We start from the raw sequence: 106447 nt of genomic DNA, 5'->3' as shown, positions 1-106447 counted from the left end.
TTTGTGAATGGACATTTACTAATTCAAACAGCAATCAGCATTAAATATCTTGTTTTTTTATAACATGCTTTTAGGCAGGTTAATATTTATTTTGTAATAGGTGATAAATACACAATTAGAGGCTTGTACATTTTACTGAGCTGGCAGCTGTTAAAATACTTGGATTAAAAGGAAACATCTTTGAATTAATGAATAGCGACACTAACATTCACTCAGTTTCCCTTACATGTCTTGTCTCAAGACCTCAGTCAGGTATAAAATCTCCACGTTAGGATAAGATGTAAGGAGCAATAAAGCCCATTAACTTCATCCCTTCTTCTGACCCAACCTGAATCCTTTCCCCAAAATCAGATGTAATACCTCTCAAATCTATTTATAAGCCTTCGCAATGGACTTTGTTGGTGACTTACTTCAACAATCCATTTGTTGCTGACTTAGTGCCAGAAGTAAACACAGTCTGCCAAACTTTCCAACTACAGCACCAGTAGCTGACATTAGAGTTCAGGTTAAGCCAGACTGCACTTTACCTCGCTGCGTCCTTCACTGTTGGTCACTTGTTATGTTTCTATTTGTCATTCCATTCTTATGTTGCTGCATGGATAATGCCTGAAGAACTCCATGTCTTCTTTTCGTACAATTTGAATTCTCTTTTTTAGGGCAACACTCACTCTCTTGCTTAGGTTGGCTCAGTGGTTAGTACTGCTGCCTCACAGCTCAGGGACCCGGGTTCAATTCCATTCACAGGTGACTGTTTGTGTGGAGTTTGCACATGCTCCGTGTCTGCGTGGGTTTCCGCTGGGTGCTCTGGTTTCCTCCCACAGTCCAAAGACGTGCAGGTTAGGTGGATTGGCCATGCTAAATTGTGCATAGTGGGCTGACTATGGGAAATGCAGGGTCTGGGTAGGATATCTTTGGAGGGTTGGTGCAGACTTGATGGGCCAAATGGCCTCTTTCTGCTCTGAAGGGTTTCTATTCCGTTGCTCATTAGTCCTCCTACAGTAGTTTTTTCTTCCACACAGGTTACCTGCATGATCTCACAGATGCATCACATTTAAAAGTTTCTCACCTTTCCAAGTGCTCCAAGCTTCACATCTACAATTTGATACTGACCAGATCATTTCAAGATTCACGTTTCTTAGAATGCTGGCCTAATTTTGCGAATATAACGTTGGCTTGTCCATACGCTTCACTGAAGCAGAAGCAGGCCATCTGACTGATCTAATAAATCTTCAACATCACTCTGCTGCCTTTACCCTGTAACCCTCAATTCACTTATTGATTAAAATCTGATCCGTCAGTGGTGCGTTGCAGGCTCCCCCTGTTCCTCATGCATTCCCTGGTCTTGGTTGTCCTACCCAAATGCATCACCTCACACTTTTATCTGGATTGAATTCCATTTGCCACTGATCAGCCCATTAGACCAACCCACCTATAGCTTCCTGTAATCTAAGATTATTCTCTTCACTATTTAGCACCCAATTTTCATATCATCCATAATCTTACTGATCAACCTCCTACATTCAAATCTAAATCATACTGCAAACAGCAAGGGCCCCAGTAGATCGCTGCAGAATTCCACTGGACACAAGCTTCCAATCCCCCAAAAAAATCTCTTGACCATCACCTTCTGCTTCCTGCCATTCAGCCATTTCTGAATCCATGTGCTCTTACCTTCGCTTCCATGTGAGCGCTTATCAAAAGCTTTGCTAAAGCCCAATTGCTTGCGTCAAAGGCATTACCCTCATCTACATACCATGTCATCCTTTTGAAAAGTTCAATTAAGTTGGTCAAACATGAACACCTCCCCCCCCCTTAACAAAACCATCGCCTTTCAACCTGAACTTTTATGCTAGCATCCCTCTTCAATTCAATAATATCCAGTTCTTTTATTTTTTTTTCCTGCCAAAGTGCAGAACCTCACATTTCCCCACATTACGTTCCATCTGCAAAGGTTTTGCCCACATTCTTATAGTGTCTATATCCATCCATAGACTCTTTGGATGAAACCCAATAGTCCAGGGAACTTCTGTCCTTAGCCCCATTTGTTCTTCTCATTTTACCTTTATGACAGTGATTGACTTTTTTTTAAAAGATTAGATTACTTACAGTGTGGAAACAGACCCTTCGGCCCAACAAGTCCACACCGACCCGCCGAAGCGCAACCCACCCATGCCCCTACATCTACCCCTTACCTAACACTACGGGCAATTTAGCATGGCCAATTCACCTGACCTGCACATCTTTGGACTGTGGGAGGAAACCGGAGCACGCGGAGGAAACCCACACAGACACGGGCAGAACGTGCAAACTCCACAGTCAGTCGCCTGTGGGAGAAGGGGAAGCCATTTTGCCTACAGATCATTTTGCTTACAGAAGCCAGTATTGTACCATTGACAGCTCACATTAGCTATACCCAGGAACTGACTGTGAATGAGACATTAACTAATCAGAGGAAACATATCTAAATGACCCGCTAATGGGATGCTTTCCCTTACAATAACACAGCACCTCCAGAAGCCCCAAAGGCACTCTCTGTCTCTATGGGAGCCCTAGCCGATACAATGGCCCTGCAGACAAACTGTCACCAAGCTGTTCAACATGGATGACCTCAGCCATATAGGCCATTATGAACAGGATGCTACTGATTACTTTATCAAGTAATCTTCTGAGATTAGTTAACCTCCTGTTGCCGTGATTTAGTTGATTGATACCATTTAAACATAGTTTAATAGTATTGAAAGAGGGCTAACAATCAGCTATACAAACCCTACACATACACAGGATCTGTTCAGGTGAGGAGGAATTTGATGGACATTTGAAAGTGCTCAAGGATGCCCTCATAAGAACCGGGTATGATGCTCAACTCAACTGCCAGTTCCAATGTGCCACAGCGAGAAACCATAATGAGACCTCAGGAAACAGACACAGGCTACAACAGACAGGGTACCCTTGGTTGCCCAGTACTTCCCTGGGAGCCAAACGACTACACCATGTACTTCGCAGCCTGCAACACGTTATCGATGAGGATGAGCACCTCACCAAGACCGCCCCCACGCCTCCACTTCTCACCTTCAAAACAACCACCAAGACATAGATGATAGGAACAGGGTTAGGCTGCTCAGCCTTCTCCATTATTCAGTATGACCATGGCTGATCATCCTACTTAGCCCCCTGTTCCCACTTTCTCCCCATACTCTTTGATCCCTTTATTCCAAACAACCATATCAAATGCCATCTAGAAAATATTCAATGTTTTGGCCGTAAATACTCTATGAGAGAATTCCACAGCTCACCACACTCCAAGTGAAGACATTTATCATCTCAGTCCTCTATGGTCTCCTCCGTTATTTCTGGCTTGTGACTCCCAATCATCAATCATTGGGAACATTTTTTCTGCATTTACCTTGTCTAGTTCTAGGCTTCTATGGGATCGCTCCATCTCCCTCACTTTTCTGAAGTCCGGTGAATATAGTTTTCTAAATAGTTGAATTGATTGACCTGTTTGAACTTGCTTCCACTTATAGGCATTGGGCATAATGGAATTGCCTTTTTTTGGCATCATGTTAGGATGTCTTTGCTTACATCTGAATATAAACCCATATATCTACCACTTTTATGACTTTATGGTCATTTTTGCAAATATTCATGATAGCACTATTGGTATAGTGACTTATCAACAAGGTAAAAACAATGACTGCAGATGCTGGAAAGGCTTTTGCCCGAAACGTCGATTTCGAAGCTACTTGGATGCTGCTTGAACTGCTGTGCTCTTCCAGCACCACTAATCCAGTATAGTGACTTATGCCTTTACTTATTCCTGGATATCAATACCACTGACCATTTATTGCCCAGAGAATAGTTAAGTGTCCACCACATTGCTGTATGGTCTGGAGTCATTTGCAGGTCAGTCCAGATAAGCATAGCCATTTTCTTCCCTCAATGACATTAGTGAATCAGGTGGGTTTTTTTCCAACAATTGACAATGGATTCATGGTTTAAATTCCAGATTTTCTTTATTGAACTCAATTCCGAAAACTGCCTTGGCAGAATTTAAGTCCAGGTGACCAGAACATTACTTCTGGCTTAATAGTCTAGGGACAATACTCAGCCATCACCCCCAACCCAAATTGTTGATGGCTCTCCCTTCTACATTTATACCATCCAATCCATCAATTTGTTCAAGAATGCTTTCACTGTAGATGGAGAATCAAAATGAACGAGAGATCACAGCCTTGTCTACACACTTTTAATTCACTTTCCAATCACAGAATTCCTTCTCATATCTGATACCATTAAACACAATTGAAGAATCAAAGATCTTTCTTATTAAAACCATTACTTGCTAGCTTCAGCTGACCTTATTTTTAAATTCATCTCCTTCAGTATTTTGGCCATACAGAACTAAGTTCTCAGGTTATAAGTTTGCTTGCTGAGCTGCAAGATTTGCTCTCAGACAGTTCGTCACCATGCTAGGTAACATCATCAGTGAGCCTCTGGTGAATCGCTAGTGTTCTGCGCTGCTTTCTACTTATTTGCCTTGGTCTGTTGTGGTGGGTAATCTCACTTCCGATCCTTTTTCTGAGAGGTTGGTAAAAGGGGTGCAGATCGATATGTTTGTTAATGGAGTTCCAGTTTGAATGCCAGGCCTCTAGGAATTCCCGTGTGTGTCTTTGTTTCGCCTGTACCAGGATGGATGCATTGTCCCAGTTGAACTGGTGTCTGTCTTCATCTGTGTATAGGTACATGTGATGGTTGGTCATGTATCCTGGTGGCTAGTTTCCTGCCCATTTGTCCAAAGTAATGTTTGTTGCAGTCCTTGCAGGGTATTTTGTATATCTGTTGTTGTTCTCTTCTTCCTTTGGTGAACTTTATATCAATAAGGATGTTGTTTGTGTCTGTGTGGTTTTCTTCTAATTTGTTGCGTTTTATGATGACAAAGGTGTAATCCACATAGCGGACCCAAAGCTTGGGCTGGATCATGGGAAGGACTGTTTGTTCTAACACCTGCATAACTGCTTCTGCTAAAAATCCTGATATTGGTAATTCCATAGGAGCCCCGTTGATTTGTTTGTTGGTCTTCACTTGAAGATAGAAGTGGGTTGAGAGTCACAGGTCTACTAGCTTAAGGATGCTGTCTTTGCTGATGGAGTTGGTGTTGTCAGGTGTTTGTGTCCTTGGTTCATCTAGCAGTGAGGCCAATGTTTCTTTGGCTAAGATGATGTTTATTGATGTGAATAGGGCTGGCACGAAGGAAACCATGACCTCGTCACCCTTTATCTTGGTATCTTTGATGATGTTAAGGAATTCCTGGGTGGAGTGGATGGAGTGGCTCGAGTCTTCTATGAGGTGTTTCAGTTGCGTTGCAGTTCCTTTACTAGTCTGTATGTCAGTGTACTGGGAAGTGAGACTATAGGTCTGAGGGGGCCCCCCTTGTTTACGTACCTTTCATAATACATAAAAATCAGGTGAGTTGGATTCTTCAGGGTTCATTGTTTAAGAGGTCTACCTTGTTAATTTCACCTGTCTTGTGGAGTTTCCTCAGGGTTTGCTGTAAAATGGATTTCTGACTGTGGAGTCAGGTCCATCGACACCTGTTGGTAGATGTTGGTATCGGCGAATAGCGTATGGTAAATGGGGTCCAAACTGATCCACCTCTCAGAAAAAGAACGGACGTGATATCACCCACCACAACGATCAAGACAAATATATAGCAAGCAGGACAGAACACCAGAGCTTCAACAGAGGCTCACTGATGATGTTACCAAGCACGGTGATGAACCATCTGAGAACAAATCTTCGGGCTCAGCAAGCAAAATACAACCTGATCCACAACCTGAGCTACAAATCATCTCCAAAATCACAACAAAGTTCTGATGCACATGGTTTACATTTGTCATTATCTTGAAGCTTAGGTCAGACTGTAAACTTCCCGCCTTACAATGGAAACAAACTCAACTTTCTTAATCTTTTCTAATAAAGGTAAATCACTGCTGCTCAGATTATCTTTCTGAAGTACCTCTATAACATTTGGAGGACAATACTCTACAGATATGGCCTATCCAACTTTATGCAATCAGCACTTAGTGCGAATATGCCACAGAAACTGACTTAACTAAAGCTTAAACTGTGTGAGAAGCCTTCAGTTACCAGACTCAAAATATGTCTCTGTTGGACAGTATCTTTGAAAAGGTCAATTTGTTGTAAGGAGTTCAATAAAAGTGTCAAAAAAGTTACAGACCACAAACATACATATTTTTAAAATATTTTATTGCTTTAACCCAGAGGGCTATCAATAAAAAATTACATCCCCAGTTTTAGATTAGATTAGATTACTTACAGTGTGGAAACAGCCCTTCGGCCCAACAAGTCCACACACCCGCTGAAGCGCAACCCACCCAGACCCATTCCTCTACATTTACCCCTATACCTAACACTACGGGCAATTTAGCGTGGCCAATTCACCTAACCTGCACATCTTTGGATTGTGGGAGGAAACCGGAGCACCCGGAGGAAACCCACGCAGACACGGGGAGAACATGCAAACTCCACACAGACAGTCGCCTGAGGCAGGAATTGAACCCGGGTCTCTGGCGCTGTGAGGCAGCAGTGCTAACCACTGAGCCACCGTGCTGCCCACAAAGTTTGTTAAAGCATGATTTACCATTGCAACCTACCAAACTCAAAATATGTATTGCATAAACAGCCTCAAAAAGAGCACTGTCCTGCAGTCCTTTTTCCTTCCACACATCCCAAATAATCAATAATGCTTTTCAAAATGCATTTCAAGTCATACTATATCTTTTTTTCCTTTTGTCCAGGACTAAACATGTACTTTATTACTGCAGGTACACAATTTCACAGTTATGCCTATTATATCTCCCCAGATGGGGACAGTCTTTATAGAGGTTTTGTACATTACTGGCAGACATTACAGTGTAACCAATACACCAGAGAATTAGTTAAGACTGATTTAATAGGTTATTGGCAAATCTTTCAGCCCTGGCAGTAAGCAAACCTATCGTTTAAAGTGTGACCTAAACATCATAACTCTCTTATTGCTGTTTAACTGTCTATTTGAAAAGATTCATTACCTGACAGACCCCAACAAAGTTTCCAATGAACAACAATCAATTATACCTAGGGACTGATTAAATTAAGTTGTAAATTATATCCAGTAAAACTTGTGTTTCAACACAGGTGATATCAATAGGAAATTCCCAATTCTATTTTATTTCTGCTGAAATCACAGGAACCTTAGACAAAGTATTAAAAGCATTTAGACTGGACAAAATTATCATTTGTGAGACAGAAAAAGTTAGAATGCTAACCACTAATGCCATATTACTGCCATTAGGATACTTGTAAATAACAGACTTCTCCACACTGGGAATCAAGAATGTTCTGTCTCAATTATACTTGCAGTTAAAAATGGAATTAACCAGATTACTTTTCAAGTAGAAAATGATTTAATGTATACAGAAGTAAATCAACCAATGTGGTGGACTGATGCTGTGCCACTGCGGGTGGGCACTGGATCGCAAGCTAGTTGTGGACCGAGAGGCTGGAAGGAGTTAGCTCGCTTCCTTTGTCTATCATTGTAACAGGAGGAGGATGTTCTCCCATCGCAGGCATATTCTACCATTCAATTGATTATGGTTGCTCTGTACCTCAACTCCATTTACCAAATTAGTTGATGTACTTCGTTATCAATCCCAGCCTTGAAGTGTTTTGCATCCTTAAAATAATTCACTGTGATTAAAGACTGGAACTGACAATGTTGGTGGGAGCACTGAACTGATCATTAGTAGAAATTATACTTGGAACAGCAAAAGGAGAAATGCAGCAATATCTTTGGGACTTACTTTGTAAAGTGAAATAGATTTCAAAAAGTGCACTTTCGATTTTAAAATCGTAACTCTTCAAGATTTTAAAACAAAAACCAAGTACCAAACAAGATGCATGTATAATCATAAAACTCAACAAGGTATTATGGAATTATGTCAACTGGTTAAACCAGCTTCTGGGTAACCTGGACGGCAGATCAAATCTTTTAGTGCAAATGTCAAAATAAAAAGGAACATATATAATCACAATTTGAAACTTTTTTTTTGTAAATGAAGACACTGAACTTATTTTTGCCACTCTTCTTTCAGAACCAATACAAAGTTAACACTCTCCAAAAACGGCCACCTCATCCCATCTCTCAGATATACACATACCACCTCAAACTGAAGATGGATACAGAAACAGTTTCAAATGTACATTAAACATCAAAACTATCAACTACCAGATATAAAGGTAAATTGCCCCCCCAATAAATAAATAAGTTACTAAAATTTAATTATCAGCACATTTAAAAAAAATATTTTGACAATTGACATGGGCTGTATTATTTTGTGAGATAATGATTTTCCTTGCAAGTACCAAATACTGAGCTTCTACCACAAGTACACTTTTTTTGGTAAACTGATTAAATTAAATGCAACATTTCATGTCATATCAGGGCTCTTGTAGCAAGTGCCATGAAAATACAGGAATCTGTGATCACAGTCCTGCTGTCGGGAAACCATATTAAGCAGAACCCAAGTACTTAGCCATCGCACACACCCCCTGCCGCCCCCAACTTTACCAAGTGTACAACACTTGGTTGGGTTCTTACCCACCACCCAGATCGATGGTATTGGAGATCATGTGATCTGGGTGGGAGTGGAGAGGTAGTAGGGATAGAATCAGAAAACATAAAAGAGGAGACATCATTTAACATGAGGCAAATTTCATCTGTGAAGACAGTGATTTCTCACTCAAGGTGGGCAGGAAATGCAATGTCGACAAAACATGGTGCCTGCACTCACCTTGCTATTTCCATAACAAATCAGCACAAAATACATCTGCCCTCTGTTGTAGTGGGCAAATAAAATAATTCAGACAATCAAGCTTCAGCACATTACGTTATAATTAAATAAGTGAGCTGTTGGAAACTGTGTTCAGTTAGTGTGTGAGTGAAACTCTATAAATTCAACTGATTAATCTGTAATGCAATAATCTGATCACTCCTGCTCAGTATTTGGACTTCCAAGATCAAAAACAAAATATTGCAAACACAGAACAATGGCATAAAGCTACAAATGCCAGAAATGCTCCAATATAAAATTGTGCTGTTCCAAACCTGAAAGCATAGCATTCAACAAGGCATTTTGCTGTGTGTGACTAACCACTCTCCCACTGATAAACTGTCAATTATTCTCCACCTTCCCTGCTTTCAGAACAGAATTCATTGCATTTTGCCCCATTATTGTGTCAATGCCATAAACCAAGAACACAGTGAGCCATCGTACTCTCCTGACAGGACTGATTAGTTTTCCGTGTAGTAATGGACAAACTATTCCACAGATTGGTGTTGTCGGTGCTCCAATATTTATAACATGAATCAAACGGTCTTGGCATGATCTAGCCAAACTCAAGCAAAAGGCCTTGCAAAACCCAGAGCTTGACCAGCATCTGTGAATAAATGCCTTCCTTGGAATTTTTGAGTTATAGATGCTTTATATCCTCTAACGTTGGTCCCTGACACATGAAATAGTCAAACATGCAACAGCCCACGGCAGTGCAGAAGGAGAATCACAGTTTTTTTTAAAAAGTGAGACAAGAAGCAATTTCCTGCAAGGAAAATATTTTCTTGCGTTAAAAACGTAGCAGTGGCAATAAAACTGCAGGTCCTTAAACTGGAGAACGAGCTTGCCTTGGAATATCCTGCAGGCCATATACAGCTTTTATAAAGGCACTTCATAGTTTGGTAACTTCTTCAATCAGTAAATGTCTGTCACCAAAACATAGTATTTTAGTACTCGTGTGCTAAAAAGGCCAATGGCTGGAATGCATTTTAAAAATAAACAATTTTCGTTTTATAGTTTTTGCCTTTGGATTATATAAAGCTGTCGGTTACTGAGAGGGCTAACTGGTTCAGTTCTGCAGCCTCCTGGTAGTAGTATGGATGAAATAGTCTTTCCTGGCTGCAGATTTGCATGGCATAATATGTGTGGAGTAATAGATGAGGGAAACGGAAGGTAAAATAACAAACAAATTCATCTGGGACTGAGCCCAAAGTTTCTTGCACTTCCTCTGGCAGTTCCCTATAGTGGTGTTTCTGAAAATAAAACATGCAAGATATGTAAATGTTAGATGTACAGTCAGACGCTCTTATTTACCTAAGATCATCATTGTTTTGTACAGAAGCCCCCTAGCTCTGCAAACTAGCAACACAGACCATGCCTCCTCGTTACACACACCGACGGAAGTGATGGTGCAGTGATAATGCCGCTGCACAGCAAATAAGAACCCTTGGTTCGAATCTCACCAGAGTGAAATGTGAATTCAATAAAAACCCGGAATTAAATGCCAGCCTAATGATGACCATAAAGAAGCTATCTGGATTGTTACAAAACCCCATCTGGTTCACTAATGCCCTTTAGAGAAGGAAAGTTGCCTCCAGATCCACAGCAGACTATTTATAGCTTATTTTGCAATAAACATTTGCCTAGCTAGTGATGCTCACATCCCAAGAACAAATTAAAAATAACTCAAGACATCCAACAGAGCAATAAAATGAAATTTGATACGAGCACACACTAATAAGTCTCAGGCAATTTAAAAAAGGCACTTTGCAATCAGAGAAATTAAGAAAACCTGAGGCAGTTTGTCAGTCCTCACAATGAAGCAATTCCACATTTCATAAAACTGAAAATAAAACTGATCAGAATCTGTGATTATCGAATGAATAGCCAGAAGAGGCTGGGCGTGGGTTTAATTTCTCAATTAATCTGTCAGTGACAGACTGACTGCCAGAGGGAGACAAGGCACTTCACTGGAAGAGAAAGGCACCATCATGCCCCAAACTCGAAGACCAAACTAGAAGTGGGGAGAGAATGAAGTGAGGCTGGGCGGATATTTTAAAGGTAACACTCACAAAACATCTATAAATCTCACTTACAAAACTGATCAACGAACCAATAAATCCATTAACCGGTAGTGACATATTTTAGTCCAAGGTTCATGGTACTCCAGATTCCTCATTGCTGGGTTGTCAATCTGCTCTGTAACCAGACTGCCACCAGAAGGTGAACAAGCCGAGTTCAGGATGACCAATTCAGTCATCTTCTATACCACTCTTTACACTGCTGACTCTGCGTCTCTATTCCATGGAGTTAACTCAAGATCGGAAATTAGGAATGGGAATGTTAGTCACTTAGCTGAGTTCCAGCAAGCTCTTCTATTAATGACTGACAGGCATGTTCATTCTTAAAAATGGAATGAAACAAAGGTACACAAAGCTATCTGGAAAACTTATTTTCCAGGCTTTAAATTACTACAATAATATTGCAACACTATATTAAAAGGAGATTCTCAGATCAGTGCTTTGATTGTAACCACTTTTCAATGCTTGGAAATGACACGATCTTAGGGCTATCAGTATTAGGCTGGGCCGTTTCTGGATGAAATCCGAGAGAATGGCAGAGGCATGGTGAGACTATAGGGAGGGAGGCTGCATGAACTGCAGAGATTAAAGACTTCCACTTGGATTTTCCAGAAAATGAATCGGGCCTGAAGGACTGACCAGGAAGGTCACACCCACCACAGAAAAATCCAAGCCCCTCAAGTGACCAAGCAGCTGCTATCTCTAAGTCAGAGCTCCATGCCAGCTGTTATTGTTAGCCACTAGTTTGGGAAGCTCTGTTCTGGGTCATTTACCAGAAGAATGCAGAGTAGTCCCATTTAGGGACATGGTTTTGTTTACTCAATTGCACTGACAAGGGGTAGTTTATAGTATCGCACATTTGCAGTTTGCAACAGAGACAAATTACTCTTTGGGTTCTCATGAACTTTCCTGACGGTATAACAACAGCCTGAACCTCAGCATGTCCATGGCTACTCTTTAACTCATATCCTTTTCACATCAAGACTACCCACTGCCACCGGCTCACGTCAGCCATCTAGTGATGAAACACTTCCAATGACATCCCTTCCTGACCACAATATTCCAGTGCTCTCTGGCCAAACATTCCACCTCCCATCCATAAGCTTTAGCTCATCCAGAATTCTCATGCCCGCATTCTACCTCACATCAAGTCCTGTAACTCATCTCCAAGTTGGCTGACCTCCATTCCGCTGCCCCCCACTACTCTACAGTGCCTCAAATGTAAAATTCACAAACTTGATTATAACATTCTGCATGCTCTCATCCTTGGTTATCTCAGTAACCACCTTCAGCCCTGTAACCCTCCATGAACTTTGTGCTTCCTCATTCCAGCCTTTTAAATCTGTGTCCTCCTGCTCTTTTTCAAGTGGGAACAGCTTCTCCCTATCAAATCCATTCAGTAATATGCATGATGTCAATAACTTGCATTTAAATGGTGTCTGGGAATTCCAGAACCTAGGACTTAGGCGTGTGAAGGCATGGTGCCAAGGTAGCGGAGTGAATGGAAACTGAAGATGTGAAAAAGAAACAAGGGTGTTGTGTGAAAATAAACTTTTTTCACACAGCGAGTAGCTTGAAGAATTACAAGATTGCTTGAGTGCAGGAGGCCAGCCAATCCATGGTGCTTACACTGGTTCAATGACGTGGAGCCAATTTCCTGCCCTTTCCATGTATCCCTGCACACAATTTTCATCTCTGTACGACTTGGAAATGGGTGGAGACAGGTTCATTAGAAACATTCAAGGCGGCACTGGATGATTATTTGGATAGATACAGTGTATAAGCACATCGGGAAAAAGCAGAGGGTATGCTCTCAGTAACGAGGCATCTTTTAAAGAGCTGGTGCCAACAAAATAGGCCAAATCGCCTCCCTCTGTACCATACCATATTCAGTAATAGAGCTATGTCACAGCCTGTAGTTGGAGGATGTCATTTACTAATTCAAGAATTAGTTCATCTGCTTCTAGAGGTTTCTTCTATCAAGGTTCACACTGCCTTTTTCCACATGTCCAAACAAAATGGTGTCTTGTGGAGATGGCAGGTCAACTGCAACACATCCCTGAGCAATGAACAGGCTGGGTTACCATTGACTGCCATTACATTTACAGGTAATAACACTTCACCTGACTGACAGAGACCCAAATAATGCACATATGTAATATTTACAAGAATTATTAGCAATTTTACGAGGGTTCAGAATGATAGATCTTGAAAAAATTGGTATAATTACCTTATTCCGCATTGCTCGCAGGAGATCTCGCACTGAGCTCCCTTTATAAGATCGGAATTTTCTAAGATCTGCAAAAAAAAGTTACTTTGTGAAGAAGCACTTGCTTCATGCAACTGTTCCCAGCTTCCTGGCCATAGACTAGTGAACCTTACACAGTTTTAGATTAGATTAGATTACTTACAGTGTAGAAACAGGCTCTTCTGCCCAACAAGTCCGCAGTGACCCGCTGAAGCTCAACCACCCAGACCCATTCCCCTACATTTACCCCTTCACCTAACACTACGGGCAATTTAGCGTGGCCAATTCACCTAACCTGCACATTTTTGGATTTAAGGGAATAAAGATCATAAGGCAAATGTAAACTGAAACTTGAGCTTGTGCTGTCAGATCATGATTGACAGATTCCGAGACAAGGATCAGAATGATCAGATGCAGATGATATACACAACAGCCATGTTCCAAAATGGCTGTGATACTCAATTCAAGGCCAATTTTCAAATGGAAATCAAACGAAAACATTAATCTAGCAGTATTTTGGGAGATATAAAGGAAGAACAGAGAAGTCTGTCAATTGGGACTGGTGCTTTCAAGAACTGGAAAAGGCACAATGGGAAAACTGCTTCGTCTGTGGCACTGAATTCTATAATTCCTTTATAAAGGCCGATAAGAAAATTACTAGGATAACAAATATCTTGCTGTGCCACTAAATAAACTGCATCCCTGCCAAATTGCCCCTACCCCAGGCTGCTGCAGGTCACAGATTCCTCCATCACAAGGTGGGGCAGATAGCTGACTGAATGAGAAAGGCAGGAGAACCTCTTCAGTCAAAACCACTGACCTCATTAAAATCCAGACTGGCTTTGAGAGTTCCACATTCGAACAGCAACTACAAAGTACAGAGACTGCAATCCCTGTGCACCCACACGCTACCCAACTAGAAATGAACAAGGTAAAAGTTGGGACAACTTTCATTTGAGAAGAATGGGATTGCACAGTGGCTCAGCGGTTAGCACTGCTGCCTCACAGCACGAGGGACCTGGGTTTGAATCCACCCTGGGGTGACTATCTGAGTGGAGTCTGCACGCCTCCTGGTGTCTGCATGGGTTTCCTCCCACAGTCCAAAGATGTGCAGGGGAGGTGGATTGGCCAGACTAAACTACCCATCATATTCAGGGATGTGTAAGTTGGGTGGATTTCCTATATGAAATGCAGGGTTATGGGGACAGGGTAGGATCATGGGTCTGGGTGTGATGCTCTTCGAAGTTCAGCGTGGACTCGATGGGTGGAAAAGCCTGCTTCTGCACTGCAGGGATTCTATGATTAAAAAAGCAGAAGAGAATCTGAAGGAGATGTCTGCGGATATTAACAGGAACATGAACATAATTTCAAGACACAGTGACTCACGCTGAGCAAGGAATCAGATTTTAGGTGAAGGCTTAATTACAAAAGATTTGCACAAACATATTCTTTGCAAAACTTATTTCCTCCTTCCCTGAGCATGGTCAAGTGAAACAATAACTTCACATGATTCATTTTCTTTTGTAAAGATACAATAAATAACTGACAGCATTGTAAAAATTAACAGTGACAATACCAGGCCACTGATTTTATACACCTATTACCAATCTCACCAGAACAGGGATGGCTGTGAGTACATTCACTCTTGAATCATGAGAGAGAATGAATCAGCATAACGTCAAGTCAGCCACATGAGCTGCTCACCTGTCTGCAGAGGTACAGTGATGTGCTCTTTCCAGTCACCTTGAACAACACTTCGTCCACCTCTCTCCAGTTCTCGCACTATTGGTCCATCCAGAGGCTCCTTTTCTATTCGATCACTGACATCCTGCAATGATTAACCCACAATTACAAGACCCGACATGATTCCTAAGGTCATGTTGTGTTTGTCGGTTGTAACAGAAATGGAATCTTTCCTGTCTACGTACCTTTTCTGCCTTTACACTCGCCATTTAAAGACACAAAAGGTTCTCTTGTACCCTGATGATTTGGCAGCTACAATCACTTTCTGGAGAGGGAGGGAAAGAGGGAGTCTGACACACCCATAGTGCACCCTTTAGAAAGGGAATTCCCAAAGTGATTTTGAACTAGTGAGAGTGGAAGAATAGTGATACAGCTGAGAGTCAGGACAGGGTGGGGTTGGAAGGGAGCTTGCACTGTTCCCAAGCATCTGCTGCTTTTGTTTTTTGAGGAGGTAAAGGTCATAAATTTGGAAGGAGCTTGGTGAGCTCATGAGTGCACTTTCTATGTGGTATACACTGCTATCACATATTTGTCAGCAGTGGAGAGAATAGAAGTTGTAAGTACTGGATAGTGTCAAGACGGCAGTCTTGTCCTGGATGGTGTCAAGATTGAGTTCAGTTGGAGATACGTCCATCCAGACAAGTGGGCAGCATTCCATCACACTCCTGACCTGCAGATAGTTGAGAAGCTATAGGGATTCAGCTAGTGAGTTACGTCATGGAATTCCCAGCCTCTAACCAACTATTACAGGCACACTATTTACATTGTTGATCCACTTCAGCTTCTGCTAACACCCAGGATTTCAATAATAGCAATGGCATCGGACATTGAAGGGAAATGGTTAGATTTTCTCTTGTAGATGGTCATTACCAGATCTTGTGACATGAATGCTGCTTGCCACTGATCTCCCCAGGCTGGGATGTGGTCCAGGCCTTGCTGTATATGGAGGCATGGACTGTTTCAGTATGAGGAATCATAAATGATGCTGAATATTGCACAAACAATTGTCAACATCCTAATTTCTGATCTGACAATGGAGGAAGATCATAAATGAAGCAGCTAAAAATGGTTTGGCATAGGATACTGGCCTGAAGAAGTTCTTCAGAGATGTCCTGGAGCCGAGATGATGGTCTTCCAACAACCATAACCATCTTCCTTCATATATATGACTCTGCCTAGTGGAGAGTTTTCCTAAATGATTTCCATTGACTCCAGTTTTGCTAGTGCTCTTTAATGGCACACCCAGTCAAATGTGGCCTTAATGTCAAAGGCACTCTCAGCTCACCTCGAGTTCAGCTCTTTTGACTATATTTGGACCAGAGTTGCAATGGGGTCAGGAACCTAGTAGAACCCAAACTGAGTTTCAGCAGACTCACTGCTAAGTCAATGCTATTTGAAAGCACTTGTCAACAATCACTTCCATCATTACAAATACATAAAGGACAAAAGGGTAACTAGGGAGAGAAAAGGGCCTCTCAAAGATCAGCAAGACAGTCTTTGTGTGGAGCTGCAGGAGATGGGGGAAGATACTAAACAGGTATTTTGCATCAGTGTTTACTGTGGAAAAGGACATGGAAGATATAGAATGTAGGGAAGTAGTTGGTGACATCTTGAAAAATGTCCACATTACAGAGGAGCAAGTGCTAGATGCCCTGAAACACAAATGTGGATAAATCCCAGGACCTGATCAGGTGTACCCTAGAACTCTGTGGGAAGCTAGGGAAGTGATTGCTGGGCACCTTGCTGAGATATTTATATCATCAATATTCACAGGTGAGGTGCCAGAAGCCTGGAGGTTGGCAAACGTGGTGCCACTGTTTAAGAAAGGTGCTAAGGACAAGCCAGGAAACTAGAGACCAGTGAGCCTGATCTCAGTGGTGGGCAAGTTGTTGAAGAGAATCCGGAGGGACAGGATGTACATGTATTTGGAAAAGCAAGGACTGATTAGGGATAGTCAACATGGCTTTGTGCGTGGGAAATCATGTCTCTCAAACTTGAATGAGTTTTTTGAAGAAGTAACAAAGAGGATTGATGAGGGCAGAGCGGTAGATGTGATCTATGTGGACTTCAGTAAGGTGTTCGACAAGGTTCCCCATGGGAGACTGGTTAGGAAGGTTAAATCTCATGGAATACAGGGAGAACTAGCCATTTGGATACAGAACTGGCTCGAAGGTAGAAGACAGAGGGTGGTGGTGGAGGGTTGTTTTTCTGACTGGAGGCTTGTGACCAGTAGAGTGTCACAAGGATCAATGCTGGGTCCAGTACTTTTCGTCATTTATATAAATAATTTGCATGTGAGGTATAGTTAGTAAGTTTGCAGATGACACCAAAATTGGAGGTGCAGTGGACAACGAAGAAGTTTACCTCAGATTACAACAGGATCTGAACCAGATGGGCCAATGGGTTGAAAAGTGGCAGATGGAGTTTAATTCAGATAAATGCAAGGTGCTGCATTTTGGGAAAGCAAATCTTAGCAGGACTTATACACTTAATGGTAAGGTCCTACAGAGTGTTGCTGAACAAAGAGCCTTGGAGTGCAGGTGCATAGCTCCTTGAAAGTGGAGTCGTAGGTAGATAGGATAGTGAAGAAGGCGTTTGGTATGCTTTCCTTTATTGGTATTGAGTACAGGAATTGGGAGGTCATGTTGCAGCTGTACAGGATGTTGGTTAGGCAACTGTTGGAACATTGCGTGCAATTCTGGTCTCCTTCCTATCGGAAGGATGTTGTGAAACTTGAAAAGGTTCAGAAAAGATTTACAAGAATGTTGCCAGGATTGGAGGATTTGAGCTACAGGGAGAGGCTGAACAGGGTAGGGCTGTTTTCTCTGCAGCTTCAGAGGCTGAGGGGAGACCTTATAGAGGTTTATAAAATTCTGAGGGGCATGGATCGGATAAATAGACAAAGTCTTTTCCCTGGGAGGGCAAAGTCCAGAACTAGAGGGCATAGATTTAGGGTGAGATGGGAAAGATATAAAAGGGACCTCTATGGGGCAACATTTTCACGCAGAAAGTGGTACATATATGGAATGAGCTGCCAGAGGAAATGGTGGAGGCTGGTGCAATTACAACATTTAAAAGGCGTTTGGATGGGTATATGAATAGGAAGGGTTTGGAGGGATATGGGCCAAGAGTTGGCAGGTGGAACTAGATTGGGTTGGGATATCTGGTCGGCATAGACTACTTGGATCAAAAAGGTCTGTTTCCGTACTGTACGTCTCTATGACTCCATGTTCCTGATGATTGAAAGCAGGCTAACGGGGCAGTAATTGGCTGGGTTGGATTAATTTTTTTTTCTTTTGTTAATGGGACATATCTGGACAATTTTTTTCACTGCCACGTAGGTGTTAATATTACGGCTGAGCGGCCACAGGAGTGCAGCTAGTTCTGGAGGATAAACCATTGCTACTATTTGGCAAGTTGTTGTTCAGGTTCTGTAAAATCATCACAGTCCCAGTGAACCATCGGCTGCTCTCTCGTTAGAGAGAAATGACTGGTAGTGGTTTAACGTGAGGGTCACCATAACTCATAGCAAGGAAAGAGGTTGAGAAGTCGAGGCAGTCATAGTAATCTCAGCCACTGCAGAAATCAAACCCACACTGCTGGCAGCACAAATTAGCCAATCTTTGCAGTATCCACCGTATTCGGCAATTTCTCAATATTACACAGAGTAATCAAAATGGCTAAAGACTGGCACCTGTGATGCTGGTGGCTTTAGGAGGAGACAACAGATGGTTCATCCACTCAACTCTGTTGTAGGATTACTTAGCTCAGTACTGAGTTTTCCTGTCTCTGCAGTGTTAAGTGGTCTCAGCTAGAGACAGTGGAAGCTCTCTGACTGGACTTCCTGCACTCAACGTCAGGGAAGGAGGTGAAATAGTAACTGGCTGATACTTCAGCTCATTAAACTGATGACAACACCCAAACTCTGGGTAGGAGCAGGTTTAAACAAAGCTCTCTAATCTCTAAGTTTGAAATAAGTTTGCTCATGACTGGGGAAAGTAGAGGAGCACAATCTGAGTTCAGGAAAGGAGATGGCAAGAAAAGAAAATGAAAGTGTAAAAGAGAAAATTAAAAACCACCAATCTACAGATGCACAAGTATACTGAACAGCCTTTGGATTCACACTTACAACAGTTAATACATAATCCCTTTAAAATAAAGATTCTTCCCTCACCAATAAGCTCCTCAAGATGGAGTGCAGCAAAGGAGCGAATTGCCAAAAACATCTACCCCTCTCAGACAGACAGGCAGGAATAAAAGTTTGAAAATGCAGGGAAGGCACTCCATAAGGGTACTTATCCCTTGCAAGTAATGTCCTCTAAATACTCTTTTGTCTCTGAAATCAACAGTATTAAGCATCTAGCAAAGAACATTTGAAGGAACATTTGAAGACGACAGTGGAAGGAATGTGCTCATGCAAGGGAAAATAAACAAACCTGGAAAAACTGAAGCTGTTTCTCAAGACTCCAAAAGAAAGGATTTTTCAGCACACACTTTGCAGACGGACGTTTCTGTGGGTCCATGTTTATCATTTCCTTAATTAAGTCGTGAGCAATAATATCCGCTAGAAAGAGACAGAAATACACAATGAATGTCAAATTCATCAAGCAACAGTCAAACGTGCCTGGAACGAGATTGCTGAAGGAAGGGATTGATCTGAATGCACAATTGAAGAAATAGAATCAGACCTTTCAGGTGTGTGGTAGGTGCAAAAAACAACTAATAATGTTAAATTCGAAACTGAGATCTGAGGTGCAATGAAAAGGTTAGTAACCCCTGGTTAAAATTTTCCCACTTTATACTGATGCAATGGAAATGCATTAGTCCAAGAATGTATGCTTAGGGTGATAGTTATTTAAGTGAAAAAAAATGGCTGTTACTTTTTCGAAAGAACTTTTGTTGCTGACTAATGCCTGCTGTCTTGTGTAATTTTAAGCAGAAAATTAATGCAATTCTTCCTTTAGTTTTACTAGAGGGGTGACAATTAAGCACAGTGACGCACTCTCATTCTGCTTCTGAGTAAGTCCAAATACTGATTGCATCAACCAAAATATAGAACATTATCACATGATAAATCTCCACTGCCCTTGGCAGGAGGCGTGTGTGTGTGTGTGTGTGTGTGTATGTATATGTGTGGTCAGGGGAGGGGGGGGGGGGGCATGGTTAGGGGCTACCTTTTTAAAACTCACCATGTACATCACACTTCAAATGTTGAAGGTTACTGACACCTAATAAAATATTGGCTTGTCGCTGCAGAGCCTTTCCAAATGGGTGATTGCCTTCGGAAATCACGTAGTAGAACAAACAACCAGCAGAGAAAATATCCACTGCACATGTCTGAGGACAAACAAATAAATAATTGCTTTAAAGAATGAAACAGATTCAAATACTCTAACAATATGCTTGAAAAATTCAATATCTTTTTCTGTTCATTTTCAGTAACCAGGTAATCTTGTTCAATGCTGAAAACAGTTTGCTAATTAATATTATCATCAGTCTCTGCATTTCTCTCATTCGATATGGCTGAGCTACCCGCTATCTTGGAGGCAGCCATTTTAAATGATGAGCTGAGCTGAAATACCTTGATTAAAAAAATAAAAACAGCAACTGCTGAAAATCTGAAATAAGAAAATGCTAGAAATATACAACAAACAGACAATATCTGGAGAAAGGAACAACGTATTAATTGTTCAGTTTTAAATTTTATAAATTAAAACAGTTACATTTATGTCTTTACACAGTGCAGGAACTCAGGGAGAATCTGCAGTGCTTAATTAAGTCATCCTGAATTTTCAGATACACTCTACGTTGATTGCATTGGGTTGAAAGATTGGTCAACAATTCTACAGATATTCAATGTCCAGCAACAAAATTTGATTTCCAGAGAGGGACAGAGACAGAATATTCTGGGGACATGGATTCAAAACCCACAAAGGCAGATGGTGAAATTCAATTAAATGAAAATCTGGAATTAAAAGCCTGCCTAATAGTCTAGCCATTATACCATTATCAATTGTCAGAAAAACCCTTTTCAGGTTCACTGACCTCATAGAGCCATCCTTACTTGGTCTGACAAGGAGTGACTGGAGATCGAAAGTGATGTACTGGACTCTGAACTACTCTCTGGGCAATTAGGGATTTGCAATAACTAGCCAGCAAAGTGAACACCCCATTAATAAATAAAAACACACAATCTTACTACCAAGCTCTAACATCAGTATCAATTAGCCACGAACAAATTCATGATAAATATCTTACTAGCACTCAAATACAACAACTAGAACAAGTTTGCCAACAGATTGCTTGGATTCTAACTTTTAAAAAAAATCTCAATTCTTTTGAGGAAAAGCTGCAGGGTTGATACCCTGAACAAGATAAAGTGGGGATTGAACCCTTTTTGCCTCTGAACCAACCCTGTGTTTTCTATTTGTAAAAGTGAACAATGAGAATTGCATGAACTGTATAATGAGTAGCTCAAATGGGGATATAGCCACCTTACCTTATTGATGACTGGGGATGTTCAAAAAAATCTTAGTATAACAAAGCAATTTAAACGGTCTGATGATGACGACAATAGTTTTCCATAGGAGACACCAATTATCCTGTACTCCAAATTATTGTTTCCAATTCTCTCCAGACTCTGGGAATTGGAAGCTTTCAGAGTAACTACAGCTGGCAGTGTCAGCCCCAATTGCTAACTCACCGGATTTGCCTTGCAATCTTCATTTAGCACTTCTGGTGCAATCCAACCTTCTGTGCCAGGCACTCCAGATCTGCGGCTGAAGCTGTGTCTGCCCACTGCTAGCTTCTTGCAAAGACCAAAGTCAGAAATCATGGCTTTCACTCTCCCATGGGCGTTAGGCATTGAGATTAAGATGTTGTGTGGTTTCAGGTCTCTGTGAACTAATCAGACTTTTGGACTTTAGAAGCAAGTGACAACACAATGCTAAATAGTAGACACGATCAAGGTTCAGTGAAGTATTCAAGCCACACTTTTTTTTCCAAAAGAACATTGTAGAATCAAGTTGTACATAGATATAGCAATGTAGTTTACAGGTCAAATAATTTAAAGAACACAACAAACTCACTATAGTAGTTTGAGAATTTAAAATCCTGAAATGTAAAGAAAATGAGCATTTGCAAAAAAATTACTATGAAGTAATCAGACTGTTGTGAAAACTTAATTAGCTAATGAGTAACCAGTCGGGAAAGGAAGATGCCACCTTTGCCTGGTATGGCAGACGTGCAGGTCAATAAAGTTGTGTTGGACTCTCAGCTGCACTATGAAGTCAGCCGTATCAAACTCTGCCTATGTGTCAAATGTCAGCCTTGCCAGTAATCCTCACATGAATAAAATTTTTAAATGCCACTTGATACCAGCACAATTATACCAATCTGCAGTGACTTGTGTCAGAAAGAATAAGGAATAGACCACATAGGAGATCCCATGCTAAAAAGCGAGGGGCTGATAGTTGCTTTTTGCAGACTTCGCACCACACAATACCAACCGTTGAATGCAGTTACATCACTTGTCACAGTGGCATGTGAACTTCTGACATTTGCCTGGACTGCTGGCTCAAGAATAATTAGACAACTGCACCCACTTAGAGTTAACATTTTTAATGCTTGACACTGAATCTGTTGCCTGCTAACTTGTAGGAAAGTTAGGCAAGCACATCTGAATCAACAGCCCAATAGTTCCATTACTGCAAGGCAAACGTTTTTGTTCCAATAGTGGACAAAAGCATTAATGCACAACAGGGTTGAAATTCTTACACCAGAAAGACTCCATGTTTGATTCTTCATCTGTTCTCATTTCAGATTGAGTAGACAAGTTTGGAATATTCAGAAGGTTCTTTCTACTGACTATGAGTAGTTCCTAAACATCAGACACAAAACTGCTGTGCACAATATTTACAACAGTTTTATAATTTAGAGATCAAAGCATAGAATGTGTAGAGTAAAACTTACAAGGATAAGAATACTGAACTTCCAACATAAGGAAAATGACTGAGGGTTAACCTCCTAGAGGTCTGTAAAATAATGAAAGGGTTTGGTCGGGTAGAAACCAAGAAAATGTTTTGCTTGTAGAGGAAATACAGAACTATGAGCCATAAACAGGATGGTATCCAATAATATGACAGCGAGGCCTTTGGGACCATACGGACTTCTTGAGTTAGATTTCTACAGCACAGTCCACCTGAAACCACAAGACTGAGGAGGCTGCATGTGAGAATACCACAAAGGCTGGATAAAACAGCAACATATTGATTGTACGCTGCTGTGCGTGTCAAGGACATTTTAAATTGCTGAAGGGAGTTGCTACTTACCAATATTCAGTGAGTGCAGATACGCCAGGCCAGATGTGGTTTGTTGAAGCAGAGGAATAGGCTCCAGACCATGGCGGTCAAAGTCCTTTTGTTCAACATACTAAGAAAGAGCAAAGAGTCATTTCTGAAAACATTAGAAGCAAAAAATCACATAAATCAAAACATTTAAAGAAAATCTTGGACTTGTGGAATTTTTTTATCATCAATGAAGCTTCAGTGGGTCCAATAAACTAGATTGTAATGTCATTCCTGCCTCCCTAATCCTTTGGTGGTTCTCTCCTTGTTTGCTGATGTCATTCACCTTGCTCACATTGCTGCTTTTCACAGCATTTTGTTTTAGTTCCTCATTTAACTGTAAAATTGCTATTCATCTTCATTGAAGACAGACAGACAAGTGACTGTGGTAGGCAGCCCTAAGGGACTGAATCTTTCACTTGGTGCCTCCTGAGTTGTGAAAGAACGCAAGTGTGGAACTGACTCTGCAGTTCCAACCAGTAGTCTTTCAAACTCAGTCCCAATAAATTTTGTCCACAGCCAGTAACAGTAACAAGTATCAAGGCATTTGCAGAGATCTAGGAGAAAGTGAGGACTGCAGATGCTGGAGATCAGAGCTGAAAAATATTTTGATGGGAAAGCGCAGCAGGTCAGGCAGCATCCAAGGAGCAGGAGAATCGATGTTTCGGGCATAAGCCCTTCTTCAGGAATGAGGAGGGTGTGCCAAGCAGGCTGAGATAAAAGGTTGGGAGGAGGGACTTGGGGGAGGAGCGTTGGGAATGTGATAGGTGGAAGGAGGTTAAGGTGAGGGTGATAGGCCGGAGAGATTGGGAAGAAGATTGCAGGTCAATGTGGTGCTGAGTCCGAGGGTTGGGACTAAGATAAGGTGGGGGGGAGGGGAAATGAGGAAGCTGGAGAAATCTGCATTCATCCCTTGTGGGTTCCTAGGCGGAAGATGAATGCTCTTCCTCCAGCCGTCATGTTGCTATGGTCTAGCGATGGAGAAGGCCAAGGACCTGCATGTCCTTGGCGGAGTGGGAGGGGGAGTTAAAGTGTTCAGCCACGGGGCGGTTGGGTTGGTTGGTCCGGGTGTCCCAGAGGTGTTCTCTGAAACGTTCCGCAAGTAGGCAGCCTGTCTCCCCAATGTAGAGGCCACATCGGGTGCAGCGGATGCAGTAAATGATGTGTGTGGAGGTGCAGGTAAATTTGTGACGGATATGGAAGGATCCCTTGGGCCTTGGAGGGAAGTGAGGGGGGAGGTGTGGGCGCAAGCTTTGCATTTCTTGCGGTTGCAGGGGAAGGTGCCGGGAGTGGAGGTTGGATTGGTGGGGGGTGTGGACCTGACGAGGGAGTCGCGGAGGGAGAGGTCTTTCTGGAACACTGATAGGGGAGGGGAGGAAAATATGCAGAGATCTCACCTCCTGCAGCGTAGCTGCACAGAGCTCAGTGGCTATGTACTGGAACTGACGGTCCTTCTCTGTGCAGAAATAACGGATTACATTTGGGTGCTCGTCAGATTCACGAAGCAGCTGAACCTCACGGTCGGCAAAACTGAAGCATTCCGGCAAAATCCTTTTCACTGCAACATATCGATCATCAAATCTGCCCCTTGAAAAGGCAAATTAGCAAAGTTAGCAACGGTCAGAGCTTAAAATAGAATCATCTTTAAAGTCAGATAAGAGGTAAGAAAGCTGGTTTCACTTCTCTATACCTCAGGAGACAAAAAGAAACATTTCTCCTTCAGCTATTATAGTTTATATATTATGAATGAATCAAACCTACTTGAACACAATAGTTCCTTCAGCACCATGTCCCAGTACATCTTTTGGATGAAACAAAATTTTTCCAACTCTCACAATGTCAGAATCATCATCTGAGGAACAGGAGAAATAATATAAGGCTAAATCAAAAATAGTGCAGATGCAGCAAATGTTAAATACAAAGAAATTAATGGAGAAACTTAACATGGGAGGCACCATCTGTGGAAAGAGAAACAGAATTAACATTTGTTCCACTGCTGACAAAATTTCAGTTTCTCTCTCGACAGATACTGCCAAACCTGATGAGTTCCTCAAGCACTTTCTGCTTTCTGTTAATCAGATAAAGTTGTCATAGACAGCATGAAAACAGGCCCCTCGGGTCCAAGTAGTCCACACCGACCGTGCTCCTAACTGAACTAATGCCACCTGCCTGCATTTGGCTCATATCCCTCCAAACCTCTCCTATTCATGTGCTTATCCAAATGTCTTTTGTAACTGTGTCTGCATCCACTACTCCCTCATTTCACACACAAACTATTCTGTAAAAAATGTTGCCCCCATGTCGTTTTTAAAATTTACTCCTCTCACCTTAAAAATATGCTCCCTAGTTTTGAATTCTCCCCACCCTAGGGAAAAGGCCCTTGCTATTCACCTTATCTACACCTTCACGATTTTATAAACCTCTAAGGTCACCCCTCAACCTCCTACACTCCAGTGAAGAAAGCCCCAGTCTATCCAGCCTATTTTTATAACTCAAATCTTCTATTCCAGGCAACATCCTGGGAAATCTTTTCTGCACCCTCTCCAATTTAATAATATCCTTCCTGTAGCAGGGCGACAAGAGCTCACCAATGTCCTGTACAACCTCAACATGATGTCACAACTCTTCTACTCAAAGAGCTGAGCAATGAAGGAAAGTGGGCGAAATGCTTTCTTATCCACCCTGCCTATCTGTGCAGCTGTTTGAATGAGTTTTTAAATATCACGTTAATTTCATAATTACTGCTAGATGCCTTGAAATCATCCCTCCTCCAGAAGATAGTGACTGAATTTCTCTGAATTACAAAGGAGCTTTAACAATGGAATTGGAATGGATTTTGAGGAGACATGAGAGACCAACATGTTTCCCTGCACTGCTTCAATTTATCTTTCCTGAGCACAAGTGAGGTACAAATGGGCTGACCACTTAGTTATGATGTTGCTGACATTAGATGTGATCAACATCTGTCTCAAAAATCTTAAAGAATATCGAACTGTGCACTTGAACTTAAGAAAAGCTCCAATCAGATAATTGCTTCTTTTTGTTTGCAAATTACTAGTTTGGTGGTCATTCTCTATTCATCGAGGAAGGAAGGTCTGAACTATGGTTTCAGTACACAAACATTGAAGAATATGCATGAGATAGGTCAAACTGGATGAGACTAGTTTAATGATAACTAACAGTAAAACAGGACAGATCTTTTGTACTTTTATTCCTCTAACCTCTCGCTCTGACATCACTGCCTTCCCACCTCAGCCAGCCACACTTTACCTCCATCTTCTTGTTCTGTTGCTGAGCTGCCAAACTCAGAGATAGAATGATTAGAGTACAGTGAATGGTTCGATACTCGTGGAGATGCACTTGGTGTGTTGGTGCTTGAACTCTCGGTTCGCAATCTGGATGTTTCCAGGAAGTCCGATTCTGGACCCAGAAGAGGGGGTCGGAAAATAAGCTGCCGTTTCTGCATTAGTTCCAGCCTTTCCTCCAAGTGCTTTTGAAACTGTTGATGTTGCAACTGTTGCTGCTGCTGTACTGTCTAAAAAATACATATTTTAATAATTTTTGCAGAAAATGCATTGCATATGATTTTTTTAAAACACTTTAGCTAAACGTACACTAGTTGAGCAGATTCTAACCAGCAAACCTTGCCCTGACTTACCTGTATGACCCACATTGTGATAGTATTTTCTTTTTCACATCCAGATCCTTAACTTTACGTTACACAGAATTACCATAAGAAATAAGAGTGTAAATACAGCCATTTGGCCCATCGAGTCCACTCTGCCATTTAATCATGGCTGATGGACATTTCAACTCCACTTACCCGCACTCTCACCGTAGCCCTTAATTCCTTGAGAGATTAAGAATTTATCAATCTCTGCTTCAAAGACATTTAACGCCCCAGCCTCCACTGCACTCTGCGGCAATGAATTCCACAGGCCCACCACTCTCTGGCTGAAGAAATGTCTCATTTCCGTTCTAAATTGACCCCCTCTAATTCTAAGGCTGTGCCCACGAGTCCTAGTAACCCTGCCTGACAGAAACAATTCCCAATATCCACCCTTTCTAAGTCATGCATTATCTTGTAAGTTTCTATTAGATCTCCCCTCAACCTTCTAAACTCTAACAAATACAATCCCAGGATCCTCAGCCGTTCATTGTATGTTAGGGCCACCATTCCAGGGATCATCCGTGTAAATCTCCACTGGACACACTCCAGTGCCAGTATGTCCTTCTTGAGGTGTGGGGCCCAAAATTGGACACAATATTCTAAATGGGGCCTAACCAGAGCTTTATAAAGTCTCAGTTGCACATCACTGCTTTTACATTCCAACCCTCGAGACAAATGACATTACACTTGCTTTCTTAACTATGGACTCAACCTGCAAGTCAACCTTTAGAGAATCCTATATGAGCACTCCCAGATCCCTTTGTACTTTGGCTCTATGAATTTTCTCGGTGTTTATAAAATAGTCCATGCCTGTGTTCTTTTTTTCCCCCAAAGTGCAAGAGCTCGCATTTGCTCACATTGGTCTAAGAGATGGCTGATGAAATTCATTCTCTTAAATTGTCTAAATGTTTCTGTAGCCTCTCCACCTCCTCAGAACTACTTGACTGTCCATCGAATTTCATATCATTGGTGAACTTCGCCAGAATGTCCCACGTCTCTTCGTCCAGATCATAAGTGAACAGCTGCGGCCTCAACAGTGGAACCTGGAGGATACCACTTGTCACCAGATGCCACTCTGAAAAAGAACCTTTTATCCCAACTCTCTGCCTTCTGTCAGACAGCCAATAGTTCACCTCAAACACTATGGGCCCTCACCTTACTCATCAGCCGCTCGCAAGGCACCTTATAAAAGGCCTTTTGGAAGTCTAGGTAGATAACATCCCCTGGGTTTCCCTGGTCTAACCTACTTGTTACCTCTTCTAAGAATTCTAACAGGTTTGTCAGGCAAGACCTCCCCTTACTAAATCCATGCTGACTTGTTCTAATCCGACCCTGCACTTGCAAGAATTTAGAAATCTCATCCTTAATGATGGATTCTAGAATTTCATCTACAACCGAGGTTAGGCTAATTGGCCTATAATTTCCCATCTTTTGTCTTGATCCTTTCTTGAACAAGGGGGTTACAACAGCGATTTTCCAATCATCTGGGACTTTCCCTGACTCCAGTGACTTTTGAAAGATTATAACCAATGCTTCCGCTATTTCTTCAGCCCACCTCCCTCAAAACTCTAGGATGTAGCCCATTGGGGCCAGGAGATTTATCAATTTTTAGACCTCGTTACATGAGGTAGCAACAGATCAGAAACACAGTTTACATTCTAAAGAGACGCCCAGCTGCCTTACTGCAATTCACCCTAGTAATGTATCCATCTGCTCCTTCCTCCGTCATTGGCTTACTTAAATTCTTCTCAAATGGATCCATGCCTTTCCCTCAATCACTCCTCCACCTGGAGTTCCTCAGTTTTCACAATGTTTCCTTTTAAAGAACAGATACCAGATTTTTCATTTCCATTTTATAACCAGAGGTGATTCAAAAGAAATTTTAGAGCTAAATTCACATAAGTTGCAGCAGATGTTTTACTTTGTTTTTGTTACAATGGGACGATCTGATCTGGAGTAAAATAAGTGGTTTCATGGAATTCAACTTTGATCCTTTTTAAATCTAAAAACATTAAGGAGTCAGCAATGAGAAAAGATAATTTTGTCCATCCGATTTGTTCCTTCCCATTCCATCCATTAATAACTCATTTATTACTAGTCCCTTATTTATCCCCAATAGGAACAAGTGCCAATCATTTTGATAAATTCTTAAAGTGCTTTGGACAGATCACAAAAGTTTCCTATTTCATCAGAACAGCTTCAGCATCTGTAGCAAATTGGTCTTTGCTTCATTTATGAGAACTGTTCCCAATAGAAAAGTTGAGACAAGAAAGGAAATGGAGACATATTTTGAAATTTATCACTGGAAACTGCCTAAGTAGGTCTGAAGAAATTACGGTGGATTTGAAATGTTAATGCAGTTTCTCTCTTCAGACCAGCCAGACTTGCTGAGTTTCTCTAGCATTTTCTGTCTTTGTTTCAAACAGCCCACGTGATCATTTTCTTTCCTACTCACCATTGATCAGTATGGGGCAGCCCTGTATACAACTTCTTACACCGGAAGAATGTTTCAAGTTTGACCCATGCCTCAGATTATTTACTGCCATGTTGCTCAGAGATTTCTTTCCAGAGATTCCTTCAAGTGGCAAAAATGTAGGTGGGCACAGTGGAATTTGCCAGAACACTTAGGACTATTAGTACACAAACTCTGATCTGGGGTATCTTAATAGAAGACAGAAAATAGGCAGAGGACTAGGTCAATAGGCCCTTTGAGCAAATTCCACCACTCAACATCCAACTTATAACCTTGTCCTCTAAGCATTGTCAATGTTAACCACCTTACCAGGAAAGTGCAAAATGAGAAAGATTCCCTATCAGGAATGAGGAAAAAGAAAAATCAGGAGCCACTGCCAAGACAGAGAGCAGTAGTGATAAGTGACAGAGGAGGATTCATGGCTCACTCACCACAACTGAGGATAGCATCACAGAGGATCCAGTATCAAGTTCATTGGAAACACATTTGTATAAAACAGTAGATGAAAAATGGGAGAATTTTAAATGGGAGAATTTTAAAAGGGAAATGAATAGGGTGAAATACAGGTATACACCCATGAGAATTAAATACGAGGTTTACAAGGCTACACTCTAGATGACAAAAGATATTGATGAGAAAATAAGGAAAAAAGGGAGGTTATATGATGCACAATGGAATAATAAAAGGATAGAACATCAGAAAAAAGTATCTTGAATTCAGGACAGAGGCTAAGACTAGAATAAGGTAGACTAAAAGGAGGACTGAGAAAAGGATGGCAGGGTGTGCTTAAACAAACAGTGAAATGTTCTTCATATTAAAAGCTTAGTGAAGGATATAGTGAGGCACAAGGTAAGTTGCTCACTGAAACAAAGGGAATGGCAGAGGTACGAACTGAACACTTTGCTTCTGTCTTTACCAAATTAGAAAATGGTGACAATAGCCCAGTTGAAAATGTGAGTGTTGAGCAACTGAGCAGTAGAGTGATAGATAAAGAAGAGGTGCTAAAAAAGCTGGCAGCACTCCAGGTAGAAAGAAAAAAAAATCACCAGGCACAGAGGGATGCATCCAAGATTGCTGAGAGGGGTAACCCAGAAAACTACACACTTGTCAGCTTCACCATAAATAGTGGGAAAACTGATGGTGACTATAATACAGGATAATATACACATACACTCAGAAACATAAGTTAATACTTGACAGTCAACATGGCTATGTCGGAGGTGGGGGGGGGGGGGTCCTGTCTAACAAATGTGAGTTCTTTGACAAGGTGACACAGGTAGTGGATGAGGGTAGTGCTGTGAATGCTGTTTATTTGGACATTCAGGAAATATTTGATATGATGCCACATGATAGGTTGGCTGGCAAATGTTTGGGATTGATGGATCCTTGGTAGCATGGATCAGAAGTTTGTTAAAAAGATAGGGAACCAAGGGTAGGTATGGATGTAGGTTTGCTCGCTGAGCTGGAAGGTTCATTCCCAGACGTGTCACCACATTACTAAGTAACATCTTCAATGGGCCTCCAGGCAAAGCACTGCTGATAATTCTTGCTTTCTATTTATAGGTTTGGGTTTCTTTAGGTCATTTCCCATGGTGATGTCATTTCTTGTTTTATACAAGGTATTCAAAAAGAATGGGTACCCAACGAACACAGTCTGCCGATTTCTCAGCAACAAACCCGAACAAGCTGACAAAACACGTCCACAGACACCTTAGCCACTCTCCCCTACATCAAAGACATCTCGGAAATGACTGCCAGACTACTCAGACCTCTTGGCATCATCATAGTCCACAAACCCACCAACACACTAAAACAGCAGCTAATTAACTTGAAAGACCCTATACACACAACAAGCAAAATTAATGTTATTTACAAAATATTTTCAAGAACTGTAACAAATACTACATTGGACAAACAGGCAGAAAACTAGTCACTAGGATACATGAACACCAACTAGCCACAAAAAGGCATGACCCTCTCTCATTCGTATCCTTACACAAAGATAAGGAAGGACACCACTTCAACTGGAACAGCACATCCATCCTAGGACAAGCCAAAGAAAGACACGCACAAGAATTCCTAGAAGCATAGCATTCCAACAGTCACCCTGTTAACGAACACATCAAGTTAGACCCCATCCACCACCCCCTGAGAAAAAGAACAGGAAATAACATCACCAACTCAAAGAAACGCAAACATATAAATAGAAAGGAGGAATCATCAGCAGTGCTTTGCCAGTGGCCCACTGAAGACGTTACCTAGTTGGGTGACGAAACGTCTGAAATTGAGCCTTCCAGCTCAGCGAGCAAACCTAAATCCAGAACCTCAACCTGAGCTACAAATCTCAAAACTTGCTAAAAGGGTAGGTATAGATGGGGATTTCTCAGACTGGATACAAGTTGGAAGTAGTCTTCCAACTACAAGTATGGGATCCTTGCTCTTTCTGATTTACATAAACAATTTGGAGATGGATGCACAGGGCAAAATCTCTAAACTTGCTAAGCTAGGAAGAATAGTGAATTGTAAGGATGACGTTGAGCAACATAAGAAGGACACTGACAAGTTGGCCAAATGGGCAGACACCTGACAAATGCAGAGAAATGTGAAGTAATGCATTTTGGTCAAAGAAACATGGAGCGACAATACAAGCTCAAATGGTTCAACTTTGTAGTGAGTACAGGAGTAGACAGACCTAGGGGTTCACACATTTAAATCTCTGAAGGTGGGCAGGCAAGTTGAAACAGTTAAGGCAGCTTATAGGATCTTTAGGTTTACAAATGGAGACATAGGATATAAAAGCAGGAAAGTGCTGCTACATTTCTAGAAATCATTGGTCAGACCACATTTTGAATATTTTGTTCCATTCTGGGCCCTTATTCAAGGAAGGCTGTTAAAGCCCAGGAGAGTGCACAAAGGAGAGTTACTAGAATGCTACCAGGAATGAGAAATTTTAAATACATGGAAATAAATAGTGGGCAAACTGATGGACAGGATAACATATACATGCACTCAGGAAAATAAGTTAATGCTTACTCCCCTTGTTGCAGAGAAGATTAAGAGGTGACTTTATTGAGGTGTTCAAAATTATTAGCAATTTTGGCAAAATAAAGAGGATATTTTGCTTCCACTAGTTAGTATGTCAGTAAATAGGGATCACAATTTCAAGACTGTCAGCAAGAGAGCTAGGACTAAGATAAGCAGAAACCTCTTTCTGCAGAGTTGTTGGGATTTGGAATGCGGTGTGTGGAAAAGTGGTGGAGGCAGATTCCACAGGAGGTTTCAAGAGAGAGCTGGATACATATTTGAAAGTGATGAATTGAGAGGGTTACAGACATAAGGCTGGATAGTGGAAATAGCTGGGTAGCTCTTTTAGGGGCAGGTACAGCCAGGAGGGTCAAATGGTCTCCTTTCGTACGTAATATTCTATGATTCCATAATAGTATGTTCCAGGATAGCGGTGCAGTGAGAGCAATGTGCCAGTCTGACCTGATGCAAAGGAAGTGGAATCCCTTGTGCTAATTACAGGTTCAGATGACTGACACAGCAGCAAGGGTGGGCACTGCTGCACGCAGGGATCAAACAGATGCCCACGTGGGAGTTGAAAGCTTCGGACTGCTCCAAACAGGTTTGCTCGTGCTGCTTCCAAGTAAGTAAAGAACCTACATTAAACAAAACGCTGCTCATATATTTCACAATTAAAAACAAATGCGATTCATTGAAACAATGAGCAAGAGGGAGCAAGTTTCATCATCAACCCAACCCTAGAGCAGAAGTGAAAGTGATAGAAGGTAAAGCACTGCAGATCCTTAAAATCTGAATTAAAACTAAGAAAACTGGCTGCTGGAATACCTTATTGCAGGTTGAGCAGCATCTGTGGAAAGAAACACAGCTCACACTTCAGGCCGAGCTGAGCTTTCATCAAGAACCGCTGAGCAGTGTTGCTGCTGATGCAGAACACCACAACAGAGTGAGTCTCATTGGGAAAATATACCAGCAGACATGCTTCAGCAATGAAGTTACTTCAACAAATAGCCTAATGATTAAGCAAATAAATAGGCTGCCTGGTGTGTAATGAATCACACCAAGCATCAGGATGGCAATCAATTCCTGCTTTGTATTGGTTTCAGTTGATGCTGCAGCCAGTGCATTACTTTGGGCTAACAGAACTCTGTCAGAACAGTTACACCAAACCGTTATTGGGAGAACATCCCTAAAATCCTGGATTGAGCTCAGCTGTGTAGCTCAAGAACACAAGACCCAAACATGCATGCTGAAGCAGCCCTTGGCCAAGAGCACCCCAGTGAACAACCAGCAGTGGGATTAGACACAGCAAATAACAGCCTGCAGCAGCTGAGACTGAACTCTGGAATTCCCTCCCAAACCCTTTGCACTAATGTTTCTTTAAGATGGTCTTTAAAACCTCTGAGCAACATTTAGCCTTCTTCCCTAATGTTGTTTTCTGGCTCAATGTCAAATCTGGTTTGATAATTACCTCAGAGATAACCTGGGATGCTAGGCCACATTTGCGGCACTGGCCAGTGAATAGATGGAAAGCTCTGTCAGAATTAAGATGTTAAGACAATAGATGCATTAAGTACCAATGAGAGCAAATGACTGAAGAATGCTGCCTTATCAAACACATCGGATCCCAACCAACTCCCCCATGCAATCATCCAACATTTTGGTTCACTGAAAACTTTGGTGGACATTACCTTAGGATAGGTGATAACAAAAGCAACCCATCCAGCCAGCAGAAAAGTGCTGAAGACAATCGTAGCCATGTCTTTCAACACAGAATCCACAGGAGCTTCGAGCTTGGGTTGCGATTTGCTGTATTTTTCTTTAAGGTCGTTAAGAATATCAAAATCTTCAGCAACTTCATCAATGTTTGGGAAACGCTGAAAGGAATTTTTTTAAAAAGATTAATGCACAGAAATTGATGTTTTCTTCAATCTGCACAAGCTCATTTTACTTGTTTCGTGCACATTTAAATACAACGCCCTCAGTCCCCCATTTACTCTCCACTTCTCATAGTTGTCCCTTTATCTGTTGTGTCTCAAATTAAATTCCTGAGCCTTTCTGTACTCAGAGGAATCCCTAGAACTATAACTCACTGCAAACTCATATTCAGCTTCACCGAAATGCAATGGACCTCAGGTGTTAGACTTGGAAGTAGGTGAGCACTTTGGTGATAGCGATCACAATTCTGTTATGTTACTTTAGTGATAGAAAGGGATAAGTATCCACTGGGCAAGAGTTACAGTTGGGAGAAAGGCAATTACGATGCGATTAGGCAAGATTTAGGAAGCATAGGATTGGGAAGGAAACTGCAGGGGATGGGCACATTAGAAATGTGGAGCTTATTCAAGGATAAGCTCCTGAGTGTCCTAGATAAGTATGTACCTGTCAGGCAGGGAGGAAGCTGTAGAGTGTGGGAGCCGTGGTTTACGAAGGAAGTGGGATCTCTGGTCAAGAGGAAGAAGGTGGCTTATGTTAGGATGAGATGTGAAGGCTCAGTTAGGGCATTTGAGGGTTAAAAGACCTAAAGAGAGAGCTCAGAAGAGCCAGGAGGAGACATGAGAAGTTGTTGGCGGATAGGATCAGGGTAAACCCTAAGGCTTTCTATAGGTATTTAAGGAATTAAAGAATGACAAAAGTAAGATTAGGGCCAATCAAGGATAGTAGTGGGAAGTTGTGTGCGGAGTCAGAGGAGATAGGGGAAGCACTAAATTAATATTTTTCGACAGTATTCACTCTAGAAAACGACAATGCTGTCGAGAAGAATACTGAGATACAGGCTACTAGACCAGGTGGGATTAAGGTTCACAAGGAAAAGGTATTAGACATCTTGCACAGTGCGAAAATAGATAGATCCCCTGGGTCGAACGGGATTTATCCTAGGATCCTCTGGGAAGCCAGGGAGGAGATTGCCAAGCCTTTGGTATTGATCTTTAAATCGTCACTGTCTATAGGAATAGTGCCAGAAGACTGGAGGATAGCAAATGTGGTTCCCCTGTTCGAGAAGGAGAGTAGAGACAACCCTGGTAATTATAGACCAGTGAGCCTTTCTTCAGTTGTTGGCAAAGTGTTGGAAAAGGTTATAAGAGATAGGATTTATAATCATCTAGAAAAGAATAATTTGATTAGGGATAGTCAGCACGGTTTTGTGAAGGGTAGGTCGTGCCTCACAAACCTTATTGAGTTCTTTGGTCATCTTCTCAAACAGGTAGACGAGAGTAAGGCATTCGATAAGGTCCCCCACAGTAGGCTATTGTACAAAATACAGAGGAGTGGGATTGTGGGAGATATAGCAGTTTGGATCAGTAATTGGCTCGCTGAAAGAAGACAGAGGGTGGTGGTTGATGGGAAATGTTCATCCTGGAGTCCAGTTACTAGTGGTGTACCACAAGGGGCGGTGTTGGGTCCACTGCTGTTTGTCATTTTTATAAGCGACCTGGATGAGGGCGTAGAAGGGTGGGTTAGTAAATTTGCATAGGACACTAAGGTCAGTGGAGTTGTGGATAGTGACGAAGGATGTTGTAGGCTACAGAGAGACATAGATAAGCTGCAGAGCTGGGTTGAGAGGTGGCAAATGGAGTTTAATGTGGATAAGTGTGAGGTGATTCACTTTGGTCGGAGTAGCCGGAATGCAAAGTACTAGGCTAATGGTAAGATTCTTGGTAGTGTAGGTGAGCAGAGAGATCTCCGTGTCCATGTACACAGATCCTTGAAAGTTGCCACCCAGGTTGACATGGTTGTTAAGAAGGTATACAGTGTTTTAGCTTTTATTAATAGAGGGATCGAGTTCCAGAACCATGAGATTATGCTGCAGCTGTACAAAACTCTGGTGCGGCCGCACTTGGAGTATTGTGTACAGTTCTGGTCACCGCATTACAAGAAGGATGTGGAAGCTTTGGAAAGGGTGCAAAGGAGATTTACTTGGATGTTGCCTGGTATGGAGGGAAGGTCTTACGAGGAAAGGCTGAGGGACTTGAGGTTGTTTTCATTGGAGAGAAGAAGGTTGAGAGGTGACTTAATAGAGACATAAGATAATCAGAGGGTTAGATAGGGTGGACAGGGAGAGCCTTTTTCCAAGTATGGTGACGGTGAGCACGATGGGGGATAGCTTTAAATTGAAGGGTGATAGATATAGGATAGATGTCAGAGGTAGTTTCTTTACTCAGAGAGTAGTGAGGGTATGGAATGCTTTGCCTGCAACAGTAGTAGATACGCCAACTTTAAGTACATTTAAGTCGTCATTGGACAAGCATATGGACTTACATGGAATAGTGTAGGTGGGATGGGCTTCAAATTGGTATGACAGGTCAACGCAACATCAAGGGCTGAAGGGCCTGTACTGCGCTGTAATGTTCTATGTTCTATACAGTAATACCTACAACATATGGGTCAATTTACATACAAGGACTCAAAACCTCCCTCCATCAACTAACGTCAGCCACTAGATAGAGCCTGAGCAATGTAAAGCAAAGGGGAGAATAATTTTTAAAAAGTATTATATGTCTTTAGTATTGAGTGCTGTATTGTATTTTGTAAGTTATTCTAGCTAGGAATGTAAACTTGAGTACATGGCTCTTATAGTATTTAAATTTACAATTTTTGTTAATCTCGGCATGAAAATGTCCCAAAGGAAGCCAACACTCTCTGGTTTAAACACTGATTCCTATGGGAACCAATGATTCACTTCAAAAGTTATTTACCCAATGCCATAATTTTCAAGAACACACCCAAAACTTTAAATGAGGCCCGTCTGCACATTGTTTAGGTAAGGATATTGTGAGATATGGAATAAAAGCAGGTAGGTGTAGATCAGCCTTGATTTAACTGAATGGTGCAGCAGGCTTGACAGACTGTATGGCTTCCTCTGCTTTCCATGCTACACATTTTAAAAACACATTTGCTTTTGGATCTCAAACACGGGTTTACAAGTCACAGAGTGTGTAACAGGAGAGAAAACACAATTGAGATATACATACATCTTCAAATATTTCATTCTGAGGGCTAGTAGCAATTACATCGTCTGGAATTTTCTGCACATTCTCAGGAAAATTATTAAGGATCTTGGTTTGTGCTGCTAGTGGCATTTCATGGTGCCCTGAAAATGATAAATCCACAGCTCAGCACAACTGAATTAGCAAATGACAGACATCAGGTTGCAACATAAGCAAGTTGTTCAGTCCTAAAGTAATCAAGAAGTTTGCAGATGCGTGCTCCATGATTCAAATGCATCGTCTTTTCAGGTGAGACAAAAACTGGCTGTGTGGCTGACAGTGAAGAGAGAAGCTGTAGACTATGAGGAGGTATCAATAAACTTGTCAGAAAACCAGCAAATGGAATTCAGCCCAAAAACGTGAGAGATGATACACTTGGGTAGGTCAAACAAAACAAAGTGATGCACAATAATTAATGGGACCATACAGAGAGTTGTACAGCACATGAAAGATTCTAGAGCGCACACCCATAAATCCCCAAAGGTAGAAGGACAAGTTGATAAAGTGGTTAAGGCAACACAGAATACTTCTTTTATTAACCAAAATATTGATTATAAGAGCAGGGAGGTTATGCTAGGACTATATATAATGCTAGTTAATGGCAAAACTTTAATACTGCATACAGTTCTGATCATCTCAGTATAAAAAGAATGTAATTTGCACTGGAGGGAGATTTATGAAGATGCTGCGAAGTCAGGAAAATTTGCAGCTAAGAGGAAGATTGGATCGGCTGGGGTTGTTTTCCTTGGAACACAGGAGACTGATGGAGAGATGTAAAAGGTTGTGAGGAGCTTGGATATTTTTGTCCTGGCAGAGGAGTCAGTGACCAAGATGAACTGAGTTAAAGTAATTCGCAGAAGATCTTTTCATCCTGACCTGGAAGGGCTATAGGACAGAAACTCTTAACACATTTATGAGGAATCTAGAACTGTACCAGGAGACCCATAATCTGCAAGGACACTGACCAAGTGTTGGAAAACGGAATCAGGTTGGCTGGTTCTTTTTCAGGCGGTGCAGACATTATCAACTGCATGGTCTCCTTCTGTCCAATACAATTTGCCACATTTTCTAAATATCTGAAGAGGAGGACGTGGAAGAGGACGATGAAGTGGCAAGTATGTGAATTGCTCCTTCGGAGGCCCAGTACACAGACAATGGATCGCATGGCATTCCATTACTGCAACCATCCTATGACTTTATGAACAGAGTACTTGCCCATATTACAGCGTTTCTACCACAAGCAGAAACTATTTACAACTTGCCCTATATTATTGTCACATCAAAACCACACAACATGTTACATGATCTCAGGAACAGTGAGGAATCTCTACTTTCTAATAATCCAGTACCACGTAAATCAGGACCAAGTTTGTTGGATAAGTTTTGTTAGCCCCAATTAAATCAGCTGCAGAACTTTTCTGACTTCATTAGTCATCACAGCAAAATCTAATAAACTGCCTTAAAAACAAATTAACATTCAAATAATATTAGCAATTGAATGGATTTTGCTTTATCTCTGGGTTATTTTTCTCTTGTACAGGGGGGATGGACAGCTTAGACTGTAGAAAGTTTCACTGTAATCACAGGATTTTCTTGCCCCTTGTGTTTGCCAGAGCTCCCCAATCATCAGGACATGTTACAAATGGGGTACAGTTCTTTTTCATCAACAATTTTACCACCACCACCACTATTTTACTCTCTAAATTGTTTTTCTTTCTCAAATACCACTGAGAAGCATTGTCTAATTAAAACAGTATGATCTTTGTGATATCAATTCAACTCAGCTGATAGGAGCTTCTTACAGCTTTTCACCCTTTCAGCATGTACATAGAGCCAGGTCCCAAACATGAAATGATGTTTTGCTGAAAGATCTGCATTACATTCACCCAGAGTAATCAACTCCACTTTTCCACAACTGAAAGATTTTGAAGCAAGTGATGTTGGAGTGAGTGGAGCGAGAGAGAGAGTAACTATTTCCTAAAACATCCTACCCTTAAGGTCATGGTCATTTTTAATATATTTTCCTTGTAATTTGTTATTTTAAGTCCATGCTTCGTCTTTTGTTTGTTGCACTGTGCAGTTCCTTTAGCATCAGCAGATGCTAAGATTACATGCATCGTAAAGGGCACAATGGTTCCTAATGCAGGCTAGAATATGGATTTAAGTGACTGTGTGGTTCCACATACCCAATGATTGTGATAAGTGCTTTTCTTGGCTAAAGTTATTTTCTGAACTGATGAACTGTTGCTTACTCCATCCACCCAAATGGAAGACTATATTCTTTTTGAAGATCTACAGACTTGAGGTAAATATAATTTTCATTTACATCAAATCTCAACAAGATTGCAGAGTTTTACTCATCCAGTCCACGTTGCTGCTTATCCTTCATGAACTGCAATTCCAATCCCAAGTACACATTTCCCTTTATGCCCCCAGTCATTCCCACATCCACTTATTCATTTGTTCTGGAAAGGCAAGGCACTGTGCAGGCAAGGCTTAGATAAAATTTTCATACTTTTTTTCAACACTGTTAAATACATTCCCTAAGAGCCCCCTACTGATACTCACATTCCTGGGGAATCCCTGCCAACACCCACATTCCCAGGTACCCCCTAGACTTTGCGCTGGTGTTTTGTTTACAGCTGGTTCACGCTGCCCACTAGGGGGCACTTCAACACCATAGTTACTCTTACCGATCAGAAACCACTGATTTCTCAGGTAATCAATTGTCTTCGAAACTCCTGGTGTGAACTTAACATCAATACTGGGGGTGGTGTCACACTCGCCACGATCAGAGATGGTAATACGTTCGGTTTTGGGACCTTCAAGTAATGGGAATGCACTGCCTCTTGGCTGTGAACACAAAACCCATACTATAGTTATTGGAATATGTTGTGATTACGTATAAAAATGCCTGTACCCTCTTGAATCCCAACACATTCTTCAAGCACCAAATGCAAGCACCTTGTATCCTCATTAGAGAGTCAAAAAAGGCCTTTCTAAACAAAGGAGTTAGAGTCACTTTAAAATTGTAAGAGGAAGGGAAGAAATACATAAATTGACCACACTATTTAATCCTAGACAAATAAAAAAATTAGGCAAACTGGAATTCATATTATATTGACAAAAGGAAGTGTTGTCTTTTCAAAATAAAGTACATTACTGTTGGTTTAGTTGGTTATAACAGTTAAGTATACAGGGTTAGTTTATGATTGAATTCCTAATCCCCATGAGTTAGCTGATCTCACCCAGAAAGAACAACATCAGGTGCACTGTGATTTTTTTCCACTGTATCGTGAAGGGGAAAGCAGTCACCCTGGATCTGCATCACACTGAATTTACAGGTAACAACCTCAGACATGGGGAAGTTAGGTGGATCGGGATTGGGCTCAATTGGAGTCATTCTCTGTTGGCCCAATATTTTGTGCTTGCTAATTATTCAGACAATATAAAAGAGAGACACCTGATTAAGGTAAAGGAGCCCAATCAAAACTGGTGCTTCCTGAAGAGGGAGATATTAGGTGAAAACATAACAATAGTTGATGGATCTAATATAACAATAAACACTGATTCCATTTTAAATAAAGTTACAAATCAACTTTGAATATTTTAAACTAAAGGATGAAATAGTTTGAGACATAATTTTGTAACGGGATAAATAAAACTTCAATTACCTACCACAACAGCCACTCCTTCATGCACTAGTGATGATGAGGCATACAAACTGGTCGAATACTTTCCAACGTACAAAGTTGGCCTAAGAATGAAGAATAAGATGTGAAGTTAAAGGCTAAAAGGGCCTCAGCAACACAGTCTATATTTACAGTATTTTGTTACCTTTATTGTTGAAGTATCCATAAGTCACATGGTGCTCCAAGGAAAAGCAAGCAGCTTGTTCTCTCTCTCACTGCTAATTACTGAAACAGTTAGAGGGAAGGGCTGACCATTAAATTTCACTATACTAGTAATCTGAAACTCAAGAATAATTGTGGGACACCAACCGTTGACCCCTGAAACAGGCTGCTGATTCGGTGCTACAAGTATTCACAATACAGAGGCAAATCATCCAATCCAACAGATTCATACCACAGTTTATGCTCCAAACGTGCCTCTTCCTGGCCTCTCTTCATTTATCCCCATCAGCATATTCTTTTATTTATTTGTACCTGAAATGGCTTATCCGACTTTGTTTAATACCTATTGAGTAACTAATACACACCTCTAATTGTCAAACCATGAAACTAAAAATGCTGTGCTTCTATTAATCAACGAATTGCCTTCTGGAACACATAGACCATTACTGTAATTGACCATCATTCTTTTCCAACAGTGTTCGGAGATTAGCAAATAGTTGTTTTCTGCTACTGTTTTTTGAAGGAGGAATGTTGGTCAGGGTATCAGGTGAGGTCTCTGCACTTCCAGATTTTAAACAAAATCAGGGAGTGGCCACTAGTCCCTTGTTTCTGTGCTAGTTCTTTAAAAGAGCATTTTCCCATTGTTTGGAATATTTTGCTTTTCAAGTACATGAGCCAAATTAACATGTGAAGTAGCTTCCAAAGTTAAATTAGCTACGGATCACGGAGACCTGATCATTCTTGACACTAGATTTTATACTCAATCATCACTTACATCTAGCTCGCTCACACACATTGCAACATTCACAATGGGAAATACTCCCTGTTGAATTAGTTAGCATGGAGTTCCCAAGGCAAAGTGAATGCTGCTCATCATCCAAACCTAATTCTGTCAGCTCTCAACAAGTTTCCAGATGCAGTGTTTCACAGAAGCAGCAAAGCAGCATATTATCTTAGTAAAGGGGAAGTTTTCACCTTTTGCCTCACTGGAACCCTGTTCACTCCCAAGCATTTGATCACAAGGCAGTACTGATGCCATGTTTAATATAGGCACACTGTTGCAGCAGGAAGTAGTAAGAAAAAGGAAGGTTCCCAGTACAAAGGATGGGCAAGAATGGGAAGGAAATGTGTTAGAATTACAGAACAATGAAAGTGCATTCTTTTAAAGGACTATTTAAGGTTGCATCCAAGATAACGGTTATCTCTTTCAGCACAATGTGTTCCAGATTAATGCTTATTTGGTTACCACATTGGATTACTGATCAGTTCTATACTGCTCTGCAGCACCTACTAGCTTAACAAAAACAAAACTGCACTTACATTAGCTTTTGTTTGGTCTCTGCCTCTTTAGGGAAAGGATATTTCCACTTGGTGATCCGGCCCACCTCTCCAGACATAAATGTGAGGTAGCGGAGTGTTTCAATGCCCACATTTGTGTGCATCACTTTCCTCAGTCCTTCCCGCTGCCAGATGTACATTGCCACCACCGGTGATGCATAATTCTGTATCCACAGAATGTCACCTGATTCATTATCTACTGTCACAACCAGCCCATCTCCATTCGACACAAAGTGGAGCATTTCTGCAAGGAGATGGTGAGAAACGTTACATTAAAACATTACATCAAGGCACAGTGGCAGCATGTTCAGCTGCTACTAATGGTGCGATTAGGTACGGCTACTCAGAATCATGTTTCACCACCCACTTCCATAGTAAAAATATTTCAAGCTCTCCCATGCTGCTTTCCCCCAGTGGCCCTTCCTTCCTACTTCCGGAAAAATTGACTTCTGAGAGCAGCTCATTAAGGAGCTCTGCAGGCAGTGGCAGTGAAGGAATTGTCAGTTGCAGGGTGTGGCTGCCTAGTGGTTTATACGACTGAACAGGCAACTGAGGAAGTGGCTGTGCCAACCCCTCCGACACAAACCAAAAAACTAAATTCAATAAATTTAGTAATTTGTGAGCTACCACCAGAAAAACAGCTATCAAAATAACTGTTTTTTAAAAAACATAGTACCCAAGAGGCTCACAATGTCCTTTGAGGTCCCTCAGAGCTGTTGTCATGTTCATAAAAATTTATTTTAAAAAAGTTAAACATGCACATCCAAATAATATGCTAATTTAGTTACTCAAAAAGGTAACTACTGGAGCTTGGTCTATATGAAAGTAGCAAAGGTCGTACATTCAATTACTCCTGCATTTTTTCAATAGATTCTTCCTTATATTTTGCCGCCTTTGGGGCAGCACAGTGGCTCACTGGTTAGCACTGCTGCCTCACAGCACCAGGGTCCCAGGTTCGATTCCAGCCTCAGGCGACTGTCTGTGTGGAGTTTGCACATTCTCCCAGCGTTTGCATGGGTTTCCTCCGGGTGCTCTGGTTTCCTCCCACAGTCCAAACGATGTGCAGGTCAGGTGAATTGGCCATATGAAATCGCCCATAGTGTTAGGTGCATTAGTCAGAGGGAAATGGGTCTGGGTGGGTTACTCTTCAGAGGGTTGGTGTGGACTTGTTGGGATGAAGGGCCTGTTTCCACATGTAGGGAATCTAATCTAATCTCATTTACTCGTACCTTTGCCAACTTTGGAGGTACTGATGTTGGACTGGGGTGTACAACAGTTTAATTGTGTCCTCCACAACTACCTGATGAAGGAGCGTCGCTCCAAAAGCTAGTGTGCTTCCAATTAAACTGTTGGACTATAACCTGGTGCTGTGTGATTTTTAACTCTGCCAACTTTACAAGAGTTCACCTTGCATTCTCGGATCTCCTTGCGACAATGCTAGCAATTCACTTTAATGGGGTGAATGCCAACATGAACGGTGGTACCATTAAGCTTTTCCACATTGTGCACACTCAATTTAAATTACATACGTTTTCCTGTATACTTGGACAATGTTATCAGATATGCTGACCCTGGTAATGTCCTCGAACAACCTGAACCTCATAATCCTTGCTCATGGGTATTGAGCAAACATTGTATTTCTGCCTCCGCTCTTTGGAGAGCTGAGGGCTACCCTTGGTATGTTGCTGCTTTTCCTCACTGTCAAATTATTCCAATGCCCACAAGGCTCTTTAGACAACTTGGACTGGGTGAGGATTCTGGTCTTGTCAATATAGCTCCCAGCCAATGGGCAAATGACTAAAAATTATCAAAAGAAACAATAACTTATCCAAACTGCTCAGTGATATTTCAATTAGTTCTGCTTCTCAGTAAAATAGTCAAGTTAGGTACAATTTGACACAGAAGTGACCAAGTGACTAAATTACCACCTATTGCTGCTGGCAGGTGAAGATTTCAAAATGTACAGCAGCTGCCTCTGCAGAAGCAGCAGAACGAGCAATTATTCAAGTCAAACCATTCTTACTGTATTCAGTGTCCTCATCGGGTAAGGTGGCAGAGTAATCAAAGTAGGTGGCATTCCATCGCAGCTCCCGGTTCTTGGTGTCATACATAGTAATTGTGTATTCTGTCAACAAAAGAGCACATCAGCACAAAGGAGCCATTTGAAACCCAGGCACAAGCAGCACTCCAAAAACTACTGCTTCCAAATAAACCTGTTGGACTATAACCTGGTGTTGTGTGATTTTGAAGTTTAACCAGGTCTTTATAACCAGAATTCTACGTTAACCAAGATTACCCTGCATTCTGACCAGATCTATGGTAATCTTTCATTGACACAGGCTTGAGCCAACTGAAAAGTGCCAGTACAAAATATAAGGACACATTCCCGATGAAGGTTTTATGTCCAAAATATCGACTCTCCTTCTCCTTGGATGCTGCGTGACCTGCTATACTTTTCCAGTACTACACTTTTTGATTCAAAGTACCTTCTGCCATGCCATGGTCCCAATTTCAAAACCCCTTTTTAGACCCTAAGATATAGGAGCAGGGTTAGGTCATTCCGCCCATCGAGTCTGCTCCACCATTCGATCATAACCGAGATGTTTCTCAACCCCATTCTCTTACCTTCTCCCCGTAACCCTTACTCCCCTTACTAATCAAGGGCCTATCTCTGTCATAAATACACACAAGGACTTGACCTCAACAGTCCTCTGTCCTAAAGTAGTTCTACAGGTTAACCACTCTTTAATATGAATATTTTTCATCAGTATTCACACAGGAAAAAGACAATATTGTCAAAGAGAATGCTGAGATACAGGCTACTAGATTACACTAGACCAGATTGAGGTTCATAAGGAGGAGTTATTTATTTTCACACTTTGCAGAATTGTTAAGTTCCCTGGGCCAGATGGCACTTATCCTAGGATTCTCTGGGATGCTAGGGAGTAGACTGCAGAGCCTTTGTTTTTGATTTTCATGCCAGAAGTCTGGAGGATAGCAAATGTCACCCCCTTGTTCAAGAAGCAGAGTAGAGACAACCCTGGTAATTATAAGCCAGTGAGCCTTACTTTGATTGTGGGTAAAGTGTTGGATAGGATTATAAGAGATAGGATTTATAATCATCTAGAAAGGAATAATTTGGTTAGGGATAGCCAACACGGTTTTGTAAAGGGTAGGTCGTGCCTCCCTTACGGAGTTCTTTAAAAAGGTGACCAAACAAGTGGATGGGTGTAAAGCAGTTGATGTGGTGTACATGGATTTCAGTACAGTGTTTGATAAGGTTCCCCATGGTAGGCTATTGCAGAAAATACAGAGGCATGGGATTGAGGGTGATTTAGTGGTTTGGATCAGAAATTGGCTAGCTGAAAGACGACAGAAGGTGGTAGTTGAGGGGAAATGCTCACCCTGGAGTTCAGTTACTAGTGGTGTACCACAAGGATCTGTTTTGGGGCCACTGCTGCTTGCCGTCATTTTTATAAATGACCTGTACAAGGGCATAGAAGGACGGGTTAGTAAATTTGCGGATGACACTAAAGGTCGGTGGAGTTGTAGACAGTGCGGAAGGATGTTGCAGGCTACAAAGGGATATAGATAAGCTGCAGAGCTGGGCTGAGAGGTGGCAAATGGAGTTTAATGCAAAAAAGTGTGAGGTGATTCACTTTGGAAGGAGTAACAGGAATACAGAGTATTGGCTAATGGTAAGGTTCTTGGTAGCGTGGATGAGCAGAGAGATCTCGGTGTCCATGTACATAGATCCCTGAAAGTTGCCACCCAGGTTGATAGGGTTGTTAAGAAGATGTAAGGTGTGTTAACTTACATTGGCAGAGGGATTGACTTTCGGAACCAGGAGGTTATGCTGCAGCTGTACAAAATTCTGGTGCAGCCATACTTGGAGTATTGCATACAGTTCTGGTCGCCGCATTATAGGAAGGACATGGAAGCATTGGAAAGGTTGCAGAGGAGATTTACTCGGACTTTGCCTGATATGATAAGGCTTTATGAGGGAAGGCTGAAGGACTTGAGGCTGTTTTTGTTCGAAAGAAGAAGGTTAAGAGGTGACTTAAGAGACATACAAAATAATCAGATGGTTAGATAGGGTGAACAGTGAAAGCCTTTTTCTTCGGATGGTGATGGCGAGCACAATGGGCCATAGTTTTAAACTGAGGAGTGATTAGACGTAGGACAGATGTCAGTGGTAGGTGCTTTACTCAGAGTAGTAGGTCGTGGAATGTCTGCCTGCAACCCTAGTGGACTCGCCAACTTTAAGGACATTTAAATGGTCATTGGATAAACATATGGATGAAAATGGAATAGTGTAGGATAGATAGGTTTCAGATTAGTTTCACAGGCCAGCGCAACATCAAGGGATGAAGGCCCTGTACTGCACTATTTTTCTATGTTCCAATTGAAGAAATTCCTCCTTATGATTCTAAAGGGTACTTCCTTCACTTGGAGGCTGTGTCTTTGGATCCTAGTCTCTCCTACTAATTACTGGAAACATCATCTCCATGTCTACTTTAACCAGGCTTTTCAGTGTTCTATAAGTTTTAATCAGATCCCCTCCCCACATCCTTCTAAACTCCATCAAATACAGACCCCGAGTCCTCAACTGCTCCTTGTATGACAAGCCTTTCATCCCCAGGATTACACTTGTAAAGCCCCTCTGGATCCCCTCCAATGCCAGCACATTCTTCCTTAGATACAGGGCCCAAAACTGCTCACAATATTCCAAATGGGGTCTGACCAGACGCTCAGCAGAACATCTCTGCTCTTTTATTTAAACCTTTTTGAAATGAATATTAACATAGCATTAGCCTTTCTGTCTTCCAACTAAACCTACAATGTTGACCTTAAGAGAATCCTGAACTAGGAACCAAGGCCTGTTGTGCGTGTCCCTTCTTCCCCATTTGCCTCACATAACAGTCACCTTTTCTCATTTATTTCTTTCCTCCCCTCAAGCTTCTATTCCTTGGTCTTAGCTATCCTCCTGCACTACTCCTAAATGGCTAACATTCAGAATGAACTGTGACAGGGAGTTTTGATACCTCTTCGATTCCAAGTTTAAGGTTGCTTAGCACACTACAACCCTGTGGATAGGATTCTTGGTTTATTCTCTCCTCCAACACTCAGATGCTGGATGCCAGTTAGGATGCATCTGCCTCTACCCTATTCTCAAATCAGTTAAATCTAGTTTCAACAGGCTCGGCCTGTTTGAAGAGGCTCTGCAGCTGGAGAATCTTGTTGAGCCACTGTGGGGAGCCAGAGTCCATCACATGAAGCACAATTAGACCAAAACAAATTAAAACAAGATGACATTTAAACCAAAGAGGATCTTATGATACTGTGGTAGTGTCTGACCTCTGGGCCAGAAGGTTTAGATGAACATTTCACCTGCTGCAGAAGTTTGTCATTACATAACCAAGCAAGTTAATTAAAACAGCTACACTCAAGTTACTGCAAAGTAGTGCAGTCCTCATCTGCTGCCACTCCAACACATACATAAGACTTCATTTCTGAAGCATCTTTATATCAATTTAAAAATTAATATGTTAAATCGATTGATACTTGATTTCTAAACCTTTACCCAGAGTTCGCTAGGTCAGTTGCACTACTCAGATGGTCAATCTCTTCTAAAAAGGGAAGAATGAATGAAAACCAATGAAAAATATCTGAAATGGAATCTTACCAGCAGTGACTATCTACAGGACTGAATGTGAGGAAGAAATAAGGAAGGAAATTTACTCCCAAATTTTTCTCTTTTTTAATTCCCTACAAACTTATTTTTGTGATTAAAAACAGTCTCTAAACATTTCTATTGATATCCCTGTATCCTTTAGTTTACATTATAGATTTTAGCTTTAATGAGGGAACTTGACCTCGGTATTTTGCCACTAAAAAAAAACCCAAAACTTGTTTTCTCCAATTGACACTGTCGTTAATGAGCCACCTGAAAGAGACAGAACATTTCCTGGATTTATGTCCTTTTTCATATTGGGTACTCTACCACACTATGGCCCCTGCTCTGGCTGATCCGAGTCACTGGTCCTCCATGCTAGCCTCTGCTAGCCTCCATGCTAGCCCCAACTGACTAATCTTTCTGCTACTATTGTCGGAGAGTTGAAGCAAAGTCACAATACAAAAACAACTGATAGCTCCCATTGCAGAAACATAACTCAACTGGAGAGTCCCAAGACAGTGACTATCATCTCCCAAACCAGAGTTAGAAAACACTCCCATAGACCCAACGAGACCAAACAAATCAGGAAACAAATCCGAATAGCAGACAATCACTTGTGCCAGTAAATCTTAGATTGTCCCCATCTGGCTGAAGACAGGTGAAAAACATACAAAAATGGATGTAGTTGGTGAACGTGATCAGGATGTGATGGAATTTATGAAAAATAATTTTGTTTCTGGAACTTCACATATTTAAATTTAGCTCTGCAATCAACATTTTACCCCTCAATACATGTTAAGTCAAAAGAGTAAAACAAATTTATTCACAGAAAAAGGAGAACTATTCTTTTTATTATATTCTGATTTTTAAGCAGGAGGCATACACACTATACCTGTGCGTCCAAGGTATAGGAGGGGTGTTGACGGACACATGCTTTCTGCAAACGAAGCTGTTAATGTCTGCTGCTTTACACCTGTCATTGGGTCCACAACATACCAGATATCCTGCTTCTTTCCTGATGGAACACAAAATAAAATGATCTTACAATAAGTTGTTACCATGTCATTTAGAAGCTACCAATGCAATCATGAGGTGGTACACCAGGTGCCTTCAGATACATCATAGCTTGATTCAAACTTTCCTTTCTTGTACTTCCAAGTATAAAGGTCTCTGAACCAGCTGGGTGAAATAATATGTTTCTATAAATAATAACCCCTTAAGGAGCACCTATAATATAGTTATTTCCCATCAGTTTATATTCAAATTACAAATTAAAGCAACCTGTAACCCCTTATCTGCAAGGGATAATTTAAGTTGCTGATGGTAACCACAAAAGTACTATAGAGAATATGATCTTGAACTTAATCTCAAGATTTGCAACCCACTTAAATAATTCTACAAAGAATGGATTGTACCTGTACTAATCAGATATTCAGCTATTTAAAGATCAGTAATTAATTTGCCAAGACAAGGGCTTTCTGTTAACAGTCTTACTAAGGGTTGGAAAGGTGGATCACTGGTTAACCCCTAAACAACTGACTGGCAGTGACCATGTCAAATTGAAATCTATTTAGGAGCTGGAGAGGTTGCATGAGAAGCAAACGATTTAACAACTAGCCTATTCATAAAACAAGCAGTTTAGTTCTCCCCAGCCCTAATCCCATCAGGCCAGGTAGACCAAGGCGTTGAGTATTTAGTTGCAAGATTACACAGCCAAACACTTTATTGAAACCATACACTTTAATCACCAGATCTATTCACCCAAAACTATGTTAAATATAAACTAGCCCCACATTCCCACACTAGGCCCACAGCCCTGAATGCTCATCCAAATACTTTTGGAAAGTTTGAGAGCGTTCTTGCTTCAATGACCCTCCCACACATGCCAGATTCCCATCACTAAATCCTCTCTGAACTGCCAGCCTTCCACCTTAAAAGTCCAACTGATCCTTCAACTAAGGGGAACGAGTACTTTCTACTCATTGGAACTTCACTCATCTCCAAACATTAAACCACGCCTGCAAACTTTTTCCAGCAAACATTTTCTTCCTCCAGTAAAAAAAGTGATTGATTATTTCACATTGAAATCTTTCCTTCCCTGTGCAAAATAGGTATACAATTTATAAGACATCTGTCTTATGTCAGAATAACTGTAGAATTCTGAAAACAAGTAAATAGTGAGCAATGCATTGTGAAACAGAGTTCACTCACCCATGTACAGTATACCATCAGAACTTCGACAAGGTGATGCCTGCACCAATTCAGGAATTGTGAAAGGAAGTTTCTGTAAAAAAGAACTAACGGTTTCACTAAGAAACTAGTAATAAGTTTTACATGTTTTACAAAAGGAGATATACCACATATTAAAAGGTAAAACCCAGCAACAGAGCATATTTATTCTGTAATCAGGTCTCTATTAAACCTCCAGATTAGGATTAATAAAACTAATTTTAAAAGACCTGGAGTTACCACCACAATAGTTTGTAAAGTTGAGAGTACAATTTCAGGAAGGCCAAAGGATAGCCGACTTTGGTAAATCAAACCTCCAAGTAGAAGGAGTAACTGTCCTTCTATCACTGGTGAAAGGAATGTATTTGAGGGGTAGATTAAAGAATACATAGTTTACTGCACGAAAAGTGCCCATTCAGCCTAATCAGACGATCACACATTGCCTGCCCAAAAAGTGCTTAATACTGATATTGGATGCTTGAAATAAAAAGAAATACACATTTGCCTCTGCCAACAACACAATCCAATCAAAACAAGGATTAGTAGATAGCTTATTGATTTTAGAATTATTTATCAATTGAAATTAAGAAAAGCAGATCTTTGGACAGACACAATCAAACAGGTGGGACTACAAGGGGATTAGCTTACAGTAAGTCCTTCATTGTTTTTGTCTCCCAGCGTGTATAGACTGCCATCATTAGGATCAGGAAGGAATGCTGGTCTGCAAAGAAGAAATAAACAAATTAGTAACAGCATTTCTAATTATAGATTATGATGAACTACCAGCTGGGCCATTTACTTGCACAGCACCAAAACTGACAGGTAGCAAAGTCCAGGTATTGTGAACCAAAATCCAACTGGACTATACATAGGTGGAGGTGCCCTTCTGAGAGTAGGGTCTCACTGCAGTTAAAAGCTGCTATACGTTGCCCCACTGAGCAAATTTAGAACTACTACATATAGAAAATGCTACAGTGGAGTAAATATATACCTGCTGATGAATGCACAATGCTGTACACTCAATTATTATATACTGAAGCTTGGAATAAAGTTAAAATTGTGCAAATGCTTGTACAGACACCAAAACTGAAAGTTGTTTTTTGAAAAACATTTTTGCACAAGTTTTCTGACTTTGATTAAGTGACATGCCCTATGGGGAAAGAATAAATGTACTCTACTGTGTAAACAGAAATTCTACAAACAGATTCCATAATAGATTGGTGCTGAATCTCAAACATGTTGTTAAATGTACATGGCTGGCTGACCAAAATAATTCATTATATATGTGAATTCAGCATTACTTGTAGAAGGATCAAGCTCAACAACAATCCAACAGCAATGTCACTAGGACATACTGCACAGTTTCCAATAAATACATTACCTTGCAAACATCGCATCAATACAGTAATATAGCTCACCTTTCATAGAAAGAACACAAGACTTGTGAAAGACTAAAATAAGTGAAAGGAATAGGCTTTTGTAAAATAGAAGCCAAGAGGAAGAACATATCGTAATGATAAAACATGCAGGAGTACGAATTCAGTTTTAAAAGGTGGAAGTGTAAAAAGTTGGTTATGAGCAAAAGTGACCATAGTGCAACTGAACTGTTGCCAAAAGCCAACTATTTCACTGATGTTAGTTAGAGGGGGAAACTTGACAGCCTCTACTTAGTTCAAGTCCCACATCAATATGACTTGATCTGAACGGCCCTCTGGCAAGTATACACTGATGTTGAATATATAATTTTGTATGCATTTGGAAAGGAGAAATAGTCTCAACAATGATAGATCTTTAACACACAAGCTCTGTGCATTTACATGAGATGTAAACAGATGTATAGTCATATTACAAACTTACTCCGTTAGATGCATGGGCACTTGAAGCACAGGATCTGTACAAGACAAAAAGAAAAAAAAGTTTAGAACCATAAAATTACACAAATAAAATAGGACCGTGTAAATTCTGAGTATTTACAAACTCCACCATTCCTGATCCTTTTTTAAAATGTTATGAGTTACGAAGCTACAGATTGATTACCTACATCCAAAGTTGCAGAGTGTCCAAATTTATGCTAATAAACAGGTAGTCACTTTATATTTGATAAAAGAAAATATGTTATGTACTAATGGAAAAAACATGATTATCTAATACTGTACAGACAAAACAGCAACTGAAATACCTGACTGAAAAGATGTTAACTTCCAACTGACTCAGCAAGTAGCATCCTCAACTCAAGGGCAGAAATTGAGAGTTCAAGTATCCTAGCCATGTAATATTGAAATTCATAGTCTGCTCAGGCAAAATGTCAGACACAGGCCAGGTTTATGGCTTCTTTATTAAGGTGGATTCTAATGATCTGTTTCTACTATTCTCCTGGAATCCAAACCAACATTTATTATTCAACCACAGGCAGATGAAACCATGATCCATTCTTAGTGTCATCTTGTAATGTGCCGAATTTCAAGTCCAACATCCTGATTATTGGTAGGGTACAACTGGGGCAGAGGTGCCAGGATAACAGTCATGTTGACATGGCAGGTACAATGTAAGCACCAGTAGAAATATTTGTTAGAATTGCGACCCACTGCATGCAGTGTAAAGGCAAGAAATTTGGAGACTGTAGAAAAAGACATACAGGAAACACTGCTTTTCTCAAAGTGGAAAACATTGCAATGTAGCTTCGAAGGGCAAAAAATATATATATACAGTAGCGCCTCAACATACGAACGACCCTGTTCATGAACAAATCGGTTTACGAACAGGACTGTACGTAAAATTTTGCTTCAACGTACGTACGAAATTCAAGGTACGAACGCAAAAAGCCTGTGTGCGACCACAAAATGCAAAAGCTCTTGGACCCCGTGTGATCTCATTCAGTTCATCTTTGGCGCATGCACTGTGAACAACCGTCCAAGCATTCTTACATGATCCGAACAATGGGAAAAATTGATTCAGTTCACGAACTGAAAAGTTCGTGAACCGGGTCCCGGAACGGATTAAGTTCGTACGTCGAGGCGCTACTGTATATATATTATTGTATTTCAATAATTGATTCAATTCAATTCAGAGATAAGGCAATTTGCACAGTTATCCAATTGTTTGGTAGAGACAGACTCGGGTGGGGACCTGAGCAAGGGGTAGGAGGGAAAAGGGCAGAGTGAGAGGAGGGACAAAAATCAAGGACAGATTTCAAAGAGTAGTTGATCATGGTCAGTGGTTTTGCAGGGGGATGATCTCTCTTCACTTTGAAACTACAATTGTAAAAACCCAACCAGGTCACTACTGCTTCAATGACAAATCAATCCCATCATTATCATCTGGTCTGGTTGACATGTAATTCCAAACCGAGGACAATGTTGTTGATTAGCTGAGAAAGCCACAAGGGTATATTAAAAATTGCTACAGGGAACTATCAACAGTACAGCAGAGATGGACAATTAATTTGGCAGCAACAGTGTTTATTTGAGCTGTAACCCACCCTCCCCTGCCATTGCAGAAATTGCAAAACCTGCACCCATACCTCACCCCTCACCTCCATTCAAGGCCCCAAAGGAGCCTTCCACATCCATCAAAGTTTCACCTGCACATCCACCAATGTCATTTATTGTATCCGTCGCTCCCGATGCGGTCTCCTCTACATTGGGGAGACTGGATGCCTTCTCGCAGAGCGCTTTAGGGAACGTCTCCAGGACACCCGCACAATCAACCACACCGCCCCGTGGCCAAATATTTCAACTCCCCCTCCCACCCTGCTGAGGACATGTAGGCTCTGGGCCTCCTCCACCGCCACTCCCTCACCACCCGATGCCTGGAGGAAAAACACCTTATCTTCTGTCTTAGAACACTTCAACCCCAGGGCATCAATGTGGACTTCACCAGTTTCCTCATTTCCCCTCCCCCCACCTTACCCCAGTTCCAACCTGCCAGCTCCTCTGATGCTGCCTGACCTGCTGTGCTTTTCCAGCACCACTCCAATTTGATGATGCAGTCATTGTATAACATGAGCACATGGAAATGAGATTGCTCTCAACTTCCAATCTCAAGATTTGCCTATGACATTTCATTTAAGGGCACATTTTTGTTCAAAAACAAAATAAATAAAATTTTGAACAAAATACTGAAGGCAAAAACAAAGGATCTAAGGCAAAACACAAAAACAATGCCAAGATTAAGATTCCCATTATCTGCTAACTGAATTAGTCAGGTTTTTAGGAATAGTCAGCAGAAAGCCCTTCCAACTTCTTGATTAGCTTCCCAATAAGCAACAAATAACAAACTAACAAGTGATATTAATAATATGGAGCATACTATGTTGAGACCATTTACAAATTGCAAAACCAAGAATATAAAGCCTATTGTATGTTACCTTTGTAACTGCAGCTAGCTTCCTAAAGTAGCAAGGCACAATTCTGAAGCTGTACATTTTGATGGATAAGAATGCATGTGCACAACTGTCCTTGATGTCTTTCCAGTTAGCAGAAAGACCTACAGTGTTTTCAAGTTGGTATGGGAAATAGATGAAGTTTAAGTAACTATGAAAGTTTCCAGTGCACTCTTGATTTGAGGTTTTCAACATTAATATGCTCTGTATGTTGTTTATACAATTTAGCTTGCATTATCAGAAACAATCCTTGACTCAATTATCCTCCATCCAAACATAATTCTATTACAACTAACCATTTCTAAACAAATGGATTTCATAGATTTAGAAATCAGGCTGGTCATTAAGTATATTCAAGGTTCAGATAGATTTTTAATCATTAATGGGAATAAGGATAATAGGGGAAAAAGCAGAAAAGTGGAGTAGAGGATTATTTGATCAGTTGTGATCTCACTGAATGGTGGAACAGACTTAATGGGCTGAATGGCCTATTTCTAGTCCTCTGTCTAATGGCCTACTTGGTAGGAACCAGTTTCTTCCTATCATTAATTTTACTAACTTTATTAAATCTCCGCATAACTCTCTGTTTAAGAACTACTTCAGCTTTTGGTCTCTGTATAACCAAGGTCTTTCATCCATTACAACAGTCAAGAAACCTTCCTCCACACAAAGATCTTCATGTCCATCCCAAGTTGTATTATTCAGAATAGTACATGATACTCAAGAAAAGGAGAGGCTCAAATTAATTTATATCATGCTCTTACTATATCCTCTTATTCAATGCTACCGATGCTTTTAACACAGATTGTCTCACCAGCACATTTTTCTCTGTGACGGCAGTTGCTTTAACGCTCATTACATGGATGGCTCAGTGGTTAGCACTGCTGCCTCACAGCACCAGGAACCGGGTTTGATTCCACCCTTGGACGACTGCCTGTGTGGAGTTCGCACATTCTCCCAGTGTCTGCGTGAGTTTCCTCCGGATGCTCCTGTTTCCTCCCACATTCCAACGATGTGTAGGTCAGGTTAATTGGTCATGCTAAATTGTCCCATAGTGTTAGGTGCATTAGTCAGGGGTAAATATAGGTAGGGGAATGAGACTGGGTGGGTTACTCTTCCAACGGTCGGTGTGGACTTGTTGGGCCAAATGGCCTTTTTCCACACTGTTGGTAATCTAATCTAAATGTTCCTTTTGCTTTTTTAATCAAACAATTCAAAACAGCTACCATCCTCAACAGAAGCTCTAAGACTTCCTTTTAAAAAGTAGCACACTGAGATGGGATCTTTATGTGTAACTTTCTGCAAAACGTGGCAAAAACAAAATACACAGGAAACATTGGTTTGTGCAGAGTTCCTGAAACTGACCATTTCACATACCATTTCAATCTGAGGTTTATGAATTGAGACAATACACAGTAACTGTGTACACATTACACTGTTTAAAAAGGTTCAATTCGGTCAATGATGTGGAGATGCCGATGTTGGACTGGGGTGAACAAAGTTAAAAATCACACACCACCAAGTTATAGTCCAACAGGTTTATTTGGAAGTGCAAGCTTTCGGAGCGTCCTCCCTTGCCAGGTAGCTAGTGGGGTAGGATCATAGGACACACAGTTTATGGGAAAAGATCAAAGTGTCAAACAGTGACGTGATGTGTTGAACAAACCTAGATTGCTGTCTTGCATACTTAGAATGAGGATGCAGGTTTCGATTGATTAATATGTAAATCCCAGAACTTCTTTCTAATCACATTCGCGAGATAGCTTAAGGTTTTATTAAAAAAAAATGACATCTCTGCACAGACAATGCATTAAAGGTTAGAGTCCTTATGAATTCCAACCTTGAGTCAGACTGGTTCTTTTTCCAAAGTAGGAATTTATAATATGTCACATGGACTGACTGCCTGCAGATTCTGTGCTTTTTGAACAAAATAGAATATATCTGCTAATACAAGTTCACCCCATAGACCTGTGTGTGTGTGGGTGAGAGAGAATGTCATACTACAGGTGATCCCACCAAACTATATACTCACTCTCGCGCGCGCGCACACGCGCACACACACACACACGCAGTCCTTCTAGATGATGGTCATGGGTTTTTAAGGTGCTCTCAAAAGAGCCTTGGTGAATTTCTGCAATGTATCCTCCAGATGGTACATAGTATTGTAACAGTGTATCAGTGGGAGAAGGAGTGAATGTTTGTGGATGTGGTGCCAAGCAAATGAACTGTTTTTTTCCTGGATTGTGCCTAATTTCTCAAGTGTTGTTGGAGCTTTAGGGGTACTATGAATATCCATAACTGATGGTTAAATTCTCTTGTTAGAGACAGTCAGTTTCTGGCACTTGCACAGCCAAATATTACTGGGCACATCAGCCCGATCCTGGATATAGCCTGGGTCACCCTGCATTTGGACGTTGACTGCTTCAGTAATTGATGAGTCACAAATGGTGCTGAACATTGCACAAAAGAACTGCAGATACTGGAATCCAGTTCTCAGTTTCTCCAGGTAGAGGGCACAGCCAGATTGGTTGATGGAGGAATGAATCCAGTTGGTGGCTGGATGGAAGGGTCTGTAAGTGGATTGGAAGAGAGGAGCAGGGGGTGGCTGGAAAGGGAGTCAGGGAATGAGTGGGAATGTTTTTTGAAATTGTAGAACTCAATATTGAGTGCTCCAGGCTGTGGGCTGCCCAGCCAGAAGGTGAGGTGTTGTTCCTCCAATTTGTGGTCTGATTCACTGTGACAACGGAGAAGGCCAAGGATGGTCATGTCAGAGAGAGAATGGGAATTGAAAGGAGTGGTGACTGGGCGGTCAGGCTGGTTCTTGCGGGCTCAGCTGAGATACTCGGCAAAACGTGCAGTTTAGGTTTGGTCTCACCAATGTACAGAATACCACATTGGGAGCACGGGATACAGTAAACTAGGTTGGAAGAGAGGCAGGTGAACCTCTATCTGATCTGGAAGTACTGAATGGGGCCCTAGATGAAGATGAGGGGCATGATGTGCCAACAGATCTTGCAACATTTACAGTTGCAGGGGAAAGTACAGAGATATTCGGCGGGGGTGGGGTGGTGGTGGTGGTGGTGGTGGTGAGGACAGTGGCGTGAACCAAGAACCATTGAAGGGATTGGTCCTTGTGGAAAGTAGAGAGGGATGGGGAATGGAAGATGTTTTTGATGGTGGGGTCTGGTTGAAGTTGACAGAAGTCTGAAGGATGATACACTGCACAGTTAGCAAACATTCCCACTCTGACCATATGACGGTGGGAAGGTTATTGATGAAGCAGTTTAAGATGGGAGTTCCTGAGGCATAAACCTGCGGATCTCCTGCAGAAACATCCTGGAGCTGGGACAACTGACATTAAACAGCCAGAACCATCATAATGGCATGAATCACAAAGACAAAAGTTCAATGATCCTCCTGTAATAGGAGAGCTAACTATATTTAACCATTACTTAGTAGCTGGCACATTTAACGTGTTTTGAGGGTGAAGTAATTGGGCTTTTCTATAAAGAAAAAGACCAAGTTTATTCCAATAACCTTTTGAGTGCCATTTAGAAAACAGAATGCACAAAGATGAGTTTGCTGTTTGCCAAATATTCCAACCAGAAAACTGGCGTGATTGTGACAGGGAGAGAGTGTGACTAAAATCCTAAATTGTGCCATCAATATAGAGGTGTAATACCTGAAGTGTCGAATATAAAATTCAAAAGCCCCAAATACCAGTTTAAAATGGAGAGTATATAGTGATTACTCCTTAAGAATTTACTCTTAAGTCCACATAATGAATGAGGCCAAAAGTCAAAAGTCAAAAGTTATTGCTGGCATTTGAAATCGGCTTTTTATCAAACAGATTCATTCCAATCAAACATGTAAAATTTAAGCCAAACCAGAGCCGGAGGTAGAGTTATTTTTCGCCACTTCCAAGACACGAATGATGCTACTTACCTTCTTTCAAGGTCCATTTGATTGAGCCTGTCTGTTTGCTGACAGCATGCAAGTTTCCATCCAATGTTGATATAAAAAGCAGTGTCTCAGGCAGGACTGTGCTTGAACTCCCACAGCACTGTTAAACAAACAATATATAAATTGCACCCAAAAAGACAGAACATCTTACTGTAAATTCACTCTTTGAAAAAGAATTCAGGAGCAAAGTCCCAAAGGATCCCCCACACACACGGCTTCCTGATTTAAGGAGTTACCCATTTATGGAGAGGAGGAGGATCGTTTTCCTCAGAGGGTAATAAATCCATGGAATTCTTTACCACAAAGTATTGTAAAGATGGGGTCATTAAATGTGATTAAGGCTAAGACAGACAGAATTCTTATCTGTAAAGGAGCCCTGTATGGGTGAAAAAAATAGGAAAGTGGAGTTGAGGGTTATCAGAACATCAATGCTCTCTGAACAGCAGAGCAACGAGAAGCCAATGGTCGATTTCTGCTTATGTGTCATGGCTTTATCAACACAGTTTTGAAATATTAGATATGATATGGGAGGGGAAGAATCATGAATCTAAGGCAGTTGCAAACTGTTAGACTGTTTATGCTCAGTTTAATTTCCAATCGCATACTGGATTACCCAAATGCGGAGGCCATAATCGCTTAATACTGTAATTTTGCTCGACAGATATTCCATTGGGAGTAACAGGCTATAATAAAGGAATTAAATACATAGCAGTGATATTGTGAACTCAACATAAGAATTTGTTCAATGAAAACCAGTCTTAGAAACACAGCTACTTCATCAAGAATTACATTTTATGCACAAGCTCTTCCCTTACTCTCACTTCACCCGACAGCGTCAAGGTAACAGAAGTTCAATCCAACTTTGCAATGTCCTTTATGGTCTACTGCACAAGACAAATCTGAAAGGTTCCAGAAGGCACTGTTCTATTATTGCTTTTCTGCTTCTAAATCAGAATCAGAGCATCAGCTTGTCCCTTGGTACTGACTGCATTTTCCCCAGTCAGTATTCACACCCTTTATAGTTCTAAATGCAGATACCAAGAGCTCTGCAAAGATTTGTTTCTGAACAACAGAGGACCCACGCCAGAAACACACTCAGCTCAATTAATCTGTCTTGCACAAAGATGCCACGTTTAAGGAAGCTGCTTCCACACCATATTTTGCTTTACCACCACCTACCCATCCTCCATCTCCTCAACAACCTAAATCCCACTGATACCACAAAGATTTCCTCATCTGAAACCGACACTATCAAACCCATCTGCAGTTTTGCTCCGCACCTTTTTGTTATGCAGCAAGATTTTATACAACAACAGATTATCACAGCTACTTGTTATTGCTGTTTTTCAGACCCAGCTATGGCATAGCTTGAAAATTTAAGAACTGCAAGCACAACAGCAAAAGAAAATACTACAAATACTGAAAATCTGAAATAAAATAGATAATGCTGGAAGCACTCAGATCAGGCAAGCTTACCCTGGTCGATATTTATACCGTCAGTTTACAAAGAAGGAAAGTAACATGCATACACACACATTACTGTTTCAGTATTTCTGAGATTAATTATCTTTCATATTTAATATCAATTAAAACATTTTCAACTACAAACACAAACATCCAGTAGGATACTTTATACCATCAATTAAATATTGAAAATTCACAAGAGTTTAAAACAATGATGACTCCAGAAACTGTGGGTACCCTCCAAGTGCGTCAGTGAAACCAACAGGAAAAGCTGAAGCTCAGCAGCTGCTCCTCCTTCTCACTCACTTCAAAGGGAAAGGCTTATAGCTTCTGTCAGAGTTCACAGTTGGTGCATTCTTACTCAACGCTCATTGTGCAAGGCCATTCTCCACCTTGTCCCACTTAACTACAGAAAACAAGCTAAAACACACAATGGATAGCAATACTAAACACTAGCTGATGATTGTACAGGAAGTTCTACAAACATGTATAGCCTGAGTCTATCACCTGAAAAGCTGAGCTGACAACACTGCTCCTGACACCAAAATCCCAGACAGTTCTGTCCACTTAGTCAAGTCCACATAGATAACATCCACTGCCCTACTCTCCTAAGAGTCAAAAGCATGGTGCTGGAAAAGCTCAACAGGTCAAGCAGCATCCGAGGATCAGAAAAAAATTGATGTTTCAGGCAAAAGCCCTTCATCATTCCTGATGAAGGGCTTTTGCCTGAAATGCCAATTTTCCTGCTCCTTGGATGCTGCCTGACCTGTGCTTTTCCAGTTTAACACTCTTGACTCTAATCTCCAGCATCTGCAGTCCTCACTTTCACCTCCTCTCCCAAGAGTCATACAGCATAGAAACAGACCCTTCAGTCCAACTTGTCCATGCCGACCATGTTTCCAAACTAAACTAGCCCCATTGGCCTAAACTAGACCCATATCCCTCCAAACCTTTTCTATTCATGTATTTAACCAAATGTCTTTTAACATTCTAACTGTACCTCCATGCACTACTTCCTCTGGCAGTTCATTCCACACACAATCCACTCCGTGTAAAAAAGTTGTCCTTCATTTCCTTTTTAAATCTTTCTCTTGTCACCTTAAAGTATGTTCCCCCTAGTTTTGAACTCCCCCTACCCTGGGGAAAGACCCTGGTCATTCACCTTACAAGGTCACCCCACAACCTCCTACAGTCCAACAAAAAAAAATCCCAGCCTATCCAATTTCTTTGAGGCAGCACGGTGGCTGAGTGGTTAGCACTGCTGCCTCACAGCGCCAGGGACCTGGGTTTGATTCCAGCCTCGGGTGACTGTCTGTGTGGAGTTTGCACATTCACCCCGTGTCTGCGTGGGTTTCCTCCGGGTGCTCCGGTTTCCTCCCACAGTCCAAAGATGTGCAGGTTAGGTGAATTGGCCATGCTAAATTGCCCATAGTGTCAGGTGCATTAGTCAGGGGTAAATACAGGCTGGGGGAATGTGTCTGGATGGGTTGCTCACCAGAGGGTCAGTGTGGACTCGTTGGGCTGAAGGACCTGTTTCCATACTATAGGGAATCTAATCTCCTTATACCTCAAACACTCCATTCCTGGCAACGTCCTGGCAAATATTTTCTGAAGCCACACCTGTTTCATAGTATCCTTCCTATAACAGGGTGACCAGAACCACACACAGTACTCCAGAAGAGCCTCATCAACATCCTGTACAACCTCAACCATAACGTTCCAACTCCTATATTCAAAGGTCTGAACAATGAAGGCAAGTGTGCTAAATGCCTTAACCACCCTATCTGTATGTGACATGGATTTCTAAGAATTATGTACCACAACCCCTCTGTTCTCCAAGATTACCCAAAGCCCTACTTTTAATTGTACACGTCCTGCCCTTGTTTGTTTTACCAAAATGCAATAGTTTGCATTTATCCGAATCTGCCACACCTCAGCTCATTGACCCAATTAATCAAGATCACTTTGTTATCTTCGATAACCTTCTTCACTGTCCACCAAACAACCAATTTTGGTGTCATCTGCAAACTTACTAACCATGCCTCCAATATTCTCTGCAAATCATCATATAAATGATGAACAAAAGTGGACCCAGCACTGATCCCGGAGGGACAGCGCTGGTCACAGGCCTCCAGTCTGAAAAATGACACTCCACCACCACTCACTCTCCTGCCATCAAGTCGATTTTGTATTCAATTTACAATCTCACCCGGAATCCCACGTGAGCTAACTTCACTAACTAGTATAGCATGCAGAAACTTATCAAAAGCTTTATTAAAGTCCAAGCAAACAACGTCTACCATTCTGCCTCAACCTTCTTTGTTACTTCCTCAAAAAGCTTAATCAAGTTTGAGAGACACGATTTCTCACACATGAAACAATACTGACTGTCTTCAATCAATCCTCACCTCTCCAAATGTATGCAAATCTGATCTCTCAGTCAAACATCATGTGAGAATAACGTAGGATTGGGAGGAAGAAGAGAATTTTGTGGGAAAGGTATGGGCTGATCTTGTTCTCCCTGATCCCTTCTAGGACCTCACCAGGGGCTGAATCTATGCAGAGTCCTACTCCACTATAAAGAGGGAGTGCCCGTAGGAGGGAAAGTGGGAAGGAGGCCCATCTACCAGTGTACCAATCTCCCCGTCCTTCTAAATGTCACTCCAAGGATGGAGTTCAATTGACACAAGTATTTTCATCAAGTGGGAAAAATTAGAAGAGTACAGGTAGATAAACAGACAACGTGGAAAAATTTAAACATAATAACCAATGTATAACATTCAGCAAGAGAATGATGTATTTACATTCTACATCATGTAAATGTGAAGGATGTTTAAGATCTAGATTTTTGCACAGACAAAAACCAAATGCCACTGGGTTATGGTCCAACAGGTTTAGCTGAAACCGCCAGCTTCCGGAGCGCTGCCCCTTCCCCAGGCATTTTCAGCGGTATTAACTGTTAAATTGAATCTTTGTACTAAAGGCGGTATTCAGAATTTAAACAGATCATTTAAATAGCTAAAGCTGATAAAGATGTAACGATGGGTAAATTGATTTGTACACTCAGACAGGCATAACATACCTGAGATACAGAAATCCTCAAGGTGGTTCACAACTCCAATGGGATAGACAAAACAATTAACATAGAATAATGAAATGTCAAAGTGAATCAATAAGCCAAGATCAAAACATTTTACCATAACAAATTAGTGACATTAAAATACTGTTCTGGGAGAGAAAACAATGCATTTGCAGTTGAAACACACCTAATGGCAATAATCTCAGAATTGGAGATATACGAGGAGGATCTGTTCTGACATTTGTGCAAATTTGGTTACAGCAGAAGAAACGTCTCAGCTCATGCCTGCCTAGGCAAGTGGATAGTATTCTTGACTCTAAATCAGAAGGTTTCAGGTTTAAATTCCATTTCAGATTTGACAACAAAACACTCATGGAACATAGAACAATACAGCACAGAACAGGCCCTTCGGCCCACGATGTTGTGCCAAACATTTGTCCTAGCTTATCTACCTATCCAATTGCCGCTTAAAGGTCCCCAATGACTCTGACTCTGCCACTCCCACAGGCAGTGCATTCCATGCTCCCACCACTCTCTGGGTAAAGAACCTACCCCTCACATCCCCCCTATACCTTCCACCCTTCACTTTAAATTTATGTCCCCTTGTAACACTCTGTTGTACCCGGGGAAAAAGTTTCTGACTGTCTACTCTATCTATTCCTCTGATCATCTTATAAACCTCTATCAAGTCACCCCCCCATCCTTCGCCGTTCCAATGAGAAAAGGCCTAGCACTCTCAACCTATCCTCGTACGACCTAGTCTCCGTTCCAGGCAACATCCTGGTAAATCTTCTCTGCACCCTCTCCAAAGCTTCCACATCTTTCCTAAAGTGAGGTGATCAGAACTGCACACAGTACTCCAAATGTGGCCTAACCAAGGCCCTATACAGTTGCAACATCACTTCACAACTCTTGAATTCAATCCCTCTGCTAATGAACGCTAATACATCATAGGCCTTCTTACAAGCTCTATCCGCCTGAGTCGCAACTTTAAAGATCTATGAACATAGACCCCAAGATCCCTCTGCTCCTCCACCTTACTAAGAACCCTACCATTAACCCTGTATTCCGCATTCTTATTTGTCCTTCCAAAATGGACAACCTCACACTTGACAGGGTTGAACTCCATCTGCCACTCCTCAGCCCAGCTCTGTATCATATCTACAACACATATCTGAGTGCATCACATCTGCACTCAGCTGACATTGCGGTATGGCACATAGCAGGTTTTGTACTACATAATATAGCGTCTTTTATAAGAGACATCACCCAATAACTTTCATTTACACTGCACATTTAACATAAAAAAGAAACACCCAATGGCGCTTCACTAGATTGTTAAGACATGATTTAAAGTCTGGTATTGACCTATAGTCAATTAATTAAAACATTGCAATGTTACGAGTTATATTTCTCAAGCAACATACTACTATTCTAGTTTAGGCACTAAAAATGATTTCAGAAAACATTTTCCACTAGGTCCTAGATCAGTGCATAAAGAAGACTATAAACAAGGAAAGCCAGCAAAGACATGTGGCTTGGTCACTCTCCTATGAACTATATATTTCAAAGAAGAGAGAAGGAATGTGGTAAAAGACCCAAGTTCTGACAAAAAGAAACCACGAGAACAATAACAGCAACCTTTACACAGAATTCAGATACCAAACTGCTGACCATGATTACTCAGCTTTTCCTGTTTGGGTTTCCATTGAACACATGCCGCATTATAACACTGATTGCTGTTGATATGCCGACTTCTACCAAATGACTGAAGGCAGTTCTTTGCTGCATGTAAAATACAAACAATATTTATGTAAATTAGAAAAGAGATTTTAAATAATAAAGGATTAAACAGTTTGTGTGCACCCACAGTCCAACTAGAAGAACAGAAATAAACCGAAATCCATTCCATCAGTTGTTGCACTACAGCATGCCACACAATAAACAGTAACAGGCTGCAAATAGAAACACAAGTCAGTTGTAGCTCAGTTCGCACATATTAAACAGTGGCTCCAGTGCTTTGACAAATATTACCAGTTCAATATTTTCACTCCTTCCAATTGATATTATTAGCACAGAATCACCAATAGCGATTCCTGCTAATTCTCAAATTCTACCCCAAGAATGGCTGGATTATTAGAATCTCAAAATTTTACCCCGCTAAACGAATACTTATCAAGAAAGTAATGTTAAAATACAACAACAAAGCAAATGATTTCAAAAATGGAACAATTCTTTTCAATTTCTGAAGATGCTATACTGAGGATATTAGAGTTAGCAACATATAGATTCAGGAGTTTTCTGAGAGCAGCTGTGTACAAAATTGTGAGCAGTTTGTGAGCCCCATATCTAAGGGAGGATGTGCTGACATTGGAGGGAGTCCAGAGAGCTTCACAAGAATGACTCCAGGCATAAAGAGCTGGTCACATAAGGAGCAGTTGAGGACTCTGGGTCTACACTCAATGGAGTTTCTAAGGTTAAGGGAGGTTCTTATTGAAATTTACAGAACACAGAGGATTGTGAAGGTTTGTAGCTCAGGTTGAGGTTTAGGCCGTAGGTTTGCTCGCTGAGCTGTAGGTTTAATATCCAGACGTTTCGTTACCTGGCTAGGTAACATCATCAGTGGCAACCTCCAAGTGAAGCGAAGCTGTTGTCTCCTGCTTTCTATTTATATCTTTCCCCTGGATGGGGTTCCTGGAATTTGTGGTGATGTCATCTCCTGTTCATTTTCTGAGGGGTTGATAGATGGCATACAGTGTGCAGTATTCCTCAAGAACAAACCACGACAAGCAGACCAAACACAGCCAGAAACCCTAACCACCTTACCATACATCAAAGAAGTTTCAGAATTGACAGCCAGATTACTAAGACCCCTCGGAATCCTAGTAGCACACAAACCCACCAACACTCTCAGACAAAAACTAACAAACTTAAAAGATCCAGTACATCCCATGGACAAAACCAACATCATCTACAAAATTCCATGCAAGGACTGCCACAAACACTACATAGGACAAACAGGAAGAAAGTTAGCCACCAGGATACATGAACACCAGCTAGCCACGAAAAGACACGACCCTCTCTCCCTTGTAGCCCTATACACAGATGAAAAAAGCCACCATTTCGACTGGGACAACACATCTATCCTGGGACAGGCTAAGCAAAGACATGCCAGAGAATTCCTAGAGGCCTGGCACTCCAACCACAATGCCATAAACAAACACATAGACCTAGATGCCATCTATCAGCCCCTCAGAAAACAAACAGGAAATGACATCGCCACAAACCCCAGGAACCCCATCCAGGAGAAAGATATAAATAGAAAGCAGGAGACAACAGCTTCGCTTCACTTGGAGGTCGCCACTGATGATGTTACCTAGCCAGGTAATGAAACATCTGGATAGCAAATCTACAGCTCAGCGAGCAAACCTACACCCTAAAGAACACAGAGGTTTGGATAGAGTGGATCTGGAGAGATGTTCCCACTAGTATCAGAGACTAGGACCTGAGGGCACAGCCTTAGAGTGAAGGAACTACCCTTTAAAATGGAGATGAGGAAGAATTTCTTCAGCCAGAGCAAGAATCTGTGGAACTCATTGCTGCAGAAGGCTGTGGAGGCCAAGTCACTGAGTTTGTTGAAGACAGAGACAGATGGATTCTTGATTAGGAAAGGGATCAAGGGCGAGAGGGAGAAGGGAAGAGAATGGGATTGAGAAGAAATCTATCAGCCATGATTGAATGGTAGAGCAGACTCGAAGGGCTGAACGGCCTAATTCTGCTCCTATAGCTTATGGTCTATGGAAACACTAACTACACAAGTACTAAATTCAGAGCTCATGGTTAACTGAACTACACATCACTACTTACTTCCATAAGTGTTTATGATGTTTGTAGTACATTATATCAACTTAAGCATAATTCAGTTAAAGATTAACTATGGTTTATTTAGATCCTACAAGTCTCTGTTCATAACGCAACATATTTATTTGAAGATTAGGAGTCCAAACAGTTGAATCGGTCCCAGTAAAAATATTCCTGCACCATTGGTGCTGATACACAATCCATATTCAGAACTGCTAGAAGATTTTACTTGACCCACAATATTTTGTAGGGCCTCTTCCAATTCTGCAAGTACTTCTGCATTGTCAGCATATTGGAAGTTATAATTTTACCTTCAGTTTTTACCACTGGAAGTACATTTAATTGTGAATATTTGTTGTGCATAAAGATTGAATAGGATTGAAAAAAAATGGCAGCTAGAAGATAAACAACGTAAGAAACTAAACTGAAAACTGAAGTTGACAGTATCATGCCATACAAGTAGATAAGTCTGTCCATTTAAAATGAAAGATAACAGGAGCTGCCAGAGGAAGTGGTAGAGGTGGGTACAACAACAACATTGAAAAGAGATTTGGACAGTTACATGGATAGGTAAGGTTCAGAGGGATATTAGAGTCGAGTGTGTGGTGCTGGAAAAGCACAGATCAGGTAGCATCTGAAGAGCAGGAGAATTGACATTTCAGGCAGAAGCCCTTCATCAGTAAAGAGGCTTGTGAGCCAAGAGATGGAGAGATAAATGGGAGGTTGGTGGGGCTGGGGAGGGGGGTGGGGCTGGGGAGGGGTAGCTAAGAATGCAATAGGTAGATGAAGGTGCAGGGGTAATGGTGATAGGGCAGGGAGGAGGGTGGAGTGGATAGATGGGGAGGAAGATGGACAAATAGGACAGGTCAGGGTTTTACATGGATTCATGCAGTTTTAGAGCAAAATAAAATGTAATTCTACAAAAACACCTCATACGCTTACGTGTGCGCGCATTTGGGGGTGACAGATTGAGTGTGCATGTGTGTGTGGGTGTGAGTGCACATGTTAGAGTGTGTGTGTGTGAGTGTGATGAGGTATCTGTGAGAAGGTGAGTGTGTCGGTGAGACTGCGGGGGGTGTATGTGTGTGCATATGAGAGAGCGCTTGTGTATGAGGGAGGGTCTGAGTTGGGGGAGTGTGTAGTGGGGTCACCTATAGTGTGACATGAACCCAAGGTCCCAGTTGAAGCCATTCCCATGGGTATCAGCTTCTGCTCACCCAGGAGGATAGAAAGCCAGAAGTAATTGGCTTAATGATAGGAGACCAGAGGGTGGTGATAGAAGGCTGTTTGTCTGACTGGAGGCCTGGGTCCAGTGGTGTATCACAGGGATCAGTACTGGGTCACTTATTGTTTGTGATGTATGTAAGCAAACACGGATAAGAAGATAAGCGTGCGGATGACACAAAGACTGGCTGGGTGGTTGGCAGTGAGGAAAAATGTCTTATCCTACAGGAGGATTTAAATGGATTGGTCAAATGAGCAGATCAGTGGCAGAACAAATTTTAATCCTGCAAAGTGTAAGGTCATGTGCTTTGGAAGAAGTAACAAGACAAAGAAATACTCAATAAATGGCAGGACATGAAGAAAGCTCAAAGGAACAGAGGGATCTTTGGCAGCTTTTCCACAGATCTCGGAAAGTGGTAGGGCAGGTTAATAGGGTGGTTCAGACAGCATGTGGGACACTTGCTTTTATAAGTCACAGCATAGATTATAAACTCCCTGCTCTAATGTTGGAGTCATATCGGTCTTTGGTCATAGCTGGAGTACTGTATGCAATTCAGGCCTTTGTACTATTGAAAGGATCACAGAATCCCAATAGTGCAAGGAACAGAGGGATATGGACCAAGGGTAGGCAGAAGAATTACTTTAATTTGCTGTTATGTTCAGCACAACATCATGGGTCAAAGGGCCCATTCTATGCTGGACAGTTCTATGTTTTATGTGTGGAAAGAGGCCATTCAGCCCATCGAGTCTACAGCAACCCTTTAAACAGCAGCCCACACAAACCCAGACCTGTACCCCAGCTCCATTATCCACATTTCCCATGGCCAATCCACTTAACCTGCACATCTTTGGACTGTGGGAGGAAGCTGGTGCACACTGCAGAAACGCAGGCAAACATGGGGAGAATGTGCAAACAGCACACAGATAGTCACCCAAAGTTGGAATTAAACCTGGGGTCCCTTGTGCGGTGGGGCAGCAGTGCTAAATACTGAGCCACCATGCTGCCCAGGATGTGACTGCACTGGAGGAGGCAGAGGAAATTCACCAGGTCGCTGCCTGAGGTGGATCACTTTAGCTGTGAAAAGAGGCTGTTATTTTCTTTGAAGTAGAGAAGGTTGAAGTGCGATGTAATAGAGGTGTATATGATACTGAGAGTCATGGACAGGATGAACAGAAAGCAGCTGTTCCCCTTAGTCAAAAGGTCAACTAACAAGGGGGTATAAATTTTAAGATGAAAGGCAGGAGGTTTACAGGGGATTTAAGGAAAAGCTTTTTTTCACCCAAAAGGTGGTGGGGGTTTGGGATGCACTGAGAGGGTAGTTGAGGTGGGTATCTCACAGTTTTTAAAGTACTTGGATTAGCACATCAACAGTCATTACATCATGGGTACTGGTTTAGTGCTGGAAGGTTGCTGTAGTGTAACTTTGGTAGTAAAGACTTGATGGGCCAAAGGGCCTCTTCTGTACTGTATGGTTTCATGATTAACAGTGAAGATGAAGGATGTGAACAAATATGTTACCTTCTGTCCACTTTCCCATGGAGAATGTGGAGGCTTTTCAAATGTGAATGTTCAGAAACATGCTAAACATTCCACAGAGAATAAAGAACCGAGCCTTCGGTCCAACCCGTCAGTGCCAACCAGAAATCCTAACCTAATCTAGCCCCATTGGCCAGCACTTGCCCCATATCCCTACATCTCTATAACTCTACACCTAGGAGCGGGAGGAGGCCATTCTGCACCTCATGCCTACTCCTCCATTTTATATGATCATAGCTGATTTCATCTTGACCTCAAACCACTGTCCTGTCTGCTCTCCATAACCTTTCAACCCTTTAATAATTAAAAATGTCTCCTCCTTAAAATTATTCAGTGACCCAGCATCCTGAATTCCATAGACTGAGGACAAGTGCTTGAAATTGCAAGTGTAAAACAACTAAACCCAGAAAACCTCAATATTTTGGCCATTGGACCAGAGGCGAAAAGCTACAGAGATTGCACCTTGAGGGCAAAGTGGAGGACAATCGGTTGGGGGGGGTGGTCAATATAGACTTAGTTGGATGTCAATTGTGACAGGGGTGCTGACAAATTTCCAAGAATGCATGAGGATTGCATAAGTTAGACAACTGTGATAGCAGGTCTCCTGACAGGAGCAGCAGAAACATCAAGTTCCCCAAGACATTCTATCTTTTCCTTAACGTGACTGCTGTAGCATCTTATTGTTGAGAAAATTGAACACTATTGCAAAAATCTAAACAATGATTAGAATCAGCTAACCACCTGAGCAGATAAAAACAATCACTCAAACATAAACTTCTTGCATACAAGTGATCTGACTGCTTGAAGACTCTGGCACCCATAAGCCTAACCAGAAATGGCCATATCCCATGAATTAATAAAAAGATAGCAACCAATCTAGAAGCAACAAACTCCGCAAATGACTTGATAACTAGATTATCTGTGAGATTTGGATTGTTTTGTCCTGGATGGTGTTGAATGCTGAGAGATTTACACACATTAAGGCAAGTGAGTTGTATTAAAGAGAATACCTAAACTCTGATCTTTTCATGGAGTTGCAGTATTTATTCGGTTGGTCTAATTAATTTTCTACTTAATGGTAAGTCCCAGAATGTCAGACCAAGCCTGAATGTTGTTCAGATCTCACTGCACACAGGTACAGACTGTCACATTACCTGAGGAGTTGCAAATAACATTTGTGACCTTAACATGAAGGAAAGGTAATTGATAAAGCAGTTGAAAATGGTCAACCCCTCAAGAACAGGTGGGGACTTATCTCCAACAATCTCTGTGCTTGATATGACTTGGAACAGTAGAAAGTTATCTCCAATTCCCGGTATTTATCGGATATTAGCAGCTTTTCCATAGAAATATCAGGACAGGGTTGGAAACCTGGTGGCATAATGCTTTTCCAGCATCTGCTCCATGGTAAAGCTGTCCACATGCCAGTGCTGCTTCCACACTGTATCTTGGTTATGTCTATGGTAGGTCCAGTCACAGCTTGGTACCTATATCACTGCTAGCTCCATGTGGATGTGTTCTATTCTATTGTCATTCCCTTTTTGTTGCTGCTACTTGTCTTACACCCACAGTCCAGCACAACTGAATCTTTACACAAGAGATGCACATACACAGTCCAGATATGGCATTACTTTAGCAGAAGAATCCTGGTCACATAATCACCTATCTACAGTACACTGTACACAATCAGTAACAAACTACTAACTTTGAAAAACATTTAATTGTTTCTCAACTTTAGTTACAGGGTGATCCTTTGGAAATGTTTGAAGGCGGCACGGTGGCACAGTGGTTAGCACTGCTGCCTCACAGCGCCAGAGACCCGGGTTCAATTCCCACCTCAGGCGACTGTCTGTGTGGAGTTTGCACATTCTCCCCGTGTCTGCGTGGGTTTCCTCCGGGTGCTCCGGTTTCCTCCCACACTCCAAAGATGTGCAGGTCAGGCGAATTGGCCAATCTAAATTGCCCGTAGTGTTAGGTAAGGGGTAAATGTAGGGGTATGGGTGGGTTGCGCTTCGGCGGGGCGGTGTGGACTTGTTGGGCCGAAGGGCCTGTTTCCACTCTGTAAGTAATCTAATCTAATCTAATCTAATCTGTATAACAGAGTGGTCATCCATATTGAAGAGTAATTACGATAGCAGCAAAGTCAATAATGATTTTGTCTTTACGTGTGCTAATTAGAACATTGTAGCAATCAAACAGGTTTCCAGCTGAAAATGCAATTTATGCAAACATTAATCAAGAAAGCAACATTTACACAATGTTTGTTCTTTATTAGAACGTTGGTTATTCAAATTGGGTGCATGAAAAGACAGAAAATGTTAATCGTCCAGCTAAGATAGCAAAATAACAGCTTACGCATGGCACTACATCTGCCCTATTTTTTTCAACCAGCCTATTCAGAGAGGTTGATTGGAACTTGAGCCTGGGTCTCCTGGTCCAGGGATAGAGACAATACCACTACACACTTCAAACACTCAATGCAGGGTACATTTGTTAAGAACAAGTTCAAAATCAGATGATTTACCAACATAAACAAGAGACAGCCCCTAACTAATTTGACACAAGACCGTGAACTAAATTTCCTACAATGTCCAACTTAGGCCTCCCTCTTTCGTACACACTGCCTATTGTGTGAACACTTCTTTGAAAATCTAACGTCTATATGCTGTAATGGAACTGTCATGTAGTTAAAGTCATTTCTATTCTCAGAGACAGAATCATATTGCATAGAAATAGGTCCTTTGCCCCACCACGTCTATGCAAAGCAAACACCAATCTATACTAATCCATTTATCTGTACTTTCACCATAGCCTACTTTACCTTAGCATTTTAAGTGCTCATCCAGATGTTTCTTAAATGTTGCGAAGAGTACCTGCCTGCACTACCTTCTCAGGAATCACATTCCATATTTCTACCACCCTCTTGATGAAAACATCGTTCTTTAGATTTCCTTTAAATCACTTACTCCTCATCTTAAACCTGTGTCCTCTGATCTTAGACCTGTCTGCCGTGGGGAGTAGCTTCTCATGATTTACTCTGTCTATGCCTCTCGTAATTCTGTATGCCTCAGTCAGATTTCCATCCCACAGCCTCCTCTGTTCCAGGGAATACAAACCCAGCCTACCCAGTCCTTCCTCATTACTGAGACTTTTCATTTCAGGTAACGTCCATCACATCTTTCTATTAGTGTGAAGACCAGAACTGCCCACAATATTCCATCTGAAGCCAAACAAGTGTTTTATAGAATTGTACGACGACTTCCCGGCTTCTATATTCAACACCCTTGCTAACGAAGGCAAGCATCCTGTATGTCTTTTCACCACCCTATCTACCTCCACATGTACGTTTGCTCGCTGAGCTGGAAGGTTCATTTCCAGACGTTTCATCACCCTAATAGGTAACATCTTCAGTGGGTCTCTGGGCGAAGCGCAGTTGATAATTCCTGCTTTCTATTTATATGTTTGGGTTTCTTTGGGTTGGTGATGTCATTTCCTGTTTTTTTTCTCAAGGGGTGGGAGATGAGGTCTAACTCGATGTGTTTGTTGATAGAGTTCCGGTTGGAATGCCATGCTTCTAGGAATTCTTGTGCGTGTCTCTGTTTGGCTTGTCCTAGGATGGATGTGTTGTCCCAGTCGAAGTGGTGTCCTTCCTCATCTTTATGTAAGGATACTAGTGAGAGGGTCATGTCGTTTTGTGGCTAGTTGGTGTTCATGTCTCCTTGTGGCTAGTTTTCTGCCTGTTTGTCCAATGTAGTGTTTGCTACAGTTCTTGCAAGGTATTTTGTAAATGACATTAGTTTTGCTTGTTGTCTGTATAGGGTCTTTCAAGGTCATTAGCTGCTCTTTGTGTGTGCTGGTGGGTTTGTGGGCTACCATGATGCTCAGACCCCTAACCTCTAGACCAACTGACCTACTTTTCTATTTGGGAACACTCACACAGAACAGAAACAGACCCTTTGATTCAACCACTCCATGTCGAAAAAAATCCCAAACTAAACTAGTCCCACCTGCCTCCTCCTGACCCATATCCCTCCAAATCTTTCCTATTGATATGTTTATCCAAATGTCTTTTAAACACAGTAATTGTACCACTACTACTTCACTCTCTTCAGCCAGAGAGTGGTTGGGCCTGTGGAATTCATTGCCGCAGAGTGCAGTGGAGGCCGGGACGCTAAATGTCTTCAAGGCAGAGATTGATAGATTCTTGTTGTCTCGGGGAATTAAGGGCTACGGGGAGAATGCGGGTAAGTGGAGTTGAAGTGCCCGGCAGCCATGATTGAATGGCGGAGTGGACTCGATGGGCCGAATGGCCTTACTTCCACTCCTATGTCTTATGGTCTTCATTAGGAAGTTTATTCCACACATGAACCACTCTGTGTAAAAAATATTGCCCTCGTGACTTTTTAAAATCTCTTTCCTCTCATCTTCAAAAATGTACCCGCTGGTGTTGAAATTCCCCAACTCAGGGAAAAAGACACTACCATCAATTCTATCTTTAACTCTCATTATTTTATAAACTTTTATCAGGTCACCTCTCAACCTCCTATGCTCTAGTGAAAAAAGTCCCAGTTTTTCTTTATAACTTAAACCTTCTATGTTCTCGTTTGACCTGCCTCAATGTGTGAGCCACCTGATAGGTGAAAAACTGCTTCACAGAGGAACTTCTCAGTGGGATGTTTTAGCTGCTCTCTGGTCCCCAACAGCAAGGTGTAGACACATTCTGTGGTGGGGTCAACGTAGACATCACCCCCTGATGTCATCACCACCACCACCACCAAGGTCACCTTTGCCCATTAACATACAAACAATCCACTATTAGATTACAAGGAAATCATAGAACAGTCAGCTGTTCTATCACACGATGGTTGTGTTCTTGTGCAACCCTGTGTAACAGAAAAATCATGCTTTAGAAACAGTGCTTAAAATGTTGGCGCCAGAATCGCATTACAGCCAACACACATTTTTAAAGTTTGCGCTGTAGAAACAGAGGCCCTAATTCGTCAATCACATTACAGCGAATTTGCATTAACAATATGAGTGTTATAACAGAATGACCTGTATTAGACACATTGCATTATGCTAGCACCCTGGTCACCTCACTGTGTAGCAGCTGATTACACAGCTTTTGGACCATCAGCCCGAGTTATTTCAAATGGTAAAGTTTATTTGATCTCCATTTACTATTGTAAAGGATGGTTCTGTAAAAGAACTGTAAAGGCACACAATAGCTCTCCCCTACCATTTTTACAGTATTAAAATAATTTGTTCAATTGAATTACAGCCTTCCAAGTCAAAGCCAGTTTTATAATCTGAGTGTTACATTGTCCAAGTCACCTTCTTTCAAATAGACAAACAGAAGATGAAAGATAACATTGAACAAAGGGCCAGTCACTAATAACTAACACCAAAGCTTTATTAAGCAATTTGTTCCAAAGTCAGATCATATCAGTGGCATTTTTCAGGTAACAGAAGTTTTTGGCTCCACACCAATCAGCACTGAATAAGTTGTTGGTTAATGCTTTTCAGACGTTTTGATGCAGCTAGAAGCATGGTAAAACAAGACTGTGAAAGATGTATCTTTATCTGAAAATGAAAGTTCGATATGGTACATCATTTCCTCAGGGTATTCCAAGTACAAAAAAACTTGTTCAAAAGGACAATGGCTGAAATGTCCATAAAATACCTTTGGTTAGAATGCATCTCAATCTCAGACTTAAAAACAACAATTTGGCTATCAACCACCACTTGTAGAAGCAATTTCCAAACTCTTACCATCGTTTGCGCAGGGCAGTGCTTAAATGCTCATTATTGATAATCTTCTCTAGTTGCTCAATAATGTTCCTAACCTGGTCAAAATTTGTCTCCAAATTGAAACTGTTCATACTGCAAATACAGCAGCTCATTTATGGATAACGACCCAGAGAGAATAATTAACTAAATTATACTGAATTGGGGTAATGTTAGATAAAGGAAAAACCTTAGCCAGAACTGGAATAATAAATTATATTTTTAAATGAATGATGAATGCTTTATTTATTGTCACTTGCCTTTCACAGTGAATAATCCAGTAAGATCCAGTGAAAAATTTCAACAGTCGCCACAAACTATTCAAAATGGTGCTGGATTAAGAACAAAAAGGATAAAAGATATAACTCAGAGTCCCCAGTCCTAAATTAGCTCACCAATGACACCCATGCTGCCCCTCCTCCACCACTTCACCGCCTGCACTAGATACACCACCATAGGAGTCGCCACTCCTTAGGCACCATCTCTTCACTGTTACTTCACCAATATTGATAAAAGCAAATTACTGTGGATGCTGGAATCTGAAACCAAAAGAAAAAATGCTGGAAAATCTCAACAGGTCTAGCAGCATCTGTAAGGAGAGAAAAGAGCTGACATTTCAACTCTAACTGACCTTTTGTCAAAGCTCGTGGATTTCAACTCAAATTCCACCTCCAAATGCAGCCTCCAGGATTACAGGTACTTGCAAAAAAAAAAGCTTTGACAAAGGGTCAGTTAGACTCTAAACGTCAGCTCTGTTCTCTCCTTACAGATGCAAGACCTGCTGAGATCTTCCAGCATTGGTCACCAATACCGATGTTGGGTTCCATGCTGAACCCACACTCCCCCACAACCATGGGTCCCCGGCTCCACTGATGCCTCAATGGCTTCAATGTGATTTTTCTACACTCATCTAAACAAGTATAACAGGACTTTAGCTTAACATCTTACCCAGCATCGGTAAAATTTACAAAATCTAAAATAACCATTTACACTTGTAATGCTATTGCTTGCAAACAATGTCACCTTCCAGAATAATCAGCAAAAACTTCTTTCAACCATAAAATTTGCCTTGTATTACCTGAAAATTATTGGTGTTAAATAAGCAGGCAGAACACTGACAGCTCCAAATCTTTAAATGTGTGTTTTTTTAATGTTCATTTTAAGTTGGAGTGGGATGCAGATCAATAAAGTAGCTAAGATTGCTCCCTTTTAAGTTCCTCAATACCCATTTTACAAACTAGCCGAAATCATTCAAAAGGCAAAACATTTTACAAAGTAGGAGAGGAACTGAAGAAAACTTGCATGTTAGCCTACACCCCACTCATATATTCCTGACAGCACACTAGTGAGCAATAAACAAAAAAATGCCAGCACACATTCCGGAAAGATCTATGGTCAAAAAGATGGGAAATAACTGACTAAAGACAGGAAGCTTACTTGCAGATTTTGCCTGATGCATCAAATTGGTTAACACCTCATCACAAAGCAGAGGTGCTTACACTAATTATGAATATCCGAAAGCTCAATTAAACTGCATTGCAAGTTGGAAAATAAGACAATGAAGGATGTGACAGATCTATTCAGATATTTCCTAACTTTTTAAAAAATTGTTTTGACTCCAGTGACTTTTCTCTAAAGATGCTACCAAACCTGCTGGGTTTCTACTCCTTTCCTGTTTCTGACTTCCACCCATACTGACTTTCCTAGCCTAGGATTTAGGTTTGCTCGCTGAGCTGGAAGGTTTATTTCCAGACGTTTCGTCACCCTACTAAGTATCATCTACAATGGGCCTTCAGGTGAAGCACTGCTGATAATGTCTGCTTTCTATTTATATGTTTGGGTTTCTTTGGGTTGGTGATGTATCTCCTATGGCGTTGTCATTTCCTGTTCTTTTTCCCCAGGGGGTGGTAGATGGGGTCTAACTCAATGTGTTTGTTGATAGAGTTTCAGTTGGAATGCCATGCTTCTAGGAATTCTCGTGCGTATCTGTTTGGCTTGTGATGGATGTGTTGTCCCAGTCAAAGTGGTGTCCTTCCTTATCTGTATGTCAGGATACTTGTGAGAGAGGCTCATATTGTTTTGTGGCTTGTTGGTGTTCATGTATCCTGGTGGCTAGTTTTCTGCCTGTTTTTCCCAATGCAGTATATGTTACAGTTCTTACATGGTATTTTGTAAATGACATTATTTTTGCTTGTTGTCTGTATAGGGTCTTTCAAGTTGATTAGCTGCTATTTTAGTATGTTGGTGGGTTTGTGGCTACCATGATGCTAAGGTGTTTGAATAGTCTGGCAGTCATTTCTGAGATGTCTTTGATGTAGGGGAGAGTGGTTAGGGTTTCTGGATGTGTTTTGTCTGTTTGTTTGGGTTTGTTGTTGAGAAATCGGTGGACTGTGTTCATTGGGTACCCATTCTTTTTGAATACATAGTGTAGGTGATTTTTCTCTGCTCTGCGTAGTGCCACGTGCTAATGAGCCGAGGAATAGAGAGCAAGTGCAGCTGAACACGTAGCTGCAGAGCTGGTGTAAGAGGGAGTGCTTCGTTGGGATAACTTCTGGGGAAGGTGAGACCTGTACAAGGTGGATGGGTTGCATCTGAACTGGAGGAGCAGCAACATCCTGGGCGGGACATTTACTTGAGCTCTCTGGGAGGCTTTAAACTGAATGGACAGGGCAATGAGAACGTGAGCTACAGATCAGATGACGGAGTTGTTACTGAACAGACAGATACAGTGTGCAGAGAATGGGAGCTGCAAGGTTCATTTCCAGACATTTCATCACCCTACTAGGTAACATCTTCAATGGGCCTTCAGGTGAAGCACTGCTGATAATTCCTGCTTTCATCCACAAACAAAGCTGCATCAGAACATTATTTCAACGAGCCAACACACACTGCAGCTCAGTGAGCAAACCTACATCCAGAACTTCAACCTGAGCTAGAAATCTTCTCAAAACTTGCTAATAATTCTAAATATTGATCCATACTCTGAGTTCATCATCCTTACTCCTGACACTTCTTGCATTAAAATAGACATACATTAACCCATCACACTGACTGCACCTTTTCCCTATCAAGTGCCTATCTCTCCTCCCATTCTGTATCCGTCTGTTCAGTACCAACTCTGTCATATGATCTGTCGCTCAGGTTCTCATCGCCCTGCCCATCTAGTTTGAAGCCTCTCAGAGAGCTCAAGTAAACATCCCACCCAGGATATTCGTGCCCCTCTAGTTCAGATGCAACCAATCCACCTTGTACAGGTCCCACCTTCCCCAGAAGTCGTCCCCATGAAGACCTCCCTCCTACACCAGCTCTGCAGCTACATGTTCAGCTGCATTTGCTCTCTATTCCTCGGCTCATTAGCACGTGGCACCGGTAGCAATTCTACTTTGTTCATCCTGCCTTCTAGCTTTCAACCTACCTCCCTATATTCTCTTCTCAGGTCTTCCTCCCTTTCCCTATCTATGTCATTGGTCCCGACGTGTACCACAACTTCTGGCTGCAACCATGTGGATATTTTACATATTCTGATCAATGTTATAACTACAAAGGAGTACAAAATACTAATTTGTACTTGTGATCTTTTTAAGCACAGCAATATTTAATATTCGATTAAAAAGCTAGTACAAACTATTCTTAAAAGAGGGGTTTCAAATTCCCATTATTTCAAGGAAACTGTGGAGAAAAAAACAGAATAGGAGGCTTGATGCAACAAGCAGCTGAAAGGACAAGGTCAGCAGACAGCTTGGATTTCAGTACGCTATCAATCCCGAGAAAGAGAACTTCAGTTGCTTGACGTATTACTTCCAGAATGTGGAGTTAATAGGTTTTCCATAGCATTGTTTAAAGTATATAGTACCTCTAAGCATTAATATTTTCAAATCAACCTGTGGAAAGATGTTATTACACACATCTGGGGCAGTTGAGACTTGAACCTGGGTCTCCTGGCTTAGAGGTAGGGATACTATGGCATTCTCTATGCTGCATTTCATCTCCCTGATCAACACCAATGATAATTACTGCCTTGGCGCCTGGAAACCTCCGGTCAAAACCTTTATAGAACATAGAAAAATACAGCGCAGTACAGGCCCTTTGGCCCTCGATGTTGCGCCGATCCAAGCCCACCGGACCTACACTAGCCCACTATCCTCCATATACCTATCCAATGCCCGTTTAAATGCCCATAAAGAGGGAGAGTCCACCACTGCTACTGGCAGGGCATTCCATGAACTCACGACTCGCTTATACAGCTTATCCAGATCTTCAACCATCTCCTTTTGAGATAATCTTAGCTTAATCTTCTAATTCTTGGACAGCACTCTCCAAACCCAAGACCACTACCATCTAAAAGGACAAGGGAGCAGATACATGGGAACATCAGTACCTTCAAGTTCCCCTCCAAGCCACTCACCATCCTGACTTGGAAATATATCACCAGTCCTTCAGTGTCGTTGGGGCAAACTCATGAATTCCCTCGCTATGGCATTGTGGGTCTACCTAAAGCACATGGACTGCAGCAGTTCAAGACGGCAGCTCACCACCACCTTTTCAAAGAAACTAGGCACGGGCAATAAATACCGTCCAGTCAGCAATGCTCTCATCCCATGAGGGAATTTTTAAAAACGTCATTGTCAAACATCTTTATGGTTCTCTAATTTATCGCTTTCTCTCTCTTTCTCCATGTGAAGTTAGAGATTTCACAAAGTTAGTGCAGTACACAAGCTGCAGTAGAGTGAACATGAAGGTTACCTTCATCAGACATTCTTTATAAATATTGACCTGCCTTGACTAGGTTTTCAAATGTACCGTCGCCAATCTCCTAGGTCAAGTTCTCCATGCTTGAACAGACTGTTAGCCTAGTTCAATCATGAACTAATCCTTTGATCTTGCAATGCACAAATTGGCTGCTGCATTTTCTATAATACAACAGTGAGTATACTTTGAAAAGTGCCTGCTGCATTCTTGTCTTTGCAGTTCAGATTTCCAGCATCCACAGTACCTTGAATTGGAGTTTAAACAATTTGCTTTAATGTACTTACAAATGCTTTAGGGTTTGACATATGCTATATATGTTGCTTTTTAAAAAAAACTTTAACTGGAACAAATGGCCAATGACCCATTCTCTGAACCTAGACATACTTGCAAATTCAACGTAGGTGGGACACACTCCTGGCTTAAAGTAGGGATACTATGGCATTCCCTCTCCCTGATCAACACCAATGATAATTACTGCCTTGGTGCCCAGAAACCTCTGGTCAAAACCCTTATATAGCTTATCCAGATCTTCAACCACCTCATCTGAAATAATCACAGCTTACCACTCTAATTCTTAGACAGCACTCTCCAAAACCCTCTTTTAAACAAAAGCTCACAAAGATAACCATACTAAAGTATTGGGATAATTATGTCATCTAACTAGCTTCTGAATTTACAAACATTTAATTAGACACCAAGTTTAAAGGATTCAATCTATCTCCTCCTAATATTGAAGCAAGAAGTGTTTGTTAAATTAAACCTGCACTACTAAAAGCGCAATATGATTTTCCAATTCCAACTCATTGTAGGACTAAACCATTTTACACAAGGACCTTCAGGAAAAATGAATAGTTCCAGCCATGAACAATACAAATACAAGAAAGGAAACATGAACGAATTCTTGTTTCAGTGTGACAGTGTGTAGGACCTCTGATATATTGGACTGAAAAAAAAACAAACTTGTAAATATGAAGTACCTTTCACATCCTCAGGAAGTCTCAAAATGTTCACAGCCAATAAGTACCACATTTCTGAGGTGCAGCAACCATTGTTCCGTAGGCAATAGCAGAAATCACAGAACTAAGCACAGAAACCTCTCACAACACCAAAGATAAATGGCCAGACAGTTTTTTTGCCCCCACAGTCTTCATACTGCAAATTCCCAAGCACAGTCATCTGAGGAGGCTGGGCTTCAGGGTAAGCAAGAAAAGCAAAAGGAGAAAGGCACAACTCATCCTAGGTACCTCAGGCATGCCTGCAAGTAGCATACAGGCCAGTGTCATTGAAGGCCAGAATGCTAGTTGCCCATTCATTTGTCAATCACAGATAGAGAAGGATCGTAAAAGGAAAAGAAAATATGATTTGGAGCTGGTGTTGGACTAGGGTGGACAAAGTTAAAAATCACACAACACCAGGTTATAGTCCAACAGGTTTAATTGGAAGCACTAGCTTTCGGAGTGCTGCTCTTTCATCAGGTGGTTATGACAAATAAAGTTGGAAGTTACCTCATAATTCCTTTTCTCCCCTGAAAATAGCTTGGTCTTTTCAAATGAATGTATGTTAGTCTATCCTACAATGCTCTTTTTGAATTTATCCATTAACAGAGGAACTCTATTCTAAACAGTGTGTGTTTCTGGACATGGATTCTGTATGCAGCAAAAATGGTGCATTAGCAATAGGTTTCAAAATCCTCCAACAGGCTTTCATCTTTATCCCACCAACACACTAATGTATGTGGAAATACATGCAGAAGTTGCAACTCAGAAACAGACTATTCAGCCCAACCACTCTATTAGCAGAGTTTTATCATGTATTTTATGCTCAAGTCTCTAACATGGAACTTGAACACACAACCTTCTGATTATTGACAAAAGTACCACTAACTGAAATCATGGTTAACAACTTCATTCATCCTCTTCCAAGATTTCTTCAATTCCTTATCCTGCAGCCAACTATCTCACCTAATACCTGACCTTAATTCAGATATTTCAGAAAAAGCAAAACCTACAAACAAAGCACAATCATTTATTGCACCAGATGAAATTCTGGAAGTCGCAATCTTATGTTCACCTGACCTAGATCAGCAAGTTTGGATGCTTTTGTTCAATTCCAAGGAAGAGGCAAAAACAAAAAAAAACTCACCAATTCAGGGATTGCACTAACTAGATTCCCGAACAAAAAGATATAGTGCAGTGTATTCAGTAGCACTGACCTTTCACTGGTTTGTTTGGAAGCATGACAGCACATTAAAAAGCATGATCCATTTGGGCAGATTGAGGTATGATTCCTAATCAACAATGTTATGACACACCTCTGGAGCAGATGGGACTTCACATCGCTATCACCTGCTACATATAATCATTGAGATCTATCTGAAACCAGAGTGAAACTAGAATTGAACCGATACCTTCTACTTAAAGGCTACATTGTGAAAGAGGTTAAATGCACAGACATATTTAAATACAAACTACATCCCTTGGGATTATTTCAAATGACTGAATTATAATCTCACTACCATTTCATAGATTACAGAACAGCAAAAGACTGACAACTGTCCACAATACTGGAGAACTGTTGCAAATCAGAGACAGCCGAGTGAAGTTCCATCCGACTGGCTCAAGAGGACAGCAAGGATCCTGTGGCACCAGTCACAGATTAACAAGTACTTCAGGTGTCCTGGCCAAACATTTACATTCAAACAAATGCTGATGAAACCAACAGTAATCCAATTGTGGAAACAGAATTCCACAATTTTCCAGTTGTGGAATCTTGCACTGCAACCTACCTATTTACTAACATTAATTAACTCCACACGAAACACCAAGACATTTGAGAAGTTTAATGATGCATTAAGTATATATAAATATCTCTAATTTTCTTGTCACAACAGTCTTAGCATTAGTTCTGAAAACCTAACAATTAAGTCATTTTCTTGGTCCTATTCCAAATTAAATTCAGATTATTAGTTTGAATAATAATAAATTACTAAATAATAAAGAAATTACTCAGTGTGACTTCAGGCTATCACAATACAGAACTGCCAATAAGCGATAATGCATTAAAAGGGACTAACTAGGCAAACTTATTACCAGGTGGAGTACCAAACCATAGAGATTACAGTTGTGATCTGTAAAAATTAATTGTACTGGCTAAGATAGCTGTACATTTGAAAGTCAATTTTTACAAAGTTGGCAAGCAAAGACCAACTGAGTGTAAGTTGAGATGTAATTATGATTTCCTGCATATATCTGACAGTTGATACTGTCAGAAAAGTCATTATTTGACTTGAAACAATGTCAGTGACCTGAAACATGACATTTGAGAGAAACACAAACAGAATATAAAATGGAGAGAGGTGGGTGTGAGAGAGAGAAATTAAAAGGGAACATATCCACACTAAAGAAAATACAAACAGATTACTCCCAAATTGCAATTTTCAGAGGGATGCCATCGTCCCCATTTTTCCTAGAAACCTTGCCAATGAAAACACAATTTAAAATCTGCTGCACAAGTGAGTGTGCACAAAACTCAAAGGCTGACACAAATGTACAAGTTGGCCAAGAAATCTCACATATACACCAAGTACTTAAGGCCAATTAGATTTTTTTCACTGCCTTCTGGTAATGAATTGACTGCACCAAATGTAACAAAATAACACTGAGGGAACACTACGTTAAGGTCATGTATTAAGTTGGCTCAAGAATTCTCTCCGATGGGAGGAGTCAAATGCTCACCACTGGGCAATGTAATGCTTGGTTAGGTGTTTGCTTCTGAAATCAATTTTATCTCTTACATATAATCAGAGTATCATGTTCCTTTCTGTCTCCAGCAGGACTGTATGTGCTCAATAAGCTGTACCACAGGACCTCCTTTATGGCCAATAGGTGACTTTTATTGCTGATAATAGTTTATTCTTAAAACTGATTAAAAATATGTTGACATGTAGGTCTGACGTAAAGAACCAATTTAAAGGAAAAGCCAGTTTGAGTCTGAGGCTAAAAGAATTTAAACTTAAAAAACCCTTAAATGAAGCTGTTTAGCTAACTTGGAGTGTCTGAGGCTAGATACTAAGATACAATTCAACCACAAATGAACTCTCAAGATGACCAGACGGCTATGCCTCAGTACAGACCATGATGACTACATAATTAGCACAGGATCCTGAAAGTCACTTCAAGGACTAATGGATCCTTAACTTTACAAGGCAGCAAACACACCAGTGACACAATGAACAAATTAAAAATTAAGCAATAACGGCACCATAAGTATCTAAGTGACAGAGATCACTGACAATTCAGGAAGCAATGACACAGATGCAAGAATATCAGCTCTAACCCTCGATGCCAATCAAGACAAATGTTCACTTTGTGACTATGCAGTTATAAGATGCAAGAAAACAGACAAGCACTTCCAAAAGAGGGAGAAAAACTGACATCACTTACCAAAGGCTATTCTCATTACAAACAGTTAAACTGCAGAGCACACAAACAGAATACCAATTAAATAAAGGGAAACTATAAAATACTGTGGCACAGAGGGTTCGGGGTGTCCTCCTACATAAATCCTAAAGTTAGCATGCAGGTACACTAAGTAATAAGGAAGGCAAATGCCTTCCTTAACTCATACTAAAACCATAAAGATCATTGGTGAGACATCTCCAAGAGTACACCATACAGTTTTCTGCTCCTTATTCAAGGAGAGATATATTTGCAATGTCCAACAGGAGAATAAAAGAAAGTTCAATAGGTTGATTCTCAAGGTGAAAAAATTGTTTTTGGAGGAGTGGTTGAATAGATTAAACCTATACTCATTGAAGTGCAAAAGAATGAGAGATTATCTTCCTGAAATGTACAAGATTCTGATGAGACATAAAAGGATAAATTCTAAGAGGATTTCAAACTAGAAGGGGACAGCTTCAAAATGAAACGTTCACTGAATTAAGACTAAGATGAGAAGGAACTTTTCTCTTATAGGGTAGAAAATCTTTGGAATTGTCTTCTACAGACAGCGGTGTGATAGGGTCATTGAAGGTTGAACGAGATAGATGTTTGATCTGCAAGAGTCAAGGGTTCCAGTGATTGGGAGAGTGGTGACAGGAGATGGTGGCAATTAGCAGGAAATTGCTGTAAAGTAAGCCATTCAGCCCATCAATCCCATTCCACCATTTTAGACCTTGGCTGATCATCTCCTTAATGTCATTTTCCCCTGCATTCTCTCAATATTGCCAGTGTCACTAGTCTCCAGAAACTTATCAATTTTTATCAGGAATTTGCTCTCTGAAAGGAGATTTCTAAAGATTCATCACCCTGTAAACAAAGAAATTCCTATTCATCTCAGTCTTAAATGGCTTGCCCCTTATCTTGAGATTATAGCCCTGGGAAACATCTTATCTGTAGTCCATAACACCCGGTCAGAATCTTCTAAGTTTCAATCAGTCAATCTCTCAATTATTGAATCTCCAGAGAACATAGGCCCTGGTTTCTCAATCTCTCCTCAAGGGAATCCCACCGACTCAGGGATTAACTGGTGAAATGCCGTTTCAGTCCTTGCTTAAGTAAGGAGGCCAAAACGACAGACAGTACTGCAGGATGGATTATCATTAAAGTTCTACACAGCTGCAGCAAGACACTGTATTCACATCCCCTTGAAATTAATGCCAATACTGCATATATCTACTTGTGCCTGGCACCAACATTCCAGCTTTCAGTTTTACTTATCGACAAGGACACCACAGCCTTTTATGAACATTAGTAACCACTTTATTTACATTATATTCCATTCGCCATGTTCTAGCCCATTCACTTAGCCTGTCCAAATCCTCTTGAAGCCATCTTGCACCCTCATAGCTTACATCCTCACCCAGTTTTGTCATAAGCAAATTTGGAAATATTACAATTAGTCCCCACATCTAAAAATTTAAAATGATTGTGAACGGTTGTGAACTTAGCATTGATCCTTACAGCACCATACTGATAATAGCCTGCCACTCAGAATAATCCATTTATTTCTACTCTTTGCTTTCTGTCTATTAACCAATTCTCAATCCATACCAGTATATTCCCCGAAGCTCATGTTATCTAATGTTATTCATTAATCTCCTGTGTGGGACCTTATCAAGAGCCTTGTGAAAATCCAAATGTGCTTCTTTGTCTATACTGCAAGGAACATCCTCAGCAATCTCCACCTTTGTCAAATTATATTTTTTCATCAACCCATGTTTTCTCTGTCCAATTCTGCCATTTGTTTATAAATATTCAGTTACATCTATTTTCACAGATTCTGACATTTTCCCCACCGAGGATGTTAATCAATAGATTTGTAGTTCTCCCTTCTCCTTCTCCCTCCTATCTTAAACAGCGGGATTACATTTACCATCTTCAAATGAGCTGGAAACTTGCCATAAACTATCGAATTATGCAAAGTAACCACCAATGTATCCACTATCTCTACTGCTACTTCTTTCAACACTCTGGGTTGAAGCTGATCTTGTCAAGGACATTTTTCACCCCTCAATCCAGCTCATCTTTCAAGTACTGCCGCTAACGCCTCAGCTAAATACATGGATATATGGATAGTAAATGTACAGACCTGTATATATGAATGATTACTCGATCTCTGTATGCAAAGAAATGGAATGTTTACGTATGTATGGCATGACCAGATCATCAAAATATTTTACGAATCAAGTATATTTTTGAAATTTAAAAAAAATCTTTCAAGTACTACCTCTTTTCAACTCTTCAGTATACAAATCCCTTGTCACCTAGTGTTTCAGAGAGATTTACTGTATGCTCTGTGAAGACAGATGCAAAGTAAATACTTATTTTCTGAACGTTGATTTTCCTGCTCCTCAGATCCTGCCTGACCTGCTGTGCTTTTCCAGTACTACTCTAATCTAAACACTTATTTTCTCTGTCATTTTCCTGTTCTCCACATAAATTGTGCAGTTCCCACCAGTGATGGGCTCACTTTATCCTTGCTGATCATTTTGTTTTCACACATTGTTAGAAGCGTTTTCAGTCCCCCTTTATATGTCCCACTGGCTTGCATTCATATTCTCTTTTCCCTTTCATCATCAGTTTTTTGGCTCTGCTTTACTGGGCCCGAACTTGCTTCCGATCCTCAAGTTTACCATTATTTGACATTTTTATCAGCCATTTCCTTTGATCTAATGCAATATTTAACTTTTATTAAAGATGACTGATTCACCCTTCCCTTGGGTGTTTGCGCCTTAGAGGAATGTATATCTGTTCTTGGCCTTGTAGTGTTTCTTTAAATACTAGCCATTGCCTAACTACTGTCAAATTGTTAAGTGTGATTTCCCAATTAACCCTCACCAACTTCTCTATCATACCATCAGTTCCCTTTGCTCAGATTTTAGGCCTCGGCTTCAGACTGAACTAAGTCACATTCAAATTTTATGCTAAATTCTCTCATTTCACGGTTACCATTTTCCAAAAGATTAACTACAGGAAGGTAATTAATTCGCTTTTTCTAATTACACAACACCAAATCCAAAAACAGCCTAAGGCCTAGTTGCTTTCTCAACATACTGTTCCATAAAACCATCTCGTACATACTACAGGAATTCATCCTCCACTGCATGAATGTTGACTTTGTTAACCCAGTCAGAGCTTTGTAAATTTAAGTCAATTATTACTGTATTATCAATGTTACATGCAGTTTGGTATTCTATAAACAACACTAATTTTTGCTTTCCTTTGCTGTCTTAACTCTACCCAAACTGATCTAAGATTCTCTCTTACTAACAGACTGTTGTCATCCCTTATTAGGGATGCTACCCCACCTCCTTTTCCATTTTTTAATACCTCATCTGAATGGAGATAGCTCTTAGATATCCAGTTCCAAATCTCAATCACTCTTTAATTGCTGTAATGGAAAATAAATAATATCCATTTACCGTAGTTTGAACATTGAAATCTTCAATCCTTTTGCAACTGCTATATACATTGAGATAAGAGTGCCCTTAATCAGCTTTATTGACATTATTTTCCATGTTGATCAGATTTATCTTTCCTCTATTTTTTTGATTACCTATCTATGTCTTTTTGCTAGCTTTGCTTCCCTCAAATCCAAGCTCTTCTTAGGTAGGAAAATGTGAACATATCTAGCTTAAACCTTCCCCTACAGCACTAGCACATTCAGTGGACAGTTTATTTTCCATTCCAGAAGAAAGCGAGGACTGCAGGTCAGAGTTGAGAGTGTGGTGCTGGAAAAGCACAGCAGGTCAGGCAGCAACCAAGGAGCAGGAGAATTGACGGTTCAGGCATAAGCTCTTCAACAGGGATCCTGATTTGGGGCAAGAGCCCTTCCTGATGAAGGGCTTATGCCTGAAATGTTAATTCTCCTGCTCCTCGGATGCTGCCTGACCTGCTGTGCTTTTTCAGCACCACACTCTCAACTGTTTTCCATCCTAGGGTCATTCAGAATATCCCTACCACTGTTTTAGTGGAAAACAATTCAATACATCAGCAATATGTGACTTGTATATTAATCATAGCGGGTTGGCAAGACCATTAAGATGTAGAAGAAGTAAGCCATTCACCCCATCAAGTTTTCTCCACCGTTCAATGACATCATAGCTAATCTGATAAATAGAGTTGAACATTTCCTGCCATTTTTCCGTAACACTTGATTCTCTTAGCAATTATAAATCTGATAATCTCAGCACTGAAAATACTTAATGACAGAGGCTCTACAATCCTCTGAGGTGAAGCGTTCCATATTCACTACCCTCAGAAGAAATTCCTCCGCTTCGCTTTACTCTAAAAGAATCCTCCACTCCTAGGATTTTCCAGCCTCTCCAAAACTAACCTGTCAAGTACCCTAAAAATTGTACTGGACTTGAAACATTAACACGTTAACAAATGCTCTTGAGTTTCTCCAGCACTACTTTTATTTCAATTTCCAGTATTCACAGTACTTTTGATTTTGAGTTGGCCAAAAATCTTGTATGTTACAATAGAGAGTAACCATCATTTTTAACTCCAATGAGTACAAGCCCAACCTACTTAACCTCTCTTCATAAAATAATCCCTCCATAGCTGGAATCAACCTAGTGAACCTCGCTTAACCGGTCTATGACCAGCTGCAAACTCTGTTGTCACAGTAACTACAGCATGGAAGCAGACCCCTCAGTCCAAATCGTCCATGCCGACCAGATATCCTAAATTAACATAGTCCCATTTGCGAGCATTTGGCCCATATCCCTCTAAACCTTTCCAATTCATATACCTATCCAGATGCTTTTCAAATGCTGCAATTTTACCAGCTTCCACCATGTCCTCTCGCAGCTCATTCCATACATGTACCACCCTCTGCGTTAAAAGATTGCTCCTTAGATCCCTTTTAAATCTTCCCCTCTCACCTTCAACCTATGACTTCTAGTTTTGAACTGCCCTAAACTAGGGAAAAACCTTGTCTATTTACCCTATCCATGCTCTTCATGATTTTATAACATCACCCCTCAGCCTCCGACGGTCCAGGGAAAAAATAAGGCCCAGTCTATGCATCCTCCCCCTATAGTTCAAACCCTCCAACTCTGGCAACATACTTGTAAATCTTTGCAGAGCCCTTTCAAGTTTCACAACATCACAATATCTAATGTGGAACATTTGAGATGAATACATACTAAAACATTCCTCTAAAGCAGAGAGACCAGAAATGCACACATGATTCCAGATGTGGCCTAACCAATGAATGCAACATGACTTCCCAACTTTATGCTCTGATCAAGAAAGGCATCAACACCTTCTTCACTACAGTATTTGTCCTCATCACTGGCCTCCCGTTTATTTCTGTGTCATCCACAAACTACACAGGCCCAAATGAATACATTCGCAAGCATGTATTGATGAATGGGGTGGGAGAGATGATCTGCAGCTGCTTTAGTTGGGGGATGCACCAAAACAAAACACCAAGGATTGTTCAGCAACACTTCCCTCCAGTGTAACTAACAACACATCGCAAAGCACATGAGCAACAATGTTATAATTTGGAGATGCTGGTTGGACTGGGGGTGTACAAAGTTAAAAATCACACAGCACCAGGTTATAGTCCAACAGGTTTAATTGGAAGCATTAGCTTTTGGAGCGCTGCTCCTTCATCAGGTGGTTGTGGAGAACACAATTATAAGACGCGAACAAACAATCAAGGTATTTTTCAATGTATCATTTCAGATACATCACACTGTAAACTTTTGCTATGAATTCTGTGCATTACAATCTGATACTCCACAACCACCTGATGAAGGAGCAGCATTCCAAAAGCTAGTGCTTCCGAGTAAACCTGTCGGACTATAACCTGAAAAACGTGTGGTTGGAAAAGCTCAGCAGGTCAGGCAGCATCCAAGGAGCAGGAGAATCGACGTTTCGAGCATAAGCCCTAACCTGGTGTTGTGTGGCTTTTAACAATGTTATAGGTACACTTTCACCTTACAAATCTCTCTCTCTCTCACACACACACAGTTCCATCCGAATGGGACCACCATTCTAGAGCTCCAGACACACCACCATCAAGACAGCCAGAGAAACTGTGCAATAATATAACAAGGTTCTAAATAAACCAAATCGAATCCTTAACTGAGTGAATAATGAGGGAGGGATGAGCTTCAGTAGGTTACAGAGATCTCCATTCTGATGTTTAAAGATTTCTGCACAAGTACAGATGCAGTTAAATAAAAACAAACAGGCAGCCCGATCAGGTGCACAATGTTTCATTCTGAAGTGTTTCCTGATGAAGACATGATTCACTCTTCCATTCCGGCCGAGTGCACGTGAGTTTCCCCGGCCCAGGGCAGCTTTTCACCGGGGGACAGCGCAACAGAGGCTGGTGCCCGGGGCCTGGAGCATGGAGCCCGGGCCTGTGCCCCCCACCATCGGGCCTTGGCTGTTACCCCCCCCCCCAGCCACGGCTCACACTCACCGTCCCCAACAACAGTGACAAGCCGATCACCAACAAGGAGAGCCCAGGAGGCCGCGATCCGACCATGACCGACACTGGTACGGCTCGGCGATCTCCCCCAGTCCGGCCCTCGGCCTCCTCCAGCACCGCCTGCTCCCTCCCTCCCAGTCTCCCGGCCTGCACAGGGGCGGGGCCACCGCGCCGTCAATCACCCCGCAGGAGGCGGGGCCAACAGTTCACCATTTACCCCTGGGAGGGGGGATCTCTGTAATGTCAATTACCCCCTGGGAGGGGGATCTCTGTAATGTCAATTACGCCCTGGGAGGGGAAATATCTATATTGTCAATTACCCCCTGGGAGGGGGGGGTCACTGTAATGTCAATTACCCCCTGGGAGGGGAAATATCTATATTGTCAATTACCCCCTGGGAGGGGGGGGTCACTGTAATGTCAATTACCCCCTGGGAAGGGGGATCGTTTTAATGTCAATTACCACCTGGGAGGGGGTCACTGTAATGTCAATTACCCCTGGGAGGGGGTATCTATAATGTTAATTACCCCCTGGGGGGGGAATCTCTTTAATGTCAATTACCACCTGGGAGGGGAGATATCTATATTGTCAATCAACCCCTGGGAGGGGGTCACTGTATTGTCATTACCCCTGGGAAGGGGGATATCTGTGTTGTCAATTAGCCCCTGGGAGGGGGATCTCTGTAATGTCAATTACCCCCTGGGAGGGGGGATATCTATATTGCCAATTACCTCCGGGGAGGGGGTCACTGTATTGTCATTAGTCCCTGAGAGGGAGGGTCTCTATATTGTCAATTACGCCCTGGTAGTGGGGAGTCACTGTAATGTCCTGATGAAGGGCTTTTGCCTGAAACGTCGATTTCGAAGCTACTTGGATGCTGCCTGAACTGCTGTGTTCTTCCAGCACCACTAATCCAGAATCGGGAGTCACTGTAATGTCAATTACCCCCTGGGAGGGGAAAAATCTGTAATATCAATTACCCTTAGGAGGGGGGCTATCTGTATTGTCAGTTACTCCCCTGGGAGGGAGGGTCTCTATATTGTCAATTATGCTCTGGTAATTGACAGTGGGAAGTCACTGTAATGTCAATTACCCCCTGGGAGGGGTATCTCTGTAATATCAATTCCCCAGTATGTTAGCCTTCATAGTGAGAAAGATTCGGGTACAGTGATGTCTTGCTGCAATTGTAGGGCGTCGGTGAGACCACACATATTTTTGGCATCCTTTTCTTAAGAAGGATGTTCTGACTCTAGAAGGAGTGCAATGAAGATTTATGAGACTGATTCTGGGATGGCAGGACTGATAATATGATGAGAGACCGGATCACTTCATACCAAATTGACTGGCAGGTGATACACAGGAAGAAAATTCCCAATGGCACGGGAGTCTAGAACTACTGATTATGGTTTAAGGATATAGGGTAGGTCAAGGACAAAGATGACGAGAAATTTCTTCATCTAGAGGCTGATGAGCCTTTGCAATTCTCTACTTGGAAACAGTTAAGACCAAAACAGTGAATATTTTCAGGAAGACATTAGATATAGTTCTTAGAGCTAAAAGGTATGGAGAGAAAGTGAGAATAGGGGACTGAGTTGGATGATCAACCATAATCATATTGAATAACGGAGCAGGCTGGATGGGCTGAATGGCCTACGCCTGTTCCAATTTTTTACATTTCTTTCACCTACATAAGGTGACACCAGATCTCATACTGTGGGAGACAGGCATACCCTGTATCCATCAGTTTGCTTTTCATTCCTCTGGCTCATGGAAGTGCACAATCTGAATAACCTATCATTTCAAAAAGGATAGCAGTCTGGAGTTTGACAGTGGACCCAAAAAACAACATAAAAACAATTAAAGCAAGTCACAAAGGTGGATCAGTGATTGGGTAGCAGTGGAGTAGCTACCAGTGGGTAGGAATCATGAAGAGAGATCAGTGGATTAGAGCAGATAGAAATGAGCACGAGCAAATAGCAGTGAGCAGGTAACAGTGAACAGGAGCAGATAATATTTGGCTGGAGCAGATAGCAGTGAGCAGGGAGATGAGGCAGTGGATTGGGCAGATAGCCGTGAGCTGGGTTATGGTGACACCCTGTCTGCCTGCCTTGGGTTGAATTCCAATGGCTGTGGGAGAACACTGTATAGAGGGCATTAAAGCCCCATTGAAAGGCAACAATTAGTATCCAGGTGGAAAGGCCATCCATGGGTATTCTCATATCCCAAACTGAATTGGGCAGAGGCAGGAAAGCAGAGGTTGCTGATTCTGCACCCTGCAGCCCAAAATAAACTGCAGGAACTCTCATCCCAAAAATGCCACCTGGATCTGTGATTACCAATCTGGCAATCTCGACTTTGTCAGTGCTTTGTTCAGCAAAGGCCAAGCAATTTCCTGATTTCCAATAATCAGTCCATTTCATTTGTTACAAAACTGCATTTTAGATTAGATTAGATTAAGATTACTTTACAGTGTGGAAACAGGCCCTTCGGCCCAACAAGTCCACACCGACCCGTCGAAGCGCAACCCACCCATACCCCTACATTTACCCCTTACCTAACACTACAGGCAATTCAGCATGGCCAATTCACCCTAACCTGCACATCTTTGTGACTGTGGGAGGAAACTGGAGCACCCGGAGGAAACCCACACAGACATGGGGAGAACGTGCAAACTCCACAGAGTCAGTCGCCTGAGTCGGGAATTGAACCCAGGTCTCTGGTGTTGTGAGGCAGCAGTGCTAACCACTGTGCCACCGTGCCGCCCATTTTAACATCACAATATTTCACAGGTTAAATAGTTAAAATAACTAGTACATTTAAAGTTTAAAAGAAGATAACACAAAAAGTAGGTTCATTGTGTCTTTTAGTAACTTTCAATGAATATGATTTCTGACTTACAATTGTGTTTAAAAATGATAAAATGAGGTTTTAGTTATTCATTTGTTCATTTAACCTTTTTTCAACCTCCAGCACACAGTTTTGTTTGAATCAGCCAACAGGTTTTAAATAAATTCATTTTGGTTTCTTGCTCTTTATTTTTAACCACACGTCACTAATAGCTCTCAAGTCTCTATGATATGTCATTTCTCAAGCAAAACCTAACCATGGATTTCAGAATACGAGAAATTCCATTAATAGAAAACAGTTTCTCCAAAAGATATACAAGATTTTCTAGAAGGCTGAAAGTATTTTGAATGCACAAGGTTTATTTATTCAATTGTAGAGACATTTGAAATTTTAACTCATCGTTTCACCCACTGAAGCTGCTTGACCTGCTGAGCATTTCAAATATGTTGGGCTTTACCTTCAATTTCCAGCATCTGTTTTTTTTGTGTAGTTTTGATTATTTTGTCAGTGTAATGTTTTCAGGAAGGCATAAACCACTTTTTATGCTACAGGAAATGTTTGTTGTGTATATCAATAAACCAATCTGAGGCAGGATCAAAGATAAAGGTTTGCCGGTTAAATTCAGGAAGGTAACAGTTCTGGCTTTGTCACATGTTTTATAAACTGAAAGAAATGTCTTAGATTGGAGTAACAGCATTTATTTAAAGCTAATTCTGTCTTGAAATACTTGATTTTATAATATGTTTTACATTTTGCAACTCAATTTCATTAGCAAAAGGAGCTTTCAGGTAATCAAATAATTGATATTTTGACAAAAGCTTACTCCACTAGGGATTGCATTTAGTCAGCATAACTACATGTTACACAAAATACAATTGAATGGTTTCCAATTTATGGCAGTAAGAAAGTCAAATAAAGTTTTTTTGTCTGATCCCCAGAAACAGTTTCGAAGTAACTTCAAATGAAACATCTGTGAACAGTGTGAACAGATGTCATCAGTTTCACAGCTTCTTTCATTTCTAGTTTCAAAAATAGTTTTGCATTACAGACTGAAACTCTGCAGTTCTTCATGCAGGAACACATGAAAACTGAATTGAAAGTTATTTTCCTATTTATGGGAGTCTATCTAACAGGAATCACAGAAAAGTAGTTTTATTATCCTGGTGTTAAATTATTGTTAGAACCCTTGCTGATTTTTCATTATTTTATTTTTATTTTTCACCATTTTTAGTTTGGAGCTGAAAGCTAAAGTGACCTTAGAGCAGTAAGTAGTAACTCCTGTATTTTGTTTTAGAAAGGAGAACAAGCAAACTGTTGTTTATTTATGAGGTGAAGCCTGGAAGATATTTATATGTTTATTCTTGCTAAAAGTAGTCTATAGATGTTTTGACTCCAGAACGGCCTTATGCTCAAACAGCTGGCAGATATTAGAATAGAAACAGGAGCCTCATTGGGAGACAACCAGACCAACATGTAGAAACCAGAGCTTGAACTGTGTTTAAATAGGATTGTGCCTGCAAAAGCTATATGATAAAAATTTGAATGCTCTCTGGTTGTCCTCCCATTATCAACTTATTGAAAGTTCAGAGAACAAGAATCTCAGGTAGAAGAATTAAATAAATATTATTTGGAGGCTGCTGGAAGCTATCTGCACACATTGATGTCATTAGAAACCAAGCAACATACAATCCCATGTGTTTTGTGTGGTTATGGATTCTGTAAGCAATATAAGTGAGCTGGTCAGTTAAATCATATTGTATTTCTTCTGATATATCCCTTAACTGTGTCTCTGTTTGTCGTCTATGAGAGTAAGGGACTAGAATCAAAGAGGATTGGGTTTAAACCATAGACATTAATTAAATTACCTCATTGTTTAACTTTGCTCTGCTAAAGCTACTACATTATTAATAAATGGTTAGTTTTTTGCTTAAGCGATAAACCTGACATCTTGTAACAGTAATTCACAAAATCTGGTACTGGTTATTCAATAAGTCTGGTTATGAACCATTGTGGTCAATTTTAAGACTCATTGCGTTTTTAATTTCACTGTGTTGCAAATACAAGGAGAGGGAAGCTTGTTTGATTTGGCTTTCTCCATGTTGAAAAATTACACCATAAATTAGGTTTGGTAGCTTTATCCTAAGTAATTAAAGTAAGTGTGCCAATCTGTATAACCATGCTATGAGTCTCCATATCTGCTTAGCGGCAGGTGCATGTCAAATAAATTTGGAATGAAGACTAACCAAATTAATTTGGCAAGTAATTTCAAAGAGAAAGACACTTTTTTTAAACGATTGTCTAACTGTTGCTTTAATATCTTGTTTATATGGTGAAATAAATCTCATCAATTTGATTTTGTTATTTCTTCCATTGTGGAGAATTAAAAGATACATAATTTCTTCATTCTTGAATTTAGTTTTGTGAAAAGGAGTATGGAGCAATTCCATTGAAAGCAACACCAACGCTCAGGAATCTGGCTAATTGATGATGTACAGAACAGATGTTAGAGATGAAAAGTCTTTCTACTAATTTGTCCGTGAATTACAAGACAGATGAAGAGCATAAAAATTGAGTTGTAAACATCACTGAGAACTTTGAAACAAATGATAACTTCTCCAGGAGGGGCCAGTGATTTGCCTCCATGGGTTTTGTCCTTTTCTTTCTGATGGAAAATGGGGCTTGTGTTAATGAGAGTCTGTTGAAAACAACGGGTCAACAGGAGAACAGCATGTGCAAGGGCTTTTCCCATCCTGTTTCTTACAATACTTCAGCTCCAGTTGTCAGAGACATGATCAACTCTGGTATTAAAGTCCCCAGAGAGATGATTTTTTTTATATGGCAATGAGAAAATATAGAAAATGGATAGCACAGAAACAGGCCATTTGATCCATCAGCTGATAAAAAGCTAATCAGCTTAATCTCAATTCCCGACTCTGATTTAAAGCCTTGTAAGTGACAGCACTTTCCAAGGTATTTGTTTTAAATCCGATAATGTTTTCTGCCCCAACCACCCATTCAGACAGCTAGTGACACCACCCTCCAAGTAAAAAGAATTATCATTTAACTGTTCTGAATTAAAATCTCCATTTGTCTTCTTAATTCCAAAATAATTTCTAGCTTTCTAAACTTTTGTTTCTGGAATGTAAGCATTGTTAGCCAGACAATAGACAATAGGTGCAGGAGTAGGCCATTCTGCCCTTCGAGCCTGCACCACCATTCAATATGATCATGGCTGATCATCCTTAATCAGTATCCTGTTCCTGCCTTATCTCCATAACCCTTGATTCCACTATTCTTGAGAGCTCTATCCAACTCTTTCTTAAATGAATCCAGAGACTGGGCCTCCACTGCCCTCTGGGGCAGAGCATTCCACACAGCCACAACTCTCTGGGTGAAGAAGTTTCTCCTCATCTCTGTCCTAAATGGTCTACCCCGTATTTTTAAGCTGTGTCCTCTAGTTCGGCACTCACCCATCAGCGGAAACATGTTTCCTGCCTCCAGAGTGTCCAATCCTTTAATAATCTTATATGTCTCAATCAGATCCCCTCTCAGTCTTCTAAACTCAAGGGTATACAAGCCCAGTCACTCCAGCCTTTCAGCGTAAGGTAGTCCCGCCATTCCAGGGATTGACCTCGTGAACCTACGCTGCACTCCCTCAATAGCCAGAATGTCTTTCCTCAAATTTGGAGACCAGAACTGCACACAGTACTCCAGGTGTGGTCTCACCAGGGCCCTGTACAGCTGCAGAAGAGCCTCTTTGCTTCTATACTCAATCCCTCTTGTTATGAAGGCCAGCATGCTATTAGCTTTCTTCACTACCCGCTGTACCTCATGCTTACCTTCATTGACTGGTGCACAAGAACATCCAGAATCTCTTTGTACTGCCCCTTTACCTAAATTGATTCCATTTAGGTAGTAATCTGCCTTCCTGATCTTGCCACTAAAGTGGATAACCATACATTTATCCACATTAAACTGCATCTGCCATGAATCTGACCACTCACCTAACCTGTCCAGGTCACCCTGTAATCTCCTAACATCCTCCTCACATTTCACCCTGCCACCCAGCTTAGTATCATCAGCAAATTTGCTAATGTTATTACTAATACCATCTTCTATATCATTAACATATATTGTAAAAAGCTGCGGTCCCAGCACTGATCCCTGCGGTACCCCACTGGTCACTGCCTGCCATTCCAAAATGGAGCCATTTATCACTACTCTTTGTTTCCTATCAGCCAACCAACTTTCAATCCAAGTTAGTACTTTGCCCCCAATACCATGCGCCCTAATTTTGCTCACTATCCTCCTATGTCGGACTTTATCAAAAGCTTTCTGAAAGTCCGTGTACACTACATCTACTGGATCTCCCTCGTCCATCTTCAGAGTTACATCCTCAAAAGATTCCAGAAGATTAGTCAAGCATGATTTCCCCTTCATAAATCCATGCTGACTCTGACCTATCCTGTTACTACTATCCAGATGTATTGTAATTTCATCCTTTATAATAGACTCCAGCATCTTTCCCACCACTGAGGTCAGAGTAATTGGTCTATAATTTCCTGCTTTCTCTCTCCCACCTTTCTTAAAAAGTGGTACAACATTAGCAACCCTCCAATCCGCAAGAACTGATCCCGAATCTATCGAACTCTGGAAAATAATCACCAACACATCCACGATTTCTTGAGCCACCTCCTTCAGTACCCTGGGATGTAGACCATCAGGCCCCGAGGACTTATCAACCTTCAGACCTAACAGTCTCTCCAACACCAAATCCTGGCAAATATAAATTCCCTTAAGTGCAGGTCCTTCAGCCACTGTTACCTCAGGGAGATTGCTTGTGTCTTCCCCAGTGAACACAGATCTGAAGTACCAATTCAATTCTTCTGCCATTTCTTTGTTCCCCGTAATATATTCCCCTGTTTCTGTCTTTAAGGGCCCAATTTTAGCCAGGCCAATATTTATTGCATCTCCTTAATTTCCCTTGAGAAGACAGTGGAAAGGTTTGCTCAGGTCATTGACTGTAGGTCTAGTGTTACATGTAGGCCAGACAGGGTTAGGACAGTAGATTTTACTCCCTGAGGGATGTTAGTGAATTGGGTGGGGACCTTAGAAAAATTGCAAAGTTTAAGATTGCTATCAAACAGATCAGCTGGTTATTCTATTTATACAGAATAATTGGGGTTCCTGCACCAGCTGCCATGTGAAATTTGAAATGATTTCTCAGAGTGTTCAGGTTACAGGAGATCATGTCGGGAGCTGCAATAGACATCTAAAAATTAGATGTCAACCTGGCAAAGTTACAACACAAGACTACTTGCATGGCAAACAGCATTAAAAGCAATTTAGATGGGGGGGTTATGCAATTCCACAAACAATGTAGTCTTCCTACATCCAATTGTGAATGTTGATAGATAATTAAACAACTCACTGGAGGATACTCCATAGAAACATAGGAAAATAGGGGCAAGAGTAAATCATTCAGCATTTCAAACCTGCTCTGCCATTCAGTATGATTTGGCTGATCATCCAATTCAGTACCCTGTTCACATTTTCTCCTCGTACCATTTGATCCCTTTAGCCAAAAGAACTACATGTAACTCCATAAATATTTGACAGCACGGTGGCTCAGTGGTTAGCACTGCTATATCACAGCACCAGGGTCCCAGGTTCAATTCCAGCCTTGGGTTCCTGTCTGTCTGGAGTTTGCATATTCTCCCTGTGTCTGTGTGGGTTTGCTCTGGTTTCCTCCCACAGTCCAAAGATATGCAGGCCAGGTGAATTGGCCATGCTAAATTGCCCGTAGTGTTCGGTGCATTATTCAGAGGGAATGGGTCTGGGTGGGTTACTCTTTGGAGGGTTGGTAAGGACTTGTTAGGCTGAAGGGCCTGTTTCCACACTGTAGGGAATCTGATCTATTACCAAACCCAATGATGGGATACTCAATATATCAGTGCAAAATATTAGGCTGAAGCATTTGAAATAATCTTCAACCAGACTTATCAAGAGATGATCCATCCTGGACTCTTCAAGAGATCTGCAGAATCACATGTGCCAGTTTCAGCGAATTGGATGCACTCCATGTAATATCAAGAAATAGTTGAAGGTGCTAGATAGTGCAAAGGCAATGGGTCCTGATGATATTCTGACAGTAGAACTGCAGACTTGTGCTCCAGAACTTGACATGCTCCTACCAACATGCTTCAATATAGCAACAACATGGGAATCTACCTAACAATATAGAAAATTGCACCATTATATACATGAAAAGCAAGACAAACTCAAATTGATCAATCATTGCTCCATCAGTGTACTCTCAATCATCAGTAAAGTGATGAAGGGGTCACCAACAGTGCATTCAAGCAGCATTTACTTAGCGATTATCTGTTTATTGATGCTCAGTCTGGGCTCCATCAGGGCCACTCAGCTCCTGACCCCATTATAACTTTAGTCCAAACATGGACAAGAAAAGCAGAATTCCGAAGAGGCAGACACATCATGGCATCAAGGAACACGGATGAAACTTGAGTTGATGGGAATATACCAAACGTTATACCAAGCCAAAGAAAAAGGATTATGGTTGTTAAAGGTCAGTCAACACAACCACCTGCAAGTTCCTGTGTAAACCACTCACCATCCTGACATGGAAATATGTTACTATTCTTTCAGTGTTGCTGGATCAAAATCCATAACAGTTAGTGTACCTACAACATGGACTGCAGTAATTCAAGAAAGCAGCTCACCATGACCTCTTTAAAGACAATAAATGCTCTTCCAGCCAGCCAAGCCCATCTCTTCTGAAGTAATTAAAATTAAGTAACCTCCTCTGGTTTCTGTGTCCATCCATGCTCCTGTTATAGGGCTGATCCCCTTAAAAGATAAAATGCAAGTTTTCAAGTTGTGATTATAGGTTTTCAGAAAATTATGCCGTTAAGCAGACTTTCTGGTAAGAACAAATTCTATTGTCTTAACCTGTTGTTGCTAATGAGTTGAGACTTGATTAAATTAAACCAAGGCATTTATTCAGATAAATGTGAGGTACAACATTTTAATAAGGGAAATCAGGGCAGGACTTATACACTTAATGGTAAGGTCCGAGGGAGTGTTGCTGAACAAAGAGACCTTGAACAAAGAGTGCAGGTCCATCGTTCCTTGAAAAGGGTGACCTTATAGAGGTTTATAAAATCATGGGGGGCATGGATAGGATAAATAGACAAGGTGAAAGCCGATGCTGGAGATTACAGCCAAGAGTGTAGTGCTGGAAACCGATCAGGCAGCATCCAAGAAGCAGGAAAATTGACGTTTCAGGCAAAAGCCCTTCATCAGGAATGAGGTTGGGAGCCTCTGCTGTGTCTGCTCCCAGGAGGACAAGTTCCACCACAGAACACACCAGCTGGCCTCCTTCTTGAAAGACTGCAATTTCCCCTCCCACATGATGCCCTCCAGCTCATCTCATCCACATCCTGCACCTCTGCCCTCGAACTCCAACAGGGACAGAATCCCCCCCCACCCCCACCCCCACTCTGGTCCTCACCTTCCACCTCACCATCCTCCATATACATCGCATCATCTACCGACATTTCCACCACCTCCAAACGGACCCCACCACCAGGGATATATTTCCCTCCCCACCCCTTTCCGCTTTCCATAAAGACCATTGCCTCCACGACTACCTCATCAGGTCCACACCCCCCAACAACCCACCCTCCCTTCCTGGCACCCTCCCCTGCCACCACAGGAATTGCAAAACCTGCGCCCACACCTCCTTCCTCACCTCTGTCCAAGGCCCTATAGGAGCCTTCCACTTCCATCAACACTTCACCTGCACTTCCACACATGTCATTTACTGTATCCGTTGCTCCCAATGCAGTCTTCTCTACATTGGGGAGGCAGGACACCTATTCACAGAGTGCTTCAGAGAACGTCTCTGGGACACCCGCACCAATCAACCCCACCGCCCCGTGGCCGAACACTTTAACTCCCCCTCCCATTCTGCCGAGGACATACAGGTCCATCACCACTCCCTCACCACCCGAGGCCTGGAGGAAGAACGCCTCATCTTCTGCCTCGGGACTCTCTAACCCTAGGGCATCAATATGGCTTTCACCAGTATCCTCAATTCCTCTCCCCCACCTCACCCCAGTTCCAACCTTCCAGCTCAGCTCCACCCTCATGACCTGTCCTATTTGTCCATCTTCCTTCCCACCTATCCACTTCACACTCCCCTCCGACCTATCACCCTCACTCCCACTTCCAATCACCTATTGCATTCTCAGCTCCCTTCCCCACAGCCCCACCCCCCTCCCTGTTATCTCTCCACTCCTGAGGCTCCTAGCCTCATTCCTGATGAAGGGCTTTTACCCGAAACTTTGGTTTTCCTGCTCCTCAGATGCTGCCTGACCAGCTGTGCTTTTCCAGCACTTGGCTTTAAATAGATAAGGTCTTTTCCTTGGGATGGGGGAATCCAGAACTAGGTTTAGGGTGAGAGGGGAAAGATTTAAAAGGGACCTAAGGGGCAGCTTTTTCACACAGTTTGGTGGTGTGTGTATGGAATGAGCTGCCAGAGGAAGTGATGGAGGCTGGTACAATTACAACATTTAAAAGGCATCCGGAGGATTCAATATGGTAGTGATCCAGTAGGTCTACCCTGCTGAGCTCTGCATCAGAATCCAGACAAAGTGGTGCACTCACTCTCCCTTTATTACCCATTGTGGTAGAAATGGATAGTTTTTGACCCCCCAGAATTGCTGTGTGTTAGTTTAAGAGTGTTAGAAAAATGACTAAAAGGAAAGGACAGTGAGGATTGCAGCAAGCAGGGCACTCCCCTGCAACAATGGACACGTCTGCGGCCATAGTGTCGGTCTCCGTGAGTGTTCCCGGGGACTTACCTGTGGAGGACAGCCTGATCTTGGAGTTTGTGAAACTCAGAGAGAAGTTCGATTCAGCGATGGAGGAGACCTAGACCAGGCTGGAACCAATCTGAAGCATGACCAGGAGATCCAATGTCTTGGGTAGCACGTTGTGGAGGTGGAGCAGCAGACCGCGGTTTCTGAAACCGCAGCGGAATCCTAGGGGGGTCCGGGTCGAGGCCCTGGTACAGCAGGTACGGGCTTTGGTAGAGCAGGTTAACGACCTCCAAAATTGAGGCCATCAGAAGAACATCTGCCTGGTCAGGCTGCTGGAAAGGGAAGAAGAAGGTCAGCTTGTCAGCTTCTTGGAGCAATGGCTCCCACAGTGTTTGAAGCTGGAAATCAAGGCAGGCTGGGTGCGGTCGAGCAGGCCCACTGGGTCGCAATGCGCAGGCCTGGATTGGACCAGCCCCCCCCGCCCGGTCCCAGTGCAACTCCAGCATTATAGAGATAAGCAAATGGTGCTTATCCACAGGCTCTGATATACAAAGGATCACAAATTATGCTTTTCCAAGACTTTTCTGCAGCCGTGATCCACAAGAGGAAGGCCTTTGATGAGGTAAAAAGGTGGCTGAGGGATTTGAATATTCAGTACTCTGTAAGATATCTGGCAATATTACATTTCAGCCACAGAGGGTCCATGTTTAACTTTGACTCACCGGAAAATGCAACGGACTTCCTGGATACCTTAAAATAGACAACCTGGTTTACCTGGTTGTCGGGTTTTTTTATATGTGGGGTGTCGTATTTGTTTTCTCTTTTTCTCTCTCTTCTCCCTTCTCTCTCCTCTCCCATTATCCTTTGTTTTTTTCCCATCATTTCCTTTTCCTTTCTCTCTCTTAGTATTTGATGGGAGGGTCAGTGAGGGGAGGCGGGGGGTTATTTTTTTTAACCAGGAGTGCCTAAGGTTAACGTATGGATGGGATGGGTTGAGTGTCTACTTTTAACTTTCTTGTTATAAGATGCATGTAACTTTTTCTTACTTTGTGTTGTCTGGGGCTGGGACGAGGCTTCAGCTAGAAGGAGGCAGAACACATCAGATGGCCTCCTTCTTTAGAGACCACAATATCCCTTCCCACGTGGTTAAAGATGCCCTCCAATGCATTTCATCCACATCCTGCCCCTCCGCCCTCAAACCCCACCCCTCCAACCGCAACAAGGACAGAACCCTCCTGGTGCTCACCTTCCACCCTACCAACCTTCACATAAACCGCATCATCCGCCGATATTTCTGCCACCTGCAAACGGACCCACCACCAGGGATATATTTCTCTCCCCACCCCTTTCCGCTTTCCATAAAGACCATTCCCTGCATGACTACCTGGTCAGGTCTACGCCTCCCCAACAACCCACCCTCCCTTCCTGGCACCCTCCCCTGCCACCGCAGGAATTGCAAAACCTGCACCCACACCTCCTCCCTCACCTCCATCCAAGGCCCCAAAGGAGCCTTCCACATCCATCAAAGTTTCACCTGCACATCCACCAATGTCATTTATTGTATCCGTTGCTCCCAATGCGGTCTCCCCTACATTGGGGAGACTGGACGTCTCCTAGCAGAGCGCTTTAGGGAACATCTTCGAGACACCTGCATCAATCAACCCCACCGCCCTGTGGCCCAACATTTCAACTCCTCCTCCCACTCTGCCAAAGACATGCAGGTCCTGGGCCTCCTCCACTGCCGCTCCCTCACCACCCAACCCCTGGAGGAACAACACCTCATCTTCCGCCTCAGAACACTTCAACCCCAGGGCATCAATGTGGACTTCACCAATTTCCTCATTTCACCTTCCCCCACCTCACCCCAGCTCCAACCTTCCAGCTCAGCACTGTCCCCATGACTTGTCGTACCTGCCTGTCTTCTTTTCCACCTATCCACTCCACCCTCCTCTCTGACCTATCACCTTCATCCCTACCCCCATTCACCCATTGTTCTCTTTGCTACCTTCCCCCTAATCTCCTCTCTGCCTATCGCCTCCATCCCCACCACCATTCACCTATTGTACTCTATGCTACTTTTTCCCCACCTCCCTCTCATTTATCTCTCCACTCTGCAGGCACCCTGCCTCTATTCCTGATGAAGGGCCTTTGCCTGAAATGTCAATTTTCCTGCTCCTTGGATGCTGCCTGACCTGCTGTGCTTTTCCAGCACCACTCTAATCTAGACTCAGCTAAAAGCAGCCATGGAGAGGTTAGTGGATTGTATGAGCTCCCCCTGTGGGCAAGGAGGAATGTCTCCTTTCATTTGTGTTAGATGTTGGTTTGTTGTAGAAGTAGTCATTATAAGTTTTGATTTGTTAGTTTTGGCAGCTGTATTTTCAAATTTATATGAACTGTTTGCTGTTTTCACTTGGCATTTTATGAATGAGTTCTTCCTCTTGGGGGGTCATGGACTGTTTCAGACAGCTGTGGCTAACCGTTCATTTAAAAGGTGCACCTGGAACGTTAAGGGGAATCATTCACCAATTAAGAGAAGAAAATGCTTTCAAGCATTCGAAAAGAGAGGGTTGATGTAGCCTTGCTGCAAGAAAAACGTCTAACTGATAAGGAGCACTTGAAGTTACAGCAGGGAGGGTTCGGCCGGTTGTTTTTCTCATTCTTTTCTTCAAAAAGAAGAGTTGCTATACTCCTCCGGAAGAATCTCCCATTTCAACTGTTAGACCAAATTAAGGATGAATATGGGTGGTTTATGATTCTTAAAGCTTTAATACATGGGGAGGAATATGGGACTTTGGATGTGTGGAGATGTCTCCATCCTGAGAGTAGGGATTTCACCTTTTTCTCTAACCCACAGAAGTGCTATATTAGGATTGTCATGCTTTTATCCTTATCAACCTTTTTGAATTCAGTGCTGTCTTGCAGAATTGGGAACATAGCCAGTTCTGATCATGCAGCAGTTTTACATGGAGTTTAACGCCATTGGTAATGGGACAGGCTCGCGGCATTGGTGCATGGACTCTTTCCTCCTGAAGGATGGCAAGTTTATTCAGTGCTTTTCACAGGAATTTAAAACTTTTTGGGACATTAAAGTAGGTACGGCCAGTACTCCGTCAGTGCTCTTGGAGCTGCCGAGGCCTACGCAAGGGGTTTGATGATTTCTTACTCAGCGACATGGAAGTGGCAGTAGGGAGAGCAGCA

General features: G+C 41.6%; 1 protein-coding gene across 1 annotated transcript; it reads right to left on the bottom strand.

Annotated features, from left to right (window-relative positions):
* Positions 1–6250: 6250 nt before the first annotated feature.
* Positions 6251–91684, bottom strand: ern1 (endoplasmic reticulum to nucleus signaling 1). The gene is made up of 22 exons (XM_072558898.1): positions 91548–91684; positions 58885–59002; positions 52416–52449; positions 51207–51279; positions 50541–50613; positions 49222–49344; positions 44676–44777; positions 42635–42896; positions 41139–41217; positions 40154–40313; positions 37446–37564; positions 34164–34349; positions 26579–26843; positions 25070–25160; positions 24706–24895; positions 23294–23393; positions 21667–21866; positions 20153–20300; positions 19400–19527; positions 14925–15048; positions 13203–13270; positions 6251–10144 (listed from the first exon to the last, which is right to left on the bottom strand). Exons 1-22 carry the CDS (start codon positions 91611–91613, stop codon positions 9923–9925), a joined length of 2931 nt encoding a protein of 976 aa, XP_072414999.1. The 5' UTR covers positions 91614–91684; the 3' UTR covers positions 6251–9922.
* Positions 91685–106447: the final 14763 nt, after the last annotated feature.

The sequence above is a fragment of the Chiloscyllium punctatum genome, chromosome 39, assembly GCF_047496795.1.
Source record: "Chiloscyllium punctatum isolate Juve2018m chromosome 39, sChiPun1.3, whole genome shotgun sequence".
In the NCBI taxonomy this organism is placed as follows: Eukaryota; Metazoa; Chordata; class Chondrichthyes; order Orectolobiformes; family Hemiscylliidae; genus Chiloscyllium; species Chiloscyllium punctatum.
This window is presented reverse-complemented; position numbering and strand designations above follow the sequence as displayed.

What these genes read in the sequence shown, in the direction of transcription:
- ern1 (XM_072558898.1), bottom strand. Translation starts at nt 91,613, where the DNA reads ATGGTCGGATCGCGGCCTCCTGGGCTCTCCTTGTTGGTGATCGGCTTG. An exon ending in CGATGAGGACACTGAATACA is followed by an intron (nt 42,897 to 44,675) that starts GTAAGAATGGTT and finishes ATCTCCTTGCAG; the next exon opens with AAATGCTCCACTTTGTGTCG. An exon ending in TTGTTATCACCTATCCTAAG is followed by an intron (nt 26,844 to 34,163) that starts GTAATGTCCACC and finishes TGTATTTTTTAG; the next exon opens with ACAGTACAGCAGCAGCAACA.